The following is a 144,179-nucleotide window of genomic DNA, read 5'->3' on the forward strand; positions in this document are numbered from 1 at the left end:
AAATGGTTTGTCAAATCCTCATTGGTGATCAGAAGGGGCATCCATCTTGCTTTGATCTCATTGGCTTTTCCTTTCACATATTCAACTACTTGTCATGCTTCATTAGATGACATGTTTGGTGTTAATGTTATGGTGACGAATGAGTTTGCCTCTCTGTGTTCCGCATATGCACGATTCACTTTCTACATTATAGTCTATCCTTACAATTAATATTCTACAAGGAAAATTTAGTGTGCGTGCATGTTCATAAAATGTTTTATAAAAGACATAAATTAAAATCATATCAATGTTCAAAAGTACAACATTATATATAATCTGAGAATTCTTATATTTATATTTGTGTGAGGGGTAAATAAGGTCATATAGGAAGTAAAGGGAAATAAGTCGGTTGAGGTGTGCCGGAACCGACATCGTGGGAGGCCTGTAATAAAAGAGGGCCCACCCATGAGGTGTAATGAAAGTATAGATAGAGGGAGTGGAGGGTGGGGACATGCGAGTCGCTAAGAAAAAACGTACGGGACGGAGGGATGTGAGTAGGGGGGTTTAAATAGGTACCATGCCCCTCCCACAACTGCAGGCCAAGCCTTTACATTTGTGTGAGGGGCAAATAAGGCCGTATAGGAAGTAAAGGGAAAAAAGTCGGTTGAGATGTGCCGGAACCGACGTCGTGGAAGGCCTGTAATAAAAGAGGGCAAAAATTGTGTACCTGTAAGAAACGAAAAACAATCAACAAAACCTAAAAGCCTAGCTGTATGGTAAATGCCAAGCGAGGAAATAGTTGCCCAGCACTTTAACCGGCACTCTTAAATGTGCCAGGGGAAGTAAGGTATATTAAACGTGTTGGCCCCCTAGTCTGCATGAATAGGTGAGACTTCCTAAAATAATGCTGCAAGGAGGATGTGGTGGCTGTGGGAAAGTATGTGAGACCCAAGAAACTGTGGAAGCAGGGATAGTGGCTCAACAACTAGATTACAAAGTTAAATTGACTAGTGCCCATCAAGTACAGCCTTGCTCACATTTGTGTTTAAAACGGTTGATCCAAAAGAAGACGAAAAACCCAGTTTGAAGCGCTGCCAATTTGCAACAAGCTGGGAAAAAAAATCCTTCTTGACCTCATAAAGGCAGTCAGATATTCCTTGGATCAAGCAGTTATTGCCCTACATTGAAGGTTGATGACCGGTTCGTAGTTTCAGGCATTTAATAAGACTGATAGTGAATCAGATACTTAGATATAGATGTGAAATCTGTAAATTTGAAATTTCCTGGAACCTGAAACGCCTTGAGTATGCTAATAGTCGGGTATGAGGACATGAAACTGCGTATGAATGGTAAACCTGTACAACATGTGGAGTTGTGAACCGGATTGGAAGCGTTGATGCAAGTTAGAGGTGGCAAAAGAAGCAAAAAAACAAAATGCAGACAACATGGCTACAGAAACAGTATCGGAATGTGCGAAAAAAAGGAGCCTCAAAGGGGAAGAAGGCCTGAACACACGAACCGCGAGCATTGGAAGAAGAGCCAGACATGGTCGGCCCCCCTAAAGGTGCAGGAACTCCGGATCGGAACCAGCCAAAGTGGCAGACGCCACTCGCTCCAAACTGCCATCCGACACTGCGCCCCCCCCCAAAAAAAGGGAACTCGCAAGAACCGCAGCGAAGCAAGGAAGGGTCCAGGACCCAAAAAAAGGTAGGAGTAGCCGAAGCACCACAGCATGATGGGTACCAGACCAAGACAGAGAGCCCGGGCGGACAATAACACACCAACGCCTAGCAGCGGAGACCTGCTAGAAAAAGAGACGCATAGGCAGCGCATAAGCGACCCAATGTGTGTGGGAATGTGTATGTGTGCTCGCATACTAGCTTAAGCCAAAAGGCGAAGCAATTAAAACTAGGTTTGGTGACAGGTGAGGCCCTGCTATATGCCAAGCGGCGTGAGAGGCGTAACCGAAAGCAGAGTAAGCATGTCAGAGTCCAGGCGGACAGGCTGAAAGGAGCAAGCTCAGCGGTAGGCAACAGAAACCGTGGTGGTGTAAACCCCACGGGGGTCACGAGACCCAGTCCGAGCGTGTGTTTGATTTTGCATGGGAGTGCTGGCATAATAGCTAAGCCAAAAGGCAAAACAATTAAAAAAAACTAAGTTTGGTGACAGGTGAGGCCCTGCTAGATGCCAAGTGGTGTGAGAGGCTCTATCTATGTGTTGGCGCGAGGGGATATCGTGGCCACAGAAATGTTGTGGCGGGGTGTCGGCCTCTTGGTGACAGTTAAACATAAGATAGAATGGGAGTGACAGATGAGGCCCTCCCTATGCCACAATGCGAGGCTACTAACTATGATTTGGCCTGAGGGGCGTAGTACCTCCGAGTATGAGGATGGGTGTTGGCCTCGCGGGACCACTAACCTAAGGCAAAGAAGCCAGGGGGAAATTAACACTATTGGACACCTAGGACCCTGACAGCCAGCAACAGCTAACTAAGAGGGGAGGGTAATGAGTGAGAGAGGGGACGTATTGTGTGAAATGAAAAAAAAGGAGAAAAAAAAAGGGGGGGGTACAAGGGAGAATCGTAGGGGCTGACCGTAACTGGAGGGCAGAGAGCCCGTCGGAGTCCAGGTGGTCAGGCCGTAGGAGTACACAAGGAAAATAGGAAAAGAAAGCACATGCGCGTGTATAGCCAGGTCTCGTAAGGGCCAGAACATGTTCCCGGTAACAAAACATAATGCTCCTTCTGGAAAATAAGAGAAGGAGCAGAGCCTCAGGAGGACTGCGGACAAAACGAGCAGCCGGGAAACCACAGGCCAGGCGATGGAGCCACCAGGACCAGGTAAGGGGGAAGTAAGGACGGCCGGAAATAGCGACATGCGAGTCGCTAAGAAAAAACGTACGGGACGGAGGAAGGTGAGTGGGGGGTTTAAATAGGTACCATGCCCCTCCCACAACTGCAGGCCAAGCCTTTACATATATCAATTAGAAATGTAATTTCAAGTGAATGCGATCCTCTTACTGTCAGGGACCAGGAACCAGACAGAGACAGAAGTAGATGCAAACACACCTTTATTAATAAATAACAAATAATAAACAAAAGCAAAGTCCAGGAATCAAGCAGGGGTCAGTCACCAGAGCGGGTAGTCAGACAAGCCAGGATCAGGAGCACGGAGAGCAGCGGAGTCAGGAACAAGGCCGGAGTCAGGAACCAGGATCAAACAGGAAACACAGGAACAAGGAGACTTCTGGGAAACAGGAAACCACGCAAGGGCAAGGAGGTTCTGGGCTTAGCTGCTTAAATAGGCAGAACTGATTAGCAGCAGGGTTGATTACTACTCACCGGTGAGTAACCGTGGCAACAAGCAGAAGCAGCTCATAGTAATTGCAGCTGCAAACTCAATCACTGAAACAGAAAGGTTTGCTGTTTGAAACAGCAAAGAAACCCTGACACTTACACACTCACACATTCACTAAACAGCAATTTGAAAGCTATATATAATATATTTAAATAGTTAAATCATTACATATGCAAATAACTCAATACATTGGTTAATATACTGCCCACCAATATGTTGCATATATGGTGGTGCCAAAGTCAGGACAGATCTGTAAAATAACCCTAATGAATGTGTAATGCTGAGTGAGCTCTAAGCACGCACATTCATGCAGTAACATATTCTTAAAAAACACACACCGTAAATAGAGCCACTCTGTCAGGAAAAACACATTGCCCTGCCTTCAATAACTTAAAAAAAATTGTATAGTTTTATATTTAAATCTAAGTTAAATGACAAAACATTATGGTTTAATTATCCTTTTTCAAATTTTTCACATTACTTTCCCTTCTAACTTCTAAAAGCAGCCAATAATTATTCCTGTGGTTATGGTCCCAAAACTCTAGTAGCATATTGCTATTGAAATTTTGCATGCATTATTTTCTTTTTCTACACCAATATGATAATACCAATGGTAATATTAAAAAAACTGATATTCATTACTTCAGTGTGTTTTTCACCTGCTCCTAATATATAAAGCCGCCCTCCCTTCTTCGTCTCTTTTTGCTGTATTTCCAATAGCTTGTCTGCTTTACATTGCTGCATTGCCTTATTTTTACTCTGCTGCTTCATATTTTTAATTGGTTTAGCCATATATTTGGAATAGTTTTGCCACTGGAGTCATGACGGGTGGGCAAAGGTTGGCTACCCTATCATCCATTTGGGAAAAAGTTGTCCATTAATACTGGATAATAATCTTAAAAAGCGTACAAATGGATTCATGGCCTTGCAGAGGAGCTAAATTAGGATTCTTCATGTGTGACAGTAATTAGAGAGCAGCTGTGATGGGAAATAAATTATTTGAGGTTATTACGGATAATCTTTCCACAATCATAACTGAGACCTCAGCCCCACTGCTTCCAAGTGAATAACTTCATTATACTTCATAAATCTAATGCATGCATTGTGGGATTTTATTGTTATTACACATTTTAAAACAATTTGATGCCAAAGGACATGATGGTATTGGGATAAGTATTTTTGGTTAGGAGGTCTACAGTATGTAAAATTTAAAAAGTCATTTTTAAAAAAAGATAAGATTTTAGAATAGGTGTAATGTGCTTTCCTTAGTCTGCCATTGATACACATAAACATTCCAGCAACCATTGTGGATACTTTCTGGGGTTTCTGGGCATTCAAATAACGAATTGTTTGATGTTGCCAATTTCTTATTGCCATAGGACCCGAGGTTTGAGTGATGCATGTGTCTTCTGCCATTTTATTTTTTTCACTGATAAATTATTTTCTGTTTATAATATGGTAGCAAGAGTCAGAGTTACATTTATTTGAGCTTTGTGATTTATGAAGAACATAGGGACTACCTGTAATTAGGACGTGTGCTAATAAACGTTAATGATCAGACTTACATGATCAGACTTACATGAAACCCTTGTTATCATGACAATTTCTTGTGGCAATTGTCCTGATTGAAAAAACTGTTTTGGTTAACAGGTGAGACAGGCACATACTTTGCAAGGATCCATCATGTTGTTGAAAGGACTTTAGAAGTAGTTTGGAGGACAGAAACTCATTTTGCTCTTTTTACTCTAACAATGTAAAACATTGCTATCTTTGAGAAACAGCAACTTTTATTTTTGCCAAAATTCCCTTCTTACGTAGCTGTCAAACTGACAGAAACTAGAGGCAATTCCTGATAAAGTGTGACAAGAAGAAATGTGATAAACCAAGCCAGAAATTACACGTATAAAAGCAGTGCTTAAAATGACTGTATGGTGCAATATATATATATATATATATATATATATATATATATATATATATATATATATATATATTTGTGTTCGGAGCATTCTCATATGATATAGAATACTCTGGTGAAGAGAAATAAATAAAAAGGAAATAGTCGGTTGAGGTGTGCCAAAAACAAATGTATGCTGTAGGCCGGTAAATAAAGTGGGCTTACATAGAGAAAATATAGTTAATGGGAGTGGAGCTGTTCGTCTAGACCAGGGGTAGGCAACCTTCGGCTCTACAGATGTTGTGGACTACATCTCCCTTGATGCTTTGCCAGCAATATGGCTGTAAAAGCATTATGGGAGATGTAGTCCAAAACATCTGTAGAGCCGAAGGTTGCCTACCCCTGGTCTAGACCAACATAGGTAAGTGAGGGAAGGAGGGAGTCCCTTAAGTAGGTCTATAGCCCCTGAGAAAAGACATGAACCAACATACCTGCAGAAAAATGAGCCCTGGTTCCTGTATAAGAGAATAAGAGGTCTCTTAAGTAGGGGGGTTTAGACTAGATGACCCGTCCAGGGGTATTCGGGGTTCCTGGGGGTATGAAAATCTAGATAAGGTACTCTGGTACCTTATCTAGATGAGGTACTCTAGGACATACACATAAGATTGTATGACTGAAAGTAGTAAGTGTTTAGGGGGTGACTGCAGAGAGTATTGTCCCCCCTTCAGACACTTTGTTCCCAGTAACCCTGTACATTAACATCAGCAGGGGTTAATTACCTTAAAATTTTAAAGTTTACAAAAAGCAGCTTTTGTATAATAACCTCTAAGTAATGCATACACTATTATCACTATTATATCTGTAAAGCATGTAGTACAACATATATGTGTTTAACCAGAGTTCTATATGCAGTAAATTATACAGAACAACACAATATTTAACCAAACAGCTGTTATGGTACTTTTTGAAAGTAAACCAAAATGTTCAAAGTCTATCTGTTCCTGTCCAAATCTGAGATGATTAAATTGCGTATACGCAGAAGTAAGCTCACACTGACACATGGAGTTCAGGTTAAAAGCACTTCAGAAAATTTAATACAATCTGGTTGGAAAACAGTTGTGCAGATCTTTTTAAAAGCAAAATGACATCATCATTGAATATCAGATAATAACAAATAAACATAATTGATTGGATTAAACATTATGTGACTAACTTCGTGTCCACCCACCAATATTATTAATTGGCTCAGGGGTTTGAGTGACCAGCTAGGTGTCCTCCCACCGGGAGGTGGTATTGTTCTGGACAAGGGTGTGGACAGAAGGCTCAGGCGCCATCTTTCCCAGCATGAGGTTTACTCGGTGGAAAGGGGGGCTTGAGCGTCATTTTACACAGTCAGTGATATCAGGCCTCATGTCCAGGTGCAAGGTCTCTTATGAATAGAACATTTCATTACTACTGTGTTCTCGTGGCCTTCAAACTATACTATCTTACAAGTCCTAAGGAGTAGCCGGCAAGTCTTAAGGAGTAGCCAGCACCTCCTGGTACTTGTCCTTGTAGGAAACACGGTCTTTGTCTACTGTATTAATTGGGTTTGAGAAGTTCAGTCACGTAAGGTAGTTTTAAAATGAACAAGTTAAGTCATGAGGACAAAATGGAGGATTTGAAGAAGTCAGGTTAGGAGGACAAAATGGAGGATTGTCACAATATAAGGTTAAAATGGAGTTAGTACAATGATTCAATACAAGTACAATAATAATTTTTAATAATTCCACATCAGTCCCCCCTATGAAATGTTAGATTCTAAGAGATAAAACTTTATTATGTTAGTATCAGAAGACGTGTTAACCCAAAGGCACAGAAATGACTGGAGTAACGGTTCTCAAAGTCTTCTTAGTTCTTCAGAGGGACATCATAAATAGACAAGCTTACATTACCATATGGACTTGTGTTATCTGGAACATAGGCACAAGTAGTCATGGTGACAGGTAAACGTTGTTGGTTGCAATAGATATAATAAATGCAAATCAAAATATTATTATTATTATTAGCAGTGACGGTTGGGAAAATGGACTCAAACTTTCCTTTTACTGCAAAATCATCTGGTACCCCCCTTGGCACACCTATGGCATCAATATATATATATATCAATCAAACTTTCCCTTTAGAGGGGTGCTCCTCTTTATGTTCTGAAGCATGAATGTGGTGTGTCAAGAGTACCTTGTCATGTATTATGTGTATGGACATAATAACCTTGGCTAGGGTGTAGTATTAAACCTGTCCCACGCTACATCAGCGTAGGTGGACTCGGATCATTTAGTCAATATTAATATCACCACAAACTCAGGATGGGCAAATAATCCTGAGGGAGCTTGGCGTTTGGATCTCTTTAGCTTCACGAGGTCTCCTTTTGGGGTCCTCGGCTTTCCATCGATGGCAGGTGGTCAGGCATTATTATGGCCATCAAACACCTACTTGCTGGTATCTTTTTATTTAACAAGTCATTTTTTTTTTTTTTTTCTTTAGAGTCAAAAGTGTGTCAAAATCAACAAATGTCACTTCTCATGTTGCAGAGAGAGTCTTGAATCTGGAACAATGAATCCACTGAGTGATCTCTGCAACTTTCACAATGCATTACTGGGTATATGGTCTTGGATGTCACATTGATGACCGGCTAGGCTTCTGGCCATCCTGACAAAATGTCTATGATAACTAGTGCATATTTGACCCAGTAGCTCTTTGTCACCTGGATTCTTGAAAGGGATATTGAGAGTTAGCTAGGTGCTTAGGGGTATTTTAGAGATCAAAGAGTTCATGAGGGTCTTGGATAGGTATAAAGTTCCATGGGCTCACTGCCCAGTACATGTTTTTGGGTAAACAGAGCTTAAGAGCGTTGGAGTACAGCCCGTCTTCAAGGGTTGCCCCTTTCTGTTTTTCCAGCTTTGTATTTCTTCAGGGTCAGCAGCTGCTTGTCATTCTTTCAGAAGCTTGAAATCTGTGGGTAGGATCTACATGGTGAGTATAGAAGTTTCTTTAGCGGACACCCTTCCGTCCACTTCCCTTGGTGCACTTGTGGCTTGGTTGGCAGTTTTTAGTCAGCTGAGTGGTGCTTCTTATCTTCCAGATTGATCCAAAATAATGTGCTGCACCCAGGGCATGTCTTGAGTCAGTGTAGATATTGGCATGTCTTCCTTCAGGCATTTTGTATGCCACTGAGAAGGCTGTCAATTCAGCGTCTTGAGCAGATGTGAGTGAGGAAAGTGAAGGTGCTTGACGTACCTGATCTTCTGTAGCAACAGCAAATCCAGTATGGTACCTTTCCTCTTTATCCGCAAACAGAGTCTGGTAAAGCTACTGCATGCTCTGTTGAAAGGTGTCTTGTTTCTTCTTTCATCTGTTCAAAGCAACCATGAGGAGCAGTAGAAGAGGTTTCCTCACCTATTTCTGTGTGAGATTGGGGGGTATTTGTCTTTCTATTCACAGTTCTCTTGCTGACCCCCCTCTGTAGAGATCTGTAAATTGAATGTTCATGTTTTGTTCTAATGAGTCAGGTTCCTTTCATGAGATTTCTGGGGACTTAGTGTAGAAAAAACATGAGGGACAGCCACCTCCCTTACAGGTGTCTTACTTCCATGGGAATCTGGGTCAGGACCGCACTATTTCCTTGAGAGTGCCCAAAACAGTTCTTTCATGTCTGAATAATTTTAATTTTTCGTTAGTGTGGTATTCCCCCCTGGGAAGTGGCGGAAGAGTGGCCAGAGCAACTTTTCTTCAAAATATAATGTTGTCAGGTAGAGGCAGAGTCGTCTATGAGTGGAGGAAATTGGTAAGGAATAAGAAGGGAGGAAGCATATAAAGGATACAGATATGGTGGTGGGGAGATGGAAGAATGAGTAGCGGATAGAGTGAGAGGGAAGAAGGTGGAGTAGGAGGAGGAGAAGGAGGAGTAGAGGAGAAGTAGGAGGAGAGAGGAGAAGGTGGAGTGGAAGGAGAAAGTGGAGTAGAGGGAGGAGTAGGAGGAGGAGTAGAGGGGAAGTAGGAGGAGAGAGGAGAAGGTGGAGTAGAGGGAGGAGTAGGAGGAGAAAGTGGAGTAGGGGGAGGAGTAGGAAGAAGAAGGAGGAGTAGAGGGGAAGTAGGAGGAGAGAGGAGAAGGTGGAGTAGAGGGAGGAGTAGGAGGAGGAGAAGAGGAGAAGTAGGAGGAGAGAGGAGAAGGTGGAGTAGAGGAAGGGGTAGGAGGAGAAAGTGGAGTAGAGGGAGGAGTAGGAAGAGGGGGAGGAGTAAGAGCAGGAAGGAGGAGTAGGAGGAGGAGAAGGTGGAGTAGAGGGAGGGGCAGTAGGGGAAAGTGGGGGACTGCAGATGAAGGGGAGGGATCGGTGGGAGGAATAAGCGGGGGTGGGCAGGTAAGGGAGCAGACAGGTGATGTAGCAATGGAGGATACATCAGAAATCAAGACTAGGTAGAAATGCAATGGAGGCTGCAAATAGCCCATGTACAACAACTATTAACTGGCCCTATGCTTTCCCTAGAGAAAAATAATAAAAGGCTAACATGCTCATCTTGTCTCCACAAGCCTCGAACGTTTCACTCCCATGGGTGGCCCATGATGGCTTGCCCACCACTTCTCCACACGGGGTCTTGTGCCCGCGGAGACAGACGCTATCCCTGACTCTCGTTCTTAATTTAATAATTTATAATCTAACATCTCAAAATGTAATTTCTACTTATATCACAAATATACATTATCACAATTTTATGTCTCGTAAATGGGATAAAATTTATTCTACTCTTTACTGATAATGTATTTTTAAAACATACAAAATAGACAAATAACATTGCCTTCTGCAAAATAAATGGAAAAGATAATGGAGATTTTGTTAAGCTTATAAATGGCTATACATTAATTCACATTTCTTGTACTCCAGTTTCTGGCTGTTAATGACAATGTACAATGTAATAGAGCAGCAGGGAATGCTAGCAGAATGCTTGGTTGCATAGGGAGAGGTATTAGCAGTAGGAAGAGGGAAATGCTCATGCCATTGTACAGAACACTGGTGGGACCTCACTTAGAGTACTGGATACAGTACTGGAGACCATATCTTCAGAAGGATATGGATACCTTAGAGAGAGTTCAAAGAAGGGCTACTAAACTGGTTCATGGATTGCAGGGTAAAATTCACCAGGAAAGGTTAAAGGATCTTAACAGGTATAGCTAGGTGAAAGGACGAGACAGGGGAAATATGATAAAAGCATTTTAAATACATAAAGGGAAAACAACACAGTAAAAGTGGAGACTATATTTAAAAGAAGGAAAACTACCATAACAAGAGGACATAGTCTCAAAAATAGAGGGACCAAGGTTTAAAAATAATATCAGGAAGTATTACATTACTGAGAGGGTAGTGGATGCATGGAATAGCCTTCCAACTGGAGTGGTAGAGGTTAACTCAGTAGAAGTGTTTTAAGCATGCGTGGGATAGGCACTAGCTGCTAGTAACAGATCTAGAATTAATATACTATAATGCCCAAAGTCTCAATTCCTATGCATATGCAATAATAAAATATCTGGGCTTACAACAAAAATTATGTTAGTCAGTCTTTAAACTTGGCTTTTTCATTTGTTCAAGAAATCTTGGTTTATTAGAACTTTCTTTTAGTAAATGTTCTTTAAGATAACCCTTCTTTCAGCATGTTATCAATCTTTGTACACAAAGCTAAAACACACTTGTTACTTATACGTGAAACGATAGACATATATATTCTATCTACATATTAACCAATACTTGTCACAGACACCTTCCTGACACAGGGAAACTAATAGCAGGGTAATCCTAGTAACCGTAACCTTTTTGTTCATAATATATGGGAATTAAGGAAGACAGCATGTCTTTAAGATAGGATGAGCATGACACAATACACAGGCGGAAAATAAATAAATAAATAAAATAAATAAATAAACTCACGGAATGCAAACAATATACCTACAGCCATTAATCACTTTTCCTCTTCACAATCTAGCTTAACAACTTTGCATATTCCCTCTATCCACATTGCATAGCAATGCAACAAATCACACTTGTCTTTACATTTTTAACTCGTCCAAATAATTCTCTATTCCTGCATCAGATTCACTTTCCTAACCTTCGTAATAAACACTGAGCTACATCCCTGACTCCTTATCTTATACAACAGTCTTGGAGAAAATACTTTGTTCCATTGCTAAATCTTATTAGTTTCTGAATAATTTTACTGAACGCAGAACTGAAAAACCAGGAATGTCACCCCTCCCTCTCCCCCCTCGCGTCTCACAGAAGGCAAGGAGAGAGCCAGCATGAAGTTTTTTAACCATGTCAGCGCTGGAAAGACAGTTACGTTACAATTATTGCAAAAGCAAAGGGACACAAAAACACAACATTTAATAATACTCTTTAGTGAAACTCAATACAAAACCCCCACCCTCTACCAGGGTAATGGCTAACACAAAATACAAAAACAATTATTATAATATACATACATTCTTAACCCTTTGTGATCTAGTTCTTCCTCAACCCTACCTTCCTGCTGAATAGCATTGCTACTCTGTACCAGTAAGCTTGCTTTCTTCTCTGTCAGTAATCTACCACATGAAGGCACAGCAATTTTACACACTTTAGCAATCTCTATCTTCAACTAGATCACACGCGCTAGCCAGCCCTTATTGGGCTTTTCTAACCCTGTTCCATTCCCCTCCTATACAGGCGTCCCAGATATAGGGGGGAAAGGTTTTAAACAGTGTCTACAATGGTGGACTGACACTCGAGAGGGGTGGGTCCCCCCCCAGTGCGTCTTTCCAAAACGTAGACTAGTCACTAATTGGAGGTGAGAAGTGTGTGACCAATCACTTCTCTCACAATAGAAATAGAAGAGGATAGAATAATAATATAGGAAGTATAGAAAAGGTAAAGAGTAAGGAAAAAATCCTTAGGGACAGACACAGGAGTTTAAATGACTCCACATTAAACAAACAACAGTACAGTTGAAATACAGTGCATGCATCACAGTTCAAATGAAATCAACAGTAATCCCTTTCCTTCTACATGTGCTTACTCCAAAGTCACCTTTCTCAACCTCGTAGTGTCCCCGCTTGGAGAACGACTTTCATAAGTCTCACTACCAGCGGCCAAGGATAACAGCTAACACCGGTCCGAAATCCTTTCCAGCCTCCCTCTACTCTGCAGTCCACAAGAATGTGGCCACGTCTATCCTCATTCCCGTAGTGCCCCTATAAAACCCACTTTATAAGTCTCACTACCACGTGATGCGAAAAACAAGCAATACCTGCCTGAATTCCCCCAGGAAACAAAGTCCCCTGCCACAAGGCTAAGTCTCCTACCACGATTAAATAATCAGTGGACCTTCAGCTCAACTAGAGCCGAAGGGTCCGGGTCAGGACGTCCCCAACTCAACTAGAGCTGGATGGTCCGGGTCAGGACGTCCCCAACTCAACTAGAGCTGGATAGTCCGAACGCGCACAGTGAAGCTAGCTAGGCTATCAAAGTGACACAAACTTGGATCACAGGAAACTATGATTCTACACAGATCCCACAGTTCCACAAACTTCTTTTTCCTTACAGCCACAGCCACGAGGCTCCTAAAAGAAGTAAACAGGCAAAGAAGACCCCCCAGGAACACATCCACGGGTCAACCCCCCTTTTTCCTTACAACCACAGCACCGTGGTTCCTAAAAGAGGTAAAACAGGCAACAGAAGACCCCCAGGAACGAATCCACAGGTCAACCCCCCTTTATCCCAAAAGGGGTAAAATACAAACAGATAGACAGACACACTGAAGACCCAGGCAAATCCCCTCAGGTCCACCCCCCTTTATCCCAAAAAGGGGAAAACAAGCAAGACAGAACCCCAGGCAAATCCCCTGCAGGTCCACCCCCCCTTTATCTCAAAATGGGGAAACAGGCGAACAATTCAAACACAATTCAAACACACCCAGGCAACAGATAGACTAAAATGCAGGTAAACAAGTGAGTAACGAGACACCGGGCAAGATATTACCTGTCTTTGATGTCCTCCCGGGAAGCAGTCACAGACACGTGGACGGGTCAATCAAAGGGGCCGGAACATACCGGTGGCTCTGCAGAAGTCTCTACCGTGTACTTGGAGGTGATCAGTCTCCCTTCCTACCCCCAGGATTCCCCCGTCCAACAGCATCTTCCTTAGGACGGCTCACCGGCCAGAGGCCATAGCCCGATGCCCCACGTTGGGAGCCAAGTTGTTATGGTACTTTTTGAAAGTAAACCAAAATGTTCAAAGTCTATCTGTTCCTGTCCAAATCTGAGATGATTAAATTGCGTATACGCAGAAGTAAGCTCACACTGACACATGGAGTTCAGGTTAAAAGCACTTCAGAAAATTTAATACAATCTGGTTGGAAAACAGTTGTGCAGATCTTTTTAAAAGCAAAATGACATCATCATTGAATATCAGATAATAACAAATAAACATCATTGATTGGATTAAACATTATGTGACTAACTTCGTGTCCACCCACCAATATTATTAATTGGCTCAGGGGTTTGAGTGACCAGCTAGGTGTCCTCCCACCGGGAGGTGGTATTGTTCTGGACAAGGGTGTGGACAGAAGGCTCAGGCGCCATCTTTCCCAGCATGAGGTTTACTCGGTGGAAAGGGGGGCTTGAGCGTCATTTTACACAGTCAGTGATATCAGGCCTCATGTCCAGGTGCAAGGTCTCTTATGAATAGAACATTTCATTACTACTGTGTTCTCGTGGCCTTCAAACTATACTATCTTACAAGTCCTAAGGAGTAGCCGGCAAGTCTTAAGGAGTAGCCAGCACCTCCTGGTACTTGTCCTTGTAGGAAACACGGTCTTTGTCTACTGTATTAATTGGGTTTGAGAAGTTCAGTCACGTAAGGTAGTTTTAAAATGAACAAGTTAAGTCATGAGGACAAAATGGAGGATTTGAAGAAGTCAGGTTAGGAGGACAAAATGGAGGATTGTCACAATATAAGGTTAAAATGGAGTTAGTACAATGATTCAATACAAGTACAATAATAATTTTTAATAATTCCACATCACAGCGACCCCTTACGGTATAGGAGTCTGTGAGGCCTGTTCCTGCCCGTACTGTGTAGTTGCACATACCCCCACAACCACCCTTCCCCCTTTAACATATGTATACCCGGCAGCTGGCGGGAACAGGGACAACTCACAGTGATGGTGTCTCTGTACCTGTTCCCGTCCGGCTAGCAAAACATTCCCACGTGGCTTACCGCCCCCATCGAGTTAGGGGTGTGGAGGCCGGTTGGGCCGGGCTGTGGAGCCGGTCAGGCCAGGCTGGGGAGACCCGGCGTGTAGGGTACTCACGGTGTGACGTCAGGAAAGCGCCGCATCTCACCGGAAGTGACGTGACGCAACAGGAAACCGGAAGGAAAAGATGCCGGCGAGTATCGAGCTGGTCGCCTAGACCAACGAAGGTAAGTGAGGGAAGGGGGGAGTCCCTTAAGTAGGTCTTTAGCCCCTCCCACAACTTCAGGCCATGCCTTCCAATATATATATATATACACATACACATATATATACATATACACATACGTACACATATTAAAAGTTGGCGAGTAACAACTAAAAAAAACCCTCACAAAAACGAAGAGAAAGAGCAATAATAGTGCAATATGTCACATCTACTGAAAGTGTTGGTATAATGTGATATACTTTCAGTATTACTCCAGCATACAGGAAAATAAAGCAGAAAAAATCTGATGGTTTAGTATGTCAGTGTAAATACCAGCAGTAAATAAAGATATCCTACTTACAGTTTTAAGAACAATGACTTGCTCTGGTAATAAATAGCCTTGGTGGAATGATCCCCATCTTGGATATACAGGAACCAGACAAGTTGTTCAGCAGAAAAATTAAAAATGGGTATTAAATATATTAAAACAAATAACTTTATTAAGTATAGTTAAATAATATAGGTAAAAAGCAGTAAATAAAACTATTGATAAAATGCTCCAGTCCACACTTTCTCCCAGCAAATAAATGTGACTGATATGCTAAGCATACCGCGGCGTGCCCTTTCAGACAAGTTTCATCAGCTCTATGTGCTTGAAACATAAAGGAATGATGTATTTACAGCAGTGACAGCTGGGGAAGTTTTAAGATGGTGGTGCACCAGACTTCTCCCCCTATACTGTACAAAGATACTCACACAATAGAGAGCTACACATACTACAGACATTCTCATACAATAAAACAAGCTGGGCACAACATAAAGATATCTATAAAATACATAGAGTGGTGAACAATACAGAGATAACTATACCACAAGCAGAGCTGAGAAAAAACACAGATATAATACACAGAGCTGTTCACATCACAAAGATACGAAATATATAAAGATATCTCTGGGTAGTCTACAGAGACACTCATATAAAAGGTAGAGCTGAATAAAATTCAGAGAAACAGCACAGAGAGCTGGGTACAATACAAACATTCCTATACAATACACATAGCTGGGCAAAATACAAATATACCTATACAATACACAGAGCTGGTGTCAGGATTATAGTTGATCTAGCATGCAGAATAGTATCACACCTGGGACTAAGGATAACGTCTAACCGGACCTTAGAATGGCCGGACTTAATGTACCTGAGATTAGTCAAAATACTTGCCAAGGTCAGGGACAAAGAATGAGACTGTGAGGAACTGACTCTGCTGGGTTTCGAACCCTGGTTTACATGCTGCTAAACCTCTTCCTTACCACTACACCACCCTGCCTTTTGCAAATGTACCTGAGATCTGGTAACCTTGACTCTATAAGCATTGGTATCAGTGACAAGTCTCTTCAGCTGTGTCTGGTCATGTGTCTGGTTCTTGGCCTATAAAAGCCACTTCCTGTCTCTGTACCTTTGCCAGATTATTGTGGTTCCTGTACTCTCTAATCAAGCTTGTTCCTGTTTCTCCTACCTGTTGCTGATTTTGGACCGTTTTGACTTTGCTGCTTCTCCTTCCCACTGACCTTGGCTTGCCTCACTACGATTATCATCTCTCTGTTCCAGTCTCCCATCTCTGCTTAAGACCAGAAGGCCACTCAAGGCTCAGGGGCTCAACCACCTGGGTAACGAGTGGCTACCTCTGGCAGAAAACATTGCTGATCTGGCTACTGGACTCCAAAACTTTGTAACATCAATATCATTACAGAATAATCTGGCCCATTCATGGAGACCGTCGGATCAGATTCTGCATTGGCCCAGCAGGTTGCTTTTAATGCACAGACCATTCAAGTGCTGCAGGATCAGGTAGCTGAACTGCAAAATGAAGTTCGATCAATGCATGGTGAGCTTACCAGCTACAGGCACATGATGTTGTGGCTGCTGCTGCTACTACTGTTACACCTGCACAAGATGCCCGCTTGCCTCTACCAGAAAAATTTGGAGGAGACCTCAAAAAATTTAGGGGTTTCCTAAATCAATGCCGTTTGCATTCTATGATGTTACCTAACCGTTTTCCATCTGAAAGAGAGAAGGTGGGATTTATTTTCTCCCTATTCAAAGATGAAGCCCTGGCTTGGGGCTCCCCTTTTCTGGAACAGGACAGTCCAGTCTTGGGAAATTTAAAAGACTTTCTTGAGGCCATGTGCCTAGTTTTTGATGACCCCAATCGCTGTGCTACAGCAGAAGCCACTCTCCTTCATTTACATCAAGGGAGGCGCTCTGTAGCTGAATATGCTGCTAAATTCAGACAGTGGGTTGCTGATACTACTTGGAACCAATCAGCCCAGAGGTTCCACTTCAGAAGGGGTCTCTCAGAAGCTATAAAAGATGAGTTAGCTCGTGTTGATCTTCCTGTTGAGTTATATGCATTTGTGCGGTTGGCTATCCGTATTGATCGGAGACTTTCAGAAAGAAGATTGGAAAGACAGGGCTCTTTTAAACCAAGTGCTACTCCTACTTTCTATTCAAGAATTTCTACTCCGACCCCACAAACACCTACAGAATCTGAACCTGAGGCTATGCAGGTAGATCTAATAAGAGGGTCATTATCCAATGAAGAAAAACAGTGGCGACGCACTCACAATTTATGCCTGTATTGTGGTAGTGCAGGGCATTATGCCATCAATTGCCCTAGCAAGTCTAAAAGAACAATAGCTATGACTGCTGAGGGTGCACAGATTCAACACCAATCCCAGATTTCAGACCAACTGGATTCTGTCACACAACCCTTGTTTTCTCTGGCTCAGGGTGAAGAGGGTATGATGACTCAACATCCTCATTTGGTGGTGCCTATCACTTTGCAATATGGTGATAATAAAATTTCAACTACAGCTATGATAGATTCTGGAGCAGGCGGAAACTTTATGGATATCAAATTTGCAGCAGGAAATAAAATTCAGTCTATCCCTAAATCTTCACCTGTGTTAATGGAAACAGTAGACGGTTCTCCACTCACGTCAGGCCCGGTTACACATGAGACTGTGCCCTTAAAATTGATGCTGGAAGTGACTCACCATGAGTCTATATCTTTCCACCTAATTTCCTCAACACAGTTTCCAGTGATTTTGGGTATACCCTGGCTTGCTCTGCATAACCCACAGATTGATTGGAAGACTAGAACTTTGTCCTTTCCTTCAGAACACTGCTTAAAAAATTGTCAACCCTCTAAGGCAACAACTGTTGCCACAACAATTAATGAAATGGTTGATACAAACTTAACTAAGCTTCCTCTACAATATCGGGATTTTGCAGATGTCTGTGATAAGAAGAATGCTGATCAGCTTCCACCTCACAGGCCTTATGATTGCCCCATAGAGCTGCTACCTGGAGCTGCTATCCCATTTGGCCGTATATACTCCCTTTCTGAGCCTGAATTGAAAGCACTTCGTGAATACATACAAGAAAATCTTGCCAAAGGCTTTATTCGACCATCTACTTCTCCAGCAGGAGCTCCTATATTCTTTGTAGAAAAGAAAGATGGCAGTCTACGGCCATGTGTCGATTACAGGGACATTAATAAAATCACTGTTAAAAACCGCTATTCCTTGCCTCTCATTCCCGAACTTCTGGAGAGACTTCGTTCAGCTAAAATATTTACGAAGCTTGATCTACGGGGGGCATATAATCTGGTTCGCATAAGACCAAATGATGAATGGAAAACAGCTTTCAGAACCAGGTACGGACATTACGAATATCTAGTAATGCCATTTGGGCTTTGTAATGCCCCTGCAACTTTTCAGCATCTAATCAATGATGTACTACGGGATCTCCTGGATCAGTTTGTTGTGGCATATTTGGATGATATCCTGATATTTTCTGATAATCTTGAAAATCACAGAAAACAGGTCTGCATTGTTCTTGAGCGCCTTCGTACCCACCACCTATACATTAAACTGGAAAAATGTGAGTTTGAACAAACAGAAATTCAATTCCTGGGATATGTAATAACTCCTAAAGGTTTAAGTATGGACGCAAGTAAAATTAAAGCTGTGCTGGACTGGCCCATCCCCAAGAATGAAAAAGATATTCAGAGATTTGTGGGGTTTGCCAATTTTTACAGGCGTTTCATTAAGAATTTCTCTGCCGTTATTACACCAATCACTGAACTTACACGTAAAGGGACTTCTTTTCAGTGGTCCAATAAGGCTGACACTGCATTTTCCAGATTAAAGACTCTGTTTACATCTGCCCCTATCCTGGTACATCCTCAGCCAGAATTGCCATTTACTGTAGAGGTAGATGCTTCTGATTCAGCTGTTGGGGCTATACTGTCTCAAAGGACTGGACCTAAGATGTTGTTACATCCATGTGCCTTCTATTCCCGCCAGATGTTACCAGCAGAAAGAAATTATGACATAGGGAATAAAGAACTTTTGGCTATAAAAGCTGCCTTTGCCGAATGGAGACATCTCTTGGAGGGAGCCACCCATCAAATTACTGTCCTCACAGATCACAAAAATCTGGAATGTATTCAATCAGCTAAGAGACTGTCAGCCAGACAAGCACGCTGGTCCCTATTTTTCTCAAGGTTTAATTTTTTGATTTCATACCGCCCTGGTTCCAGAAATGGCAAGGCAGATGCCTTGTCTAGGATAGCTGACCCCCTCCATACTACAGTAACCAAAGCCACCATCTTGCCTGAGAGTAGATTTTTAGGAGTTACCTTTCCTTCTGATCTAATGTCTTGCATTAAAAAGGGCTACGCTGATGATCCAGTTTTTCGTGATCCTCGTCGTGATCTTCATATGACCATGCTTAATGGGTTTTGGATTTTTCAACAACGTCTGTTTGTTCCAGAATCAGTGCGACTGGACATTTTACATCTCTACCATGACTCAAAACCAGCAGGTCATCCAGGAATCCGAAAGACACAAGAACTACTTACCCGATCCTTTTGGTGGCCTAAATATTATGAGGATGTTAAGAAGTATGTGTCCTCTTGTGATGTATGTGCCAGACATAAGACTCCTCGCTCATCCCCTGTTGGCATGCTTCAGCCTCTTCCTATTCCTCATCGTCCCTGGGGATCTATTTCCATGGACTTTATTGTGGAACTACCTCCCTCTAAGGAACACACTACCATTCTTGTTGTTGTGGACCGGTTAACTAAGATGAGTCATTTCATGCCAGCTCGTGGTCTCCCTTCAGCTAAACAGACTGCTGACCTAGTTATTCGGGAAATATTTCGCTTGCATGGAGTGCCTGATGAAGTAATTTCTGACAGGGGAGTGCAATCTCATTTTTGGAAATATTTTTGTTCTATTCTAGGTATTAATGTAAATCTGTCGTCAGCTTTTCATCCACAAAGTAATGGACAGACTGAGCGAACCAACCAGACGTTAGAACAATATTTGCGGTGCTATATTAGTTACCTGCAGGATGACTGGCTGGATTTTCTACCCACGGCGGAATTTGCCTATAACAATGCCCAACACTGCTCCACTTCTCTGAGCCCATTTTTTGCTAATTATGGTTACCATCCAACCTTTCTAGTGAGTCTCCCAATTACTAATTCCATTCCTGCAGTCACTGACCGGCTAACCGCCTTACGAGATTCCCAAGAACTGTTGAAGAAGACTCTTTCAGAGGCTCAGGAATGTTACAAAAGAGCTGCTGATAGGCATAGAAAGGAGGCCCCAGTTTATCATGTTGGTGACAAGGTTTGGCTGTCAACAAAGAATCTTAAACTTAGGATTCCTTCTCATAAATTGGGTCAAAAGTTCATGGGACCTTTTGAGATCATCGCTCAGATCAATGCTGTCACCTTCCGTCTGCAACTTCCAGATTCCATGAAAATACATCCAGTGTTTCACGTTGCACTGCTTAAACCTTTTCATGAAAATACTTTCCCTGGTCGAGCCCTGCCTGCCCTGCCTGCCCCACCACCAGTCCTCGTGGATGGTGAAGATGAATACGAGGTGGAAAAAATTCTTGACTCCAGGATATTCCGCAACAAGCTTCAATATTTGGTTATTTGGAAAGGCTATGGGGAAGAGGATAGATCATGGGAACCAGTGGACAATATTCATGCTCCTGATCTTCTTTAGTCTTTCCATGCACAGTACCCTGCTAAGCCAGGAAATAGGGCATCCAGAGGCTGCGCCTGTAGAGGTGGGAGTAATGTGAGGAACTGACTCTGCTGGGTTTCGAACCCTGGTTTACATGCTGCTAAACCTGTTCCTTACCACTACACCACCCTGCCTTTTGCAAATGTACCTGAGATCTGGTAACCTTGACTCTATAAGCATTGGTATCAGTGACAAGTCTCTTCAGCTGTGTCTGGTCATGTGTCTGGTTCTTGGCCTATAAAAGCCACTTCCTGTCTCTGTACCTTTGCCAGATTATTGTGGTTCCTGTACTCTCTAATCAAGCTTGTTCCTGTTTCTCCTACCTGTTGCTGATTTTGGACCGTTTTGACTTTGCTGCTTCTCCTTCCCACTGACCTCGGCTTGCCTCACTACGATTATCATCTCTCTGTTCCAGTCTCCCATCTCTGCTTAAGACCAGAAGGCCACTCAAGGCTCAGGGGCTCAACCACCTGGGTAACGAGTGGCTACCTCTGGCAGAAAACATTGCTGATCTGGCTACTGGACTCCAAAACTTTGTAACATCAATATCATTACAGAGACACATAGAAACATAGAATGTGACGGCAGATAAGAACCATTCGGCCCATCTAGTCTGCCCAATTTTCTAGTTACTTTCATTAGTCCTTGGCCTTATCTTATAGTTAGAATAGCCTTACAATGTGGTATACTTTCAGTATTGATGAGGAAAGCCAGAAGTCAAGGATACCAGAAATCATGGAAGTCAAAACAAAGTCAAAGACAAATACCAGAAAAATGCAATCAGGAACACACTCTCGGATAACCAGCTAGTGGAAACAATGACAGGACAGTGACAAAAAGGTAATTTGGGTTTAAATAACCCTCTTAGGCTGTAATTGGCTGTCTCTGACCCCAAAAGGTGGGTGCGCGTCTATGACGTGACGTCGCACGCACGTTGACGCCATCTTTGATGTGTTAAGTTTCCTAAAAAACTGAACCACAGCGGCTGGCATTCCTAAGAACGTTGAGCCCGCTGGGGACCGTAACAAAGGAAGACCAGGCAGCTGCCCGCCGGGACCAAGGTAAGTCAGAATTCTCTCTGTTGGTGTGGCTGCTTCATTTTTGTGCAGCCACACCGGCAGAGGAGCCAGGAGCAGTGACAGTACCCCCCCCCCCACTTGAAGACCACCCACCGGGTGGGCAGGACCAGGCTTGAGGGGAAGCTTGGCATGGAAGGAATGTATTTTGCTGCCTTTGTGTACACCTGAAGCAGAAACTCAAGAACAATCAGCGGGCCCATAACCCTTTCAATCAACCAAATACTGCAAAGACCCCCGACAAAAACCTGGAGTCGATAATAGAGGAGACTTCGTACTCCTCCTGTCCAAAAACAACCAAAGGAGGGACCTGTTACAGATAAGAGGCTTGAGGAGGGATACATGAAACATATTAGGAATATGCAGAGAGGCAGGGAGAGCCAGAGAATAAGACAGGATTAATCCTGCAAATTATTCTAAAGGGGCCAATAAACCTGGGTTCAAACTTCATGCTAGGAACCTTAAGTTTAATATTCCATGTGAAGAGCAATACCCTGCCACCAACCTGGTAACCAGGGTTGGCACCACACTTCTTATCAGCTTGCATTTTGAAATGAACAGCTACTGTTTCTAAAGCCGTGTGGACCTTAGTCCAATTCTCACGTATACATGTGAAGTGGTCATCCAGAGTGGGAATTGTAGTGTCAGAGAATACCTCAGAGAGGACAGTGAGATGACTACCGTTGTTAACAAAAAATGGACTATGTCACGATGAGTCATGGGTTGCATTATTTCTGGTGAATACGACCCATGGTAGCAAATCAGACCTGTTTTCCTGAGAGACATTAATAAAACATCTAAAATATTGTTCCAATGATTGGTTGGCTCTCTCAGCCGCACAATTAGTTTGAGGATGGTATGATGACGAAAATGATAATTCTATCACAAATTGGGAACCCCTGTCTGACACAATATTAAGCGGAATACCATGTAATCTGACAATTTCGCATATAAATATATGAGCTAGCTCTTTGGAAGAAGGAATCTTTCTGAGCGGAACAAAGTGTGCCATTTTAGAAAAGCAGTCAACAACCATTAGGATGGTTTAGTAGCCTTTAGCAATCAGTAGTTCCACAATAAAGTCCATAGACAAATGAGACCATAGAATACTGGGTATAGGAAGCGGTTGCAATAGCCCACGAGGTACTTTATGGAGAACCTTAGAAACCGCACAAATAGTATATGCCTCCACATACTCTCTGATGTCCTTTTAAGAGATGGCCACCAAAATGACCTAGAGACAGCGTACGCAGTTTTATTAATATCTGGATGACTAGCTGTCACATTATCGTGAAACACTCTTAGTACCTCCTTTCTTTCCAGTAACGGAATAAACAATCTATCTTGAGGTTTATCACTAGGAGCCTGAGTCTGAGCTGCCATTATAGCACAAAGAAGAGGAGAAGACAAGGAAAGAACCGTAGAGGCAATGATACATTCAGGTGGTATGATGGGAGAGGTTTCTTGTTCTGCCTCTAGGTCAAATTGCCTAGATAGGGTGTCTCCTTAACGTTCTTAGGACCAGGCCTTTACGTGATGATAAAGTTAAAGCGTGACAAGAACAATGACCATCTAGCTTGTCTAGAAGACAGCATTTTAGCATCTCCAATATATGCCAAGATATTGTGATCAGTTATGATCAGGAGAGGGTCCTTTCAGAGATAGGATAATGGCTAACAATTCTCTGTTACCAATATTATAGTTGCGTTCCGCTGGCGACAACTTTCTAGAAAAGAACCCACAAGGATGCAAAGGGGTAACCTGACCTCCCTCTGAGAAAGGCATTTTGCCGAAACGTTGGGGGCTTATTGGTTGACTCTTGTCCTTCTTCTCACTAGGTCTGGTATGTTGTCTTTTTCTTTGTATTATTAAATATTTTTGGGTTTGTCAAATTTGGTATCTCATATAACTGTTTTGTATACTTGTATTCAATGATTTATACATTATGTAGTTTACTTATATGCAACTTTAGAACTTGTAGGTATTGCATTGTACTCTTTATTGGACATTTATTGTCTTTTTTATTCATTGATACTGTCTATGAGAGCCATTTAATAAACATTTTTTCATATACTTTTGTGGTTGGGCTGCTTGTTCAAGTAATAAATGAAACTCCCTCTGAGAAAGGACAGGCCCGACCCCTCTCTCAGAGGCGTCTACCTTTAGTTTGAAGGGTTTGCTAGTGTCAGGGTGTACCAATATGTCAGCAGAAGCGGATAATTTTTCGCTCAATAGCTTCTTTAGACCATATATTACAGTCAATCCCCTTTGGAGTCATATTGGTGATGGGTGCTATTACAGTAGAGAAACCTTTGATGAATCTCCTATAATAATTTACAAACCCAATAAACATTTAAAAGGCTTTTAACCCATTGGGTAATGACCAGTGTAGAACAGCTTCTAGTTTACGTGGGTCCATCTGAAAACCAGAGGCCGAAATATTATAGCCCAAAAACTGTACTTCCGTCTGGTCAAATAGGCATTTGTCAAGTTTGCAATATAGCCGTTTTTGAGCAAAGTTTGTAAAACTAGTTTAACATGCCCATGATGAGTCTGGAGATTGGGGGAATACATGAATATATCATCCAGAAATACCAATACGAAAGTATAAATGTAGTCTCAGAGAACATTATTAATGAGATGCTGAAATATGTCATTCATCTCCCTCCTTACTCCTTACAAAATTATAAGCACTCCTAAGGTGGAGTTTGGTCAACACCTTAGCACCCTGGAGTCTGTCAAACAACTCTGAGATAAGGGGAATTGGATAAGCGTTTTTGATGGTGATCTTGTTTAATGCCTTATAATCAATACATGGCCGTAAATCTCCTGCTTTCTTAGATAAAAAAAAGAACTCTGCACCTGCAGGCAAAGAAGATTTATGTATGTGTCCTTTTTGTAGAGACTCTTGTGGCGAAACCAACCTCGCCACTGGGCATTGGAGAAGCCTGTTTGCCCGCCTGCTAACCATGGCCCCTGGGAGATGTGCCAGTACAGTCAGTTCTGCTTGACCTCAAAACGAAGTGTCGTCTCGTTATTGGGGGAATTGGATTGTATGCTGATTGCCAGGAGTGTAAGCTGATTGTATGCTTTTCCTGCTCAGCTGCTTACAGCATTCATATGCTTGAGAGCATACATATGCTGCTCTGGTTCGGTGGTTGTGGTGTCTGCTGCAGTGCTTGGAGTCCTCAAGAAGCGCTAGGAGCATCCTTCAACGGAGGTACCCAATCGGGGTGCCTGTCAATCCGTTACATTGGTGGCAAGTGGTGGGATGGCGTCCTAGTGCGAGGTAAAGCAGCTCAGAGACACCGTTCGTGGAGTTACAAATTGAGGGCAATGCTAGCACTCGTGCAGCGCCCCTGGGAGCAGACGTATCCAGTGACTTGGAGCAGACAAGTATGGAAGGCTCTGGCTCTGGAGATGATTGGCTGGCCAAGGTGAGGCAGCGAGTGGCCCAGTATGGTGATAATGTGCCCATGGATATATGCCAGGCGATCTGGAACCAGGTCACAGCCGAGCGAAACGCAAGGATGGACCGAGAATTCCGGCTGGCGAAAGAGAGAGAATATACTCAGCGGAAGGAGTGTTACAGCAGCCAAAGAGAGGCTGCATTCGAGGAGGTTAACCGTTTCCCCCGGAGGCGGCCAGAGGAACCCAAAGTAGGGGTCCTCATAGACTGGTCCTGTGAGGAACCACAACAGGCAGGTGGAGATGGGACCGAGGTCTCTCCACCGGGCCCACTGGGATGCTGGGAAGCTGGCCCAGATCCCCAGCAGCAGCCGGAGTTACCGGGTGCAGAAGGAGGTGGTCCCTACACTCGAATGTTGAGGGACCTCATAGACTGGTCCTGGGAAGACCCACAGATGGCAGGTGGAGATGGGACTGCGGTCTCTCTACCGGCCCTACAGGGATGCTGGGCAGTCGGCCCAGATCCCCAGCGGCAGAGTACATTACAGGGAGGAGAGACCACTGGTTTCACTCCCCAGTGGCAGAGCGCACTATTGGAAGGGGAGACAGTCGGTCCCCCTCTGTACCAGCTGAGAGAGTGTCAGGGAGAGGAGCCTGTTACCCCCTCTCCCCAGTGGCTGGAAAAGTGTAAAGGAGAGGAGTTTGTTACCCCCTCTCCCCAGCAGCAGCCTAGCCCACCAAGGGGAGACACTAAGCCCCCACCAGTGCAGATGGGACTGTGGTCTCTGCGCCCAAGCTACTGGGAGTGGAGAGCAGCGTCCTCCCTCCCCAGCGGCAGAGTGTCCTACAGGGAGAAGAGACAGTTGGTCTCTCACCCCAGCGACAGGACAACTTATGGAAAGGAGAGACAGTCGGTCTTCTTCTTCAACAGCAGAGAGGGAGTTAGGGAGGGGAGCCTGTTACCCCCTCTCCCCAGAGGCAGTGTCCTATACTAAAATGGGAGACAGCCTGGCTTCCCCTCCAGCAGCAGCCCCAGGGCCGGAGTGAGGAGCCTACTACGCCATTCCCTCATCTGGGCTCCAACCAGGCTACTCCCGTGGTAGCACTGGCACCAGGGCAGTGTACCGCTGGTCTCTGCCCACCCAGCAACCCACCAATCCAGAGTGTTAGTACCCCCCAGAGCCGAGGTGGAACTCCTGGACCTGGACAAGCTACCCACTGCTCCAGGTGTAGTAACCAATTTTTGTGGGTGGGTTGCTGGACTAACCAAGGCACTGACCGACAGGAGGCCAGATACCTTGTTAGTATTTTTGGGAAAGGGGAGAAATGTGGCGAAACCAACCTCGCCACTGGGCATTGGAGAAGTCTGTTTGCCCGCCTCCTGCCTGCTGACTAAGGCCCTTGGGAGATTTGGCCCTTTAAATACAGTATTTGGGCATATTGTATTTTATTATTCTGCTGCTGGCCCTTTAAAAACCATCTGGGGACATACTGTGACTTTTGGGAACAATGCCCTTTTAAGACGGTGTCCCCAGTGTCCCCAGACCTATTTGGGACACTGCTCCTTTAAGACTTTTCCTGGCTTTCTCCCACTTGGTTCAGTAAATGGGGCTTACTGAACCAGTTACCACACAGGTGGACCACCCAGAAGTGGAAGTGTGCAGGCAATTTACCTCCCTGGCTGGGAGCCTGCTGTAAGTAAATTGCCGAACGCTGGTTGGCCGCCATTCGACAAACAAACACGTGGCGGTGGCCATCTTTAATTCAGCTGAAGTTTTACCTTCTCCAGACTTTAATGCATTTGACAGTTTGAACGCCGTTCGACAGTTCATTCGACAGTTCATTCGACAGTTCATTCGACAGTTCGACAATTCGAATGGTTGTCGTTCGTCTGTTTGAACTGACTTTAACATAGGAAATAGACCGACCGCACAGCCTGATTCTCTGGAACTCTTTTGGGCATGAAAAGGTGCTTGCGGTCGGTCAAAAAGGGACCTCCAGCTAACTTTTTAACCCCTGGATGGAATTGGATGAATTTTGACTATGTTTATAATTAAAGTGTGATGAGTTTGAATATTTTCATGTTTGTGGCATGTATATTTTGGTAAAACTGTAATATAGTTTGTAATATTTTGTAAAAACTGTATTTCTCTGCCTGTGATAACTAAAGGTGAAACCCTAAGCACCATAATCACTACATTGCTGGATAATGTTTATGATGAGTCCCCTGGCACCATCCAACAGCAAACTATAAAACTGTTTAAGAACTTATCCTAAAGCTGGCAATGTATTTTAGGCAAACTTCTACTTTTTTTTTGTTGTTTTTACCTTTTTGTTCCAGCATTATCAGAGAGATAAATGGAAAAATGTTTAGTGAGTTTTATGCATGAACCAGAAATACTACATCATGTACCCTTTCACGTTAAAAGCTAAAATGAATATTACATAAAGCGTAACGATACCGTTTGCTATTAAGTATATAAGACCTTCAATAGAACTTCTCCGTATGTGGTACACACATTGGTGTGAAGTGTCTCTCTACATTAGAATTCTTCATTTGTTAAAAATACGGAGCAAAACTGATTGCTCCCTTTGTGCGTGTTCATTGGAAGGATATGTCATATACACAATCAAGCATGACACAACAAAATTCATCAAAGAATTGTTAAGGATGCCTGCGGGAGCTACTGAAGTTTCTGATCTTTTTAAAGAAACAAGACTAATTACATCTGCATAATTCAACAGTTTCTCCTGTATGTTAAACCTTTTTATGTTTTTGTTTTGTTCTCTGGATATATAAACCACGCGTGTGATGTCAAGCTTTGTTTGACTTTTAAATGCATTCTTATTAAAAGTGGAACTCGGTTCCGTGTCAGCTCAATCAAATAAAGATGCAAGGTAATTGCATGTAGTTTCTCTTCTCTCAACGGTTCTCCTGTTTTGTTGTTTTGTCTGGCGGACATTGCTGGATTTAACAAAATCTATAAGGAAGAGGTCAGCCACTTGCCAAACCTTGTGAGTACAGAATAATAAAACAACGGTGGTATGGAATATAAAAGTTGTTGATATATATATAGTGCAAATTGGATTTGCCGTATTAGTCCAGTAGTCAAGATGCCAAAATACAACTGATGTTAGATAAGGGGAGCAAGGGGGGGGGGGGGGGTGCAATGACACCCCACTCACCTCCCTCCCTCTCCTTCTCTAACATCAGTTGTTTTAAGTGTTAAACTCTATCAGATTGATTTGTATTACTTCAGACCTGAGGTAGAGAGAATTTAATTTTCTAGCACTATATTTAACCCTGTAACTTTTCAAGACACCATAAAACCTGTACATGGGGGGTACTATTTTACTCGGGAGACTTTGATGAACACACATATTAGTATTTTAAAACGTGACGTTTTTAGCATTTTTCACACACAAACGGCACTTACACTGACAATATCATTGTAATAATACATTTTACGGTTTTGAAACACTAATATTTGTGTTCAGTTTAGTCTCCTGTGTATAACAGTGCCCCTCATGTACATGTTTAGTTGTTTTCAAAAGTTACAGAGTCAAATATAAGGCTTGTGTTTCAGTTTTTTCATATTGAAATTCGCCAGCTTGGTTATGTTGCCTTTGAGACCGTATGGTAGCCAAGGAATGAGAATTAACCCCATGATGGCATACCATTTGCAAAAGTAGACAACCCAAGGTATTGCAAATCGGATATGTCCTGTCTTTTTTAGTAGCCACTTAGTCACAAACACTGGCCAAAATTGGTGTTTAAATTAGTTTTTTTTTATTTTTCACATGCAAACAAATATTAACGTTAAATTTGGCCAGTGTTTGTGACTAAGTGGCTACTAAAAAGACTGGACATACCCCATTTGCAATACTTTGGGTTGTCATCATGGGAGTCATTCTTATTCCTGGGCTACCATACGGTCTCAAAGGTACTGTCACCAATCTGGCGAATTTCAATATGAAAAAAACTGAAAAATGGAACATGCTATATTTGACCCTGTAACTTCCCAAAACACCATACAACCTGAACATAGTGGGCACTGTTTTACACATGAGACATAGCTAAATACAAATATGTGTATTTTATTGCAGTAAAAGCAAACATAATTATTACATTCACAGTTAAAATTGCATTCAGAACTAAAAAAATAACTACATTTCTTAATTTCTCAATTTTTTTATATTTTATTCAGATTAAATTATTTTTAGTAGCTAAATATTTGATGTTAAATTAAAGCCCTATTTCCCCTGAATAAAATAATATATAATAAGTGTGGGTGCACGTAATATGAAAGAGGGGAATTACGGTTGAACAGACATATAGCGCAAATTCCAAGTTTTGTTTTTGTTTTATTTTGATCAAAACGTGTACATTTGGCTCAGTCCTTAAGGGGTTAATGTATGAGTAATTCAAAGAGATTTCCAGCAACATAACACTTTCATACACAGTGTGTTTTGATGCAAGCTTTATTTCTATAGGACTGTGATACAATGAAATACACTACAAACACTGCATATGTATTGTGTAAGTATTACAGTCCAGTAACATTAAAACTCTGTAGGTTTTATTCACTGAACAACCTGGAAATGGAATTTCAAAATACAGGATAAAAAGCCAAGTGGTGACTATAGCTAAGAATTCATTTCTTTTTCCAATTCAGCACACTTTGCCAGCTTTTTGCAATGCTGTTTTCAATCCATTAAAAATGTTAGTTTTAGTGAATAAACATCATAAGAAAGCTACATAGCTACATAAAACATATTCTATCCATTGTGTCATGCCAAACAGCTAGCAGTTCCCCTCCAAATAACAAGCTCTAGAGCCACTCTGCCCCCCCCCCCCCCATCACACTTAATTTTTTTTTAATTTGGAATAATAGTGTTGAGCACTATTTTTTACTTTTATCCTGGTGAGTTTACCATGAATTTGAAACTTAAGATGAATAACGGTTGCCTGTCACGTGACTGAAGGGCATTTAAAGTATGACAAAATGAACACTATAGAGTCAGGAACACAAACATGTATTCCTGACCCTATAGTATTACAATTACTATCTAGTCCACTTTTCCCCCTAAATATAGTAAAATCTTACCTAATTTCCAGCACCATGCAGGTCCGACAGCGCTGCCTCTGCCCCCGATCAACTTGCTTGGCTGATATCATAAGAACTGATGATTTCAGCCAATCACAATGCTTTCACATAGGCTAGGCAGGTGTGAGACGGAGCCAAATGCCTCTCTGACCAATCAGCATACATTCATGTATTGAATCAATCCATCTCTATGAGGAACGTTCAGCATCTCCATGCAAAGCCTAGAGACACTGAATGTCAATGCTACACACTGTGCAGCACTGACCCAGGAAGCACCTCTAGTGATTGTCTGAGGAGTGGCCACTACCGGTGTTCCTAGGCTGTAATGTAAACACTGCCTTTTCTCTGAATTAGCAGTGTTTACAACATGAAGCCTGCAGATAGATGGTAAAGACACCAGAACAATTACAATATGCGGTTAATTGTTCTGGTGACTATTCTGTCCCTTTAAGCCAGATTACAATGGCTCCGAAAAATAATACAGGCAAAAAATCATGAGGGAAAATATAAAAGGAATACCGTATGTCAGTTAAATGGTGCTGACAACAGGTTTAAACATTTGCAAAAATATATAATAATTTATGCAGCTTGTCCAGAAATTGCTGCTAAAATTTGAATTAACCATCTTCCATTTCCAGAAGCTGATTGATAACCAACCAGCACAAAGTGCATGATTTTTGCAGAGAATCATGTACTCTAGCACTGTCAGTTGTATCCCTCCCCATAACCAAATTACTGATAGCAAACTGAAATGCCGGTTTTAATAATAAATCATGTTTGTCTCATTTGATTGCCTGCCATTTTCATGGTACAGTGATGTATGTATACTGGAATATGGGAGGCAAATGCAGGGGGGCAAATGTGATTAATTATTATAAACAGCATGTCAAATGGAAATATTTTCACTTAAACACCTCCTTACACACATCTCCACTTTGGGCTCCTACAGTTTTTTTGTAGTGGTGCAGTTACTTCTCGATTACACTTTCCTTTCCTTAACGGACAAGGTCATAAACAAACCCTACTCCAAGAGTGCGTGTGACTTGATTCAGGTAGAGAAAGTGTTAAAAGTCACTATAGTACTAAAATAATGATAAAAATCCCCTTAATACCACTCAAACTTAACTATGATGATATATATTACTATTGTATAACTCTGCCATCACCAAGACAATTAATAAATATGTTCCTCTGGTCCCCCAAGTGAGTGAGAATAAAAATCCTTCAAATAATAATTTAGCACAATATCTATGCAATTTCAAAACACTAATACATTGGTCTCTTTAGGTAACATGTAACCTGGTAATGTTAGTCTGTACCAGACAAAGGCAACACTTAATAAAGGAATATTTATTATGAATAAACAATAGTCACAGTCCATAAAAAATATGACAATCAAATCATTTACACCAAACACATAATAGAAGTCTTAATTACTCACTGTCTCAGGTTTTAAAAGTAACAATGTGTTCTGCCTGATGGGAGGGGGGGTAGGTTGGGCAAGGAAACTTGGCAACTTACACAAAATTAGATCTTGGCACCTCGTAAGCACACTAACCATTTGGCCAACAATTAGATTTATCCCTCCTGGATTGATCTCAGGTTTCCAAACCGGCCCAGAGGTAGCAAAAGTGAACTCTTCCTTGTGTTTCAGAATTACATAAATCCAAATAGAAACTTTTCATTTTTTTTTCTTCTTTTGTGCATACCACATAAATAGTTATTACATCTAAGAATTTGTTTTAACTTTTTCCATTCCATAGATATGACACACTGCTGTCTTATGACCTAATACAGCAGACTTCACAATTCCTTCCAAACTGTGTAAACTCCAATAACCATGTTTATACTCTGTTTGTAGATTGTCCTCTTCCCATTCTAAATATGCACAAAAGGAGGCAAGATTATTAATCTGTGGTTTACTACTAATGTTTCTTTTGGATATCACACAGGAACACAATGGTTCCATTGAATGCTAATGTTTATTAACATATCAAAGTACTCCACTATCTATAAGAAGATACAGACCTATGGCAAATTAGAGAGTTAGTTTATAGTGAAGTAGACTCATAGGCAACTCATGTGTAACATTTCCCACCTTGCAGAGGGACTCTGGAGTCACAACTTCAAAAGGAGTTGTAAACCTTCTGAAATCTATCACATCCCTGTATACTTGCAATTAACCTCTTCTCACATCTATTCTCTACAACCAAATTGGACATACCACCTCTACCAAGTAGTCAATCCCTGTGTGCAGTACAGAAAATCACATTGAATAGCGATATTCTATAGTGCAGCATGACAGACGACATCTGCCTGGCAGGATTAGGAGTAGGTGATGTGTAGAGTCCCACAAGGGGAAACCAACATCAGGAGAGCTCCACTGTATAAGAAATGAGGAAGGGAGGCCCTACCTTTAATCAATCTAAGGATAAAAAGGGATATGCAAAGAAAAAGTATAACTTGAAAAAAGGCAGATCTACTAAACGGTGCACAGGGATCAATTGTCTGAAGTACTAGCTAGCATCTAAGTTCCAGTTCCCCTAGTGTCCGACTGACAGGAAGGTAGTGTAAATGAGGTTAGGGAGAGAGAAGAGGCACAGGGTCCCCAGAGAACAAGGGACCAGGTAATCAGGTCTAAATGCAGATGAAAAGCCTCACACAAAAAATAAATAAATAAATATCTCAATTCACCCTAAAAGTTACCTCGACACCGTGGTCTAACCACTAGTGTCTACCTGAACCAACTCTCCCTACTAAAGTTAGAAATAAATAAATAAACACCTAAAAATCAATAACCATAGTGGTAACAAAAATAAAAAAGTGCTACCAAGTGCAGAGATTAAAGAAAAAGAAAATGCTCGATGCGCGTTTTGGCGTGTTCAAAATGCCGTCGTCAGGAGCCTGGCAGGATTATATGGCTATGTAGGAGATAAACCTGAGTCTCATTTGTATCCTAATAAAGCTATTTTGGGTCATTTATTCATAAATGTATTGAGAAAAAACTAAATACGGAATAATTAAGAGTACAAGTCGCATACTAAAAGGCCACTAATAATTATAAATCCCTCTCAACACAGTTCTCCTAAACAGTGCTTCCAAATCCTGGTACATGTGCAACACCGGGCAATGGAAGCACCTTTTTGCCGTCAGTGGCAAGTATATTGAAAAAGGGTTTGGTGTGTTTCCAAAAACAATACAGATTTGAGTTTACCTAATAATTTCATGCCATTATCAGAGTTTGGGGAGTTCGGTTTTATATTTTCTGAATTGTGCAGTTAACCCCTTAACACCATTATGGCATTCTATGCCGTCCCCATTATAATGGGCTTTAAAGCCATTCCGGCGGCATAGAACGCCGTAACGGCTTAAGCCCCCAGGAGGTCAGCGGTACTTATCTCTGCTGATATCCTCTTCAGGAGGACTACCTGACAACCCAGGCAGCCCTCCCATGGCAAATCAGGCCCCCGGGGCCCATGTGATCACTCTCAAAGAGCGATCACATGGACCCCTATAGCTGCCTGTGGATCTGCAAGCAGGGAGACTGTCTGGACTGTCAGGCAGTCCCCTTGCTGGTGGGAAGTATAAAAAATATTAATTAAACATGTTTAAAATAATTTTAATGTGTACACATATATATATATATATATATATATATATATATATATATATATATATATATAAATTATGTAATATATATGTAATGTCATACGTAGTGTATTTTAATGTTAATATAATTACATATATTAGTATTAAAATACACTTAGAATGAAGTTACCTATATATAATATCCATATATATATATATATATATATATATATATATACACATATATATATATATATATATATATATATAAAATCCGAATGCCCCGCACTCAATTTAACCGGTCTTGTTCAATGCCTCGGTGCAACAGCTCCAGCCACTTCATATATTCCCGAAAGAGTGCACTCAAAGGACTTGAATACATTTCAAATAGATACTTTAATGGAGTATTATATTGCAAGAAAATACGGATCAACGTTTCAGTCCAAACGGACTTTTATCAAGACCGGTCTTGATAAAAGTCCGTTTGGACTGAAACGTCGATCCGTATTTTCTTGCAATATAATACTTCATTAAAGTATCTATTTGAAATTTATTCAAGTCCTTTGAGTGCACTCTTTCGGGAATATATATATATATATATATATATATATATATATATATATATATATATATATATATATATATATATGTATAATTACAATTATAAATAAAATAATAAAATAAATATTTTTTTTAAATAAATAAATTATATGTAATTTCATTATAACTGTATTTTGTTATTAATATATATATATATATGTATAGATAACAAAATGCACTTAGAATGATATTCTATATATATCTACCTATATTTAAATTACAAATAACTGCAAATATATATATATATATATATATAGATAGATAAATATATATAATTACATAAATGATTACATAAGTATACACGTAGAATTTAAATACATATATATGTATATATATTAAAATTCTACGTGTATATTTAAGTAATCTTTTAACATAATTATGGGATTTAATTAATTAAAATTTGATTGACGCGCCTGACAACCCACGCAGAAATTGCAGAGAATTTAATTCGCAAGCACCATATTTGACCCTGTAACTTTCCAAGACACCATAAAACCTGTACATGGGGGGTACTGTTTTACTCAGGAGACTTCGCTGAACACAAATATTAGTGTTTCAAAATGATAAATTGTATTACAACGATGACATTTTCAGTAAAAGTGAAGTTTGTTTTTCACACACAAACGGCCCTTTTACTGATATTGTTGTAATATACTTTACTGTTTTGAAACACTTATGTTTGTGTTCAGTGAAGTCTCCCAAGTATAACAGTACCCCCCATGTACAGGTTTTATGATGTTTTGGAAAGTTAGAAAGCCTTGCATTTCATTTTTTTTTCACATTGAAATTTGCCAGATTGGTAATGTTGCCTTTGGGACCGTATGGTATCCCAGGAATGAGAATTACCCCCATGAAGGCATATCATTTGCAAAAGTAGACAACCCAAGGTATTGCAAATGGGGTATGTTCAGTCATTTTTAGTAGCCACTTAGTCACAAACACTGGCCAAAGTTAGTGTTAATATTTGTTTGCATGTGAAAAATTAAAATAAACTTATTTAAACTCCAATTTTGGCCAGTGTTTGTGACTAAGTGGCTACTAAAAAAAGACTGGACATACCCCACTTGCAATACCTTGGGTTGTCTACTTTTGCAAATGGTATGCCATCATAGGGGTAATTCTCATTCCTGGGCTACCACATGGTCTCAAAGGTAACATTACTAATCTGGCAAATTTTAATGTGAAAAAAAATAAAAATATAATGTGCTATATTTGACCCTGTAACTTTCCAAAACACCGTAAAATCTGTTAATGGGGGTACTGTTGTACTCGTGAGACTTTGCTGAGTACAAATCTGTGCATTTTATTGCAGTAAAAGCTAACAGTGTTATGACATGCACAGTTAGAATGTCAGGCGGAACTACACATTTTTTAAAAAAAAAATCTTAATTTCTCTCAGTTTTTTAATTTTCTTCATAATAAATTATGTTTCATATATGAATAGTTCATGTGAAATTAAAGCATTTATTCTCCTGAACAAAATGATATATAATAAGTGTGGGTGCATTTAATATGAAAGAGGTGAATTACGGTTGAACAGACATAGCGCAAATTCCAGATTTTGTTTACATTTTGTTTTGATCGTACTATTGACTCCGTCCTGAAGGGGTTAAGTAATCAGGACATCATGTTTAGTGTAAAGTTGTGCTCTATGTATTGGAAAAGGCATCTGTCTTCTGAATTGCACGTTGCCCTTTTAATGCACATTTGTCATGAATGCTGCAGGCTTAGAGAATACAAACTCTTGGATTTTGTTCCCCAAACATACTAAAACAGTTTCTATCTATTATTTGAACTATACTTGGCACAATTATCTGCTCTGAAATCTGCTTCAACTAAAACCCTGTAAGACCCTATATTAATTGACACTCTGCAATAAATAGAACTTCTCCTTAATTGTCCATCATAATACAAAGAAGTCTTACTGCACTTTATATAATAGTGCATTTTTTATGCAAAATTAAAAAGTAGAATTTAGAATACATTCCCACTCTATTTTGTTATTTACACTGCAGTTACTTCCAATTGTGAGTGGTAGTAGTACTGACGTTCAGCCTATGTACCTATGTAGTACTGTCCTGAACTATACATAACACAGTTCTGTTTATCTGTAGTATTTTGCTAGATGTGGGTATTTGAATAAATTAAAAAATATTGCAAAAAGATCATTGTATCTTTCAAAATAAATTAATGCTTTCATGCTTTAATGAGCACTATAGTGAAAGGAATGCAAACACGTATTGAATCAATGCATCTCTATGAGGAACATTTAGCGCTTCCGTGCACCCAATGCACGTGGAAATGCTAAACGTCAATACTGCACATTGTGCCGCACTGACCTAGGAAGCACTTCTAGTGGCCGTCTGAATGACTGCCACTAGAGGTGTTACTAGGCAGTAATGTAACCACAGATTTTTCTCAGAGAGCTACTCTGGTGCAAATACAAAATATTTCAAAAGCGGCAGATAAACTGAGTTCCCATAATGGGCACGTGTTGTCATGTCAGGTCATTTATATGCACAATGTTTTGCAGGAACATATGTCTGAAGAAGCTAATAGGAGAGTGAAATGTATATTGGCTGACTTTGGATATCCAGATACAGTGTGGACAGTATTTATTTTATTGTTTTTAGCTTTTTTTTGGTTAATAAATTGTTTTAGTGTTTTAAAGATATCCTAACCAGCCTCAGGATTCTTCATTTTCGGGGAAGTGGTATCTATAGTGGCACTATACCTTAATACCTTAGAACCGGGACCTTTGGCTCTAGATAAGGTGAGCTCAATATTTAGCTCATATTGGTTATCGATTTGATTGACATACTACACCATATCGGTCTCTTTCTCTCTTTATTGGAGGATATATCTCTATGAAGAAGTGGTGTGATAGCTGCCTGATATACAGAGCCAATGTATATAGGCTTTGTTACATGTGTGTGTTGTCTGACTTTATGCTATTGCACTATTGAAATATTTTTACCATCTGCACTATATTTGTATTCTTTTGTTTTTCATGTATGGAATTTCATACGGTATATACCTGCTTTAAATGGGGGTAAGTCATTCCCCATATTCTTGCACTTTAGCACTCCACTATAGGTACAAGTGTATATTGTACCATTAGATGGTGTTTATGATCATCCATTGCATAAGTCTGTCAAAGTCTGGCAGGAATTTTTAATGAGTGTGCTGGGTATTCCATGATATATATTATGGATGATCTAGCATACACACACATTCTCTCACACATTCATATACATTCTCAAACATATATACATACACATATACACACATACTGAATATATAATATAACATTCTTACAGGCACATTATTATGCATACACATACATGTTCCCACACACATGTACACATATTGCATCGCTGCACCCCCTTCAAACCTGGTACATTAGGGGTAGATAAGGTGCCTGCCCAAAGCATGGGGAAACATTTGCACCCCCTTCAAGGGCACCCCAAGTCCTTATCTTAAGTGCTACGGAATCTGTTGGCGCTATATAAATGGCAATAATAATAATAATAATAATAATAATAATAATAATAATATCTGTCTTATGCCAGTCCTCTCTGATAGAAATGTGTCAGGTAAAGCACTAAAAATAGTTTACATAACTGAGAACATGCCTTTATGATATCAATAATTACTATGTTTAAAGGGATTCATATCCGGTCCTTGAGAATAAATCTATGGTAGAAATGGTGGGATGGACTCTTCAGGTGCATATTTCTCATTGTTAACATGGACGATAGACTTGTGCAGAGCACAAAACTGTTCTTCTGAAGCACTTTGGCATAAAAAAATAAATAAATGGGCGACATAATTTAGTTCATGCTGCAGTTCGGTTTGGCAGAATTCTGGTAATGTAACATATTCAGGAACGCCATCCAGACAGCCAGAACAGCAAGCAAAATGCTACATAAGACTGTACTAAAATGGAAAAATGGCTACAATATTGTCTGGTCTAATGGCTATTCAATATCAGTCATTTTTGCAATGCCAATTCTGACCATAGCCCCCAAGGATTTTCTTTCCTCCAAATAGTTAACATTAAAAACAAAAAACAAAACACAAAACTGTATATTGGTAAAATAGTCTCACACTGGGATAGAGGACAAAATGGCTGCCAAGGGCCAACCTATCTCCTATCTCCCACTGATAGAGTTCTCTAATACTTCTGGAAGTACTAGCTGAAGTTGGTCTCACACTAGAATCTATGATCCAGGCTGTCTCCCACTCCAACACATACACAGAAAGGGTAAAAACACACATGATCACAGCTGGTCTGTCTCTCACAATATCTAATTTCAACGTGTCTAGAATAATCCTTCTTGGAAGTATAGTTGATTTACTGTTTCTCATTTATTTTCCCTCTGTCGGTCTGTTCACTTGATCTGTGAATAAAATATATATTTAGTGACTGTCCAGTAACCATATTTTTCTGCTTCCTTTTAATTGGACAGAAGGTTAGCCCATATGATAGGAAACTAAGTTGTTTATTAGCTCGGACCAAAAGCAGCCTATCTATTTCATCCCCTTTTTTTTCTGGTGAGCACCTTGAATCATGAATGAATCATGAATTAAAATGAGCATGTTCTGGTTCCCCAGACTAATCGGCCTAAATCTGAGCGAATTTCATTTCAGACCGAAACACATCTCCAAGTCTAATGTAGACTATTTCTTCTGGCTCCTTACAATACTGCCATAACATGTTTCCATATACTTACTGCCAACTAGGATGTTGTTGAGGTTTAAAATAACAACATGGGACAACCATGTCATGGAAGATGGTATTGCAGAATGCTGCATTGATGTATTACAGGGATAAAACAGCATAAATACCCTTAACCCCTTAGGGACCAAACTTCTGGAATAAAAGGGAATCATGACATGTCACACATGTCATGTGTCCTTAAGGGGTTAAAGGGACACTATAGTCACCTGAACAACTTTAGCTTAATTAAGCAGTTTTGGTGTATAGAACCTATCCTTGCAGCCTCACTGCTCAATCCTCTGCCATTTAGGAGTTAAATCCCTTTGTTTATGAACCCTAGTCACACCTCCCTGCATGTGACTTGCACAGCCTTCCATAAACACTTCCTGTAAAGAGAGCCCTATTTAGGCTTTCTTTATCGCAAGTTCTGTTTAATTAAGATTTTCTTATCCCCTGCTATGTTAATAGCTTGCTAGACCCTGCAAGAGCCTCCTGTATGTGATTAAAGTTTAATTTAGAGATTGAGATACAATTATTTAAGGTAAATTACATCTGTTTGAAAGTGAAACCAGTTTTTTTTCATGCAGGCTCTGTCAATCAGCCAGGGGAGGTGTGGCTAGGGCTGCATAAACAGAAACAAAGTGATTTAACACCTAAATTACAGTGAATTGAGCATTGAAATTGCAGGGGAATGATCTATACACTAAAACTGCTTTATATAGCTAAAGTAATTTAGGTGACTATAGTGTTCCTTTAATGATCATTAAATACAAAAATCTAATATTGAAAATAATCTTATATTATTGGCTTAACAGGGAGTATTTGAGACCTTTTTAAGTTTATCATACAATCTGTATTTATTTATACAGTGAATTACCTAGTACCAATCATATTTAGTTCAAACAATCTATTAAAAAGTGTTTATAACTATAAAAAGGTAAAGGTAAATTCAATTGCTTATTTACTTATATTTTTTTTTTTTTTTACTATTTTTTAAAATTCTTTTTAGGTACTTTTTTTTTTTTTTTTTTTCTTGTTTTTCTTGTTTTTTTCGATAAGTATTTTATTGGATATTTTTTTTTTTTCTGGGAAAGGGGGTACAGAAGGAAAAAAAAGGGGAGGGGAGGTCGGGGAGGGGGAAACAAATATACATATATATGCATTTCTCACAGAAGATGGTGCCACAAGTGTGGCAAAGGTACTTACAATAATAGTTCGTTACATAGCATGATGGACATAGGGTCTAGATAACAGTACAAGATAACGGTATGTCATGTTACAGTATAGCATATTTTATATCACAACATAGGATATCACAATTCAGACGCCCCTATCATCCTACCTCGTTGGAATCTGAGGGCATTTGGAAGTGTTTGGGGGTAGGTACAAGGTGTGCGGTGGCTCCACTTTAAGGATGGAGTGGGGAGTGGGAGGTGTTAGGACGTGTGTACGGTTCCTTCTAGCTCTGCCCACCTCTGCCAGTTGCTTCTCGTGATGTTAGAGTGTTTCAATGTGGTCATAGATAGCAATTCGTATTTGAGGAACTGATTGATCATGCGTTTCACCATTACCAAAGGCGGACACCCTGTTTTTTTCCAATTGCATGCAATGATATACCTAGTTGCCAAAATTGACAGTATCACTAATTGCTTGTCTGCGTGGGGTATAGTACCTGGGAGAACGAGAAAGATACCTATGGAAGGTGTGAACGGTGTGAGTGTAATTCCCAGTTGTTCCCAAATTCTTTGCGTTTCTACCCACAGTGGCCTAATCTCGGGGCAGCTCCACCATATGTGAGACATTGTTCCCTCTTCTGTCTCGCATCTCCAACAATTAGGAGAGGTATTTGGGTATATCTTGTGGAGTCTGGACGGTGTGTAGTACCACCTGAAAATAAGTTTCTTGTGTGCTTCAATATGCGAGTAGCAGGAGGTGATGCCTTTCAGGGCATGAAGTGAGGTTAACCATGTTTGACCTGTGGGTGAAAAATTGCATTCATTTTCCCACTGTGTGCGGTATGTAAAGGTTGGGGAGGCCTGTCGATTCTGTAGTGTAGTGTAGCAGATTGAGAGAGCCTTGGATTTAGTCGGTGAATTGTGACAGCGCTCATATAGACGTAACAGATCTTGGTGTGGTCTGTGTGTGGCTTGTGTAGGGGTAGTAACCACACTCAAGACCAGACTCTTCAACTGAAGGTATGGAAAGATGAATGACAGGGGTAGCCGGAATTTGTTTTGTAGTTCAGGGAATGGCATAATAGTTCCTGCCTGGCAAATGTCTGTAATGCGGTTCACTCCCATGTCTGTCCATCTGTGCAAGGAAAGCCACGGGGAGACCGAGTTAAGGGCTGTGAGTGGGGCCCCATGGGGAGAATGTCGGTTCTGTTGTATGGGGGTTATGCAGGTGATCCCATGCGTGAATTGCATAAGTAGTGAGTGGCAGGAGCGTCCTGCGTGTACCTCTAAGGGGTTTGGGTGTCCACATCAAATCAATAGCCGAGTGTTTGGGGTCATAATTATTCTCTATGTCTGCCCACTGTAGAGCATGAGGTGGTGCATGCAATTTTATTGCACCTTCTAGGAGAGCAGCCTTGTGGTATTTTGCGATGTTGGGGAGTCCCAAGCCTCCCTCCTTTGTAGGGAGTTGTAGGAGAGATATGGGTAATCTCGGCTTCTTTTTAGCCCATACATAGGTGGAGATTATGCTTTGTAGCTGCTTGCATATAGTGGGCGATAGGGGTATCGGTAACATCCGAAACACATAAAGCAACTTTGGGAGAAGAATCATCTTTACAGCATTAATCCTGCCTAACCAGGACAGTAACACATTTTTCCATTTGTGGAGGGTTTGTTTGCATATCAACGGAAGGGTAGAAAAATTATGTGTGCTAATACCTCTATACGTTGCTGCAATTTTCACCCCCAGGTATGTTAGGTGAGTCTGTCTCCAATCAAAGGAGTGTGTAGATTTAAGCTTTAGGATATCTGTCACTGGGAGGCGGATTGGTAGTGCTTGGGTCTTAGTTTGGTTTAGTTTGTAGTAGGAGATCGTGCTATATTCGTTGAGTGTGTCAATGAGGTGTGATAAGGAGCGGTCTGGTGTAGTGAGGGAAAGGAGAATGTCATCTGCGAACATAGATAATTTATATTCTACTTTGTTGATGGTGACACCCTTTATGTCATTATGTGTTCTAATTTTGTGCGCCAAGGGTTCTAGCGATAAGATGAATAGCAGAGGGGAAAGCGAGCAGCCTTGGCGGGTGCCATTCGTGATCGGGAAAGGGCTCGAGAGGAATCCTGCGTTGGATACCCTCGCGTTTGGTTTAGAGTATAATGCCATTATGCCAGTTATGTAGGATGTAGGAAAACCGAATTTGAGTAGTACTTGTTCCATGTATGCCCAGTTGAGCCTGTCGAAGGCCTTCTCCGCGTCCAGCGCTAGTAGAAGGCCTTCCATTCGGTTTGTTTCCATATGTGCTAAGATGTTCAGGACTTTCCTCGTATTATCCGAACCTTGTCTGCCTTTAACAAAACCAGACTGGTCATTGTGTATGATGCGGGATAATATGTGTGTGAGGCGGTCCGCTATGATCTTAGCATATATTTTGGTATCACAATTTAACAATGAGATCGGCCTGAAATTTTGGCAGGCTGTGGGTGGTTTACCTGGTTTAGGGAGCGTGGAGATGTGCGCCTGGAGCATGTCGGGGGGCAGTGCGCCTGTGGTAAAGCAATGGTTAAGAAGTTGTGTGAGGTATGGGGTCAATGTGTCCGAGAAAGTCTGGTAATAGAGATTGGTAAAACCGTCCGGTCCTGGTGATTTATGCAGGGGAAGTTTTTTAATCGTATCATTTACTTCTTCTACTGTAAAGGGTTTAGTGATTGTGTCAATGTCTGATTGGGTGAGCGTTGGCAGTTGTACGGTGTCTAAGAAAAGTCGAATTTGTTCCGGTGATGGTGGAGGTGAGGAGGAGTCATCTTTGAGGTTGTAGAGAGAGCTATAGAATTGTGCAAATGTTTCTACTATTTCTTGTGGGTTCATGGCTTTTGTCTTGTCTTGCTTAAAAACGTATGCCACTCTAGAGTTGGCCATACGTTGTTTAAGTTGGGATGCCAGGGTCGCTCCCGCTTTATTCCCGTGGGCAAAGAATTTATGTTTAAATTTTTGTAGGATATAGTTGGTTCTATCTAGTTCAAGATCAGCGAGTTTGGATTGTAGGGTTCTCAATTTTGCATAGTGGTCTGGTGAGGGGGTAATTTTGTTGCAATGAGTGAGGACTGCTATTTGTTGGATTAGGTCATCAAACTCTCGCTTTCGCTGTTTGCTAGCGTAACTAGCGTGTTTGATGAATAAGCCCCTAATGACAGCTTTATGTGCTTGCCAGAGTGTGGTTATTGAAATATCATCTGATACGTTGTGCTGGAAATACAACTCCAGTTCCTGCTTGATTTGTTGCGTTATGAGGGGTTTTCTGAGTAGCGACTCATTCAATCGCCAGGAGCTTCGCCCCGTAGTGGGGAAGCGGGTCGATATTGACATAGTTATAGGTGCGTGGTCAGACCATTGTATGAGGCCTATTTGTGTGGATTGCACTTTAGATATTAGGGAGGAGTGTATGAGGAATCTATCGATTCTTGAGTAAGAGTTGTGTGCTTGTGAATGGAAGGTAAAGTCTTTGTCAGAGGGGTGTAGGGTCCTCCAGACATCTATATATTGAGCTTTGTGCAAGTGTGACCCTATGGCAATGGTAGAGTGAGTGCGTCTATTAGCAGTTTTGCGAGAGATTCCCGCAGTGGAAGACGTGTCTAATACATCGTCTAGGATAAAATTCGTATCACCTCCTATTATTACAGTTCCGAATTTATGGGTATCCGCTAACAACAATATTTTCTCTAGATAGGGTAGCTGGTTATCATGCGGACCATATACGTTGATGAGGGTATATTGCTCATTATTAATATTGCATTGTAAAAGAATAAACCTTCCTTCCTTGTCTCCAATTTTTTTTTGTAGGGAGAAGGCCACATCCTTACTAATCAGGATGGAGACTCCTCTCTTTTTTTTGGCATAACCTGTGTGAAATCCTATGGGATAGTATTTGGATGAAAATTTAGGTTTTTTAGCATTCAGAAAGTGAGTTTCCTGAAAGAAGGCTATCATAGCTTTCGCCTTCTTGGCTTCTTCGAGAGCTAGTCTCCGTTTGTGGGGGGAATTTAGGCCTTTAGCGTTCAGTGAAAATATATTTAAAGCCATGGAGTTACAACCAGTGTGCTGAGTGTGGCACAGACGTGTATAGGTTTTTCATGGGACAGTCCATGAGTTAACGCCCTATGTATCAACAGGTGTCGTTGAATCTTAAAGCAAGTTACCATTTTCGCGGGTGGCTTAAGACTGGATTGTGCATAAAGTACATTTGTGGGGGGACAAAGGGTCACATTAGGGGTGGGGTAGACAATATGGTATTGAACAAAAACTATATACAAAGGAGGAGTCAGACAGGGGGTGTCCGATCCAGAAAACAAGTTTAGCGGCCCCATGGAGCCTAGGTGGAGGGGAGGGCAAACTGTGATTTGAACTGCCCGGAAAATTATGGCAGCAGTACTGAGGGTCTGTATAGAACCATCAATATGTAGCGGGGGTGTACGGCACAAAATGCATCAGAGACATGTATGTAGTCTGGCTCTCTATAATGCTAGGTATCCGAAAAACCTTATAATGCACAAACATACACTTTAGTATTAGAGAATAGAGCATAGGAGCACAACAACATAATGGAATCATATGCTTACATATCTTCAGGGCACGGTGCCATAATCAGGTCTATACAGTCCTTTATGTAATGTCAGTCTATGTTACTTGTGTTTTGTCCCAGTGGACCATTCGTTGGGTATTTTCAGAGGAGATGATCGGAGACCTTGAGATGGAGCCTTGGCGTCTTGTAGGGTCACCGGTATGTTCCAACTCTGGAGTAGTTTCGCTCCTTCTGCTGCTGTGGATATGTGGTAGTCCGTGCCATTCCGCTTGATGATGAGGCGGGTAGGGTATCCCCATTTATACAAGATCTCTGCATCTCTGAGTGCCATCGTGATTGGGTTCAATTCTTTGCGCTTAGTTAGCGTGGCGGCGGACAAGTCCACGAACAGTTTAACATGTTGGAATTCAGGTGGTATGTTATCCGGGTTTCTTGCAGCTCGCATAACCAGTTCCTTGGAGGTGAAGTAATGCATCCGCAAGATCACATCTCTTGCTGCTGTGGGTTGCAGAAATTTCGGTCGTGGTAAGCGGTGAATGCGGTCTAGTCGGAGGTCTCCTTCAGTGAGGCCTGGGCATAAGGCCTTAAAGAGACCGATAGCATAATCCCTCAATTCTGAAGGTTTGATTTCCTCCGGTATGCCTCGCAGGCGAATATTGTTGCGCCGGTCACGATCCTCGTGGTCAGCAATCTTGGCTTCCAGATACGCCATTCGAGCAGCTATCGTATCGTGCGATGCCGCCAGATCATTGTGAGCACTGATTACTTCCTCCATTTTGTCTTCAATTGCGCTCGTGCGTTCACTGATCTCTTTGATATCAGCTCTGACGTCGCGAGCTACTTTAGCGAACTCCATTTGTAGATTTTGTTGTAAATCTTGTAGCATCTTGTGCAGGGTGAGTTCTGAGGCAGGGGCATTAGTCCCCATAGAGATGGAGGTGCTGTCGCTGGTTTCAGACGCTGCTGTTGGTGATTCTGGGCCTCCGGCGCCATCTTGGATTTTGGTGCGCGGCGGTGTGAAGGAGGATACCCGGGTCACTGCCGGTCGAACTTTCGTTCTCTTGGGCGCTTTCTGGGACATGGTGGTGCAGGTTGTCGTAAGCTCTTTGACAAACCTAAATCAGGGCAGATATTGCTCTTGTAATCGCTGTTTAGTAGGAGCCCTCACGGGAGCTAACAGATCACGCGTCCATCTCCGCGCGCTGCCAGGCCACGCCCCTCTTTTTAGGTACTTTTTAAAGACTATAGAGACATTCCATGATTTATTGTATAAAAAACAAAATATGCTTAAAGGGTTACTCCAAACACCATGATCACTTGAGTGATTTGATGTGGTTGTGGTGGGTGGGTCTTGAGGCGTTTCACTAAGAAATGCTGCACATTAATTATTTAACAATAACTCCATCTCCAGCAGCACATTTAACTAGCCTAGAATAAAAAACATAATGTAAACTTTGTACGCATTTGGTGTCTGTTGTCAGCATGCCGAAAATACAGATGGCCAACAGTGACATAGTCCGCCTCCATGCCACCCAAGTCCTCCCCAGTCAATCCTCTGGGGTATCGCTCCCACTGCAATGAGTTGTCCCCAGAGCCTGCATGGAGAACTTTGCTTCAGTGCAGGATTACTGGTAGCTTTCTTTCTTCTTCTTCCCCAGGGAGCTCATGCCAGCAATGGTTATACACGCATATAAATAAAATTAATTCCTTTTATTTAACAATGGGTCATCGGTACACATTTAAAGGACCACTCTAGGCACCCAGACCACTTCAGCTTAATGAAGTGGTCTGGGTGCCAGGTCCTTCTAGGGTTAACCCATTTTTTCATAAACATAGCAGTTTCAGAAAAACTGCTATGTTTGTGAATGGGTTAAGCCTTCCCCCTATGTCCTCTAGTGGCTGTCTCATTGACAGCCGCTAGAGGCGCTTGCGTGCTTCTCACTGTGATTTTCACAGTGAGAGCACGCCAGCGTCCATAGGAAAGCATTGAGAATGCTTTCCTATGTGACCGGCTGAATGCGCGCGCAGCTCTTGCCGCGCGTGCGCATTCAGCCGACGGGGAGGAGAAGAGGCGGATCGGAGGAGGAGATCTCTCCGCCCAGCGCTGGAAAAAGGTAAGTTTTTACCCCTTTCCCCTTTCCAGAGCCGGGCGGGATGGGGTCCCTGAGGGTGGGGGCACCCTCAGGGCACTCTAGTGCCAGGAAAACGAGTATGTTTTCCTGGCACTAGAGTGGTCCTTTAAGACCTGCTGCAAATGAGATGAATAGCAAAAGACCAGCTTCTGGCAGCATTCCTAAGGAATCGTAGCCTATTGCTCGTGAGCAATTAACTCCAGTTCAGTACTATTCTTTCATTTGCGTGCTGCAACTGCCTTCTTCAAATTCCACCAGAGATTTTCTACGGGGTTCAAATAAGGTGACTGTGATGGCCACTGTAAAAATTTTCTGGACTTCTTCTGCAACCAAGTCTTGGTGGATTTTGAGGTATGCTTGGGATCACTGTCTTGTTGGAAGGTCCAATGACGTTCAAGATCCAGCTTGCATGATCAATTTATGCAAATTAATTTATAACTTTTTTGACATGCGTTTTTCTGGATTTTTTTTTGTTATTCTACCTCTCACTGTTAAAATACACCTACCATTAAAATTATAGACTGATTATTTCTTTGTCAGTGGACAAACTTTCAAAATCAGCAGGGGATCAAATATTTTCCCCTCACTGCATACATATTATTCCAGAAATTATATGACTGAAATATATCCTGCCACACTAACTAATAACATTTCACACATATTTACAAACTTTAGGAATAAAATGAAAAGGCATGCACATGGTGATATTATTTCTTATCAGCCATGATCAGAAACAGGGATATTTAATTGCAATCTAAATTAACTTTTCTATTTTAGGTTTCATACCCTTAGGATGTGTATCCTGTCATCTTATTAAAATTAAATATTAACACTAGAATGTACATTTACAATTATTTTAAAAGTGCCGACATATTCAGCAGCGCTTTAGAATAGGAAACAAGACAAACATTAAATTCTAAAAAAAAAAAAAAAAAAACACATATGACATACAGTTATAATAGATGAATAGTGTCCCCTGTGATGATGAAAACTGTATTTTTTTGAATACCAGAAAATAGTAAAGAGCAGGGGTGCCCAATAGGTAGATCCTCATAAGTTGTATTACTACAACTCCCATGATGCTTTGCATGTCTTTAGATTGACAAAGCATCATAGAAGCTGTAGTTTTAAAACATCCTTTGGGGATTCACAGACCAATGCTCAGCTAAATCTTGAGGCACTCTTGTGATCACATGTTCAGCAGATCCAGATACAGGGTACATTATGGGATAATGCTGATCATCAAAGACCCAATGGACCAGCGATTATGATCATGTCAGGTGAACTATAAACATGCATGAAATATGTGTGTTTATGCTAGTAGATGTGTGTTGCAGTGAGTGAAAATGTAATTTGTCCGGCGTATTCACTTTTTAGTCCTCCGTTAAATGTCTCAAACCCTAATTCAGACTCACTTAAGGAAATTTTACCTTTTATGCAAGGGCAAACACTTTTAAATCTTGACAGAAGGACAATAATAAAAAGCACAATAAAACATAGTCTAAGTTGTATCTCAGGCATTGAGCACATAAAAATGTTGTGTTTTAACGTTCTTTTGCTGTAAGTGGCAGATGTTATGAATAATAAACAATACAACCCCTCTGAGTTCCGAGTGATGTATTCCATAAAACCTTCACATAAATCTGTTCTAAAGCTACAGAGCGCTGAACTGTAATTATCTTCACTTGTAATATAAAATGGCAATACAAAATTACATCTATAGAGCGACTAATGTTTTTATTTTTTTCTAGTTTGTACATCCAGACATAACTCCAATAATACACTGATATACTCATAGCAATAAAGATATTATTTCTTATAACTGAATTACTTTTATAACATCCCTTCCACCAACTTTAATACATACAATTCCAAAGCAGTCAGGCATTCATTTTAATCTAGATGTGCACTATAATGTACAGTGATCTAATCTGGAAGAACTTTGATCTTATGGATTTTACCTGTTCTTGTGGGGTTTAAAGACCTGCCCTAGGGATAATAGGCTCTAATTAATTATCTGGGAAGATATTTGACTGTAATGGGTATATGTAAAGATAGCCCACAAAGAGCCATGCCCTTTACTTCTTCTGGGACACTGAATTTATAAATTCCAGAACAGCTGTTAATTGGGATTAGAAGGGAGATTCTGCAGGAGTTTAGGGTGTTAATAAAGCCTTTGCGCAGATAAAAAAAAGAAAAAGAAAAAGAAAAGTTATTTCTATTTTAAGTCTATGTTGATTTAAACAGTGGTTTACATTTATTTACTAGATAGTTAAGAAGATTATAGTGTCCATATAAAGACAAATCATTGTAATTGAATCGATATCTCCCATTCTGGGTGTACAAGTAGTAAATGGTAGTGTTAAAGAGACACTATAGTCACTAAAACAACTTTAGCTTAGTGATGCAGTTTTGGTTTACAGAACATGCCTCTGAAGTCTTACTGCTCAATTCACTGCCATTTAGGATTTAAATCACTTTTGTTTCTGTTTATGCAGCCCTAGGCACACCTCCCCTAGCTATGACTGACACAGCCTGCATGCAGTGGCGTACTAAGGGGAGGGCGGTCCGCCCCAGGTGCCACTCACTAGGGGAGTGCCATTACCAGGGCTGGCATTAGGGATATTTAAGCTGTGCGGCCGCTCAGGGCCCCATGGCAGGTGGCGGGACCAGTTGGCTGACACAACTTGCACACGCAGGGACATTACTTCAAAACCGGCCCCACAGAAGGAAAGTGGGGCGGAGCTAAATTGGTGGTGCGGCAGAGCTAAACATGCCCTCCACCCAGTGCTATTACCGCTGCATATCGAAAGGGAACCAGGAAAGAGTCTCTGCTTCCTCAACCAATAGACTGTAGGAGTTTCAATGAATCCACTTCTCTTCCATCCCATACTGTATGTAAGTGAGAGAGAGTGTGAGTGACACGGTCTTCCTGTAACTGTGTGTGACTGTCTGCCTGTAACTGTGTGCGTGTGTGACTGTCTAGCTGTTACGGTGTCTGTTACAGGCAGACAGTCACACACGTTACAGGCAGACTGTCACACTGACTGCCAGATTGCTGCCTGTAACTGTGTGTGTGACTGTCTGCCTCTAATTGTGTGTTTGTGTGTGTGACTATGTGCCTGGGACTGTGTGCATGTGGCTGTATTTGACAATATATGTATACAGTGGCGTACTAAGGTTGGGGTGATCTGCCCTGCGTGTCACTCACTAGAGGGGTGCCATGACTGCCAGTGCCATAATCCGTCCATTAATGAACCATGAGCTGCAATGGATGCGGCCAGCGGGAAGACACTATAATTTGGAAGAGCAGCGGGAGGAGTGTGGAGGCTCACAACACAGGGCCAGTGCTACCATTAGGCGAATAAGGCAATCGCCTGGGGCGCCGGCCTCTGTATAGCGCCCACCGGGAAGTTTCCTGGTGGGCTGCCCTGCTGCTGTCTGGGGCTGGTGTGCTGGACGAGTGGCTCCTTGGCCTCCCCACAGCACATCAATCCAGCTGCTGAGCTCCCTCTGCAGCCCGTTTACTGCTCAGGGAGAGAGGTTTACTGCTACCCCAGCATCTGAGCAGAGCACTCTGCTTGCTGCAGGCAGGGGAAGCCGGGACATGACTTGGTATCCCGGCTGCCCCCTGCCTGTGAACACCAGAAGCCCTCTGAGGGGAACAGGAAGCAGCTGGTGCACACAGTACACGGCTGTGTAAGTGACACTGTATGCCAGTGAGAGTGTCAGTGAGAGTGTGTAAGTGATGTGTCTATCAGTAAGAGTGTGTAAGTTACACTGTGTATGTCAGTGCGTGCTTCCAGCAGCTCTAATGGTATTGCAGCGATGCCGCAATACCCCCCTCACTGCCGGTGGCCTCCGAAAAAACACTGGGTGATCACTCCCCTCAGATATCTATGTCATACTAAGTGTATTTTTTATTAATATATACATATATTAATATAAAAATACACTTAGAGTAAAATTACACACATATATATATGTAGCCCCATGCAGTGGTGTATCTTGGTTTTGTGCTGCCCTAGGCAGGACAAAACTCAGACCCCCCCCCCGCGCGCGCGCCACCCCCACCCAACCCTTCCCCCCCTGCCCCGCCTTCTAAATACACACACATTCACTGACAGATACGCATACACTAGCACACAGTCGGACACACACACACTAACAAACACACACAGTCGGACACACACACTAACAAACACACACAGTCGGACACACACTAACAGACACACACAGTGAGACACACACTAACAGACACACACAGTCGGACACACAGTCAGACACACACAGTCAGACACACACACAGTCAGACACACACACACTAACAGACACACACACACACTAACACACACAGTAACAGACACATACACAGTAACAGACACACACACACACACACTAACACACACAGTAACAGACACACACAGTCAGAGACACACACACACACTCACATTAACACATTTTTTTTATTTATTTACCCCCCCCCCAGCCTCCTTACCTTTGGGAATGCTGGGGGTGGGGGGGTTCTCCCATTCCCTGGTGGTCCAGTGGCTGCAGGGCGGCGCCGCCCGTGCGCCGCCCGCAGAGTGAGGCTGGGCGCGTGCCGCCCGCAGAGTGAGGCTGGGAGGCGGAGCCGGAATATGACGTCATATTCCGGCTCCCAGTCTCACTCTGCGGGCGGCGCGCGAGGGAGCTGAGCAGAGAGCTCAGGGGAAGAGCTCCCTTGCCGGCCGCCCAGCAACCAGCCCAGCATGTCTGTTAGCCGCAAGGCTAACAAGACATTTGCCTTGGGCATTTGGGGGCGGCGCTTTTTGCCGCCCCCTGGAAAATGCCGCCCAAGGCAAATGCCTTGTTTGCCTCGCGGCTAATACGCCCCTGCCCCCATGTATGTAAATTCGTATATGTATGATTTTGAACAGCAATACATATTGACATGCTACCAAGATCAAATTGTGAGATACTACAGATACATCAATGATATCTTAATTTTATGGAGGGGCACAAAAGAAGAAGCGTCATTGCTAGTTAAGTTCATCAACAATCTACCCACTCCAATTAAAGTTACCTCACATATTGAAGAAAATTGTATCCAATAATTGGATATCGTATTGATGGTTGTCAACCAGAAATTGGAGTATAGATTGTATACCAAGCTTACAGACCGCAATACCCTCTTACACTATGAAAGTTTCCATCCAAGACAACTAAAAAATTCATTACCACTCTCTCAGTTCCTGAGGGTACTTCGCATCAATTCCCAGAAGGATCAATGTGAAGAACAGTTGAAAACTATGTGCATGAAGTTCATAACACGGGGATATAAGCTGCCAGATTTAGAAAAAGCCTTGGACAAAGCAAAATTACAACACAAAACAGAGATGACGAAAATGCGAAAAGAACATAATACAAGAATGGTGTTTCAAATGAAATTACATACTGCCAGTAAAGAGGTTACCAAATCTACTACACGCAACTGGAACATCTTAAAACAAGATCTGTCTCTTCCGAAACAACTAGCACAGAAACCGATGTTTTAAAATAAATTAAAAATAAAAATTGGAGGGATTTACTAGTGAAGACGGACCCTAATCACTGCTACAGCTCTGTGGCCCTGACCAAGAAAAATAATGATTGTGTAAGATGCCTTGGATGCATTACCTGTGGCCACATCATACCTGCTAAGACTTTCTCTCATCCCCATACAGGCAAGGTCTATAAAATAGCTCATAGAATACATTGCCACACAGAGTTCATTATCTATAAACTTACATGTCCATGTGGACTGAGTTATATAGGTAAAACAGAGACAGTTCTGTGCGAGAGAATAAGAGGCCACAGGTCAAGTATCCGGCTTGCCTACCATGATGGAAAGACGGACAAACCTGTGGCCAGACATTTCCTAGAGAAACAACACCAACTCTCTACTCTAAGGTATGTGGCTATAGACCATGTTCCAGTAACAGCCACATGTGGCGACTGGGGGAAACTCCTATTACAACGAGAAACAAACTGAACACTGGAACTTGATACATTGTCCCCTAAAGGCCTAAACAAGAAATATTATTTTGCTTCGTTCCTATAACTATCCATTGTTTGACATATTTTACTCCACTAAGTGGACGCCTGTTTTCTCCCCTATGTAGAAATATTATTATTGTTTTAGTAGCTATATTACTTATTATTTTTTGCATATTATGTGAAGTGGCATACATTGTGTACACTTCAAATTGGCTTTACGCTCACCCAGCTAACCCTAAATATCTTTACAATTTATATATAGATTCTTTTCATGATAGCTCAAAGTTATGAAATCATTTCATGTGAGTTTAATTGCCAAACGCTTTATTACAATTTATATATTGGTAATTTGTGCACGATGTCACTTTGAACATTATACTATAATATGTATAATAGTCACTTAAGTGGTACCCTTAAGAGAGTAAAAATGTTTTTCAATTGGGTCACTTATGAATTTTGTAGTATTCACTTATTCAGATTTGGTGTGTTTCTATTTTCTTTTGTATCACCTATGAATTATATACACGTAGTGACCTTACACTTTTACTATACCACACAGATTTAAGTATTTCCCATCTTACAGGTACTATGCCCAAATACAAGTTGAAATCTATCACAGAGCAATCACACATACTTCAATAACACATAAATATCATGGATTTATACACATAAATATTAATTTGCCTCAATGTTTAGACACCACTTTTATAATCAACTTTAGCACATCACAGGTTATTACAACACACTTTGCACAGAGTGTAAATTTAGTATGTATAGAATACATGGTTAATTGTTTTAACCGATAGGGGAACTATCTATTTGAGAGATCTGAATATATTTATCCCCTCATGCACCACGTGTCCGGGTTGCCATAATGAGGTAAACAGACCCACATCAGCTAAGAGGCGGACCAATCGTATTAAAGAGGAGGGATTCTCCCCCACGGCGGCAGTATGCACGGTTTAATCCATGACCGCATTTTTTGTGGTATCCATGGCAATGTGACGTCGCCAGACAATATGTCCTGAGGAAAGTTCACTGAAGTGACGATGTCATTTGATCCTGAAGAAGGTCCCTGCGCGGACCGAAACGTCAATCTACTTTTTACTATGATGAAATAAAGAATCTTCACTTGAACAAGTCCGTGAGTGCAGCCCATGTCATTACTATTTTTTTTTATACCAATATCCCTAAGGACTGGCACCTGGCAAGTAAATTATTGATTTATTTACAATTTGAAGCTTGAGTACAAAATAGAGTAGGGGATTATCTGCTAAACACAGATTAAATAAAAAAACATAGCGTTTAACTGTGTGAGAGTAAATAAGGAAATAAAGTTAACAATTGGCCACTCACAAATTTTCAGATGTAAAAAAGCCTTGAGTGTAATCTTTTTCTTCAGTATTTTCTATGTTCATCCTCACACTCCCATCAGTAGTTTAAGAATGTTTGCTCAAAAGAGAAAATATATATGGAAAAATAAGGTGCAATTCCAGAGTAAAGTAAAAAAAGATTTAATAACTTACATATTGGTTAAAAACAATAAGCATGTCACCACTGGGCGTCCTACGCGTTTCGTATAATGGGACTTCCTCAGGGACTTGGTGCATCAATGACAGCAAACAAACAAGTATGTAAAACATTCCCCCCCCCCCCCCCCCAAGTTCTTATATATCCCCTCCGAGCGTTCATCATTCAATTATTTTCGTCCGGTGTTGAGTGCAAGGATCAATCTATTTTTTGTATATATATATATATATATATATATATATATATACATACATACACATATAGTACAATACAATATGTACAATAGTAAACATTTTCTGCTTTTATATTTAGTTATACAAATGTTATCAATACACAGATAGAACTGGACACACAAGCAGTGAAAAAAATAAAATAAACAAATTATTGATCTTTCATCTAACCTACTGTTTAGACACAGTAAATCAGTTTAAATGCAACTGTAAAAGAAGTTTATTAATGAATATCATTGCCACAGGTATGTATATAAACCGCTTAATATAATGTGGGCATGTTAAATCGTTTGACAAATTATACATAAATGACTTATAAACAGATTGGCAATACTGAATATTAACCATAGATACAAAGTTAACATTCAAAATGATGAGTGATTCCTTTAATTTAACTGTCATGAAAAATTGTTAAAGTGACATTTGCAAATGAAAGTGACATAAATGCATTACAGTTTAATAAATAAAACCATGGAACAAAATTAAACAATCAAAATACATCTAAAGAAGACATGAGAAACAATATCGCAATAATGTGTGGATGAAGGGACTAATAAAAGCTTAAAGGGACACTCCAGGCACCCAGACCACTTCTGCCCATTGGAGTGGTCTGGGTGCCAACTCCCACTACTCCTAACCCTGCAAGTGTAATTATTGCAGTTTTTTATAAACTGCAATAATTACCTTGCAGGGTTAACTCCACCTCTAGTGGCTGTCTACTAGACAGCCACTAGAGGTCACTTTCTGGTTTCTAGCACAGGAAACCTGTGCTAGAGCGTCGCTGGACATCCTCACGCTGTGTGAGGAGCTCCAGCGTCGCTCAAATCCCCATAGGAAAGCATTGAAATAATTTTCCAATGCTTTCCTATGGGGTGCACTAATGCGCGGCAGCATTAGGTCTCCTCGGCCGGTGGGCGGGATCAGTCTCACCCACCTGCCGACGCAATGGAGAGGCGGAGCGTCGCGGAGGAGGAGACAGTGGCGAGGGACATCACCGCTGCCTCAGGTAAGTGACTGAAGGGGTGGGTGGGAGGGAGAGGGATCCTCCAGTGCCAGGAAAATGGATCGTTTTCCTGGCACTGGAGATTCCCTTTAAGAGTCGACTAGACACTATTCAAATGAATTAGCAGTATTTAGGATGAACCAAAAGATGAGTGTTTCCTTTATACTATGTAGATCTCCGTAAGTTAGTGCCTAATCACAAGTGTCAATAAACCAACAGTTGAAAGTTGATATTCAAAGAATTATTCCATTGTGGCAATCTTGTTTTAGTGAGCATGTATATAACCACATCTTCAATATATATTGAAATTATTTTAAATATGTTAATCAGTGGAATATTGTGTGTTTCTGGTCACTTAAGGCATCGGGGGCGTGTTTTTTTTTTTGTTTTTTTTTAGTTTATCTAGCACATTTGGTTCTGGCACTCCTCATTAACAAGTAGCTATTTTATGAAGAAAACTGTGCTGTCATGGGAGGTCTGCAAATCTGAAACGGTATGCTGGTTATCTTGATTTTTTTTTACCCCCATGTTGATATAGATGAGTTTTCTTAAACTCACTTAAGAGGTTTGCCTTGACGTGGCTGGTGAGTTTACCAATCAATGGTCATTAGAGTGATACTAAAAATCCTGAAGTTCTTTAAATATACATACTGATTTGGCATATTGCGCAAGTTAAATTTTTTGGTTTTTATTAAAATACATGTCTGGGTTACTCTTCCAGTTTAATAATCTACCTAATCACACTGAACTTTATCACATTTTTGTATTAGTATTAGTTCCACCTCTAGTTTTACAATATTCTCAGGAGTCTTTAGATTTTAAGTTGTAAAACTGAAGGATAAGTAGGATTTAATCCAAGTAAGTATTTGTTCAAAAATTGCTCGAGCTTGATCCATGAATCTGCTTTATCATAAAACAATGTAGGAAAGGCATTTGACCTCATCGACTGACTACAGTGAGGGAAAAAAAGTATTTGATCCCCTGCTGATTTTGACAGTTTGCCCACTGGCAAAGAAATAATCAGTCTATCATTTTAATGGTAGGTTTATTCTAACAGTGAGAGACAGAATAGCAAAAAAAATAAAAATCCAGAAAAATGCATGTCAAAAAAGTTAAAAATTGATTTGCATGTCAATGAGTGAAATAAGTATTTGACCCCTTCGACTTAATACTTGGTGGCAAAACCCTTGTTGGCAATTACAGAGGTCAGACATTTCTCGCAGTTGGCCACCAGGTTTGCAAACATCTCAGGAGGGATTTTGTCCCACTCCTCTTTGCAGATCGTCTCCAAGTCATTAAGGTTACAAGGCTGACGTTTGGACACTTGAACTTTCAGCTCCTTCCACAGATTTTCTATGGGATTAAGGTCTGGAGACTGGCTAGGTCACTCCAGGACATTAATGTGCTTCTTCTTGAATCACTCCTTTGTTGCCGTGGCTGTGTGTTTTGGGTCATTGTCATGCTGGAATACCCATTCATTGAGTAGGTCCACAATCTTGTCCATGACATCCTTGGACAGCTCTTTGGTCTTGGCCATGGTGGAGAGTTTGAAATCTGATTGATTGCTTCTGTGGACAGGTGTCTTTTATACAGGTAACAATCAGAGATTAGAAGCACTCCCTTTAAGAGAGTGTTCCAAATCTCAGCTTGTTACCTGTATAAAAGACACCTGGGGGGCAGAAATCTTGCTGATTGATGAAATACACCTGTTAAAATACACTTACAATTAAAATTATAGACTGATCATTTCTGTCACTGTGTAATACCCCAACACGCAGTGTTTAAGATAGCAGGGAACAAGACTCGTATATAACGTATTACCGGGCCTTAGAATGGCCAGACTAAATGTGAGACAGAGATAAAGCATTATTGGAGATGAGCCAAGGTCAGGATAATGGAGAGACAGCCAAAACGAGAACTAGCCAGAGTCAGGTACATGGTAATCAGTCAGATGGGCAAACAAGACAGGAAACAGTTAAAAGGTTAAAGAAAAACTCAGTCAGGAACAAAGCCAAAGTCAATACCAGAACAAAAGGAATGCACTAAAGGGTACTGAAACAGAAACCACGATGGGGCAAAGTGGATAGGGCTAGGGAAGTTTAAATATCCTTTAACTAACATTTGATTGTCCCACGTCATTCCTACGCCCTCAAAACATGCAAGTGTGGGGTGCTGGAATGATGTGGGCCAATGGGAGAATAAATCCACTTGTGACTCCCACTGCCCCTTTAAGAGGGTGCTGGTGATGCGAGCAGCGCTCCTAGTGCCAAGCGGGCCGTGTTTCCACTCACTACGGTCAGTGCACAAGGCCCGCTCAGAAGAGGTGTGGAGGCAGAAGTGCTCGTGCCGCCCCCAGCTCGAGCTGAGGACACAAGCCGTCCCCCAGATAAGGTAAGTACCACCACAGTACCCCCTAAGACACGCCCACCAGGCGGGAAAGACCAGGCATGGAAGGTAAGCGGGAATGGAATGAACGCAGAAGATGAGGGGCATGAACATTAGCCTCAGAAACCCAACTGTGCCCAACATACCTCTTCCAATGTACCAAGTATTGGTGACGGCCCCTAAGGAGACAGGAATCAAGCACAGCAGCTCATACTCCTCCAGGCCCTCAATAGAGACAGGAGGAGGGGGAGAAACAGGCCCTGTGAACCGGTTATAAAGAAGAGGTTGCAACAAGGAGGTCCAAGGCATAAGAAACGGGCTTAACCTTCCGCAAGATGCAGCAAGGACCAATATATCTGGAAGCCAACCCTGTCCTCCACAACATAGGAGGGAGCTGCCCTATGATGCCCATCAGCCTGCACCTTTTCACAAGCAGTAGAATCCACCAGGGAACGCTAAACCTGTTCCCAAGTTTTATGCAAAACAGCTAAATGTTTGTCTAGAACTGGCATACCCTGTAAAGAGAATGCAGATGGGAGAACAGGATGCCAGCCATAAAACAGCGTAAAAAGGACTGTTACAGGAAGACTCCTGAGCAGCGTTATTACAAGCAAATTCAGCCCGAGGGAACAGGTAAGCCCAATCATTCTGATGGTGGGAAACAAAACAGTGAAGACATTGCTCTAGGGACTGGTTGGCCTGTTCAGCAGCTCTATTAGTGTTGGGGCGGTAGGCAGAGGAAAAGGATAGGAGTAATACCCATCTCTGAACAAAAGACTCTCAAGAAACGGGAAATGAACTGACTACCCCTATCGGACACTAAAGAATCAGGTATGCCATGCAATCTAAACACCGCCCTAGTGAATATAGCAGCCAAATATTTGGAAGAAGGTAAACTGACAAGTGACACAAAATGAGCCATCTTAGAGAATCTATCAACGATCATTAAGATGACCGTTTTATCATTGGAAGGAGGAAGGTCAACAATAAAATCCATGGACAGATTAGACCAAGGTCTCTCGGGTATAGGTAAAGGTTGTAACCTTTAACCTTTGTAACCCACAAGGAACCCGATGAGAGGACTTCATGCTGGCACAAGTGACACATGCTTGTACGTAATCGGTGATGTCCTTGCGCAGAGAGGGCCACCAACTGCAATTAAAGTTTTAGAGACACCAGGATGCCCGGCTGTCTTAGTATTATGATAGAGTGACATGACACCTTGTCTTTCAGTGAGAGAAACATATAACTTATCAGCAGGTTTTTCCCTTGGTGTCTCGTTTTGTTTGGTTTGTATAATTTGTAGGATAGATGAAGAAAGAGAGAAGAGTAATAGCGATTATCCTGTCAGGCGGTATGACAGGAGTATCATCAAATTATTGTTTATCAGTTGTTTCAAACTGCCTAGACAGAGCATCTGTTTTTGTGTTGTGGTCACCAGCTCTATAGGTAATGACATAATTGAAACGTGATAAAAACAGAGACCACCTAGCCTGTCTAGAAGACAACCTCTTAGCTTTGCTTAAATAAGAAAGATTCTTATGATCTGTTAAAATTATAATAGGATCATTCAAACCCTCCAGGAGATGCCTCCAATCCTTGAGTGCTACGATGATGGCAAGACGTTCCTTATTGCAGATATCATAGTTTCTTTCAGCCTTAGACATTTGCTTGGAATAAAATCCACAAGGATGCAATAATTTGTCAGGGAACTCTCTTTAGGACAGAACTGCTCCCATTCCCACTTCTGAGGCATCAACCTCCAGTACAAAAGGCAAGGAAGGGATTGGATGCTGAAGAATAGCAGCAGAAGTAAATGCAGTCTTAAGAAAATGAAAAGCATCAAGTGCTTCTGGCATGTGTATTGACATCCTTTATAGTGAATTTGGTAATGGGTGAAATAATAGAGGAAAAACCTTTTATGAAACATTTATAATAGTTTGCAAAGCCAATAAATTGCTGGATGGCTTTCAAACCATGTGGTAAGGGCCAGTCTATAATTGCAGGAAGCTTTTTGGGATCCATACGAAAGCCATTAGCAGAAACTAGATAGCCCAGGAATTGCATGTCAGCTTGGTCAAGCTAACACTTCTCGAGTTTACAGTAGAGGCCGTTAACAAAAAGGGTCTTCAAAACCTGTCTGACATGCATGTGATGAGTACACAGATCAATGAATATATCAATATGTCATCCAGGTAATCTATTACAAATGTGTGTATGTACTCCCTTAAGACATTATTGATAAAATCCTGAAACACTGCTGGGGCATTACAGAGACCAAGGGCATCCCGCTGTACTCATACTGACCACTCCTGGTGTTAAAGGCAGTCTTCCACTCATGACCCTCTTTAATATGTACTAGATTGAAGGCACCCAGGAGATCCAGCTTCGTAAATACTGTAGCCTGTTTAAGTCAATCAAAAAATTCTGTTATCAATGGAAAGGGATAGGCATTTTTGATTGTGATTTTATTAAGACCCCTGTAGTCAATACACAGTCTTAAATCAACTTCCTTCTTAGATACAAAAAAGAAGCCTGCCCCGGCTGGAGAAAAGAATCTCCTGATAAACCCTTTCTGTAATGATTCCTTGATGTACTCCTCCATGACAAGCTTCTCTTGAGGAGACAAAGGATACACTCTCCCCATGGGAGGTATAGAACCAGGTAGTAAATCGATCGTACAATCTTACAGTCTATGGGGTGGTAACTTCTCAGCTTCTCTTTTGTCAAATACACTCTTAAAGACATGTACTAAGGAGGTATAACAGTAGTCAAAGGAGGAGCTGTTGGTACGTTAATAGAATTCAATGGAGTAACTTTGGTGATACAAGACTCATAACATTTGGTACTCCATGATTCTACTTCACCTGACTCCCAGTTAAGAGTGGGATTGTATAAAAGCAACCAAGGATACCCTAATACGATTTGAGAAGGAGTGGAAATTACCTAGAATTGAATAATTTTGGTATGCAACAACCCTGTAGACATATACACGGATTGCGTTTTGTGACTAATCACCGGGGAACACAATGGTCTACCATCTATGGCCTCAATGGCCAAGGGTGTTTCCTTCTCCCTTAAGGGTATATTGTATGACTTTACAAAGTTGGAATCAATAAAGTTCTCAGCCGCACCGGAGTAAACCAGGGCTAGAACATTCCCTATATCTATTAAACTGTCGAAACGCAGGGAAACCGGGAGAACCGGGACTCTGATGTCACACCCAAGGCCGGTTCCCTATGCGGTCTTAGGTGCAGGAGTTTTCTGGCTGAACGGGACTCTCTTTGCATGTGGCCTTTTTTGCCACAGTAAAGACAGACTCCTTCCTTCCTCCTATACAGTTTTTCTACATCAGTAAGCTTGGTAGCCCCTAACTGCATAGGTTCTACCTCTGGTATAGTGAAAATGTCATGAACATCAACCTTAGGTGCAACAGATACAGTAAGGCGTCTATTTCTATTCCTGGTGTACTGTCGATCATGTATTCTATTGTCTGTATCGATGAGGTAGTCAATAAGATCCTCCATGGCTACAGGGAGGTCTCTGGCAGCTACCTCATCCAATTTAGCATCTGATAGACCTTCCATAAATGCTGTAACAAGCCCGCTGTTTGTCCAGTCTACCTGAGAAGCTAAGGTATGAAACTTGATAGCGTAGTCAGCAACCAACCTGGATCCCTGTTTGATTCTCATTTATGCTCTAGCAACATTTTTAGCCCTGCTGGTAATGTCAAAGGTCCTGCAAAAAGCTATAACGAAACCATGAAAACCATGAACCAGGGAACCATTAGCCTCCCATATGGGATTAGCCCACTCAAGTGCCTTATCAGAGAGTTGATGCATGAGAAACCCCACCTTTGACCTGTTGGTGGGAAAGGATCGGGGATACATCTCGAAGTGTAATTCCACTTGATTGAGAAACCCCCTACAAGTCTTAGCATATCCTCCATACCTAGGAGGAGTCAGATGTACTGATGCATTAGTCAGGTTACATGCTTCTGGAATGGGAGGTACGGGTTGAGATGGTACAGATTCCAGTGTCTCAGGGACCAAATAAGTGATTCTGGACAAAAGTGTCAGAAGCGCCTGGGTCATCTGGTGATGCGGTGATCCTGCTCTTCAAACTTCGCCTCGTAGGTGGCCATTTGCTGTCCTAAACCTGCAGGGTCCAAGGCCCTATTGAAATGTTACGGTGTAATAAGCCAACACGCAGAGTTTAGGATAGCAAGTGACAGGACAAAGATATAATGTATTACTGGACCTTAGAATGGCCGGACTTAGCGTCAGACAGAGATAAAGCGTAATCAGAGCCGAGCCTAGGTCAGGGTAACAAAGAGACAGCGAAAACGAGAACTAGCCAGATTCAGGTACACAGTAATCACTCAGACGGGCAAACAAGACAGGAAAGGGTTAAAGGGTAAAAGATAAACTCAGAGTCAGGAACAAAGCCAAGGTCAATACCAGAACATACACAATAGATCAAGGAATGCATTAAAGGGTACTGAAACAGAAACCACGATAAGGCAAAGTGGATTTGATTGGCCCATGTCATGCCTACGCCCCCAAAATGTGCATGTGTGGGGGTGCGGGAATGATGTGGGCCAATGGGAACCTGAATCCACTTGTGGCTCCCACTGCCCCTTTAACAGCGCGCTCGTGACATGGGCCGCACTCCTAGTGCCAGGTAGGCCGCATGACCACTCACTGCGGTCAGTGCATGCGGCCCACTCAGATGTGTAGATCGAGCTGCACTCTGCTCTTGTGGAGGCAGGAGTGCTCAAGCCGCGCCCCCGGATAAGGCAGGACTTTTGCCGGCCCCTAGATAAGGTGAGTACCGCCACAATTTCTTTGTCAGTGGGCAAACGTTCAAAATCAGCACGGGATCAAATACTTTTTTCCCTCACTGTATATACTATGCTATACTATTTATCAGCTCATCAAATATTTTCTCAGTGTTTTTAAGTAAGATAATGGGTGTTGCCTTGTCATTAAAAATTATTAACTAAACTTGGCAAGTGTATTGCAATTTTTGTTCAAATATTCAAAATGGCCAATTCACCTGTTTATTCATTTTCCAAGTGTGTTAGCCTATCGTTTTTAACTCCTTTGCCAATTCTCCTTAATAATAAACTTAACGAACAGCCCAGTCCAAATTTCTGAAAATTAAAGTTCAAACACAATTCAAGGATCATCCTACTCATAAGAGAGAAACATAGAAACATAGAATGTGACGGCAGATAAGAACCATTCAGACCATCTAGTCTGCCTAATTTTCTAAAAATTCTCATTAGTCCCTGGCCTTATTTTCTAGCTAAGATAGCCTTATGTCTATCCCATTTTATCCTGTAATCCATGAACCAGTTTAGTAGCCCTTTTCTAAACTCTCTCCAAAGTATCAATATCCTTCTGGAGATATGGTCTCCAGTACTACGTATAATACTCCAAGTGAGGTCTCACCAGTGTTCTGTACCATGGCTTGAGCACTTCCCTCTTTCTACTGCGAATACCTCTCACTATACAACCAAGCATGAGAAAGGTTCAGGTATCAGAATATAAGTCAATGCAAATAAAATGACAGAGAAAAGTTTAGCTTTCTAGTTAGAGATTACTGAGTCAACAGATATTCTAAGCCAGACTCCCTAAACCACTCAAACTATTAAGAACATGAGCCTCTAGCCTCTCCCCTGGAACTCCACCACTATAGAAAATATTGTTGAATAAGCTGGTGAGATGAGGTACAGGGATTTGTCAAACCTCTTGTCATCTTTTGTAAACAATTATTATCCCTTTCACTTAAAGGACCACTATAGTGCCAGGAAAACATACTCGTTTTCCTGGCACTATAGTGCCCTGAGGGTGCCCCCACCCTCAGGGACTCCCTCCCGCCGGGCTCTGGGGAGAGTAAAGGGGTTACATCTTACCTTTCTCCAGCGTCGGGCGGGGAGCTCTTCTCCTCCGATCCTCCTCCAATCCTCCCATTCGGCTTAATGCGCACGCGCGGCAAGAGCTGCGCGTGCATTCAGCTGGTCTCATAGGAAAGCATTATCAATGCTTTCCTATGGACGCTTGCGTGCTCTCACTCGCGTGCAGTGAGAATCACGCAAGCGCCTCTAGCGCCTGTCAATGAGACAGCCACTAGAGGCTTTGAGGGCTGGATTAACCCATTTATAAACATAGCAGTTTCTCTGAAACTGCTATGTTTATAAAAAAATGGGTTAACCCTAGCTGGACCTGGCACCCAGACCACTTCATTAAGCTGAAGTGGTCTGGGTGCCTAGAGTGGTCCTTTAAAGGAAAAATATCATACATGACTAGGTGGGAGGCAAGAATACAGGTTAAACTTAGACAGAATAGTTACAATTCTTCACTAGAACACAAAAAGTTTCAAGGTGTCTAAATCACTGGGAGACACACTGTAAGCTTAAGAGATAGTACCGTACACTGACCAGACTTGCTCATGCCTTTTCTGGAGTCACACCTCCCTGCTGGCGATATAAGCAAGCCACCGGCTTCCTTCAACATATTTTGTAGACCTGTCCAATTGTAGCTGGATTTTGGATTAATGCTTCAAAATAATACTACTCCAAATGTTTCTTAAATATATTCCAGAAATAGATCTGTTCTGGAAATGTATGTCAATTTGCATATATTTGCACAAAAGTGAACAAATAATTGCATATCCATATATTAGTTTTGTTTGTGCTTGAATGTGTAATTATATTTGGCAACAGTCCACTCTTTTCTGCACCTACAATGCACTCACCACTTTGTCTAAGCCAGTCTCTATCTGCAGCAGAATTACCTGGAGCATCATTTCCTTTATAGTTGGCAGACAGGCAAAAAATATAGGGGATATTTACTGGCACAGCATCAATGTCCACTTCAGTTAGTGTGCAGTGTTACTTGCTTACAAGAGCAAAGCAAGTTTCCACAGGTAATAAATTAATCACAATCACAAACAAAGAGCTTCAAAGGCAACTCTCAGTTTATAGCTTGGTGCTGTACAATCACCAATCAAGGATAAAGCTGAAGAATTTTATTTTTAAAACCCAAATATATAGTGCAAAGGAAATAGAAAAAGTAGCAGTGCTCTCTGTTTTAAATTGTACATGCAAAAAAGATAAAACAAATGTTCTTGCACTTTTCAGAGCATCCATATTATCTTTGAAATTAGCTTGAGTGGTATAATCCCCACCAGAGATATATGTAGATAAGTGCAGCATTGCCGACAGGGATCTACAGTGTAAGCGAGGTATACAATTGCAGCAGGACGATGTTGAGTAAATGGTAAAAATATTTTTTCTTCCAGTTGGGCATTTTCAAGTGAAAATATAAACAAAAAGAGTCCTGCATGTATCCCTATTTGTAGGGCAACTAACACCTGTTAGTCTTTAATTAAAGAGTTGAAGTTAAAAAGTATAGAAAATAATTGATTATAGCATACAGACATAATAAAATACATAGTAAATATAGACATTTAATGTATAGATTCTGTTGATGTTCCTTATATATATATATATATATATATATATATATATATATAAAACGGATTTAATGTATCGAGGGAACTACATGTCCCATTATTCAAAGTGCTGTGTATAGTAACGATCATGTCTTTCTGTATGAATTTGTGATCGCAAGGAAATTGGTTGGTATTGGGTAAAAGAAAGACGGTGATTCCTCGAGGCTCTCGATGTGAGTAAGAGAATAAAAAATTATGTAAGATATTGGAATATATACTGAATGGACTACAAAGTTCATTGTGTTTTGCAAGTTTACCAAATATTGTGACACATCAGTGAACTACTGGAGACTTGAAATATAAAGCATGGACTACATAGCCCATGTTACTTTGCTGGTTTCATCATGTGATTTTGTAATACGAATTACAGGCTGGGCTCCTGTGTGTGTGCCTTTATTTAACTTTAAATTCCTGTGTTCAGAGACAATAAAGAACCAAAAGGAAAAACAGATTTATAAAAATATATATGTGTCTGTGAGGCTTGAACACCACATGACCAACACAGATGGATTTATTGTGGTCTTTAGGCATATCTATTTTTTCATTGATGGTAGATTGATGGTAGAAATACTACATGGAAAACGGAAAAAACAAAACAGTTGAGAGTAAAAATTGTATGTATTTAGATAAACAAAGTGTATATTAAGGGAAATTATACAAGTTGAAATAAGCATTAAGACCACCAGGTTGTAGGGTTTTAAATTGTATACCCAATTCACCTCTGTCTTACCTAAAATCTTTTTAATATTTCCTCCCCTTTCAAGGCTTACTGCACTTTTGTATTCCATACAACGTTAAAAATTTAGGATCATTATTATGAACTATGAAATGCTTGGAAACGCAATGAGTTTTATAGCTTTTTATATTGTTTCTGGAATGTTTGTCAATAGTGATGTCCCGAACTGTTCGCCGGCGAATAGTTCCTGGCGAACATCGCTTGTTCACGTTCGCCACGGATGGCGAACACATGCGCTGTTCAGTCCGCCGCCTATTCATCATCATTGAGTAAACTTTGACCCTGCCTGTACCTCACAGTCAGCAGACACATTGCAGCCAATCAGCAGCAGTCCCTCCCTCCCAGACCCTCCCACCTCCTGGACAGCATCCATTTTATGTTCATTGTGAAGCTGCATTCTTAGTGAGAGTAGGGACAGTGTAGCTGCTGCTTATTTGATAGGGAAATTGATAGCTAGGCTAGTGTATTCAGTGTCCACTACAGTCCTGAAGGACTCATCTGATCTCTGCTGTAAGGACAACACCCCAAAAAGCCCTTTTTAGGGCTAGAACATCAGTCTGCTTTTTTTTCTGTGTAATGTAATTGCAGTTGCCTGCCTGCCAGCCTGTGTGTCCGGCTCACAGCATATACTGTGCCCACTTGCCCAGTGCCACCACTCACTCACTGGTGTCACAATAGCTTGCATTTAAAAAAAAAACAAAAAAACTTTTTTGACTGTAATATAATAGCAGTCAGTTTCCTTCACTAGTGTGCGTTTCAGGGCCTGCCCAGTGCCACCACTCACTCATATCTGGTGTCCCAATAGCTTGCATTTAACAAAAAAAAAAAACTTTTTGGACTGTAATATAATAGCAGTCAGTTTCCTTCACGAGTGTGCATTTCAGGGCCTGCCAGGGCACAGTGTCACACCAGTGCAACTCATATCTGGTGTAACAGTAATGTACATTTAAAAAAATAAAAATGTTTTTGACTGTAATAGATTGAATAGCAGTTAGTTGTCTGCCAGCATGTGTGTCAGGCTCACAGCGTATACTGTGCCCACTTGCCCAGTGCCACCACTCATATCTGGTGTCCCAATAGCTTGCATTTAAAAAAAACTAAACTTTTTGGACTGTAATATAATAGCAGTCAGTTTCCTTCACGAGTGTGCGTTTCAGGGCCTGCCAGGGCACAGTGTCACACCAGTGCCACTCATATATGTTGTCACAGTAGCTTGCACGCATAGTACCACTAATCAAAAAAAAAAAAATGACAGGCAGAGGCAGGCCACCCCGCAGGTCGTGGTCGTGGTGCTGTGATTCCCTTTGGCCCTAGAATAATGCACAGTGTTCAGAGGCCACGTACCCTGAACTTGAAAAGTTCTGAGGACATAGTTGACTGGCTAACATAGGACACCCAATCTTCTACAGCTTCCGCTCGGAACCTTGACGCACCATCATCCTCCAGCTTAGCTTCAGGCCCCTCTCAAGTTACCACTCGCCCGCATGCCGCCAACACTAGCACCACAGCCGCTTCACTTGATCTGTCAGAGGAGTTATTTACACATCAGTTGGAAGAAATGAGTGTTGCGCAACCATTATTGCCAGAGGATGTAGATAACAGGCATATGTCTCAGTCAGGCAGCATTACACACGTACGGTGTGATAATGATGATGTTGTACCCGCTGCTGCTTCCTTTGCTGAGTTAGGGATTAAACTGATAAGAATAGTACTACTTAACACACCACTCCTATCTGGTGGCACATTAGATTGCACGCGCAGTGCCCCAAATTTGATGTAGGAGGACCGACCAAGCATCTTTTTCCATCTCCCGCTTCCTAAAATCGATGCCTTATATACACGTCCCCTGATAGGGGATGTAACAGAGATTAAACTGATAGGAATAGTACTATTTAACACACCACTCCTATCTGGTGGCACATTAGATTGCACGCGCAGTGCCCCAAATTTGAAGTAGGAGGACCGACCAGGCATCGTTTTCCATCTCCCGCTTCCTAAAATCGATGCCTTATATACACGTCCCCTGATAGGGGACGTAATAGGGATTAAACTGATAGGAATAGTACTATTTAACACACCACTCCTATCTGGTGGCACATTAGATTGCACGTGCAGTGCCCCAAATTTGAAGTAGGAGGACCAACCAAGCATCTTTTTCCATCTCCCGCTTCCTGGGGGGAGGAAGAGAGACCTTCAATGACATCAGTGAGGACAAGGAATGGGACATGGCTAGCTTGGTATCCAACCTTGTGCAAATGGGGAGTTTGCGGTTGTGCAAATGGACTGTTTGCGGTTGTTTGCGGTGCGTTAAATGGGGACTTTGGTCTGTCACTGTGAAGCGGGCGTAACCCTTACACTACCTGATCGATACAACATCATACCTGATGTTTTAAAGTATGTTATTCCAAACAATTTAGGAATGTTAGGTGATTTATGCCCTTTATGGATTAAAACCAGACTCTGCATCAACTATGTCATTTTCCATGGGAGTTTTGCCATGGATCCCCCTCCGGCTTGCCACAGTCCAGGTGTTAGTCCCCTTGAAACAACTTTTCCATCACTATTGTGACCAGAAAGAGTCCCTGTGGGTTTTAAAATTTGCCTGCCCATTGAAGTCTATGGCGGTTCGCCCGGTTCCCCCGTTCGCGAACATTTGCGGAAGTTCGCGTTCGCCATTCGCGAACCGAAAATGTTATGTTCACGACATCACTATTTGTCAATTCTGACAAGTAAACATCTCTTTGTAATCCCAACATACTGAAATCCACATGGACATTGTATCACATAAATAATATTTGTAGAATTGCAAGTAATAAAATCTTTAATGAAAAAAAAAATGATTCTGGGTGCAATCTGCATTTTTACAAAATGTACAACTTTTACATCTGTGAATTATTTTAAATTTAAACAAAGTTTACATGTCTGAACATGCTCTGCCGCCTAATGATTACAATCTGAGCTAATGAGCTGAGAATAAAAGTGTGGCCTGCTCTTTTTCTGGTTGCCTGGTAGCTATTGTCATGTCCTCCGATCACTGTGCAAAGTGAGTGAGTGTTTTCTGTTACAGGGAACATTCTGAATCCCCAATGCTCACAAATGTCCCCTGCTTTGATACCACATCATCATTTGACACTCAACATTCATTCAAAAGGTAATCTAATTTTTTCCTGCTGCTGCTGTGGCTCCCTCTGCTTTTCATTTTAGTACTTTCAAGCCTTTTGTTGAGTCTTGTGATATGACTATACCGGTTACCTCCACAAAGCAGGTGGGAGAAGCTGGTAGGGCACTGTCTTTTTTCTACGCTGAAGGATGGTCACTAATTCTACAGACTGAATGTGTGGGAAAATTTGTTCTTGTAAGGATGGTATGGGTCGTCAATTGCCCACTGACTATTTCATTTATAAATAAAGCCCCTATTTTGAACTTGAAATGACACCTGTTCCCCAATTTGTATCAATACAATTACAATCAGTCAAGTCATTATAAAACTCTCTCACATCCTTTTCTTTTTAATCTAGATGTATAATAATATAATTCTGGCAACTCAGAACTGGCACTGCAAACATTGTGCCAGGTAATATTGTAGCCGTTTTGGAATGATAGCACAGTCGTAGCCATCATTTTTGCTGTCCAAATGGATTAACCACATTGTTTTTGGTACCTAATATTCTGCCTAGCCAAACAGCAGCATGGACTAAATTCTCCATTTCGCCTAATGCACAGCATTAGTATCTCATATTTAGTTAATATGTATTTCTGTGTACCCTAGGGTCCTAATATCATACTCCATTTTAATTAAGCTATACAAGGATGTTGTTAGAAATGACTTTGCATAGCAAGACATTTCCAAGAAATTACTAAGTAGCTTTTAATGTGTTTTATAAAGTATTTTGCATTTTGGCAATTGTGACTGTTTTTTTAATACTGCATTACAAATGACAATTCTATATTTTCTTTGTTTTGTCAATCTTTATTTTTCTGTGCATGAGTAAATGTAACAAACATTCTTGCAATGCCCCAACAGCAGTAGCAAGTGTAGTAAAAGACAAAGTTTGACAGTATGTGGCATATTAAATAACTGCACAATTTTACGTAGGGAACATCAAGATAAAACAAGCTGGATCACGCATGTCTAGATATGAGTGCTTATGTAGGCTGAGCTGAGTCTGGCTAATGAATACAATCCAAGCATTAGACAAGTCTGTAAATAAAAGTAGAGATAGGCTAGCTAGACACGTAGAGTAGAGTTTAGTATACAAGCTTGATGATTAGTTAACAGTAGAATATTCCACCCCAATGATCTCCACCGCTATTTCTTGAGCTGCCAGACTAGAGTGAGGCCTATAATACTTTGCAACACTTAATATATAGCTTTCAGGCCTATGAACAGACAGGAAAACAGAATTGTGTGCTGGAACCTAGGAAAGTGTTTCAGCAGGAGTAGCAGTCCGATCTCAACCCATACCCTTCCTGGGAGGATTCAAGGCCCCCTTCGGTGAGTGTGCTTGCCAGTGTTAGTTCTGTCGATGGCCAGAAGAGTCTCCAGCTGGAGGACATAGGTACACCTCATACGTCCACAGTAAATTTGAGCACTGGAAGCAATTGTGATTGCTTCCAGACGCTCTATGGGTATTACACGATGCCTCAATATCGTGGCATCGGGGAATAACCCCCCACACTGCCGGGCACCTGAGTGATTGCTCCCCCGGGAGCGATCACTTCCGGGTTGCCGCACGTGGTGCCTGGCAGTGTAGGCAAGAGCATCGGAAGCCTTCAGGCAGTCTTCCAATGCTCTGCCTGTACTGAGTGCCTTGAGGGGTCGAGGCACTCCGTAAAAAAAAGAATTTACATTTTTTCAAAAATTAAAAAAAAAAAAAAAATACCTCTACCCTCCTTCCCCCTCCCTCCCAATGTACTTACCCATGGTCTTCTTCTGAGAGGGACTGTCTGGGTTCAGCCCAGACAGTCCGCCCTCTCCAATTTAGGACCCCCAGGGGCCATGTGACCACTCTAAAAGAGCAGTCACATGGCCACAATTGTTGTCCAAAGTGCTGCCAGCAGGGGGACTGCCTGAACTGACAGGCAGTGTCCCTGCTGGTGAAAAAGTTAAAAAAAAAGTAAATAAATAAATAAGCAAGGGCATTGCATGAGATAGATGAGGTTTTGGAATGACAAGTAATGAATTCTTTAATATGATATTCAGACCCTTCATTACATTTAAATATTTTTATATGTCTTTTTTATTTTCGGTTCTTTTGCAGGCTAAGCACAGCCCGCATCCAAAGAAACCTTTTTCTGTATTAAGAAAGGTTGTATTAGTCTTCGTTTTTTCTTTTATAAAACTAGAAGTTAGAGCATTCTTTAAATTGTTTACTGATCTATGAATAAAACAAGGTTTCTCTGGGAGGAAGGTTTTTAAAATAGGATCTTGAAGAAGAATGGGCCAGTATTTCGAAACTGTCTTCCTGACTTTAGAATTATTTGAGCTATATGTACATACAAACGGAATCTCATTATTTACATGTTCTTCTTTCTTTTTATATTGTAAAATACTTTCTCTCTCTATTTCTTTAATTTCCTGTCTTGATTTTTCCAATTTATTTCCTTCATACCCCTTTTCCATAAAATCTGATTTAATTTTATTAGATTGGATCTCAAAGGTCTCTAAATCTGTACAATTCCTTCTTATTCTAAGAAAGTGTCCTTTGGGAGCATTTTCCAACTATGGTAAAACATGGCAGCTATCTCTACCTATGAAACTATTAGCTTCAACAGTTTTAAAATGATTTTTAGTCTTAATGGAATTATTTTCTATGTATATATGTAGGTCTAAAAAATAACCTCTTTTTTACTCAAATTGCTTGTGAGTTGAATCCCCCATGTATTAGAGTTTAAAATATTTAAAAAAGTAGATCAGTCTTCTTCTTGTCCTACCCGTATAAAAAAGATGTCATCTATGTATCGGCCATAGGTAACCAAGTTCTCCACCCAGTTATGTTGTCCGTAAATAAAGTTCTCTTCCCAAAATGCCATAAATAAATTGGCATAACTGGGGGCGAACTTAGTTAACTTTGATCTGGAGAAAAAATTCTTCATTGTACCAAAAAAAGTTATTTAAAATAAGCTCAATTGCTTCTAAAATAAATTCTATTTTAAAAGGGGTAAGGTCTGAATGATTTTCCATAAAGTGCTTAACTGCTTCGTATCCATAATTATGCGGCATATTACTGTATAAGGCAGTTACATCGCAAGTAACTAAAAAAAAAGTTATTATTCCATATACATTCAATTAGAAGTTTTAACACCATCATAGTGTCTTTAATATATGATCTCGTTTTTTTAACTATAGGTTGTAAATGTATATCAACATATTGAGATAACCTGCTTGATATGGAATCAATGCCTGCCACAATAGGTCTCCCCGGGGGGTTATTGAGGTCTTTATGGACTTTAGGTAGAAAATAAAAGACAGGGATTTTAGGATATAAATTATTTAAAAACTGGAATTCCTTTTGGTTTAAAATCTCTAAGTTCAGTCCTTTATTAAAAAAAATTGAAAAATGTTTTATTAATTTCATTACTATGGTTATTCATTAATTTTTTATATGTATTTACATCTTTTAAAATTCTTTCAGCTTCTCTATGATAAAACTCCTTAGACATTAAAACTGTACCTGCTGGTTTTATTATTAAATATGTATCTTCTTTTAGATCTCTAAGAGCCTTCCTTTCCTGTATATTTAAATTTTGATTAAAAGTTTTTATTTTGTCTAATTTTTTAACATCTGTCATGACCATAGTTTCAAAGGTGGTCATTTTTTCCGAAATCATGTGTTTAGGTTAAAACAGTGATTTTGATTTTAAGTCTGTATGGGACCTTTTCTCAATCTCCAATTGGTGTTCTATAGGATTTTTTATGAAAAAAATTTGTAGGCATAAGTTTCTTTTGAATCTATTAAGATCTACATAGAACTCAAATTGATTAAGTGGTTGGTTTGGGGCGAATTTTAATCCTTTATTAAGTACATTTTTGTGGTCTTCTGTTGGGATTTTATTACTCAAAGTATGGATCCCTTTCATTGATGTAGATTCCTGTATGATCTCTCTCGTCTTTTTTTCTTTGGTGTGTTTTCCTCCCCTTGTGCCTCTATACTTGAATCCCTTCTCCTTTTGGAATGTGTTGTATTTATATGGTCTTCCTCTCTCTTGTGTCTTTCTTTGCCCTTGCTCCTCCAAAAATCCTCATCCTCAAATTCATCTAATACTTGAAATCTATTGTTTGTTTTAATTGGTTCTTCTTTTCTGTATTGGTTATGGGCATTGTATGGTCTATATTCTCTTTTTTCTTTTCTATATTCTTGTCTCCTCTCGTCTTTCATTTTTAAATGGTTTATCGCTTTCTGCCTATCCTTAGCATAATGCTCCCTCTTTCTGTTCTTTTTGTTGCCAATAGGGAATTTTCCCATTTTCCCAATCGTTGTATGGTCGTATACTCTGATGTGCCTCGTAGAGTAGCTATTTTGATAGCCATATCTATTCTCTCTAGGTCTGAAGTGGTAGTTGTTGTTAGTTCTAGATGTATGTGTGTATTTAATAGGGGTCTCTTTGTATTCTTGTCTCTTGAAGGTTTTAAATGTTACTGGTCTTTCCTCTGGTTGTCTTTCTTCTCTTTCTTCATATTGTTTTTCAGGGTTATTATTATTATTTTTTGAAAAAGTTCTAACTTGTTTCATTTTGTAGTCTTTAATATCCCTGTAATATTTGTTTTTTTTTTGGTTTCTATTACTTCTTTTTCTAATTTATCAAGATTATTTTTAATGTCTTCCGTTACATTATCAAATTCTTCTTGATTTAGGGAATTCAGTATCTCAGTTTGACATTTACTAATTTCTAGATCTAATTCCTTTATATTCTCTTTTTGTCTTTTAAGGAGGAGATTAATGGTACTAATGGAAAAACCTTCCAGCATAGTGTTCCATTCGTCCATGAAGCTCATTATATCCTTATCGAAAGTAGGCATTTTAAAATATCTCAAACCTCTTGGAGTAATGCCGTCTTTCAAATATTTTTCTAATGTTGCTATTTTCCATTTTATCTTGAGCTCTTTTTGTAATAACTTTTCTAGTTTATCACAATTATTATCATATTCTCTTTTCTTTCTATCCAATGGTTGGAGACTCCAATTTGCAAACTCATTTTCCATATCCACTAAGGTGTTTTTTCTTTTGTCAAATAAAGACATATTATATCTTTATATACAGATATTCATATAAAAATACATTTAGAGTGAAATAATACATACACACACACATATATATATATATATATATATAAATATATATATATATATATGTATATATATATGTATATATATATAGTTTATTATAAAAAATAATTTAAAAAAATATATTTTTTTTAAAAATTATATATATATGTAATTTTATTCAAACTGTATATATATATATATATATATATATATATATATATATATATATTATAAAAGACACTAAGAATTAAATTATACACACACACACACACACACACACACACACACACATATATATATATATATATATATATATATATATATGTATATATATATATATATGTATATGTATATGTATGTATATCCCTTTAACGACCGTGGACGTACTAGGTACGACCGACAAAAAACGGTCGTAAAAGACCACAGATGTACCTAGTACCTTGAACGGTGATCATATTATATGTGTGTATATATATATATATCGAGGGCTTGCACTCCTGGTGTAATCCTGTGGTGCCTGGTGCTGGTCTGGCAAGGATCATGTAGACATAGCAGAAATGACCGCACTCCAAGGACTTTGTAAAGATTTTCAAATAAAATGTTACTTTTATTCAATCCATTTAAAAACATTTCAGCTCCCACATGGAGCTTTCATCAGGACAAAACATTGATGACAAAACATTGGGTAAATTACATTGGCCAGCTTCACAAATGTCCCAAATAGAACATGGGTACATGATGACCAGCTGTGAAACTTCCAAGTTGGAAAACTGGAATGCCCACCCTCCTAAAAAGGTATTTAAGCCTATACATGGGGGGCATCACTGTACTCAGTAGATGTTGCTGAACACATATTGGGGCGTTCTTTGGTAGTAACCCTTAAAGTTCTTCTTACATGTATTTTTAAATTCCTATGTGTGTCAAAAAAGTCACCAATTATTTTTTTTAATTTGGCATAGATTAGTGGTAAAATGGTTGCATGAAAAGAGTAAAAATAACCCGAGTTTAATACCTTAGGTTGTCTTCTTTAAAAAAAATATGTACATGTGAAGGGTTATTCGGGGATTCCTGACAGATATCAGTATGTAAATGTGTAATTTTGCGTCAATTCTTGAAAAAAAAAATGGTTTGTAAATAGCAAAGTGCTACTTGTACTTATTGCCCTATAACTTTCCAAAAAAACTAAGAACATGTTAACATTTGGTATTTCTAAACTCAAAATTTAGAAACTATTTAGCATGGGTGTTGTTTTGCGGTTGTAGATGCGTAACAGATTTTGGGGGTCAAAGTTAGAAAAAGTGTGTTTTTTAAATTTTTTCATCATATTTTATAATTTGTTTATAGTAAATTATATGATATGATGAAAATAATGGTATTTTTAGAAAGATCATTTCATGGTGAGAAAAATGTATATAATATGTATGTGTATAGTAAATGAGTAAGAGGAAAATTACAGCTAAACAGAAACACTGCAGAAATGTAAAAAGAGCTCTGGTCCTTAGCGGTAAGAAAATAGAAAAATGGTCTGGTCACTAAGGGCTTAAAGGAACAGGGTTTCCCTAAAAAAAGGGCATCTCAATTTATTCTTTGAGGAACCTCATCATGAGAATCTCCACAAAAAAAAATGTATAATGAAAATAAACATATTCTAAAAAATATAAACATTTCCAATGATTTAGGTAATATTCATAGCCAGGTAGACATAATTGCAAGCATCATTGTGAAAATCAGTACAATATAATATCAAATATTACATGAAACATAATGAGTGATACATAATATATCATGTGATTGCTGCATATGGCATATTTTATAAGAGAGAAAAATCCCAGTCCTTGTTAAGATCATTCGGTAGCAAAGAGCCCAACTTTAATATCAAATTAGTCTGTGCCATTAACAACCTTTTTCTTGCTCCTTGCAATATACAATTCTGGTGGGACCAACCCAACTCTATTCGCATTATCATAAGATCTTTGGGGTTGCTGTTGCACAGCTTAAAAAAAGTGTTGCTATTATGGACTTCCTGTCTTGCTTGAGAATCGCTAACTGGTGCTCTCTAAATCGGGATTTCAGAATACTGGAGATTCACCCCACGTACTGTAGTCCTTTAATCAAAAGGTAAACCACAAATGTGGTATTTTTTTTTAACCACATCAGAAATTGGTCTTTAATTATTGTCTCTTTATCTCAAGAGTAGCTTTACCAAGTACCAAATCATCATTTGTTTTCCTTTTCTTTTCATTGCCTCACTCAAAAAAAATTGAGATATAAAAAGAAGAAAACACAATATGAATACTAAAGTGGAAAAAAATGAGCAAAATAAGATATAAATTGTATTTCTTATTTTATATCACAAATGTGGTATTGAGAGAATCCTGTGGACCACAGCATATTGGGGCTCTCCCCTGCAGGCTATCCCCTGCAACCTCCACATCTAAAATTGCCACCATTGGTAATACTCCCAGTTCTCATCTTTCTGAGTTTTAAATTTGGATGGGGATACCCAATGTTAACATTTGGCTCCCCTTCTAAAGGTAACATGTGGATAATTAGATAAGCTAAATCCAAGCCAAGGATCTTGTTTGAGCACAAGCCAATATTTGGAAATAAAAGCAACAATCTCATCACAGCAACAGCGGGCACCAGTCACAAACATGGGTGCCTTATCTCAAATGCAGAGATCACATCTCTTATGTGGGTGGTGTGCTAGAAGTTGTAAAATAGATGCATAGGTTTGAAAGTCATGTTTTTAGTGTTTGCAGATGACACAACTCTGTAAAGTAATACAAGATATCACTTTGCTGCAGATAGACTTAGATTAGATAGATTTGGAGACTGGGAGCTCAAATGGCAGATGAAATGTATTGTAGGTAAAGGCAAAGTTATACAGCTTAGGGTAAAGAATGCACAAGTGACTTACACCCTAAATGGCAGTGAATTAGGGATGACAATTAGATAGGTGAAGGATTTAAGATTTTTTTTTTTTAAGATTTTTTTTTTAGGAAACAATGTGCAATTTCTGTCAGCAGTTCCTAAGGCCGGTAAGGTATTGTCATGTATAAAAAGATACATTAATTCTTAGGTTACAAATATAATTTTGTCTATAAATGTATAAATGAATGTAAGACAACTGTGCAATTTTGGGCACATGTTTTAAGAAGGATATTATGGCACTAGTAAAAGTGCAGAGGTGGGCTACACAATTAATCAAATTAATGGAACATTTTACCTATGAAGAAAGGCCAACAGATTTAGATCTGTTCAGTTTAGAAAAACAGTGCCTCAGAGGGGATATGACAGCATTATACAAATATATAGAATGGGACGACCGACCAAAACCATTCGGTGCATCATATTCGGGGACAATACAAACTATTGTCTATATAAAACTATTCATAAACAGAACTATACAAAATATATAAGATCACACATTTAGACTGGGAGAAAGGAGATTTAATGAAAGGCAAAGGAAATTAAGGTGTTTTTTTTTTCAGTAAGAACAATAAGGATGTAGAATTCTATGCCTGAAGAGGTGGTTTTATCAGTGTCTGTACAGATGTTCAAACAGCAACTGGATGAGTAATTACAAAAACATATTAATCAGGGTTATAATTTATAATATGTGGGGTAACAGCTTCTTGATCCCAGAATAAATCTGACAGAAGGTTGGAAACAGGAGGGTGGCTAAAAAGATGATCAGCATGTGTGTATGTTTGTCATTGTGTGTATCTGTATGTATATCAGTATGTACAGTGATGGGGATCTATCTTTTGGCCATCCTTGTGATGGGGGGGGGGGGGGGGGAATATTTCCCACAAAGGCCCTCTCTATGTTAGTTATGCCACTGGCTGAATCTAACTAAAAAAGAGAACATTATAGCTTTATAGCCTCAGGTTTGTATTCCTAACGCTATAGTTTCCCTTTAAGTACAGCATAATACTTTGATTAAGATGCCAATTGTTTTGTTTTTTTTCTAATTGTTGTTGGGGGTTGTGCTCTGTGTTTTGTTCTTAAAACTGTAAAAACAAAAATATCAAGAAGAAGAAAGAGAATGAAAAAAATTCAAAGCATATTTACTGGCACTTATGAACTGATGATTTTTCTATGTTTCAATATTAATTATAAATTATATATATGTAGATAAACTGTAGGTATTATGAACATGTCAGTTACACCATGGATTTGGAGTAAAGATTATAATCTTTATTTAATGATTTAGAGTAAATAGTTTTTGCGGATGATGTCATTGTGCAACACATATGCTGCCTCTTTCTCACTGCTGAACCGTATGTCACCTGAAAAAGAAAATGCAAAACTTCCCTCTGGCATGCTGTGCCTGGCACGTTGCCTGAAACATCTCACAACACAAGCTGGACACTGCTGAAGAATATGTGAACAAGCATAAAGGGAGGAAAGAGAGATTAAAGCTTCACCGTTTGCCCGGACAACAAAATGAAAACAAAGATATAAATTAAAAGTAAAACCTAAATATATCTAAATTAAAAATATCTCAATATAAATGGCTTTTGTATGAAATTACATCTTGAGATTCGATAACATACATGTTAATGTCATAAAACATACATGCTTTTCATTTAATGAAGTATTGCCTTTTGCATAAAGCAGATAAGGAAAGCTACATGTAGAGATAAAGGATAAGACAAATAAAAAAAATAAAAAAAACTGAAGCACTGTTCTTATTGGCCATTTGATACTTTTACCCAGTCAGATTAAAACTCTTCAAATCACCAACCGTCATCTGAAAAAACAGAGATTAAATAAAACCATTCCCTCTTCTGAGTTAAATTACACATTTTCTAGTAAAAAATAAATCTATAACTTTTAAATATATCTCCAAACTTCTTTAAATGTACACTTTTTAGTAATATCAATTTAGGTTAAAGCATTACTATTCTATAAAAATAAAAATAAAAAAAAACTCCAGAAAAACTACCTTCAATATTGTAAAGCCCTGCAGAATTAGTTGGTGATTTATAAATACCAATGTTAATAATAATAATAACAATAATAATAATAATAATAATAATAATACCACCTCTCTTTCAGTCAAAATCTTAACATTATCTTGTTCTAAGACAACAGAACTATAACTAGGGGCAAAAAAATAAATAAAATTGTATTGCAAAGCAAATGTTACTCTTAAATTTAGAGGGGATAAGTAGTCCCCAACCTTTACCACTACTTCTTTTTTTAATATTTATTTTATTTGTAGATTTTTGTTTTCCTTTGTCCATATGTCCATTATTCAATAATTATACAAATTTCAATATTGCAGCATTAAAATACATTATTTTAAGTATCCATAACATTAAGTGTATTTCACAATCCAAAAACAGAGAAAAGAGAGAGAGAAAAAAAACAAAAAAAAACACATGTATGAGACTCGGCGTGGGCTGGGTCCTAATCCAATATTACGTTATTATATAGGAAATCTGGAAGTCCAGGGTTGCCAAAGCTCTCTCGAAGCTCTAGTTGAAGATTCCATCTTATGTTGGAACCTTATTTGATCCATTATTTCTTGCCAAGATGGTGGGTTAGTTGATTTCCATGCTCTAGCGATATTAATTTTTATTGCAAAAAATATATGTGTCATAATGTATTTTTGTTGTTTATCAAATGATTTGTAGTCCATGTTGAACAAAAACATTTTGGGACTGATTACAACAACTTCCTTAAAGATACTTTTCATTAAACCTAACATTTGGGTCTTGATATTATTCAGCCCCGTACAAGCCCACCATATATGGAGCATGGTACCCTCTTCTCTTCCGCATCTCCAACATTCTTTTGAGTATATTGGGGATATTTTATGGAGTCTAACCGGGACCGTATACCACCTGTAGATGATCTTTAGATGTGTTTCGAACAAAGATATATTTTGCATACTTTGTTTTACTAACATTGTGGCATTTATCCAATCTATCAATGGGAGGGACTTTCCCATGTCCCTCTCCCATTTACCGAATGGAGGCACATCAGTAACATTATCTAGTGTATCAAACAATTTGTTAAATCTAGAGATTCCCCCCTTTTTTTGACTACAAGTAATATAAGTTTCAAGATAGTGATCTTTAATCAATATTTTAGTTAGAAGAAAATTCTTAATTCTCAAATATTGAAATATTTCCCTAGGTAAGAGTTTATATTTAGATTGTAGTTGTGTAAATGTCACTAATTTAGATCCCTCATATAAATTTCCTATTCTTTTTATTCCATGGTGTGACCAGGTTTTAATATTCATATCTGACATAGCATAGTGAAGAATTTCTATGGGTGTATTAGATAATAATTTTCCTTTAAGGTTCAGCTTAATAGTCAGATATTTTGCAAAGTCCACCATACCTCTTATAATTTTATTAGAAAATTGCTCCGTTTCCAAAAACCCCAGATTCAAAAGTCCTAACCACCCTAAAATATATAACTTTTGTCCTGGTCCTAGTTCCTGTTCGATTTTAATCCAGGATTTAGATATGTTTTGATCCAAATTTAACCATGTCATAAACTGAGAGGCACTATTTGCTTCATACATCTTGATCACATCAGGAAAGGCTATACCCCCTTTCCGGTAGCTTCTACATAGGATCTCCGCCGCTATTCTAGGTGGTTTATCCCGCCATATATAACTAGAGAACAGACTTTGAAAACGCTTTAAAATACCCCGTTCAATACTGTAGGGAATCATCCTAAGGAAATATAGGAGTTTTGGCATCAGGTACGATTTAGTAATATTAACTCTTCCTACCCAAGATGGTTCTAATCTCCTCATTTATGTATCTGAGATTGTAGATCTTTATACAAATTGTCAAAATTTATCAAAATTGTCTTTGTGGTATCAAATGTTATCTTTATACCTAAATAATCAATTTTATCTTTTATACATTTTATATGGAAATGGGAGAACAAGACTTCCAACTGTGTCTTGGACAATAAAAATGGAAGAATTTGAGATTTGTTAATGTTAACCTTATAGTTGGAAAATTTACTGTATATAGAAATATCTTCTAATAACAGTGGAATTGATGATAGGGGGTCAGCAAGAGTAAGTAGAACATCATCAGCGAACAAAGATATCTTTATACAATCCTCTTGAAAATCTATTCCCTTTATCTTTTCGTTCTGTCTTATCATCGTAGCCAGCGGTTCGATTGTAAGAATATAAAGGAGTGGAGCTAGCGAACAACCCTGCCTAGTCCCATTCCCAATATCGAAGGGGTTAGAATCAAAATATGGGCTGCTAATTCTTGCCGACGAGTTTTTATATAAAGATAGAGTTTTATTTCTAAATGATCCTTCCAATCCGAAATGGCCCATGACAGAGTCCAGGAATCTCCAATTGACTCTGTCAAAGGCCTTCTCAGCGTCTAGGGCAATAATAACAGATTCCCTGTGTTGTCCGCTCACTCTATTTATTACATTAAAAATCCTCCTTGTATTATCTGAGGTACTTCTTCCTTTCACAAATCCTGATTGGTCCCAGTTAATCAAATCTCCCAATACTTCTTTTAAACGGTTAGCCAAGATTGCCGAAAATATTTTAATATCAATATTTATTAGTGATATTGGTCTATTGTTAGCAATTATTGTGTTATCTTTATCTGGCTTAGGAATCGGAATAATTGTTGCTAACATCATCTCTTTTGGAAATGGAACATCACTAGATATTAACGAATACATCTCCAAGAGAATTGGAGTAATTATTTTCATGTATGTTTTATAAAAGATAGCAGAGAATCCATCTGGACCTGGTGCCTTATTTGATTTTAATTTCTCTATCGCTTCTTCGATTTCCAATTCTCTAAAAGGAGCATTTATATATTCTAGTTTCTCTTGGCTTAGCCTAGGAAGTCTAAGATTCTTAAGAAATTTGTCAATTTCATCATTACTAGCCTTAACCTCTTCTAAGTTATATAACGAACTATAAAATTCGGCAAAAGCCTCTGCTATATCTTTAGGTAAATTTACAGCCTTTCCTCCCTTTGTCGTCAGTTTTTTTATAGATTTGTCTTTATGTTGATTCTTAATTTTATTAGAGAGATCCCTATTGATTTTATTATTATTATGGTACCATCTTTGTCTAAGAAAGGATAGATTTTTACTGATCTCCTCGTATATTTTTCCCTTAATATTTAACTTTATATTGTTAATTTCCTCTATTATTTCCCTAGTTATTGATATTTTATTTAACCTTTCCATTTTCGCTAGTTTAATTCTCAGGACTTGTAGTGACTCACCTTTCTTCCGTTTATATTCGGAACCAAACTTTATTAATAGTCCTCTTATGCAGGCCCGGACTGGCCATCGGGCACACCGGGCAAATGCCCGGTGGGCCGCGATGGCCGTGGGGCCGAGGCCGGCAGGGGAGATCACAGGATCTCCCCTGCCAGTCTCTGCAGGGCCAGCGCTACCCGAGCGCCGGCCCTGCTGTGTGTCTCCATGGGCCGGTGGGGAGATCAAAGATCTCCCTCACCGGCCCACAGGCACTTCTAGGCGGCCACCGGCAGGAGAGGGAGGGAGGGAGGCAGGAGAGAGTACCGGCGGAGCTCTAGCCAGCAGCTCCGCCGGGTCCTCTCGCGAGGTCTGAGCGTTACCGCGGTTACCGCGTCAACGCTCAGATCTCGCGAGAGTGACCTCTAGCCTGCAGGGGCTAGAGTTCACTCTCACCACTGGACCACCAGGGATGGCAGCACGGAACCCCTCTTCCCCCCAGGCAACACGGATCCCCCCAGGCAGAACGGAAACCCCCCTCCTCCCAGGCTAAAGGTAAGAGGGTGGGGGGATATATACATTTTTCTTAATTAATAAAAAAAAATATTTAAATTTAAATAAAATATACATTCACACTCACACACAAAGCACCCCCAGACACACACAGCACCCCCAGACACACACAGCACCCCCAAACACACTCAGCACCCAGACACATATAGCACCCCCAAACACACACAGCACCCAGACACACACAGCACCCCCAAACACACACAGCACCCCCAAACACACACAGCACCCCCAGACACACACATCACCCAGACACACACAGCACCCAGACACACACAGCACCCCCAGACACACACAGCACCCCCAGACACACAGCACCCAAACACACACAGCACCCTCAGACACACACAGCACCCAAACACACACACAGCACCCAGACACACAGCACCCAAACACACACAGCACCCCCAAACACACACAGCACCCAGACACACACAGCACCCAGACACACACAGCACCCAAACACACACAGCACCCCCAAACACACACAGCACCCCCAAACACACACACAGCACCCTCAGACACACACAGCACCCCCAAACACACACAGCACCCAGACACACAGCACCCAAACACACACAGCACCCTCAGACACAGACAGCACCCCCAAGCACAAACAGCACCCAGACACACACAGCACCCAGACACACACAGCACCCTCAGACACACACAGCACCCTCAGACACCCTCAGACACACACAGCACCCCCAAACACACACAGCACCCAGACACACACAGCACCCAGACACACACAGCACCCAGACACACACAGCACCCAGACACACACAGCACCCACACACACAGCACCCTCAGACACACACAGCACCCTCAGACACACACAGCACCCTCAGACACACACAGCACCCAAACACACACAGCACCCCCAAACACACACAGCACCCCCAAACACACACAGCACCCAAACACACACAGCACCCAAACACACTGCACCCTCAGACACACACAGCACACAGACACACAGCACCCTCAGACACACACAGCACCCTCAGACACACACAGCACCCCCAAACACACACAGCACCCAAACACACACAGCACCCTCAGACACACACAGCACCCAGACACACACACAGCACCCAGACACACACACAGCACCCAGACACACACACAGCACCCAGACACACACACACAGCACCCTCAGACACACACACAGCACCCTCGCTCACACATATACAGTGCACTCCCACACATACACACACACATATATATATATATATATATAATATATAAAATAACCCTCAGTGAGTTAACAGACAAAGAAAATTAGAAACCTAGAATGTGACGGCACATAAAAACACCCTCACACACAGCACCCCTCTTACATACACACACACTGCGCCCCTCACACATACAATACGTCCAAATATATATATATATATATACATACACACACACACACACACTACAGCACCCCTCACACTGCACCACTACACACATTACGCTCCAGATACACGCTAGATCCCTTACCCTATATGCACTCTTAATCCTCTACACACACACACAATTTCCTATACACACTCTGGGTCCTTTACACTGTAGATCTCCTACACACACACACACACACACACACACACTGCACCACCTACACACACATTACATTCCTTGTCAGCAAACACATACAACATTCTCTAAACACACCCTCTCTACAACCCCTACACACACTACATCACCTATACACACACACTACAGCCTGTATGCACACACTCGCTACATCCCCTGTAACACTATGCCCCCTATACACACACTCTCTACAGCCCCTAGCCACACATATTACACCACAAACACAAATTAAATTGACCTATTTACACAATACCACACCACACTCTACACACACGCAATCCCACAAGCAGGCTCCCAACACATGCACCATACACTTTCCTGGCCCTTTTGTCCTCTGGTATCCCACTTGTGGAGACACCAGAGACAATTTAAAAGCAAACTCAGCGCAAGCATGTTATTAAATTTGCTTGCGCTGCACAGAACAAATTCAGGGCCTTTTTCTAATGCCAGAGCTCTTCAGCGGGGCTCTGCGCATTGAACCAACATGCTCACTTTGAGAGGGGGCGTGCTTGTCATTATTGATGACAAAACACACCCTCTCTGGCCCCGCCCCCTTCTTAGGGGGCCGCTCTGATTGAAAAATGCCCGGGCCTAATTTTTTTCCCAGTCCGGCCCTGCTCTTATGAAACTTTTCAGGGTACACCATACAATTGGTGTTGCAACTTCTCCGTTGTAATTAATTTTTAAAAAAATTCTCTATTTCTATTTCTATTTGGTCCCTGATGTAATCAAGTTTTAAAAGGTTTTCATTAAGCCTCCATTTAGTCCTTGGGGTATTACCTTCTTTTATCCTTATTCTCAAGAAAACTGGAGCATGGTCCGAAATTTCTATAGAACCAATTGTAGATTGTATGATGTTATTTAACCCCTTAAGGACCAAACTTCTGGAATAAAAGGGAATCATGACATGTCACACATGTCATGTGTCCTTAAGGGGTTAAAAGACCTTCCTTCACAAAGAACATGTCTATACGAGAATAAGTTTGGTGTACATGTGAAAAGAATGTATAATCTCTTCCCTGGGGATTCATAGTTCGCCAGCAATCAAATAAGGATTTTTTAGCTAAAAAGTCAGATAAATCAAATATTCCTACATGACAAAGGTTACCATTCTCGTAGTGTTTATAACTTCTATCCTTAGCCAGATCAATGACGCTATTGAAATCTCCTCCTATTATTATACTGCCACAAGTGATTTCGTCTACAGTATCCATAATTTGGTCTAACAAATCTGAAGGGTTATAGTTCGGAGCATATATATTTACAAAAGTATATGTGAGGCCATTAATTTGTATAATTAAAACCTGGTACCTACCATTTTTATCAGTTATTGAATGAATGGTTTCAAGATTAAATCGATTTGAACTAATAATAGCCGTTCCCCTTTTTTTCTTCTTACCTTCTAAATTCGATGCGTAAACTGTTGGAAATTTTTTATATTTCCATAATCTATCAGGAGGTTCAATCCAGTGAGTCTCCTGAATAAAAGCTACGTCAATTGAATTTTCAATTAGAAATTTATATATTGCTCCCCTTTTTTGAGGTGAGTTCATGCCCTGGACATTCCAAGTAATAATTTTAAGTGGCATCTCTATTCCAGAAATCCCTATCCCAACCCAGGCCGAGTCTCACACAATTAAACACGACAACAAAAAAGAAGAAAAAAAATAGCCAAAAGTACAAAGAAGTAAAAAGTAAAATTTAAAATTAATTGAATTGTGAACAGAAATACATTGAGGGGCATAACCCCCCCCCCCTTTTAATAATCCAAGAGAAGATCATTCCCATATCACCCTTGGACTAGCCTGCCCTGTTATGCAGGAAAATAAGGTTCCAATGGGGAACGAGAGGGACGTCCTAGTAAATATACGTTTTATTCCTTAGTCAGCAATTACTCACTTCCAGAACTACTATAGCGATGTCCATTAACATCCATTATATATAGAGATAGATGTTAAGGGTATTTTATCCCTATGATTCTTTGTATATATATATATGTCTATATAAGCTGTACATACTCAAAATAATATTGTTAATTCAAGTTATTCAACTTATATTCATCGTTAGATTTCCCAAATTATAGGATGTGGACAAGTATACATGTAAATGTGGGTATAGATATATAATAATATTATTTATAATAGATAATCTGTACCCTATATGGTATTAACCAGTCAAAATAAAGTACAATTATATATTTACAGAGGGAGAGGAAAAAAAAAAAATTTCAGCACATTATTATGTCAATATAATCATTAAATAGGTTATTCCGACTCCTATTCCAATATTACACCAGGGCACAAATGGGAGAGAGGAAGATATATACATAGATAAACAAATACATTTTACCTTACTTCCTAAATTTTTAGTTAGTGATGAGTGAATTATTCCATTTTAGATATCTTCCTTCCTATTGATATCACTGAGTTAATTTAGACAATTTTACACCTTATACATTTATATGTTTAACAAATTTTTATGTATCAGCCTAATATTTGCAAAAAATATAATTTGTGAATAGAAAAAACATTGTTTACCCCTCTCCTATTATTATCAGTGAAATAATTTAGAACAATTTGTTCCTTGCAATTTATGTGTTACTAATTGTTAATATGCCGGCCTAATATTTATAAAAAAAAATTATTATTAACCTCCATCTCGTGATACTGATAAATTAAATAAACTATTTCAACCATTATGACTCCTTATAATTACCGTGTTATAGAGTGTTGATATAACAATGTTTACATAGGCTTATTACCATGTGTTTAATATAAAATGTGATTATCTATTAAATATTACTCCCTTTTAATATAAATGTATCCCTTCCCCATCTTTTCTCTCTCTCCCTAAAAAAAAAGGTATTTATTTTCCTTTTCCCCTCTTTCCTCCTCTCTCTCTCTACCCTCTCCCTCTCTTCTAATATCATTGATCTATGTCAGCTTCCATGTTGAAATGAACTGTTGTGCATCTTCTATATTTTTTAGAAAAAAATGTTGATCTTGATAGTAGACTTGGAGAGCCGTTGGAAAATTCCATTTGTACTTAATTCCATGAGATCTTAAAGTGGCAGTCTGAGTAGCAAATTTTTGTCTTGTTTGACGAGTCGTCATAGATAAATCCGAAAATAATTTTATATCTTTAAAATCAGGATCGTCCAATCCTTTATTTTGCATAGCTTGCATGATCCGGTTCTTCACCTGGTTATTGGAAAAACATACTATTATATCTCTGGGCACATTGGATGTCAAATGCTTTGGTTTAGTTAATCTATGAAATCTCTCAAATGGTAAATCTCCTAGAGGACTTTCAGGAGTAAGTCTTTGAAAGAGGGTTTTTAGATATTGGTCCAATTGGTCAAATTTGATGTTTTCAGGAATCCCTCTCACTTTAATATTATTCCTCCGTGAGCGATCCTCTAAGTCACCTATTTTTGTTTCTAAGGTTTGTATTTTCCCCTCCAGGTAATTACATTTCTTCATCAGTTCCTCGTTATTAATTTGTATTTGCTTAAGACTATCGGCTTGTACTTGCAGATTAATAGATAGGTTTAAGATTTCCTCTTTTAATATTTTGGAGTTATCTTCTGCATCCTGTTTCAATTTGACATATAGATTCTCCAGGGCATCATTCAATATTTGCAGTGTTACCTCCTGAGAGGGTATCTGGGTTTGTTCTTGACCTAGAGCAGTAGATTCTCTTCGTTCTCCGTGGGATAGTCTACTCGTAGTGCTCCTTTCTTGAGGTTTAGGTGAATAAAAATGATTAATACCCTTTGTCTTGTCCGCAGCTGTATTGCTATTTTTCTCCTTTTCCTTTTCTTTTTTAGAAGGCATTGTCTTTTATATTGATCTACTTCTATATCTATTTGTTAGATGTAGCTGTTTCCTTTAATATTTTCTACTTCCTTGCTTTTTCCCCTCTTTTATAGCTGTTTTGCTGTATTCGCTTATTTCAATCTAGGCTTAGGTACATGTGTCCATACTTCCAGCATCGGCTTTATATCCTCGGTCTTGTCTATCAGCCGCTGATTCAATTTCGGCAATTAATTAAGACACAGATTTTATCATTATATAGAAATCAGTCGCTGTATTTTTAATTATTTATAAGCAATCACTGAGGGTGCCATAAATCAACAATAAATTTCATGTAAAGGAATAAATGCCCATCAATCGCACCACACCATGCTTCAGCCTCAGCTTTATATCATCTGCCTTAATCAATCAGTTGTTAGTTGTCAGTTGTTAATTCGATGTCGATATTCAATTAAGGTTCAAATTCCCCCGTTATCTAAAAACGGTCACTGTAAATATCATAGATTTAGGGGGACGGTCGCCAAATCTGTGACAGTTATTTAGGAGTTGTCACTGCAGGTGCCATATAGCAAAGATAAATGTCATATATATACACAAGATAGTCGATTCTATTTTAGCTGTACTCCAGCTGTTTCTCAGTTAGCAACTGCAATTTAATATATATACACCGGGTAGGTAGGTATTAATTTGCACAGCCTCGACCTTCCAGCATCAACTTAATCAGCTTTATCTCCTCAGCCTTAGCGTTCGGCCGCCGTCAGTATAATCGTTTAATCAGGCCCTGGTTTCCGCCATTGTCTAAATAGCGATCGTTATATCTGTAACAGTTATCTAGAAACAGTCATTAAGGGTGCCATTTATCAACAATAAACTTCATGTATGTATGCTATATAAGATGGCAGTATAGATAACTGTTATTTGCACCACACCAACCTTCCAACCTTCCACCTTTCCAGCACCAGCTTTACATCCTCAGCCTTAGCAATCAATTATTTGTTCGGTATCGACATTTAGTTAAGGAGCAGTTGGGAAGCAGGTTCTACCGTTGTCTGAAAAAGCGTTGTTGTAACGGTTATCTCCCAGCATCAGCCTTATGTCACCCTTGTATCAGCCTTGTATCCTCAGCCTTAACAATCTTGATATTCAGCTGTTAGCATTGATGTGGCACCGGCGTCGGTTTCACCATTGTCGAAGAGGGAAAAAAGAAAAGAAAAGCAGCCGTTGTAGCTATATCAATTATCCGAAAGCGATTATCTGGAAGCGGTCACTGTGTCGGCTTTTGCCAATGCATCCATACGGACATCCATACGGGCGTCTCCTCCCCCCTCCCTGGGACCTCGTGGAGCGCGTGCGTGCGTGCGTGTCATGTCATCACGTCCCCTTTACCACTACTTCTAAGCATCTAACCTTACTCTGTTTTGTATAACACTCCCATGGAAAAAGCCTATATTGTGTATCCTGGGGCAGAAATTTCTATTATCTATTTTGCTCATTCGTGTACATAACACAGTGTTAATTTTGGCAGCAAATTTCTATTTAGTTTTAGTTATTGTCTTTTGACTAAATATCCATTTTAGGTTTAGTCATATTTTAGTCATCTGCATTGTTTTAGTTTTTAGTCTAGTATTAGTCGACTAAATCTCTAGTTGATTTTATTTGGCATGACTTAAATCTAATGGGTTTAGTTAAAGCTTTCACCTGTCTTTATTTGCCCTTCTCCAGCCCCTCTGTGTCTCTTTGTGTCCTCCCAGCTCCTCTAGGGGTCTCTCTCCCAAGCCCTGGTCTGTCTCTTTTGACCCTTCCACAGCCCCTCTGTGCAATGTTAATTTTGGCGGCAAATTTCAATTTAGTTTTAGTCATGGTCTTTTGACCAAAAGCCATTTTAGTTTTAGTCGTATTTTAGTCATCTGAATTGTTTCATTTTAGTTTAGTTTTAGTGGACTAAAATTTGACTAAAATTGTTCATTGACAAAATGAACACTGACAAAATGGCATGATATGGGGACAAACCCTCCTCCAGAAATGCTGGTGGCGGCATGACGTGGGTAACATCCTGCCCAGTCATGATGGTGTAACTTTTAAAATCATACATTTTACTTTTTAAGAATGATGAGAAAAACTAAATAAATCTTAAGTATCTGGTTATCTTCTCCACATAGCTTTCAAATGAATTACATCTTAAAAATAAGATGCAAAAAACATTGGCGGAGAGAGCTTTATTGAATAAATGATTTTTTTATGGAAATAAATGCATATTTAAATATATCAAAGGTGAGGTTAATCAGCTCAAATTGGTCTATATTTGATTCTGCTAATAACCTTCCAAGTGATAGTGTCAATTTGCCTTTAGAAAACTGCATGGGTTAACAGATTCTCCCTATTATTAATATTTGTTATAAAAGGCTGTTCTCCTTTCTTTGGTACCTACACCAATGATCTTGTTCCACAATATTTTGGCTTCATAGACAATCAAGATTACATGTTTCCTTTAGGAAAACAATGTTTTCACATATGACCTCATTCACAAATGGTTTGTCCTCTTTCACATTATTCCCCCTCTTCGGCCTGCCAGTAATTTAGTTAAACATAAATCAGTTCAGACACTTAACAGTGCAGTTGAACTGGCTCCTTCAAGCATCTTCTTTGTCATATAAAAAAGATAAAAACGTCCTGTCAGGGTTGGTATGGGGTCCCAACATGCAAATCTAGGACAGTATGGAAAATAAACGTATTTCCAGGTCTTAGAGATTACTGAAAATTGCTGAAAGCTACAAATATCAACAGAAATTGTCAAGAACAAGTGGAGGTCAAGGGATATAGAAAGACAAGAAGACAGTGAGACAGTACAAGGTCAGAATAGGAGAAAATCACAAAAGTTGAATAAACAAGACACGGTCAAATTCCAGAAGCAATCACAGAATACATGCACTCTTGGGCTACTAGAGACCACGGTAGTGCACAAGACTCCAGGTAGACTCTTGTGGTTGAACATTGGCATAAAGATAGAGTTGTTGTTATTAATAGTACATTTCAAGCTGGACACAAATAGAAAGTGGTGTTCCTCATGGGTCTGTTTTGGGACCATTTCTATTGAACTTATTTATAAATTATTTTGAAATGGTGATTAAAAGTCATGTGTTAGTGTTTGCAGAAGACACAAAACTAGGTAAGCTAATACAATGTGTGAATGATATTACTTCACTGCAGATGGCTGGAAACTCAAATGGCAGATTACATTTAATGTAGATAAATGCAAAGTTATGCACTTCATGATCTACCCTAAATGCTGCTGAGAAAAGGAAAACACATGAAAAACATTTGGGAAATGTTATAGATAACAAACTAGGCAACAATGTACAAAATAAATCAGCAGTTGCTAAAGCCAGTAAGGTATTGTCATGAATAAAAATATGCATTACTTTTTAGAACTAAAATATAATTTTACCTCTTTATAAATCAATGAAGACCACACCTTGAATATTTTGGGTACTCATTTTAAAGACAAAAATGGCAAATGTGGGCTACACAATTAATAAGGGGAATGGAAGATTTTAGTTATGAAGAAAGGCCAACACATTATTAGCTATTTAGTTTAGAAAAAACATTACCTCAGAGTGGATATGATCGCATTATGCAAATATATTTGGGGAAAATACTAACCATTTTCTGGAAATCTATTCATAAACAGGACTATGCATAGGAAAAAGGTCATCCATTTAGACTGGAATAAAAGAGATTTAATCTAAGGAAAGGGTTCGTTACAGTAAGAACAATAGAGATAAAGAACTCACAATAAGAGGTCGTTTTACCAGAGTCTATACAGATTTAGAAACAACAACTATATACATTTGTGCAAAAAACAAAATTCGGGTCAAATTAGGTACAGGGAAAGGGATTTCTAACAAATTGGAAGTAGGCTGGGCTGAAGTTAGCAGGTTTATTAGACAAAGCATAATTTTATTAAAGGACATGGAGGCGAGTGCTATGCTTTATCTCTTTCTTTATTCCTCAGCAGCAAAGAAAGGATACTGAAATATTCAAAGAAAAAACAAATAACACATACCCCAAAGGGTTAAATACATTATAAACATATTATCTAACGAGAATGCTCCTTGTCCCATGTGACCTTAAGCCCCCCCATTTTCTTTGCTGCTGCCTTCTCAGCTAAGTACTTCTCCATATTTCTCTACATGTAACTTGTATATTTTATTGGATATTAACATTTCTATAGTATTTTTGTAAAATATATTTGTATTATTTTCTGTGGCTTCACTGCCTTTACAGTAGATGGGCACTCAGTGCCCTCCCTTTTCCTTCACCCAGCCTCCTTCCCCCCTCCTTCCCCTGTTCATTGGCTTGTTGATTTGCCAGCTTTGATCTTTCACACCTGACTACTTCACACACCTCTCTCTCAAAGTGCGAGCCTAACCACCGGGTGCCGACATTTCAACAGTCCCAGCCGCTCGCAACTTTGTTTGAGTGAGTTTCACCGCCCGCGCATGTGCATATTGCTCATGCGCATCGCAGAAGGCATTTTTTGATTGGCAATTTTGTCGCACTTTCATGCGACCATTTGCCAAACATTTTGGGGGCCGACTGAGTTGCTGGGCAAGCTCTCAGTGTTCCCCAGTGCTCATTCCTGAGGGAGCACTCAGTGAGATTGGTACTTTTTTGTTGTGCCTAGTTTTTCTTTGGGGCCTTTTCTGGGTCAATCAATCTCCTATATCACATCTACTACTACAGTCCTATTCATCACTATTGTTAGTGTGTCTCACTCTCCCCTTGTTTAATTTTGTCCCCTTGTTTTATTGATTTTATTAAACATGCAGTCCCAGAAGCATTTTAGCGCTCCTTCCACTAGTGCCCCTAAACTCTCCGTGCCTGTGGTGGTAGCCAAACCACCTCCTCAGGATATGCTGGAGGATGCCTCACAGGAGCAAATGAACTCTGAGGAGCTTCATTCACTACTGGACGCTACAATGGCAAAGTCGGTGTCTCACTTCATCTTTACAGCCATGGGGACTGTCACGGCAAGGGTGTATAATTTATTATTACACCCTTGGAATATTATCCTTTAATGTACTTTGTGTAGTAAATTGCACAAATTACAGAGATGTTATTGCTGAGGTCAACAGGGGTTACATCTTTTGAAGCTGGGACCCCCACAGAGGTCAGTTGACAGTTGACATTTGACAGTTGGCTCCCAGACTGTGTGTCATCTAGTCCTTGGGGAAGAGGGATTATTATTACGCTGCCTGTGTTTTACCTGCTTTATCCTGACTACCAGCGGAGATACCCCGATTATACTGCTACTCCGCTACAGTGAGTAATTAGGACTTCTGTATTTTATCCTTTTTGTTTTTATCTGTTGTTGGTGTAAATAACTTGTTTATCATACATTGTTATATGCACTGTGACTATTCTTTGTTTATAATAAACATTAATTTATTAAGTTCTGCCTTTGTCTGGTTAAGAATCACGTTACCTGAAGAGACTAGTTAGTATTTTTGTAATTCCTTAAATATTGTACTAAGTAATATTTGGTGGGTTTTATTGTTGATTTACCTGGGGGACCAAGGCACCCCATTTATAAATTGTCTTGGTGGTGGCAGCGTTAAAATAGTAATAGTTATATTATTATGTTTAAGTGTGGGTGGTGTTAAAAAGGGGGATTTTGTCATTATTTCCGGTCTAGTGAAGACAAATAGTGTACTTTAACCCTTTCACCACCACAACTACATCACGCACACTCTTGGAGTAGGGTGCGTTCGTGACAGGGACTATGACAGATAACCTGTCACACTCCATCACTCTGGCCCTACTGTCCACCCAAAGACCACCTGCCCTAATTGCTCTGAACCCCCCCGGAGGGTAAGCCGGTAGCCCCTAATGGGCATAAATCCGCCAAGAAATCTCGTCACATCCAAAATGTTTAAGACGGAGAGGATACGTCCTGTCACTGAGAATGTGGTTACACCACAACAAAGAGCCCCCCCACCGGGCAAAATTGATGAGGACCTGGAAGAGGGCCAAAGCCCTCAGTGAATCTTCCGACTCAAAATCGGAACAAGAGGAGGCACTGAGCATGTCCGATGAGGACTCTTATGATGCCTGACCACGGCCCCTTGTCAGGACCTGGTGCCGATGCCAAGGTCGGGGTGGATGACTCCACCCTTCTGGATCCTCAAGTCGAACCACTCTTTGATCAGGACAGCTTACAGCATCCACGTTCTTCAGAGTGGTACCCTTTGGATCACATGGCTAAATACATTGCTGCACGTATAAGGAAACCACTTAATAAGGAGACACAGAATAAACTCAGGGCAGAATACCCACGTCCCACTCTCCTTGAGCTCTGAGTTTTGTTAATATTTGTGATTCTTCTGAATCCTACATATTATATCGAGTTCAGAGGTGAAAACACTGATTTAATCTCATGGTCCAACTGAATACTTACAGTATTAGGCTTTAGTAAATATGAGAATTGCCATCAGCGATAGAATTTCAGTAATTTGCACTGGATTTTGTCCACCCTGTGTCTAACACAAAACTGTGTAAGTCATTGGAAGCAGAAGGAGACAGAACACATACAAGAACTGAGGTAATAGGATCAAAGGTACATGTGGTGGGGTGGGAGGAATAAAGCAGAGCAGAAACATCTCCTTGTATAGTGGGTGTGATCTCTTCCTGAATTGCTGAGATCTTTTTAGTGAAGTGAATTGTAAAGTTTGTAGTTGCCAGGTTAGTAGGAAGAATAGTGTCAAAAGGGCGAAGAAGAATGGCTAAAGTGTGAAAGAGGTTTTTGGGTTCTCGGGAGAGTGTGTATTGTATCATAATGAGGGTATTGAAGTTGGAACTTTTAATAACTGTCGTGATTGCTTGTATATGAAAGGAAGACACAAAAAGCTACATTGGAACCAGATAGGTTTCATATGCATTTTAGGTTTATAAAAGTAATTTGTACTCTTTTGCAAGTCTGGATGCTATATAACATTCCTACTAATTTTTAACATGTTTCTATTGCGTTATATTACGTGTGTCATATTGCTGCGGGTGACACTAAACAACATATTGGTCTAGTTGCGGGTATTCATATGTTTAATTTAAAAGAGCACAGTCTATATATTAAAAAAAATTCAAATTGTGCTGGCACTCAATCGCATGTGGGTGCAGGTATTCGAGGTCAACCCCAATGTAACCTCTTAACACATACAAAAATATGAACATGAATACAGCACTCTATGCATTAATTATGCATGCTAAGGAAAAATCCATAACGGAGTTTGCCACAAAATTCATTTATTGATTAATAACCCAGTGTAATTCAAAAAGTTGCTCTAGTTAATTGGTGACCTTATCCTAAATTGATATATTATACACATCGAGGAAATTCATAATATATACACAATATTTATATATATTTCATATAACATACATCAAGCACAAGTTCATGGTAAGTACAATGATTATTTACAACTAATTTGCAGTCCTGACATCCCATACATGTGGGGATAAGATAACCTAGATGGATCCACCACTTGTTAATGTACTGATAGGCCTTAAAAAATTTGAAGAAAAAGAAAAAATTGCTATTAATGGCAAATAAAAAATGAAAAAATAAAAGACAAAAAAACAAAGAAAAAAAGTCTGTAAAGCAGTCCAGATATGAATACTAGTGCACTAGAAATTGCTTTATATATGGGTGGATCTCACCATCAGTAGTGATGTCTTCGCATGGATATTCTGTAGTTGTATTGAAGGTTTTCCTAGAATGTAGAACAAAAACAAGAAGAATCAGCTGTTCAGCAGCAAACGTTTGCTGCTGAACAGCTGATTCTTTTTGTTCATTTGTTGCTGCTCAGCAGATTGCCTTCAGGACCGTTGTTTCTGCCGACAGATCTGACTTTATATGAGAACTTCACGGCCAAATACTTAAAAACTAAAGAGGACTTTCTTCTTCACTGTTCCATTGGGTTACGCCTTCTACATTCTATGAAAACCTTCAATACAACTACAGCATATCCCTGTGAAGACATCAGTACTGATGGTGAGATCCACCCATATATAAAGCAATTTCTAGTGCACTAGTCTTCATAACTGGACTGCTTTACGGACTTTTTTTCTTGATTTTTCCTTTTTGTTTTTTTTCAGTTATTTTATTTTTTCAGTTTTTTAGTCTTTTATTTTTTCATTTTTTATTATTTGCCTTTAATAGCAATTTTTTAATTTTCTTCAAATTGTTTAAGGCCTATCAGTACATTAATAGGTGGTGGATCCACCTAGGATATCTTATCCCCACACGTATGGGATATCAGGACTGTAAATTAGTTGTAAATAATCATTGTACTTACCATGAACTTGTGCTTGGTGTAAGTTATTTGAAATGACCAGTGGTTGAAAATATTGTGTATATATTATGAATTTTCTCGATGTGTATAATATATCAATTTAGGATAAGGTCACCAATTAACTAGAGCAACTTTTTGAATTACACAGAATTTTGAACAGTCTATATATATTTTGCATTTTCTATAATTTTATATGTAGGGATATCAGACAGGCAACAATATGCATATGAGCACTATACTTGTATTAATAAAATATAGCCACATAACATTGCAGAACATTCAGTATTTTCTTACGGTGGCTGGGTGTGTGGGTGAGGTTAAACTGCTATAAACAATTCATTGTGCAAACTAGAATTAAGTTTGTGCTTCTGGTTGTAAAAAAAAGTCTCAGAGAATAAAGCCTACACATTTTTACATAGAGAATAGACCGAGTGAAGGGGCCAGTAGACGTTTATCTGCTATTCAATTTATGTTTCCAGCTAGGGTAGAATGAATAAAACAAATAAAAAAAGAAGAGAAAAGTCAATAGTTTATCTATATATAAAACCAGGATGAAGAAAATTAGGTGGCTATGTAGAAATACATGTAAAATCATCATGACAAAAATAATTCGGATGAATGGAAATTCTGAAAAAGCATATAATGAGAAATTATATAGAAAAAACAAAGAAGGCATTACAAATCGTTTGCAGAAAGTCAGTCAGGATGAAAAGGGAAATAATGTGCTGCATACCATGAAGAGTATTAATAGGGACTATACTTGCATGTCAACCATATTGCAATTAAATTGTATTAGGAGTGAGTGGCTCTTTGCAGTTGTTGGGTTGTGGCATGACAAAGGTGAAGGTAAAAGGGTGCTGTGAGCATATATGGACATCTGTATTTTAAATTATATATGGAAAAGATGATAGGGAAAATCTAATGTTAGAAATGCAAAATATATTTTTATTAGAGTTTCTTCCTAGTGTTTTAGATTAGGGCCTCCTCTCAATGAGTAAATAATGCCATTTTACTTACCTTCTACCCAAAGCAGTGTACGTTTTGCTGTAACCACTGCTCCTCTCTTGGCTGAAAATATATTGCGGATTCTTTCAAACAATCCAATGCTTTTCCATGCATTAAGCTGTAGTGGTTCTGGTGCTTTTACCCAGGGTTAGCCAAATGATAGATCCTCAGTTATTGCAGAACTACAACACTAATGTTGCTTCATCAGCTGTAAGGCTGGCAATTGATAATGGAGATCTACTTCCTGATCTCCCTTGAGGACCACATTCATAATCACTTAAATATCACAATCCGGTTTCTAAAGACAGTTCCTAAAGACAATGTGCTAGTATGGAATGTCTTTGCTGCTTTGCATTTGCAGCTATGTACATTCCTGTCATCAAGTGAGTGGAATATTACATTTCCATATATAGGCTCTTTAAAATCATGTTTGGTGAATCAATACATAATTGGTCCCTAAAGCTTTAATCACAGCCAGAGCCATGCCTTCATTGTGAAAAAGAGGTGAGAGTGTCCATAAAAGGGAAAAGTCCAAGCACCATAACATGTTCATCTCATTGAAATAGTTATGATGCTTAAAATCCCCTGGCATTCGTCCATTTAGTGATAAGCCATTTCTAAATTGTTTAACAATAAAGGAAGGTCACTGATAGACCAAATCCTTGCCCTCTGCGCTGCTGAGGTTAATTATTTTGCATTAACGATGGACTGCAGCAAATGGCTAGAGTGCCCCTTTAATAAGGGAAAAAAGACTCATCCCAAAATTATACAACTAGTGACAGTTATACTGAATATGTTCCACTATGTTGGTATCGTCTCTAGAAAATTTGGATTGGGTCAACCCATTATCACCCGGTCTGGAATGAACTAAATACAATTTGTACTAAGGCTTCTATTTGAGTTTTAAAAATGTATCCCCCCATTAAGGAGATAAGGAGCCTCTTGGTGAACTTTATTAATACTAGTATATTGAATAGTCCAACATTAGAAAAAAACAAACCCATGCTGTGATCTAATTTCTTAACAAGGTTTTATCAATGAATAATAAATACTTAATAACCATCAACAATATGTCACTCTTGTACAAGGAGTGTTCTTTACACAATCCTATTGGTTTTAAACTAGGGGGTATCACAATTGTAGAGCTAAACTAGCTTAATAATAAACCCCTAGAAAAACACCACAATTCCACTGTTCTTTACATAATCCTGTTGGTTTTAAACTAAGGAGTTTAAAAAAAAAAAAAAAATCAATGAGCTTAGCTATAGTGGTATCCCTGCGGTCTGGCAGTATCTACATAACTTCTCTCAAGTGCTAATAAACAGATTCACACAAAAGTATTGAAAAATTGTACACACTGTTCTGGTTTCTCCCCAGTTGCTCCTATATAGGTTCACTATGCTTACCTAGAGAGTAGGAAAATATTTGACATTTAAAAGAACAGTAAAATCTCTTAAAAGGAGCACTATAGGGTCAGGAACACAAACATGTATTCCTGACCCTATAGGGTTAAAATCACCATCTAGCCATCCTGGTCCCCTCATGCCTCCCTAAATATAGAAATCTTACTTGTTTTCAAGTCTGGAGGAAAGTTCAGTGTCTGCATGCAGAGGGAGGAGACACTGAATGTTTGGATGCATTTTAGGCAGCCATGACCCAGGAAGGGTCTCTAACAGGTATCTGAGGAGTGGCCAGGGAAGTTATCACTATGCTGTTATGTAAACACTGCATTTTTTCTGAAAAGACAGTGTTTACAGCAAAAAGCCTGAAGGTAATCATTCTACTCGCCAGAACAAATTCAATAAGCTGTAGTTGTTCTGGTGACTATAGTGTCCCTTTAAGTATGATTGCTACAGCTAACTATTCAAGGTGAGTGCATGGACTGAAATTGAGATCTTCTGAGGTTCCCACAGTGCATCTTTATGAAATACAACTGCTCGGTCTGTCTACTTCAAATAACTAGTCTGAAATGGAAGTCTCCTCCAAATGGTCGATAGATTAATGACCCTATTATCTCAGAGTTATGTGATAAATGTCATTGAAGATCCTACATACCGAACTCATAAGCTAAAGCAACCTAGCTGAGAACAAAAGGTATCAAGTCTCACATCACACTAGTGAACCCAAAACATAAAAATATTAAAGGGACACTATAGTCACCAAAACAACTTTAGCTTAATGAAGCCATTTTGGTGTATAGATCATGTCCCTGCAGTCTCAATGCTCAATTCTCTACCATTTAGGAGTTAAATCACTTTGTTTATGAACCCTAGTCACACCTCCCTGCATGTGACTTGCACAGCCTTCCTAAACACTTCCTGTAAAGAGCCATCTAAAGTTTATCCTTCCTTTATTGCAAATTGTTTAATTTAGATTTTCTTATCCCCTATTTTAATAGCTTGCTAGACCCTGCAAGAGCCTCCTGTATGTGATTAAAGTTCAATTTACAGAGAAAGAGATAACATTTGTAAGGTAAATTACATCTGATTGAAAGTGAAACCAGTTATTTTCATGCAGGCTGTGTCAATCAGAGTCAGGTGAGGTGTGACCAGGGCTGCATAAACAGAAACAAAGTGATTTAACTCCTAAATGGCAGTGAATTGAACAGTGAAACCTGAGAAGCATGATCTATACACTAAAACTGCTTCATTAAGCTAAAGTTGTTTAGGTGACTATAGTGTTATTTTAAATGTAAGCATGCTCGACTCACATTAAGACATCAGCAATGAACCTTCGCCTTTGGCTGGAATGTGGATTGTGTGTCCCTCTCCATTATATAGCTCATAGTGTGGCAAAGACATGTCCAACAAATAGGCTGTCGAACCTCTTGCATAATTGAAACATGACCCTAGAGTAGCCATACAATATGGTTATTGGTTCTCATATTCACCCACCCACTAAATGATCTCATTCTGGGGACAAATTAATTAAAAATTGAAACATTCGTACAAAATCTAGAGGTGGAGCTTACTGGAGATGAGGGCATATCAATTATAGATCATAGTGACCCCCATACTGATTTATATTTAGTTTTATGACAGCGAGCAGCCACCGGCTAAATAGCTACTTTTTCAGATTGCAACATTGTTATAGTTTTTGCTATAACTTTTGGTTGCATGTACTCTTACCATAGTGCTCAATAACTTCTATGTAAAATACTGATTTTTATATCCAGTTTTAAATGACAGCGAGCAGTCACTGCACCAGGATTTAACCTGTTCCAGGTCCCCCCTTATTGCACTAGTGACTGGGCAGCAATAGTATAAACCATTGTGTGGAAATCTATTCACAAACCGGACTTTTGATAGGACATTCATTTAGACTGGAAGAAAGAAGATTTTGTCTAAGGCAAAGGAAAGGGTTTTTTTTTTTTACTGTAAGAACAATAAGGATGTGGAAGTGCTTTCAACTGTTTTTTTTTTTGCCTTCTTTTCGATCAATAGCGAAAAACAAATGTGAGGAAGGCTGAACTTTCAGCTATGTAACTATGTAAAATGATTCTGACACAGGGAGCTATATAAAAGCAGATCAGCTAACTTTTATTTTATATTCACAACTGAGTTTCTGTGCTGCTTGAATATATGCATATCTTTTTTTAGTACTAGGTACAAGTAAGCAGTATTGAGATATCTTTATAGTGTGATAGTTAACAAATGTTGAATACACCTGTCAACAGTTTGAGGGTGATATATAGCACATCTGACAATGTTTAACATTTTATAATTTTCTGTAAATATAATAATAAAATATAAATGTTTTCTGACTGGATTCACCATGTTATAAAACATATCTCCATGTCAGCTGTTAGACAAAATAGAATTAATTTTTAAATGTAGTTTATACTACTACGGATTGATTCAAGGTTTGTCTGATATTATTACAATGAGAAGATACAGACAGCTACAGTCTGATATACAAGGTTGAGACGATAATCTGGGGTTGCTGTATCTCTCGTGCAGAGGGATCTTGATGGCATTTCGGATCTGGACTGCCCGTACTGGTGGGACCAGTCTGATATGCTTCAGATATGTTCTCTCTTTAATGGCACTAGATGAGCTAAAACCAGTTTGAGATCAGAGCGGGGACCCATCGAAGGGCATGATAATTTAGCTGTTGTCCGTTCTCACCTCTATTGCTACTTGTTTTTCACTCCTTAAATTTAAAGGGCAATCCAGACGTGGACCTATTGCTCACGATGCCTAGAGGGATATTGGCTATACCTCACCGATGATACCTTGCAAGGTTGAAACGATTGTCTGGGGTTGCCGTATCTCTCGTGCAGAGAGGACTTGCTGGCATTTCGGATCTGGACTGCCTGTACTGGTGGGACCAGTCTGATATGCTTCAGATATGTTCTCTCTGTAATGGCACAAGTTGAGCTAAAACCAGCTTGAGATCTGAGCGGGGACGCACTGAAGGGGAATCCAGATCCAGATTGAGCTGTTCCGTTCTCACCTCTCTTGCTACTTGTTTTTATCTCCTACAGTCTGATATTTAATAAAAAAAAAAAAAAAAAAAGGCAAGCATGCATTAATAGATGAAAAAAGCTCTCCAAATGTATTGAGGTCCCCACATCAAGTGAACAAGGTTTCGGCCTAATAGGAAGTATTTCTCAAGTTCAAACTAAAAAGTGCAACTAGTGATTTCTAAAGGGTCAATTAATGGATAGCATAAATCGGTAGTAACAAGAATCAGTTAAACACTCCATTACAAAGAATCATGTTGCAAAACAATAGGCACCATTTTACACAGCTACCGCATTATGGAAAATAGAGTAGGATATCATATTGTGCCACAAAAATTTTCTAGTAAGAAATACTGGTACAGACCTTTATGGAAGTGCATATACCCCTCATATGGGATAATAGGAATTAACGTTATCTCAGGTTACAGATGGTGGTAGGCAGGCTGTTCCAAAGGAAAGGAGCAATGTGCAAGAAGACCTGCAAGTGCGGGTTAGCAATATGAGTGTGAGCAGCGGACATGAGGTGGTCATCGGCAGAGTGGAGAGACCGAGAAGTGGCATACCAATGATTCAGCTCAGAGAAATAACAGGGGTTACAGTTGTTTATTTTGTACTAGAGAATTCTTTTTTCTTCACATTTTTAATGTAACCATTTTATAAAAAAAAATTCAAATATTTTACAAAGAAAAAAAGTAATTAAGTTAATTATAGTGGTGTTTCTACAATTACAGCGTACAGTTATAACAAGTCAGTTGACATGGGTTAAGTGTTAATCAGATTGGTGGCTCCTGATTTGCAACTGTCCTTACTGGAACAGCCATAATGTTGGGGAAAAAATACTGCTAAGTGCGCAGGGGTGTCCATTTGCCTGCCCATAATATGTTAAGTTATCCATAGTAGCCATAGCACTACTAACTCTTAACGAGGCACTAAGATCATCCATGATCCAACAAAACATGAAGTGTAAGAAGCACTCATGGTATAAAGTGGAATGTTTGAATGTGTACATACCATTCCAGTTTCTGGACATAATAATAAGCCTCAAGACAACAAATCAAGTAAGTTATGAATATCTGCAGAGCCGTGAGATAACATTATTTACCTTTATTATACACTTTGTAAATATATTTTAAAGGTTTTAGAGTTACGATTTAGGGGTTAGGTTTAGTGTTACTCCAAGTATCATGAACACTTCAGTGTTCATGGCACATGTAGTCTGCAAGTGCAACTTTTCAGTAACAAACGTTACACATACAGAGACAGAACTTTGCTGTTGGAGCTGTAATATGATATCCATCATCATTAGCAGCCTGCAACAAGACTTCTAGGCTGCTAATTTCAGTTTTGTGCATAGATTGTTAGGTGACAGTACTCATAGCATGCTGGTAATGAACAACCAATAGTGGCATGGCTTTCCTGTACTCCTCCTGTCAGGTCCCTCTCCCTGCAGGGAGAACTTGGTCTGGGCTTGAGGATGCAAGTATGTTTTGCCTTTATTTCCTGTTTTTTTTTTTTTTGCTTTTGTTTTTTTTAATTTAACAGTGTTAAATTTAATCTTGACAGCAACAGTCACTACAACCAATTATTTATTAAACACTTTATTTAAACACGGTTTCTGGTTTGAGTGATCCTTTAAGGTAGGGGGGCCTTTTGTTCCTAGATCAGCACCTGGACATATAAAAAATATTAGGAATGGGCTAAATTAAAATGGTGCCAACTGAAAACATGTTCTGATTATAACACCTATAATTCTTGGTCAAAGGATCAAAGCACACATTATGGAAAGTAATAGGCAGATGACCAACATGCAGTATATATTTATTACTTTCCATAATGTGTGTTTTGATCCTAGGAAGTAGTACTCTGCACACAGACTCAAATGTTAGCAGTTTTAAAGATATAAATTCCGGGTGCCAGACAGGAAGTTAAAAAACAATTAGTAATAGAATGCGATAGTCTGCACTCACGGTCTGTTTAAAATGTAGTGTTTATTCCTTTGTGGTTACAAATGTGCACATGTTGAAGTGCATACAGTGATGCCAAAACAGGTCGACGTTTCAGTCCCAGCGTGGGACTTTCCTCAGGACAGCATACATAAATATGCTTTACTGAGGAAAGTCCCACGCGGGGACTGAAACGTCGACCTGTTTTGGCATCACTGTATGCACAATAACGTGCCCATTTTAACCATAAAGGATAAAATGCTACGTTTTAAACCAAGACAGTGAGTGCAGACTATTGCTTTTCTATTAATATACACACACACATACACACATACATATACACACACACACGCGCGCGCACACACACACACACACACGCACACAGAGTGCATTTGTGTCTTTATTTTTAGTCTCGCTATACAGCAATACTACAGTATAGAAATAATCTCCCTGTTCTCTGTCAATTTATCTGCAAACATCTTTACAGACATATTACCCTGAAACGTTTTTTTTTTTACACCCTGTAGAGGTTTTCTAGCCTTTATTCTAGATTATACATATCTTTAAAGTCATCCCTGAATGTTTGTCAAGCCACAGAAACAGTATTTTAAGAGGTTACTAAATGTGTGTTGTCTGCGTGCTTTCATCCAGTTGAATGACTAACAGATTTAATGTATGGTTCCATGCTTCCTGTTACAGCTGCTTATAACAGTCCATTACACTTCAATTTTTGCCTGGTGAAATTCCTGCACTGGGACTTCAGTAATCCAAGTGTACTAACAAGCTGTGATAGCAAATAGTTAAATTAGAGAGTCTGGACTCTCGCCCCCTCTCTAATCTAGTTTCAAGCCTTCCAAAACAGTAAATGAATAAATGTAAATGTTTCCCATAGGAAAATCTGCTTGCAGTTTCTGTCCATTTAGACCAGAAGAAATTGCAGCATTTAGAAACATAGAGTCTAATAGCTGTGAAGAACCATCCAGCTTGCATGGTTTCCCATCATACCTGAAACCTCTGGCCCTTTTAAATTTTTTATATTTTTGCATAGCTACATATCTGTCTAAAGATGTTTTGTATTCCATCACACCACAGGCTCTACCACCTCTGCAGGACAGTTACTCATTGAAAATAACAGCCATTCTGTGAAACAGTATTTTCTCATATTTCCCCTGAGCCTCTCACCTCCTGAGCTTCAGAGAATTAACTCCTGTCATCTAGGTCTAAAATAAAATTTCCTCACAAAGCGTGTTGGAACATGTATTTTTCTTGGATGTTTTTTCTGTATTATTTTTAGTTTCTATATCTATCGTACTAATGGCAGAATTAAATTACTTGAGATAGTAAGTGTCTTTGGGGAAGACACTTAACAGTATATATCCGCATACCTCAAATCTCTACAACCGCAAAGCACTACGGAATATGTATGCGCCATATAAATGCTAAGAATTCTAAACCTTATCACTGATTAGTATTTTTTTCCCCTCTGCAATTTCTTTACATTTATTACATTCCTTTGTTTCATTTTATAAACTGTTCTCATATACTTCATTGTAAACTATTCTAGTAACTTACATTTTCCCGTACATGTAATACATCCAACCTTTACTCTTGTACTACTTTACCCCACTCCCTTTAGAATGTAAGCTTATTTGAGCAGGGCCCTCAACGCTCTCTGTTCCTGTGCGTTCAACTCCTCTTGATGCAGATACTTGTCTGTAAGTCCTTCCATTGTAGCGCTGCAGAATTTGTTGGCACTTTATAAATAATAATTTAGAGAGGATTGTATGGCACATGGCTGTAGTACTTGGTTGTGGTCCTTGGTGGAACAGCAATCTGTCTAGTGCATTGAAGCCATGAATCAGTCAGCATTCTGGGTTGTCATGTGTGGGACAGTACATGCTGGCATAGCTTAGTAAGATATGTGTTGTAAAATGTACCTCTATTGAAAGATTTAGAGGAATAGCTGTTTTTTTTTTTTGTTTTGTTTTTTATACATATGCAGTGAGGGGAAAAAGTATTTGATCCTCTGCTGATTTTGAACGTTTTCCCACTGACAAATAAATGATCAGGCTATCGTTTTAATGGTAGGTGTATTTTAACAGTGAGAGACAGAATAACAAAAACAAAATCTAGAAAAACGCATGTCAAAAAAATTAGAAATTGATTTGCATGGCAAAACCCTTGTTGGCAATCACAGAGGTCAGACGTTTCTTGTAGTTGGCCACCAGGTTTGCACACATCTCAGGAGGGATTTTGTCCCACTACTCTTTGCAGATCCTCTCCAAGTCATTAAGGTTACGACGCCGACATTTGGAAACTCGAACTTTCAGCTCCCTCCACAGATTTTCTATGGGATTAAGGTCTGGAGACTGGCTAGGCATCTCTAGGAACTTAATGTGCTTCTTCTTGAGTCACTCCTTTGTTGCATTGACTGTCTGTTTTGGGTCATTGTCATGCTGGAATACCCATCCACGACCCATTTTCAAATTCTTGGCTGAGGGAAGGAGGTTCTCACCCAAGATTTGACGGTACATGGCCCCGTCCAAACACAGAGTTGTGTTGATGCCAAAGAGCTGGATTTTGGTCTCATCTAACCACAACACTTTAACCCAGTTCTCCTTTGAATCATTCAGATGTTCATTGGCAAACTTCAGATGTGTTTGTACATGTGCTTTCTTGAGCGGGGGACCTTGCGGGCGCTGCAGGATTTCAGTCCTTCACGGCGTAGTGTGTTACCAATTGTTTTCTTGGTGACTATGGTCCCAGCTGCCTTGAGATCATTAACAAGATTATCCCGTGTAGTTCTGGGCTGATTCCTCACCATTCTCCTGATCATTGAAACTCCATGAGGTGAGATCATGCATGGAGCACCAGACCGAGGGAGACTGACCATTATTTTGTGTTTCTTCCATTTGCGAATAATCGCACCAACTGTTGTCATCTTCTCACCAAGCTGCTTAAGGGTGGTCTTGTAGCCCATTGTGTAGGTAGCCAGCATTGTGTAGGTCTACAATCTTGTCCCTGACATCCTTGGACAGCTCTTTGGTCTTGGCCATGGTGGAGGGTTTGGAATCTGATTGATTGCTACTGTGAACAGGTGTCTTTCATACAGGCAACGAGCTGAGATTAGGAGCAATTTCTTAAAGTCAGATTTTAAAATGTATTGAATCTATTGGAGGCCTGGTCAGAAGGGAAAGGGGTATTGCCCTGACAGCATTCTTCTGTATATTTAAATAACAAGAAGTCTAGATGTTTGATGGTAGAGTACTACTGGAGAGAGGCAGCAGGAAGTATTCAATAGGCTTGCAGTAGCCTATAACTTAATGTTCACCAGGTATGGATTAGCCAAACCGAGAGGTTTTCTATTGTACTGCATTATCTGTGATTGACCAGGCTGCCAGGATATGATGCGTATGTATGAATTCCCTTGAGTTGTTTACAAGTGGCTGCAGGCTGAGAATAGACAGTGCTAATGACATTCATAACACACAGATTGTTATTCTTTGCAATATATTTGTAGGATAAAAATATGTGTTTCTTACGCATGCACAAAGTTCTTTGAATACTCCATCAATCTTTGATGTACGTATTGCACCTTGCACCTCTATCTGCCTCTATCTTTCAAAACCATATATTGCATTATATGTGTGTGAGAAGGGATGTCCACACAAATATTCCCCCTCCTCTCCTCTCTCCGGATTGCCTTTAGGCCAGTGAGGAAGATCTTTGACCTCCCCACTGCCGTGTCATGCAGGCACTGGGATAGTGCCAGCCCTACATGGGCCTGCATGAAAAATCCTCTGATCTCCCCTGTCGGCCTCTGCTCAGGCCATCAAAGCCCTCCATCATTTACCGGTTTGCCTGAGGGCCAGTCCGGGCCTGGACTCACCTATGAGATTTGCCTCGGGATGGCAAGTGAGCTTACACTTAAATGGTCATTGTAGTGATACTACAAACACCTTCATCTAGTTAAATGTGTGTTTTTATTCAATATAACATTGATTAAGCAAGATTACAGTATCTTATTTACAAAGTGTAAAATCTAAAAACAGTTACATAGTTACATAGCTGAAAAGAGACTTGCGTCCATCAAGTTCAGCATTCCTCACATTTTTTTTTTTGCTATTGTAGAAGCTTTATTATACAATTATACACACCAAATATTATCAGGGTTATGCACAAAAGTGAACATTTAAAGTAAATTTCAAATGTAAGGCCAAGCTGGAAGCATCAGAGGGTGCTGGGTAATATTAGACAGTGTGCATATGTACCTCTAAACAGCTACAATGAGTTTTAAATCAGGAACATGTGATTTTATTAAATCCCTTCCCCTCATTAATTATTCATCCTTTAATTACCCACTATCTGGGAATGAATTTGGATTTTTTATTCCTGTGGTTTATAACATAATTACATGAATAATTTAATAATCTACATTAATAAAGCCAGCGATGGTTGGTCTGATTCAGAGAAATACGATTTAACTTGCTTTTAGGAAGTGAAGAGGTTATTACATTTAAAATTATGGCAAGTCTCTCCTTTACTGGCAATATTGCTTATCCATTTCTGTAATGCCACTTGAACTTGCTGAAAATCAGCTCTGTTAATGAAAAACACCATTGTAATGTTATTTCCTTGTATCCTTAAGTTCTAAGTTATTTTAATTTGTTTATAGTGCAGCAATCTAAGAATGAGTTTTCAAGCTTCAGACAACAATAATTCATTATTTACTATAGAAGTTTAATGAAAACCCTTATTACTGTCAAGGTTTCCCTCATTTGAAAGAAGTGCAACTTCTCAAAAGATTCAAATCGATGATCATAATGAAGTATACAATATGACTATTCATGCATCTGTGCATTTGTTCTTGCACAATGGCAAACTTGTCTACATATCTATTAATATGATGCCCAGGTCCACATATTGCCCGCAGACATAAACAAATCTGAGATGGTTGTTTTTTTCCAGTCAATAGAAGACAGAAAACCACTACACTTTTGCTGAAGTTTTTAAAGAGAAACACTAAACGGCATAAGCATTACATTCTAATTCTTACATTCTAAGAGGCCATGGATAAAGTCCCTTTGATCATTCTCTAACAGTTTTCAAGTCATTATAAGTTGCATTTTCAGTTGAATTTAGGGAAACCATTGTGCTGTGTTGAGCTATTACAATTGCTTTTGTTTAATTTGATTTGTTCATGGCAAGCAGTTCATTGCAAATGTGTTGATTTTTTCATAGCAAACAGCTAACACTGTAAATTTTGACAATATACCCTAATTTTCAATGAGGGTTGAATAATTTTGATTACAACTGTATTGGGTATTTGCACAGATATATTTTAACATGTGTTACATTTAACATTTAACTGCCAATATTTGTTGACATTTCTAGTAAGATTGTGGGGGTGGGAGAGAAGAGGAAGAGTGGAGGTTGAGGGGAATAGGGGTGGACCATCGCCCTCAGTCAACATCCCCACCCACCGTGCCAGTAAAACCATTGCTGTGTGTATCTTTCCCTTTCGCTTGCTGAAGTTACTTTCAAGTCTTCGAATTTCCTCGTGTCTTCTACCTCTTCCACCCAACTCTTGAGAGGGGGGTTGCGGTTGTCTCCAAAACATAAGAATGATTGCCTTTGCAGCATTGAGGAGTCTCAGGATCACCGATCTTTTGTAGGTCGGCATGGTAGTGTAGTGAAGGTGAAACGGGGATGGCGACATTTGCAAGGATTCGTCTGTCTCCTCTTGTATCACCCGTCCAATTGTTTCCAAGTGTGGTTTAACGAGGTCCAGTCCCACCATATATGGGTAAAATTTCTCACTGCCCCTCTGCAGTGCCAGCAGGTATCTGGTATTGTGGGATCTCTGGTGTGTAGAGCAGCTGGAGTAAGATGCCATCTTGTGAGGACTTTGTAAGAGTTCCCTTGTAGTCGTGCCAACCCTGTAGTGTGTTGTATATGGGTTATGATCTTATCCCATTCCGTCTCTGTAAGTGTCTCATCAAGAACCTCTTGTTACCAAGGAAGAGTAGATCAGGGATATGGCTTTTTGCGACACACTGTCCTGTGTTCAAAGTGATTCAAATTGTGTTCGTCTTGAGTAGGCAAGGTTTCTGTGGAATCGACCGAGAGTATTGTGTCATTTGTTCTCTTGCCAGTATGTGAAAGAATGTGTGTGGTGGTTCCGGGAAGAGTTTGGTGAGTGGGCAGATTGGAAATGGTGACATAAGTTCTTCGTCAATGCAGAGTATTGGTACATGCTTTGTCAAACGTGGTAGAGGTCCCTGATCTCCTGCCAGTAAGCCTGGGTTGCCTCTCAGTGGGAGCATGGGGCTGGGGTCCATTGTTAGGTAGTGCTTAATGCCGTATCTGTGCCAGATCCGTAGGATTGCATAGACAAATGGATTTGTGAGTGGTATGTGTTTTCTGGCTTCCCTTGTAATCCACGGTAAGGTTTGTAGGTCGCATTTACTACTGTCTGATTCCATCTGCATCCATGGTTTGTCTCTCGCTATGGTGAATCAGCTAAGAATTCTTGTGAAATGGGCTGCCATGAACTATTTCTCAAAGTCTAGTAGCGCCGGTCCTCCTCTGAGCTTGGGTAGTGTCAGTTAGGAGTGTGCTATGCAGGGGGGATTTTTCTTTCCAGATACATTTGCGGATTTCTGCCTTTAGATTGATGAAGAATGATTTTGCGGCCAAAATTGGCACTGTCTGGAAGATGAAAAGTTTGGGTAACAATGTCATCTTAACTGCGTTCACTCAGTCTAACCAGGAGATATAGTATGAGTTCCAAGAGCATAGCTCCTCTGTAGCAGCTTTAAGAATTGGTAGGTAGTTGTGTGTATATATGAGTCCGCTGGGTCTGGTGTAAGCCAAACCCCCAGTTAACACATGTGTGTATCGCACAAACAGGAGGGGAATTGGTGTTGAAACGTTCAGAGCATGGGACTAATTGTGAGGCCTAGAATCGTGGAATTGGAATGGTTCATTTGTAGGTTAGAGACATGACCGTAGGCATCAAATTCTAATTTAATTGCCTGCAGGGAAGGACTTGGGTCCGTCGCAATGAATAGGAGGTCATTGGCGTATGCGAGGAATTTGTAATGCGTTCGCCCCACTCTCACTCCATGGATCCTCATTACATCTATTCCTGTTTAGAAATGGCTCCAATGTCAATATAAATAACTGGGGTGACAGTGGGCAGCCCTGTCGTGTCCAGTTATAATTCCGAAATGGGTCTGAGAGAGCTCAGTTTATCCGTATTTGGGCAGTTGGGCAAGAGTACAGTGCCTCAACCCATGAGAGGTATTTCGGCTCGATACAGAGACCCATGAAGCACCTCGAACATTAGTCCCATTGCACCCTGTCAAACACCTATTCTGTGTCTGTAGACAGGAGTAGGACTGGGTGTCCGGCCTGCTTAGCTGCTGAAATCAGGTTCAGAGCCTGGATGGTGTTGTCTTGGACTTTTCGGCCTGGGATGAACCCTGTTTGATCAGCATTCATCGTTCCAGGCAGCAGTGGCATGATGTGGCTGGTCAGGACACTAGCTAGTAGTTTGAGGTTGACGTCCAGGAAAGAGATCGAATGGTAGCTCTGGCATAGTGTCGGGACTTTACCTTCTTTTTCGAGAGAAGCGTTATGTTTGCGGATGTGAATTGAGCCGATGGTCTAGCTCCCACTAGAAGGGAGTTCAGAGCTGCTTGCAATTTTAAAAGGAGGTCTTGCAGGAAGGTTTTATAGTACAGGAGGGGGAGACCATCCGGTCCCAGTGATTTGCCTGTTTTTCCTTTTTTTTTTATAGCAAATGCCAATTCTTCAGGGGTGTGGGTCTCCAAGGTTTCTAGATCCCAGTCCTTGATTCGGCAGATTACAATTTTGGTGGGCATTTTGTTAATCTGATGCATGCCACTATGATGGATCCCCCGACAAACACACTATTTTTATCTAAATACAATACCCCTAATGTATACCTTTACCACTATCTTGTGAAGTTACAATGTTACAAAAGACACATTACTATAGAAGATTTTGCAGTTAGAATTTTGTAAGATGGATTTGATAGCCTTCTCTCTCATTTTTTGGTGGGCATTGTAGCAGTTTGTTCAAATTATCCCAAAAAAGCATATTATTTACAACAGTAAATATCACAGGGTGTCATGTGGTATATTTTAAGTCTTATTGTAAAGTAATGAGCAAGAAACAGGGCGCAAGAGAATACTGAGAACGGGCAGCAGCTGAAATAGCCTGCCCTTCGGTGAGTCCCCGCTCAGATCTCAGGCTGGTTTTAGCTCATCTTGTGCCATTACAGAGAGAACATTTTTGAAACATATCAGACTGGTCCCACCCATACGGACAGTCCAGATCCGAAATGCCAGCAAGTTCCCTCTGCACGAGAGACACAGCAACCCCAGACGATCGTTTCAGCCTTGTTAGGCATCATCAGTGAGGCATAGCTGATATCTCTCTAGGCACTGTGAGCAAGGGGTCTATGTCTGGATTACCCTTTAAACTTGTGAAGAGCAAAAAACAGGGCACAAGAGAACACTGAGAACGGGCAGCAGCTGAAATAGCCTGCCCTTCGGTGGGTCCCCGCTCAGATCTCAGGCTGGTTTTAGCTCATCTTGTGCCATTACAGAGAGAACATCTCTGAAACATTCTCTTGCCCCCCGTTTGCTCTTATTGTAAAGTAAGTAACATATTCACAAGTTTTTGGGGTTTTTTTTATATGCGGTTTGCAATTTAGCAGTTTATTTTTTTTTAAAACTTGATGTTTGCTACTGTAATAAAAATAACTAAATTGTGCTCACTTAAATCTCCATAGTGCATAATTGCCACCTTTGTATACCTTTGTTTCTTTTTCTTTTAAATGGCAAAGTGAAGATGGGTCCATGGCACATTTTGAGGCATTTTAGTAACTCACATATTTAAATAGTTTCACAATTGCATACCATCCTAACCTTTAACTCTAACACAAGCCCTAAACTAAAGCACAATCCTAACTCTAATTCTAGCTATAATGTTACAGAGATTGCTTATGACAGCACAGGGATTCCCTTGCTGGTCCTATTCCTACTCATTATCCTGATCCTTATCCCAATCACTAACCCTAACCCTAATCCTAATTCTAAACCTAATCTTAATGGTAATCCTAGCAATAATGTTAGTTGGATTTCCTCTGCTGATGTCAGTAGAGGAAATCCCTTGCTTGTTTCAGCAAAAGGAATCTCAACTTTATGACTCAAGTACAGGGAATCCCTTGTGGATATCACACATGGAATCCATTAAGCTGCATAGCACTCTCTGAGAGCTCAGTAATTTACAACTGCAGCATGAAATAGATTATTACCTTCTCAGCTAAATCATATTATGTCAAACTGTCATGATATGACTGAAATCCTACCTGTCGCAGAATTCACTTACAGTGATCAGCGCTGGGTAGCCTGCTGATCACCCTCTGCAGCCAGCGATTTCTCGGCAGGGGCCTTGCAGGGAGACCAAAAGAGAAAGCCTCAGACCCCATGGAGAGCTGTATGCAGTGCTCAATGTGCTTGTTGCATTCAGTCACTGTGGTTTAAAGGTATTAGCAGGGAATTATTCCATATTGGGTCCTTTCAGGGCCGGATTAACATAGGGGCTGATGGAGCTGCAGCTCCAGGCCCAGGCCCATGGAATAGGCCCATTGATTTAAAAAAAAAAAAAAAAAAAAACTTTTTTTTTTTTTTTTACACACTACTCTTAGGGATTCCACCTGGCTTTTATTTTATTGGCACAGACGGTATTTGAGGCTGCCTGACTGGTTCCAATATTACAGTGATACTGGCAATACAAATGCTGGTATTTTTCTCAGTATAAAGAGATTACTATGCAATACCAGCACTGGCCAGTAGGGGTCGCTGTGTGTGGAGACAGGCAGGGATAGGAAGTTCCAGCATATCCCTCCCTACCTATCTATACTCACTTATCTGCAGGGGTGCAGCTACAGAGAGTCCAGACAGCAACTCCCACCCTGCAGAGACAGCCTACAGCTCAGGGAAGTAAGGGATGGGGAGAAAGGCTGCAAGGAGACATACACTGAGACACTAAGGGACATTGGGAGACATTATGACACACACATGGGGACACAGAGTCCCCATGTCTCTCAGTGTCCCCATGTCTCCCAACCAGTGTCCCTGGTGTCTCAGTGACCCCTAGTCTCCCAGTGCCTCCAGCCTGCCAGTGTCTCACTGTCCCCATGTCTCCTAGTGCCTCCATGTCTCCCAGTGCCTCAAGTGTTTCAATGTCCCCATGTCTCCAAGCTAGTGTCCCTTGTGTCTGTGTCCCTAGGTCTCCCCGTGTCCCCAGGTCTCCCCATCTTCCTAGTGTCCTAGTGACATGGGGACCCTGGGATACAGGTGGACAAATGGAGACATGAGGCATTGAGACACTGTGATACATAGGATCACTGGGAGACCTGGGGACACGACACTAGGGGACACTGGGAGACATGGGGCACTGAGACACTGATACATAGGAACACTGAGACCTGGAGTAATCGACACATGGAGGCACTGGGAGATATGGGGGGGCACTGGGAGGAATCCATCTATACAGCAGAATCAAACTAAGTAGTTTTTGGGTGATTTTACATCATTTTCTCTTATGTCACTCCTTGTGATTTACATTATGTGATGTCACCCATACATATTTAATTATGCAAATTAGCAAGGCCAGTATGTTTTTCCAAGAAAGGTGGCAACCCTAACTTCTTTTCACATACTCTTACTTAAGTATGGAAACTTAAGAGGGATGTATGGGAACAAAACTTGTGTGGACTGGCTGACAATGAATATAGTTAAAGGGACACTTTAGTCACCAGAACAACTACAGCTTATTGAATTTGTTCTGGTGAGTAGAATCATTACCGTCAGACTTTTTGCTGTAAACACTGTCTTTTCAGAGAAAATGCAGTCTTTACATTACAGCCTAGTGATAACTTCACTGGCCACTCCTTAGATGGCTGTTAGAGATCCTTCCTGGGTCATGGCTGCCTAAAATGCATCCAAACATTCAGTGTCTCCTCCCTCTGCATGCAGACACTGAACATTCATTGATTCAATTCATCTGTATGAGGAGATGCTAATTGACCAAGGCTGTGTTTGAATCATGCTGGCTCTGCCCCTGATCTGCCTCTTTGTCAGTCTCAGCCAATCCTATGGGGAAGCACTGTGATTGAATCAAGCCACCACTTCTAATGATGTCAGCAGACTGCTTGTTTGTCTGAGTCTAACAGCATGCAGAGTTACAGCTTCAGGCTTGAATACAGTAAGATTTTGCTATATTAATGGAGGCATGAGGGGCCCATGGGGGCTAGATGGTGGTGTTAACACTATAGGGTCATGAATTCATGTTTGTGTTCCTGACCCTATAGTGATCCTTTAACCCCTTAAGGACCAAACTTCTGGAATAAAAGGGAATCATGACATGTCACACATGTCATGTGTCCTTAAGGGTTTGAGGTAATGCTGACTTTGGTCTCTCTAACACTGTGGCATGTTCCCTTTCTTCTACACTCACTACATACAGCTTTTCTCTGTCCCAGGCTATATACCAGGAGCTTCTGCCTGCTAGTAAGAAGGTAAGGAGACATGTGGACCAGCGAGTGCTAGGGGACAGTCCTTAGAAAGCTTTGAGCGAGCGCATCATTAGACACATTTATGCCAAGCTCAGGATGCTGTCTGCATAGTATGCCCTTAGTTGGCCAGCTGCATGATTGGCAGGCAGCCTGACATGCTTTCATGCCAGGCTGGCCTTCTAATTCTTTGGGCAGACATGTCCTCTTTTTGGGCATGTTCGCCCCTTTTGGCAGGTTACGTGATTTGTGTCAGTGGCCCACCCTTTAACCGTGCCCATTGACTTCCTGCTTGACTGGACACTGCTGTTAGGGGTTATGGATTTGCTTGAAAGATGAAAACATAAATTAGAGGGAGATTAGCACATAGTGTATGTGTTTTCTTATAGCTGCTGTTTTCTTTCTCTCCAGCACCATCTCCATCAGATAGATGACGCTTGGGAGTGTTTTACTGTTTTTGGTTGATATGATCCTGTAATTAGGCCCGTCATAATTGTCAGCACCAGGCCCACTGGGCTGTTAATCTGGCCCTGGGTCCTTTAAGGGGTTAAAAGAGGTTTTACTATGCTAGATCACAGTTATTCATTCTGTTGCAGACAAATGGCCAAACCACATTAACACAAGTTCTTGAGTCCCAATGAAAGCGTGAATTCAGTCTCAATGAAAGGGGTAATGTTGATCAAAATAGCCAAATGGTTAAGGCAAATTCTGTACAGCAAATGCCATTAGGACACAAACATGTCTTCTATAGACTACTGTTAAAAGTATATGTAAAACATATTGTATATGTATAGAATTGCACCTTTTCATTTATCCACTTATTCATGGCTCAACATTTGGGATGCATTAAAGATCATATAGCATCATTTATCTTGCAATTGATTTTATGAAAAATTAGTAGAAAAATAGAAAAATGGCACATATTAATCTTTGATATTTGTAAAGGATCTGCTGACAGTTTGGAAATGCAAATTTCCAAAAAGGCAGCAAAATGTAAATATTGTGTCATAATACCCTTATGTATTAAATACCCATGCCTGGCTAAAGTTGGATATTCCATATGCAATTAATAGACAATTGTGAGAGCACACAAAAATAATAAAAATGGTTATCTCAGTCTGCAAATAAATAATTTGACCTTTTTGTTGAATGTACTGGGAACCAGTTGTTATTGTTCTGAATAAATAAATACATATTCTGTTGATTCATCAAACTGAGGTGGAAAGTGCCCAGAAGGTGTACCCAAGCACGTTGTGCTGAAAAATCCTTTGTAATGGCCAACTGCAATTCCTGCACCACACAGTTATGTCTAAATCCCAACCACAAGCTCTATAGGAGCCCCACACATATTTGTCAATGCATGCTCCTCTATAGTGCAAGAGGGAGTACTTTTTATCTACTGTCCATTTGTATGAGAGAAATAATGAATAGAGCTCTTGCTGAGAATTTGTTTTTGTTAGCTAAGTGGAGTAGATGTAAGGAGGAGCTTATAATAAAATACTTAAAGCCTAACATGTCTATGTATAATTGTTAGGTGATGTTTATCCTACAGGGAATACGAGTGTATATTAGTTGATGTAGACCACATGTCAAAAGGTGATATGCCTGTGGTAATCAGAAATGAGAAAGATAATATGCTGTTATAGGATAAAGGGAAGTTTAAGGGTTACTTTAACCCTTTTGAGTAGGGGTGGGCATTTCCTGTGCAATATGCCCTATTGGGCACTATAGAGAAGGTCCCCATTCCCCTAGAATGTCCTTGATAAGTAGATCCATTCTCTGACCTTGAGTTACAGTTATAGTAAGATATAGCACTCTTAAAACGTTCTCACAAAATGTAAACTAAATTATTAAGTCTTAATTTTATTAGACATTTGCATTCATATACTTAAGAATGTAAAAGTGACCAAAACTTAGAGTTTGTGCATTTAGTCAAGAAAAGAATACAAAGCAGCCAGTGTAGAATGACCAAATGGCTCAGAGACCAAATTAATTTGGTCAATCATTCCTACAAGTAGCCACTTGCTGTTTAGCATACATATGGCAAATGTTGATATGGGGGAGGTATAATACGAATTATACATCCTCAATATCCACAAAGCATTTCACCTTGAAGGTTTTCTCAAGTGGAGATAAAGCCTTAACGGTGAAACGTATTGTGGATATTTTATTTACTTATTTTAACATTGTATATTAATAAAGGTACTTTGACTACTTTCAGTTGTGAGTGTGCCATTTTCCTTTATTTGTTACTATTTTATTTTTTTTATTTTCTACCTGGCATCCGTTTTTACTGTTCCAGAGAGTACTACTCCATAGAAGAAACCATGCCAATGAGCAAGAAATTCATAGACTTGACATTTCATGCCAATATCCTAATCTATCTGGGACCCTCATCCAGTTAAAGACATCTAACTTTTCCTAGATACAGGGATCTTAACTCCCCTGTCTTAAGCTATAAGAAAACCACACACACACACACAATTAAAAGTAGACAAAATACCTTTATTAACAAAACAATGTTAAAATAACCAATATAAAATATCCACAATGCATATAATTATCTTTGGCTATTTTTTTTTTTACCTGTTTTCTCCCCTTTTGTATATTATTTAGTTTTAACACTTTCCATGGATTTTGTTACATTTCCAGGTGGCACTAGATCTTACAATCTGATTTTGATGGCATCTTTGCGTTGTTAGTTTTGTACAATTAGAGTTAAGCCCTGAGACACCCAAGGAGTGTCTCACTTATGTGTAGATTCAGTGGCGGTTCGCATGCACTTGCATGTGTGTATACGTGTATGCTCCCTACCACTGACTCTTTTTTTGTCTCTTTTTCACACCATTATTTTATACTTCTGGCATATTTTATACTGTAAGCACTATTTTTGTTTCTTTTAACCTTTTATGGTCTTAATAATGAGGAAACATCTGCCTATCAACATTTCCTCACATATCCTATAAGTGGAGATACAATCACTTTATGCTATTCTTACTAGAGCTGGTTTAAAGCTCTAAAAAAATGTGAGTAGGATTAAATAAGACTTGTTTTATTGATATTGTCTACTTCTAGGATATATTGCACTAATAGGGCTTTTTTCTTTCTATGTTTTTATATACGGCTTCTAAGAATACCATGATCTGCCACTTTATAGAAGAATTTCCCTGACAGAACTAAAGCTATATCTTCTGGCAAGTTGTTATTGGGACTCTATATTGGACATTTTAGCCTTATTATTTGACATACCTATTCTGATTTTTTATCCTTCTGTTATCTCCATTCATACACTAGTTTCCAATTTTTTTGGCTTAGATCTTTGAGTTAAGCTCATGAAAAATGGGGGCAAAAACAAAAGTGTTGCGTTTGTAATTTTGTTCAGTGTATATATATATGTATATATATATATATATATATATATATATATGTTTCCAGTTTCATCCCATGAGGACTCGATAGACTGAGGACCCATAAGTCGACCCATCAGAGTACTCTGACTGAAATTGCACAGCATTGGCATACATTCCCACACTATGCAATATCAGTCTGAGTGCTCTGATTGGCCGGCTGTTTAGAAGATTTTTTTTTTTTTTTTTACATTTTGCAGTGGCTTGCCAGAAAGCGCTGGTTAACTGCCACATGGCTAACCATCATGCAAGCACTGTCAGCGGCCCACAGAGATTAACAATCAACTAAAATTCAACTAACATTTTCACCAAATTTTGGTCAAACCAAATCTCTCTTTCAGAATTTTCTTAGCAAAAAAACATTTTCTAACAGAAAGAACTTAAAAGTCTTTCCGTGGACATGTCTAAATCTTATAGTATGAACCATATAAGCAATGTACAGCCAGCCTGCCTACCTGCTTACCTTTCACAATTTTAACATGCTTACTCTAAAGGTCCCTCTGTTGTAAGAGCTTTAGGTTTATGTGCAGCTGTTCTTTGATGAAAATGTGCTTATGCTGCTACCTGTCAAGTAAGTGTTTGCCTAAACAGAATGTAGACTTCTAGTAAGTGCCCAAACAAACACAGTTATTAGTTGATAGTTACTGGCATTATTACAAAGTATATTTACTGTAATGTTAATATCTGACAGGAAGATCTGTTAAAGAAATGCATCAGTACAGAGTGATGAAAAAATGTAAATAAAATAATGCCTTCTATGGAATACAACTATCAATTTTCTATTAACCCGATAATTACTAGATGTTCTATATGATTAAAGATTCATATGATAAAAAAGATCTGATCTGTTTTACAAACACCTATTCAATACACGCACAGCACAATTATACATACATTGTTTCATACAACAGTTAGAAATTAACAATGCATACATGCTTTTTTTGATTGCGGTCAGATTGATCCCCTTTATCTACTGTGAGCTAATGTAATGTAATTTTGAATTATTATGATATTCAGATTTTTACTGATTTGTATGTATTTTTCAAAGTATGAATACAGCCAATAGAGGGACACTTTGTATACAACCAGACAAAAGAAATGTATAAACCATAAATCAATTAAGCAAACAAATAAAAAATATATAACAATGGTATATATGTATTCAGCCAGTATTAGTTATATGAGACAAACCAAGTAATGAAAAGGATCTGCTGCCCCACACGTTACTCCTGAGCAAATCAATCAATGAAATGTGACAACAAGAAATTCTATATATTAGTAAAATGTTGAACACCATTCACATATCCCATTCAATGTAGAAACAAATACATAGAGACATTTGATACAGGAGAAGGGAGTTGTAACTTGTAGTTAAGAAATTAATAGGAACATACCATACCTGGTAGGATTGATTTCAAGGTAGCCATGTAAGTATTTCATGTAGTCTGAAGGTGCACCTGGATCGTTCCAGTTTCTCTAGTACTTCATATAAAAAAGGAAAGGAGAATTTCTCAGTATTTTCTACAATAAACCAAGTGCTCAACATGTATGTGGAACTTCTCTATAAAAAAAAATTGAAAAAAAACAAACAAACAAAAAACACTTTTTTTATATTTATACTCTTTATTGAAAATGTTTTTTTATTTTTTTTTCACAATACAGGAAGAAAAAACATAGCATAGCACAATGTTTAAGATTTGACTAACAGAGAATCTATCCATTCATTGTAATTCTTATCAGAATTAACATAATATATCTAAATCCGATTTCTTCCCTCATATCGAACCACTTATCTGTAGACTTGTCTCAAATATACCATAAGACATAGACAGACATTAAACATTCATGGTCATATTACAATTTACAAATAAGAAAAACGAAACAAAACTCGCTGGAGCTCTGGAGGAGTTGGTCATATAAAATTGAATAGAATCTCACATTTACTCAACTGCTACTATGTCCAACTTAGAAAGCTATAGTGAAACAATTAAAATAATTCACACCCACTTAGAAAAATATACAGAGTAAAAAGGATATACCACCTATTGCAGATATAGATATGGTGGTTACATCTGTAAAACAAATGAGACATACATAGTGTTTTCCATATAGGTAAAAACAAACAATTGTATCATATGAGGATTGAACTCACAAGGATGGAGCCTCTTAGGCTCTATGTACTTCGCTCTCGGGTGCCTATTCAGGCTTTCGATAATTTTCAGTTGAAGACCCAGACTCCACGAATTCAAGAGTAAATAAGGGTTTATTAATTGATAAAATATTATATTAAAATATTAATAATATAGGACAAAAATAGGCAGATATATGTATAAAATACAGCGTGGTATGGTACTGCAATAATGGCCAAAATTAAAAGCAGCAAAGCACCACAGCATATACACAAAATAACATTACCGCCAAATGAAAGTCCCAGTAAAAAGTCCAGTAAAGTGCACTTTACTGGACTTTTTACTGGGACTTTCATTTGGCGGTATTGTTATTTTGTGTATATGCTGTGGTGCTTTGCTGCTTTTAATTTTGGCCATTATTGCAGTACCATACCACGCTGTATTTTATACATATATCTGCCTATTTTTGTCCTATATTATTAATATTTTAATATAATATTTTATCAATTAATAAACCCTTATTTACTCTTGAATTCGTGGAGTCTGGGTCTTCAACTGAAAATTATCGAAAGCCTGAATAGGCACCCGAGAGCGAAGTACATAGAGCCTAAGAGGCTCCATCCTTGTGAGTTCAATCCTCATATGATACAATTGTTTGTTTTTACCTATATGGAAAACACTATGTATGTCTCATTTGTTTTACAGATGTAAACACCATATCTATATCTGCAATAGGTGGTATATCCTTTTTACTCTGTATATTTTTCTAAGTGGGTGTGAATTATTTTAATTGTTTCACTTTACCTTTAGGTGTTAAGGGATTACACCTTTCTGTCACACTTACTTTTATTGTCTATTTTAAGTTGGAAGCGCCTACACAACTATACACCTTGTGTATATTTTGTTAGAAAGCTATACATTGTAACTATCCTGTTGCCCTCTATTTAGTCCATGTTCCATTTTTAATTGGAATTTTACTTGTTCCTTAACTACCGGCCATGTTGGTACTAAAGTTAATTTCCAGTACCTAGCAATTGTCATTTTTGCAGCCATCAAAATATGAACTATCAAGGGGATTGTCTTGTTGGCTGCCTGCCGGATATCTAGTTTTAATAGACAGGTCCATGGTGAAAAGGTTAAATCAACCAAGGTCAAAGCTTTTATCTTAAGTAAAATCATTTTCCAAAACAATTGAATAGGCCCACAGTCCCACCACACATGTAAGTAATTCCCACGTTCTAAGTTACATCTCCAGCAGTTCGAGTCATAAGAATTAGAAAATTTACTAATTCTACCGGGTACCATGTACCATCTGTTTACAATTTTAAACTGACACTCTGCTAGATTAAGGCCGTGTATATTTTTATAAACTAAATGTAAAGCATCTCTCCATTGTTTGTAACTAATCTGAATATCCAGGTCCCTCTGTCATGTTTTTTATTATAGCTTCCAGAGGTTTATCTGGATCCCTCGATAATAATCTTATACCCGTAGTTAATAGTTTATTTGGTGAGTCTTTCCGAAGTGTATTTTCTAACCAGATTATTTGATTGGATCTTTCTCTAAAGACATGCTGCTGACAAAAACCTTTTAACCTTAAATAGTTAAAAACCTCCTTATTCTCTATATTATATCTCCGCTTTAAGGCTTGAAAATCCATCCAGGAGTTTTTATCTAATAGATCTTGAATTCTAAGTACCCCCTTTTCCATCCAGCTTTGCAAATTAACATTAGACATGTAATATGATAAATTCGCTACTGGTAAGGAGGGGATTAACTTATTGTGTAGACCCATTAGATATCTGATTTTCTCCCAATCTTTTAAGGTGCCATTTAGTGATGTCCCGAACTATTCGCTGGCGAATAGTTCCTGGCAAACATAGCATGTTCGCGTTCGCCACCGTGGGCGAACACATGCGATGTTCGGTCCGCCCCCTATTCGTCATCATTGAGTAAACTTTGACACTGTACCTCACAGTCAGCAGACACATTACAGCCAATCAGCAGCAGACCCTCCCTAGCAGACCCTTCCACCTACTGGACAGCATCCATTTTAGATTTATTCGGAATCTGCAATCATTTTATTTTTATGTTTTTTATTATTATTTTTATTTAATTTAAAAAAAAATATTTTAAATGCAAAACATTGTGTGGCGAAACCAACCTCGCCACTGGGCCCTGGAGAAGCCTGTTTGCCCGCCTCCTACCTGCTGACTATGGCCCCTGGATTATTTGGGGCACATTGTAATTTATTGTGCGACTGCTGGCCCTTTAAGTATAGTGAATGGTATTTTATTGTACTGCTGCTGGCCCTTTAAGAACTGTCTGGGGACATATTGAGACTTTGGGTAACAATACCCTTTAAGACTATGGCCCCTGAAAACGTATGGACTTTTATTGGGTGTGTATGGCCCTTTAAGAACCGTCTGGGGACATATTGTGACTTTGCTGAACAATGCCCCTTTAAGACTATGTCCCCAGACCTGTAAAATAACTTGCCCCTGGCTTTCCCCCACTTGGTTCAGTATATAGGGCTTACTGAACCAAGTACCACACAGGCGGACCACCCAGAAGCTAAAGTGTGCAGGCAATTTACCTCCCAGGCTGTGAGGTTACTGCAGGTTAATTGCACGTGGCGGCGGCCATCTTTGTTCAGTCGAACGCGGTCAGCGGTGTATGCTAAAGATTCTGTGGAACTGAAATCGGCTACACATTTTGCCGAACACCGCTGACCCTTACCTTCTTCCATACTGAACTTGCAGCTCCAGAGACTAAGTCCCGTTCGAAATGGGACTTAGTCGATTTCGGCATGAAATTGACCGGCCGCACAGCCCAAATATATGGAACTGTTTTGGGCAGGAAAATGTGCTTGCGGTCGGTCATAAAGGGACCTCCAGCTAACTTTTGATCCACTGGAGGGATTTGGCTGCTTTTTGGAAGGGTTTATGTTTAAAGTGTGCTGATTCCAAATATGTAGTTTTTAGGAAGATTGCATGTATGGATTTAAAGTTATAGCACATGTATAAAAACTGTAGTTTTCTTGGCTGTATAATTATGTTAACTGGTTATCTGAGGGGAGGGGATGTGTGGGTTGTACCATCTATGTCATTGGTTCTTTTATGCCTCCCCCTGGGTGTGGCCTGTATGTGTGAGTTGGAAATAAAAGCCAGGCTGGATGAGCCAGTCCAGAGTTCCTGTTTTACCCTCAAAGTGATGTGTCATCTCATTATTGGGGGGAAGGATTTATTGCATGCTGTTCCAGTTGACTGCTAGGAGTACCAGCCTATTCATATGGTTCCTATTCAATGGTCTACAGCATTCATATGCTTGGGAGAATTTAAAAGGTTTCTCGGATTCGGTGATTGTGGTGTCTGCCAGAGTGCTTGGAGTCCTCAAGAAGCACTAGGAGCATCCATTAACGGAGGTACCCAGTCTGGGTGCCAGGCGATCCGTTACACATTGGTATATAGGGGAATATTCACTAAATTACAAACATTGGTATATTCCCCTATATAACAATGTTTTGCATTTAGTGAATATTTCCCTATATAACAATGTTTTGCATTTAGTGAATATTCCCCTGTATAGCAATGTTTTGCATTTAGTGAATATTCCCCTATATAACAATGTTTTGCATTTAGTGAATATTCCCCTATATAACAATGTTTTGCATTTAGTGAATATTCCCCTGTATAACAATGTTTGGCATTTTGTGAATATTCCCCTATATAACAATGTTTGGCATTTAGTGAATATAGGGGAATATTCACTAAATGCCAAACATTGTTATACAGGGGAATATTCACTAAATACAAAACATTGTTATATAGGGGAATATTCACTAAATGCCAAACATTGTTATATAAGGGAATATTCACTAAATGCCAAACACTGATATTCCCCTATATAACAATGTTTGGTATTTAGTGAATATTCCCCTATATTCACTAAATGCAAACCATTGTTATATAGGGGAATATTCACTAAATGCAAAACATTGTTATACAGGGGAATATTCACTAAATACCAAACATTGTTATATAGGGGAAAATGGCCCCAACCCCACCCTGAGCGGTGGGTGGGGGCCCTAAAAAAACCAATAAGGGGGAACCTACTGTCCCCCCCCCCCGGCCCCCACCCCTGAGCGGTGGGTGGGGGCCCTAAAGAAAACAATAAGAGGGGGACCTACTGTCCTCCCCCCTGGCCCCCACCCCAGCGCAGTGGGTGGGGGCCATAAATCACAATGGGGGGACCTACTGTCCTCCCCCCCGCCCCCACCCATAAGCGTTGGTTGGGGGCCATAAAAATAATGAGGGGGGGACCTACTGTCCTCTCCCCCACCCCCACCCCCACCCATGCGCGGTGGGTGGGGGCCATAAAAATAATGAGGGGGGGACCTACTGTCCTCCCCCCTGGCCCCCACCCCTGCGCGGTGGGTGGGGGCCATAAATTACAATGGGGGGACCTACTGTCCACCCCCGGCCCCCACCCCTGAGTGGTGGGTGGGGGCCCTAAAAAAACACAATAAGTGGGAACCTACTGCCCCCCCCGGCCCCCACCCCTGAGCATTGGGTGGGGGCCATAAAAATAATGAGGGGGGGACCTACTGTCCTCCCTCCCAGCCCCAACCCCTGAGCGGTGGGTGGGGGCCCTAAAAAAAACAATAAGGGGGGGACCTACTGTCCCCCCTCAGCCCCCACCCCTGAGCGGTGGGTGGGGGCCCTAAATACTAATAAGGGGGGACCTAATGTTCTCCCCCCTGGCCCCCACCCCTGAGCGGCGGGTGGGGGCCCTAAATACAAATGGGGGGTACCCTAGTCACCCCCTCCCCCCCAAAAAAAAAATATCCCCCTACCTACCCCCCTCACCCTAAAAATAATGAGGGGGGACCTTTAACTAAGAACCTGTAAAAAAAAATTGAAAAAAACAACTTACCATTCGATGTTTTCTTTCTTCTAAAATCTTCTTTTTTCAGCCCCAAAAAGGCCAAATAAAAAACCATAATAACTGACGCAATAAAAAAAAAAAAAAAAGAGCGCAAAAAATAATAATCCATATTCACCCATGGAGGGCTCCGCGCAGACTGAGGTCTGCAGGGCGGGGGAATGCTTATAAAGCCTTGCCACACCCTGCAATTAGGCTAAGAACCCTCTGATTGGCTGGTTTAAGCCAATCAGAGTGCTCTTTGTCATTTTAAATTCCAAAGAACTTTCCCACGCTGTGTAAAATGACAAAGAGCACTCTGATTGGTGGGCTTGAAATCCATCCAATCACAGTCCTCTGTGTCATTTTACACAGCGTGGGAAAATTAGCCGGACCTTCAATATAAGTTGTCTTTTTCCAATTTATACCACATCTCATTTTTAGCATAATTTAGTTGAGTAATAACTGCATGTGAGAAACTTGAGGCTTTTTGATAGTCTCTTAAAATAGGAACCCCTAGTCCCCCTGATTTCACTTTTAAAGATAACCGGTTCAAACTTATTCTTGGTGGTTTACTTAGCCATATATAATTATTTATAAAAGATTGTGCTAGTGTCACCCAACTATCTGGACAAGGTAGAGGGACCATTCCAAATAGATAAACCCATTTTGGTATAATATAAGACCTAATTACATTAATACGGCCCCACCACGAAATTTCAAGATTTTTCCATTCTTTTAATTTCTTTGCTGTATATTTAAGGAGTGGTAAAAAATTAAGTTCATTATTCTGTTCACTTCATTTGCAATTTCAATCCCCAAATAGTTAATTGATAAGTCTGCCCATCCAAATTCAAATCGATTTTTATGAATACCTACGCAAACCGGGGAAATATTCACTGCAAGAGCAGTTGATTTGTTGACATTTAGTTTATACCCCGAATGCGGTGAGTATTCATCCATACACTTTAATAAAGCAGTAGAGGAGCTCTGTGGATCTGTTAGGGTCAATATAACGTCATCCGCGTACATTGTCAATTTAATACACTTTACATTAAGACCCTTTATTGCCTCGTTCCTTCTCTTTTGCAGCTGCAAGGGGATCAATTATCATTAAATAGAGGAGCGGGTACAAGGGACAACCCTGTCTTGTCCCGTTCCTCAATAAAAAGTAGTCTGAACTAAAACCGAGACCCAAAACTTTCGCTGAAGGAGTCGAGTATAGAGCCATTATTGCTCTCCCTATATTATCCGTTAATCCAAAGATTTTTAGGACCACATCGAGGAAGTCCCAACTGACCCTGTCAAACGCTTCTCCTCTTATAGACACCTCCATATCACTTATATGTTACAAAGAAGACACAATAGATAATTTGAATCGTGTATTTTTTTTGTATCCCAGGGAATAACTGAAAAAAAGAAAACGGCAACAAAACAGCAACCGACTGATTCAAAACTGGATTAACATGTCACAGACTATATGATGGTTTACCCATTTTTTTTTTTCAGTGCTGCCCATTAGTCCATGATCTTTGTTAATAAGTGTTTGTTTATTTTATATATTTGTAAAGGAAGACAACACTGTCCAAATTAAAAAAAAAAGAAGAAAGAAAGAAAGAAAAAAAAATACTATTTAGTAGATATACTGCTAATGAAAACATGAAATAACTTAAGTATGCATATTTGCATTTGGGATATATCTAAAAAAATATTTGAAAAAGCTTCAGATCTCGGTCTGCTGCCTTAGCGTCCCTTCCCCTTTTTTCCCAGCCCAGACTTTATGTAACTGTCCAATCATAGACTTCCTAATGCAGCTCTAAGATAAGTATTAGCAAGGCAGTTGTTCAGGACAACTGTCTGCCTCTTGAGTTTAGCATCACTGTGCTGACTAATCCAGGAAGTAACAGAACCGGTTGTCTTATTGACAGCCAGGTAGTGTAACAAGGTTAATTTATAAAAGTGGCAATTTCTATTGAAAAAGCCTAATTACATATATTTGTATTCCTACACATTCTAGATATTTAGGATTTTTGTGCTGCAAAAAGTGTTTTGATACCGAATAATTAGGGTATCCATTGTTGAGATTATGGCAGTGCTCTGCCAGTCTAATTTTTAAGACAAATGGAGGTCATCCCTACATATTGGAGACCACATGGGCACTACAATGGATATATGACATTTTTGGTATTGCAACAGATGAGATCTTAGATTGGATATTAACTTTTGGTGTTATTAAATGTGAAGTGAGTAGTTTTTGATTTTATGCTTGAGTCTGTCATTTTGCATACTATACATCTATTGCATCTAAAAACAAATTTCAATTTGAATGGGGCACTGTCTGTCTGGAATGGAGTCTTTTAAAATGTCATCTTGTTTTAATATATATCAGTGTTTTTTGATAATTATTTTAACAATGTTACTTTTATTATTAAAATTGAATATAACTGGCATGACATGGGAATCACTTTTATCTCTATTTTTGTATTCTAGATGGTCTTTTCTATCATTTTGTGTAATGATTAGAGATGTCGCAAACATAACATTTTTCAGTTCGCGAATGGCGAACGTGAATTTCCGCAAATGTTCGCGAACGGGCAAACCGGGCGAACCGCCATAGACTTCAAAGGGCAGGTGAATTTTAAAACCCACAGGGACTCTTTCTGGCCACAATAGTGATGGAAAAGTTGTTTCAAGGGGACTAACACCTGGACTGTGGCATGCCGGAGGGGGATCCATGGCAAAACTCCCATGGAAAATTACATAGTTGATGCAGAGTCTTGTTTTAATCCATAAAGGGCATAAATCACCTAACATTCCTAAATTGTTTGGAATAACGTGCTTTAAAACATCAGGTATGATGTTGTATCGATCAGGTAGTGTAAGGGTTACGCCCGCTTCACAGTGACAGACCAAACTCCCCGTTTAATGCACCGCAAACACCGCAAACTGTTGTCAGAGGCAGACACACCAAAAAATGCCACACTGCTAAGCTCTGCAATGACGGCATTCTGGTGGTGGCAACAGCATGCGTTGATTGGCGTGCTGTCTGGCTGACCCCGGGTGCCGATGCATGCTGTCTGACTGTGCCACTAGCTCCTTGCGACGACCTCCCCCTGCTTCCAACTCGTCTCCTCCTCCTCTCTGTCTCCCCATCTGAACTTTCCCCCTGTTCTTCTTCTCTTCTAGCGGGCACCCACGTGACATCCACGGATGCATCGTCATCATCAACCGCTTCACTTGTATCTGACAACTCAGCAAAGGAAGCAGCAGCGGGTACAACATCATCATCATCACACCGTACATCCATGTGTGTAATGCTGCCTGACTGAGACATATCCCTGTTATCTACATCCTCTGGCAATAATGGTTGCGCATCACTCATTTCTTCCAACTGATGTGTAAGTAACTCCTCTGACAGATCAAGAAAAGCGGCTGTGGTGCTAGTGTTGGTGGTGGCAGCAGGCGGGTGAGTGGTAACTTGAGAGGTGCCCGAAGCTAAGCTGGAGGAGGATGGTGCGTCAAGGTTCCGATCGGAAGCTGTAGAAGATTGGGTGTCCTGTGTTAGCCAGTCAACTATGTCCTCAGAACTTTTCGAGTTCAGGGTATGTGGCTTCTGAACACTGGGCATTAGTCCAGGGCCAAAGGGAATCACAGCACCACGGCCACGACGGCCCCTGCGGGGTGGCCTGTCTCTGCCTGTCATTTTTCTTTCGATTAGTGGTACTATGCGTGAAAGCTACTGTGACAACAGATATGAGTGGCACTGTGCACTTTCAGAAGTTGGTAGCGTAGACGCTGTATGCCTGAAACACACGCTTGCAGACAACTAACTGCTATTCAATCTATTACAGTCAAAATTGTATTTTTTTTTTTTTTAATGTACACTACTGTTACACCAGATATGAGTTGCACTGGTGTGACACTGTGCCCTGGCAGGCCCTGAAACGCACACGTGTGAAGGAAACTGACTGCTATTATATTACAGTCAAAAAAGTTTTTTTTTTTTAAATGCAAGCTATTGTGACACCAGATATGAGTGGTGGCACTGGGCAAGTGGGCACAGTATACGCTGTGAGCCTGACACACTGTCAGGATCGGGACAGGGATCCAACACGCAAAGTACAAACAGGAGGTAGGTACGTTTACCGGACCTTAGAATGGCCGGACTAACGTAAGGAGTAAGCAAAGAATGGTCTAGAGACAAGCCGAGGTTGAGGGAACGAGAGAGCAGATAAGCGAGAGACAAGCCGAGTCAAAGGGTAATAGAGGTAAGCAGGGTAGAACAAACAAGCCGGGTCAAAACCAAAGAGACAAATAGATAACAAGAGCACTGAGTGACTAGACAAGCTAGAACCACAACAGGGCAATGAGCAAATGCATAAAGCCCTACTTTATACCCTGGTTCTAGATAGGTAATCACGCCCCCGACGAGTCCTGATTCGTGGTCGGGACTTGATTGACAGGTCGGAACGGATTGTCGTCATGACGTCGGCTACTGAGCGCCGCGTCATAAAAGGAAGCGGGTCCCTCGCGGCCGGCGTGTAAACGGCCGAGAGAACTGCGAGGAACGAGTGAGTCAACCCCTCTGAGAGGATGAACGTCTAAGTATCTCACCTCCTCTGAGGTAGAGACAACAGGTACCCTGACAGTACCCCCCCCTCAGAAACGCCCACCGGGCGGAAGGAACCGGGGCGAGATGGAAAACGAGAGTGAAAAGCCCTGCGGAGGCGAGGAGCATGCACATCCTCCTGAGGTACCCAAGTCCTCTCCTCAGGACCATATCCCTTCCAGCCAACAAGATATTGTAACCTCCCCCGAGAGATTCGAGAATCGAGGATGGAGTCGATCTCATACTCCTCCTGACCCTCAACCTGAACAGCGCGAGGAGAGGATACAGCGGAGGAAAACTTGTTACATACTAGAGGCTTCAACAAGGAAACATGAAAGGAGTTAGGAATGCGTAAGGCAGATGGAAGGACCAGACGATACGCAACTGGGTTAATTCGAGTCAGAACCCTGTAAGGGCCAATGTAACGAGGGGCGAATTTCATAGAAGGAACCTTCAAGCGAATGTTTCTGGTACTCAACCATACCCTATCACCTGGAACAAAAGCCGGAGCCGCCCTTCTACGCTTATCAGCGTGTTTCTTGAACAACGCGGAATTATGCAGGAGAATTTGTCGAGTTTGATCCCACAACTTCCTCAAATTGGCAACATGAACATCAACCACCGGTACCCCTTGGGAAGGAGAAACCGAGGGAAGAATGGAAGGATGAAAGCCATAATTCATGAAAAAGGGGCTAGAATGAGTAGAATCACAAACGAGATTGTTGTGTGCAAACTCCGCCCAAGGAATCAGACCGACCCAATCGTCCTGGTGTTCGGAAACAAAACAACGTAAATATTGTTCAATCTTTTGGTTGGTGCGTTCAGCAGCTCCGTTAGACTGGGGATGATAGGCAGAAGAGAAATTCAATTTGATGCCCAGTTGAGAACAGAAGGATTTCCAAAAACGGGAAACAAATTGGGAACCTCTATCAGAAACAATTTCGGAGGGTATCCCATGTAAACGAAAAATCTCTCTCGCGAATATCTCAGCCAATTCGGGAGAAGATGGCAGTTTAGGTAAGGGCACGAAATGAGCCATCTTAGTAAACCTGTCAACCACCGTGAGGATAACAGTCTGTTTTTTAGAAACAGGCAAATCGACAATGAAGTCCATAGCCAGACAGGACCACGGACTCTCGGGAATTTCCAAGGGATGCAAAAGCCCACATGAAAGCGTATGAGGTTGTTTAGTCTTCATACAGACCTCACATGCTCCGACGAAATCCCTAATATCCTTACGTAGTGAAGGCCACCAGAAATCTTTGGAAATCAAGGCACACGTCTTGCGAATGCCAGGATGCCCAGCCACCTTACTGTTGTGAAAGCACTGTAACAGTTCCAGTTGGAGTTCAGAAGGAACGAAATACCTTGCCCCAGGACCCTGTCTAGGAGCCAGATGCTGTAACTTCATGATCTCGGCCAGCAACGGAGAATGAAACCTGAGACTCGTGTTGGCGATAATATTACACTTGGGAACTATAGAAGACAAAACTGCCTCAGATATAGTAGAAGGTTCATGTTGGCGAGACAAAGCATCGGCTTTAGAGTTCTTAGAACCAGGTCTATAAGTGAGCACGTAATTGAAATGAGTGAGGAACAAGGACCAACGAGCTTGCCTGGCGGACAAGCGCTTGGCCTCCCCAATATAGGACAAGTTCTTGTGATCCGTCAAAATAGTAACAGGATGCAAGGTCCCTTCCAATAAATGTCTCCACTCCTTTAAAGCCATGATGACCGCTAGTAGTTCCCTGTCACCAATGTCATATCTGCTTTCAGGCCCAGATAATTTCTTGGAAAAAAAACCACATGGATGTAACGGTTTATCCACACCTAACCTTTGAGACAAGATAGCGCCTACCCCTGTCTCTGAGGCGTCTACCTCGAGTAGAAAAGGCAAAGTCGTATCAGGGTGAACTAAAATTGGTGCAGAAGCAAAAAGTTCCTTGAGTGTCTTGAAAGCAACGAGAGCTTCAGTAGACCAAGTCTTAGTGTCAGCCCCCTGTCTGGTCATATTGGTAATAGGGGCAATAATAGAAGAGTATCCTTTAATGAAACGCCTGTAATAATTGGAGAATCCAATAAACCTCTGAATGGCTTTGAGACCCCTAGGTAATGGCCAATCTAAAATAGACTGGAGTTTATCCGGATCCATTTTAAACCCGTCCCCAGAAATCACGTAACCAAGAAAGTTTATCTGAGATTGGTCAAAACTACATTTTTCCAATTTGCAGTACAACCCATGTTGTAGAAGTTTGCGTAATACCCTTCTGACTTGTCTGTGGTGGGTCTCAATTTCTCTAGAGTGTATTAGTATATCATCCAAATATACAATAACGCAATCCTGTTGAAATTCCCTAAGAACTTCATTGATCAGGTCCTGAAATACTGCCGGTGCATTACAGAGCCCAAAAGGCATTACCGTGTACTCATAGTGCCCATATCGGGTATTGAACGCTGTTTTCCACTCGTCACCCTGCTGAATTCTCACCAAGTTATACACCCATCTGAGATCTAACTTGGTGAAAATCTTGGAGCCTTTTAGACGATCAAAGAGCTCAGTAATCAAAGGAATCGGGTAGGCATTTCTAATCATTATTTTATTCAAGCCTCGATAATCAATGCAAGGCCTTAACGTACCATCCTTCTTATTCACAAAAAAAATCAGCCCCGGCAGGGGAGGAGGATCTCCTAATGAATCCTTTGTCTAGGTTCTCACGAATATACTCCTCTAAGACTAAGTTCTCCTTAGTGGATAAAGGGTATACCGTACCCCTCGGAGGCATGGTCCCAGGCAGGAGTCTGATCTTGCAGTCAAAGGGCCTGTGTGGAGGTAAAGTGTCAGCATTCTTTTTGTCAAAGACTGCCTTTAAATCCAGGTACAGAGGCGGTATTTGTACGTCTGTAGACTGGGTAGAATTAGCCGGTGCGTTAACTACGCAAACCGGTGAGACTTTCTGTAAGCACCTGCTCTGGCAACCCTGACCCCATGAGACTATCTCCCCTAGTTCTCAATCAATAATAGGGTTATGTTTCTTTAACCACGGATACCCCAGGACTATAGGAACAGAAGGAGACGAAATAAGCATAAGAGATATACCTTCCTCGTGTAGGATACCAACAGTTAAGTTAACAGGTATGGTCTCACGAAAAATAACAGGTTCAGATAATGGTCTACCATCTATGGCCTCAACGACCAAGGGTGTATCCCTTAGCTGGGATGGAATAGAGTGTTTAGTAACAAAAACTTGGTCAATAAAGCTCTCAGCAGCTCCGGAATCTACCAACGCCATAGTTTTTAGTACTCCCTTCTCCCAAGCTAAAGAAACAGGTAGCAGAAGCCTGTGATCTTTATAATTATGTATAGAGGACAAAATAGAAACACCCAAGGCCTGTCCTCTAGAGAAACTTAGGTGCGAGCGTTTCCCGGGCGATTAGGACAATTTAGGCGTAGGTGCCCTCTTACTCCACAATACATACACAACCCCTCCCTTCTCCTGTAATGTCTCTCTTCTTCTGAGAGGCGAGTATTGCCTATCTGCATAGGTTCTGGAAAAGCTGAGGTTGTGGATTCAGGACTTTGAAATGAGGGAGCTAGTTTAAAGGAAGGTCTACGGGTTCTATCTTGAGTGTTCTGCCTCTCTCTTAAACGTTCATCAATACGAGAAATAAAAGAAATTAAATCCTCCAAATTTTCAGGAAGCTCTCTTGTAGCAACCTCGCCTAGAATTTCATCTGATAGTCCATTTAAAAATACGTCTATATAAGCCTGTTCATTCCACTTAACTTCTGCCGCCAAGGACCTGAACTCTAGTGCATAATCCACAAGGGTTCGGTTATCTTGTCTAAGGCGCAACAATAATCTAGCTGCATTGACCTTTCTACCTGGAGGGTCAAAAGTTCTTCTAAAAGCAGCGACAAAGGCATTATAATTATAGACTAACGGGTTATCATTCTCCCACAATGGATTGGCCCATCTCAGAGCCTTATCAATGAGTAGTGTGATAATGAATCCAACCTTCGCCCTATCTGTAGGGTAGGAGCGGGGTTGTAATTCGAAATGAATACCTATCTGGTTTAAAAAACCACAACACTTATCCGGAGAGCCACCATAACGTACAGGAGGAGTAATATGGGAAGAAGCACCTACTGTGGCTACCTCTAGACCTGAACTTACAGGGGAGATGGATGTAGTACGCATCTCTTCTGGTTGATTATTAGAACGAGATAATAAAGCCTGCAGCGCTAGAGCCATCTGATCCATTCTATGATCCATGGCCTCAAATCTAGAGTCGGAAGAACCAACCTGAGTGTTTGTACCTGCAGGATCCATTGGCCCTGTCGTAATGTCAGGATCGGAACAGGGATCCAACACGCAAAGTACAAACAGGAGGTAGGTACGTATACCGGACCTTAGAATGGCCGGACTAACGTAAGGAGTAAGCAAAGAATGGTCTAGAGACAAGCCGAGGTCGAGGGAACGAGAGAGCAGATAAGCGAGAGACAAGCCGAGTCAAAGGGTAATAGAGGTAAGCAGGGTAGAACAAACAAGCCGGGTCAAAACCAAAGAGACAAATAGATAACAAGAGCACTGAGTGACTAGACAAGCTAGAACCACGACAGGGCAATGAGCAAATGCATAAAGCCCTACTTTATACCCTGGTTCTAGATAGGTAATCACGCCCCCGACGAGTCCTGATTCGTGGTCGGGACTTGATTGACAGGTCGGAACGGATTGTCGTCATGACGTCGGCTACTGAGCGCCGCGTCATAAAAGGAAACGAGTGAGTCAACCCCTCTGAGAGGATGAACGTCTAAGTATCTCACCTCCTCTGAGGTAGAGACAACAGGTACCCTGACACACACATGCTGGCAGGCAGGCAACTGCAATTAGATTACACATGAAAAAAAACAAACAAAGCAGACTGATGTTCTAGCCCTAAAAAGGGCTTTTTGGGGTGCTGTCCTTACAGCAGAGATGAGATGAGTCCTTCAGGACTGTAGTGGACACTGAATACACTAGCCTAGCTATCGATTTACCTATTAAATCAGCAGCAGCTACACTGTCCCTCCTCTCACTAAGAATGCAGCTTCCAGGGGGCAGGGCCTAGCTATCATGGAGGAAAGACGCACTTCGTGTGAGCTCCCGCAAGTGTGGCCTGGTGCTCACCGGGCGGGAGAGGCGGCCGATCTCCCGATCCTGGGATGCCCAGGACTTACTACTTCCCGGCAGGAGCTCCGTTATCCCCCCCTCGGACCGGTGGGGGTTATCCCGGTCCACCCCTGAGAGGCTGTCTGGAGCTAATGGACGCACAGAGCACAGCCGCCCAGGCTGACATACTCATCTGCGACTCTCCCAATATGGCGGCAGCCGCGTGTCCTCCTGGTACCAGCAAAGCATGGCAGAATATTGAGTCTAAGCTGGACAGACTTTAATCAATTTTGGAAGCAAATAACAAGCAGGAAGCCCCAACAAGCTCCACCACAGCCCCAACAAGCTCCACCACAGCTAAGCGAAGCAGTCCCCATTAAAATCCACCTACGCAAAAGGTGTCGAAGACGGGACCGGAGGCACAAACAGAAATGCAGAGCCTGCCCCATGTCAAGCACTCGCCTCCACCTTAAGCCACCACAATCCTGCACCGGACGCAGTGGCGTACACACAACCCATGGGGCCCCGGTGCGAAAACTGATCCGGGGCCCCCCCTCCCCGCGAGCGCTTACTCTGCGCAGGCTGGGGCCGCAACACATGGCGGCGGGCACCTGGTCGCAGGGCTGCGACCCGTGCGACCGCGGTATGTATGCCAGTGCATGCATAAACACATACACTTAAAGGACCACTACAGACACCCAGATCACATCAGCTCAATGAAGTGGTCTGGGTGCCAGGTCTCTCTAGTTTTAACCCTGCAGCTGAAAACATAGCAGTTTCAGAGAAACTGCTATGTTTCACTGAGGGTTAATCCAGCCTCCAGTGGCTGTCTCATTGACAGCCGCTAGAGGATTTTCTGCGATTCTCACTGTGAAAATCACAGTGAGAAGACGCTGAACGTCCATAGGAAAGCATTGAGTAATGCTTTCCTATGGGCGGTTTGAATGCGCGCGTGGCTCTTGCCACGCATGTGCATTCGGAGCTGAGAGGCGGATGGGGACGGAGAGATCCCCAGCGTTAAGGGAGTCCGGCGCTGGAGAAAGGTAAGTGCTTAAGACACACACACACACACACTCTCATAAACAGATGCACACATTTACTGACAGACACACACTCAGTGACAGACGCACACAAACATACTCAGTAACAGACACACACACTAACACACACACACTCTAACACACACACTCTAACACTAACACACACACTCACTAACACGAACACACACACTCTAACACTAACACACACACTCACTAACACTAACGCACTCACTAACACACACACTCTAACACTAACACACACACACACACAATAACACTCACTAACACTAACACACTCACTAACACACACACTCTAACACTCACACACACACACACTCACTAACACACTCACTAACACACACTCACTAACACACACACTCACTAACACTAACACACACACTCACTAACACTAACACACACACACTCACTAACACACACACTCACTAACACTAACACACACACTCACTAACACACTCACTAACACACACACTAACACACACACTCACTAACACTAACACACACACTCACTAACACTAACACACACTCACTAACACACACACTCACTAACACTAACACACTCACTAACACACACAGTCACTAACACTAACACACTCACTAACACACACACACTCACTAACACTAACACACTCACTAACACACACACACACTCACTAACACTAACACACTCACTAACAATAACACACTCACTAACACTAACACACACACTCACTAACACTAACACACACACTCACTAAGACTAACACACACACTCACTAACACTAACACACACACTCACTAACACACTCACTAACACACACACTCACTAACACTAACACACACACTCACTAACACACTCACTAACACTAACACACACACTCACTAACACACTCACTAACACACACACACTCACTAACACTAACACACTCACTAACACACACACACTAACTAACACTAACACACTCACTAACACACACACACTCACTAACACACACACTCACTAACACTAACACACTCACTAACACACACACACTCACTAACACTAACACACTCACTAACACTAACACACTCACTAACACTAACACACTCACTAACACACACACTAACACTAACACACACACACTCACTAACACACACACTCACTAACACACACACTCACTAACACTAACACACACACTCACTAACACACTCACTAACACACACACTCACTAACACTAACACACACTCACTAACACTAACACACACACTCACTAACACTAACACACACACTCAGTAACACACACACTCACTAACACTCACACTCACTAACACTAACACACACACTCACTAACACACTCACTAACACTAACACACACACTCACTAACACACTCACTAACACACACACACACACACTCACTAACACACACACACACTCACTAACACACACACACTCACTAACACACACACACTCACTAACACTAACACACTCTCTAACACTAACACACTCACTAACACTAACACACTCACTAACACACTCAAACGTTTTTGTTTTTTTTTAATCCCCCCAGCCTCCTTACCTGTGGGAGAGCTGGGGGGATTCCCTGGGGTCCAGTGGTGTTGCTGGCCAGGCTGTCACCCGGCTGGCTGGCAGGCGCGCGAGGGAGCACTGTCCCCTGAGTGCTCCCTCTTCAGCTCCCTCACGCGCCGCGTACTGATGCCGGAGCCGTAAGATGACGTCATCTTCCGGCTCCGGTTTCAGTGCGGTGCGCGAGGGAGCTGAAGAGGGAGCACTCAGGGGACAGTGCTCCCTCGCGCGCCAGCCAGCAGGGCCAGCCTCGGGGGGCCCGGAGGTGGCCGGCTCCTGGGCCCCCCAGCAGAAGAGGCTGGCCCAGTGACCTACATACCTGGGTCGCAGGGCGGCCGGGCCCTGGTGGGCCGGGCCTGGTCACAGCCGCGACCCCTGCGACCCTGGTATGTACGCCACTGACCGGACGTGAAGCACCACCGGGACAGATCCGACCACCCGACAAAACAAGCTTCCACCACCTCAAGCCACGAACCCGGCACTCAGCTAGAGACTTGCCTTTGTTGTTCCAGGTGTCAGGGACTCCCAAGGTCTGCACCTGGCACCCAGAACAAATTGGATGAGCACAAGCAGTAAACAGCAGCCTGCCAAGCATGTCCCACTATAGCCGATCCTCCACACCATGTCTTTGATCACATGAACTGCTCTCTGCACATTAACTAATCGTAAAGTAGCAAGCGTTTAAACATGTCATTATTTCACCTCCTAAAGAGTTTATTGTTGTAGTTCCTTACATGCCTTTACCTTAACCGTTCATGTATTATGTTATTCACTAATCTTATCTCATGGGGCGACTCACACTTGATTTATAACTAGTGGTGGAGCTGCTGATATATATACACAGTTGATAACGTGCAAGCTACACCCTAAACATGACAGCCATCTTTCACAACAATGTACTGCTATATACTCATACCCTCAGTGCAACTAGCCATGATATACGCACATTCAGCCTAGCATGCTCAAATATAACACACTTCTGTCTAAAAAAAAAAACAAAAAAAAAAAAAAGAATGCAGCTTCCGAATGAATCTAAAATGGATGCTGTCCAGGAGGTAAGAGGGTCTGGGAGGGAGGGTCTGATGCTGATTGGCTGGAATGTGTCTGCTGACTGTGAGGTACAGGGTCAAAGTTTACTCAATGATGACGAATAGGGGGAGGACCGAACATCGCATATGTTCGCCATCCGTGGCGAACGCGAACAAGCTATGTTCGCCAGCGAACTATTCGGGACATCTCTAGTAATGATCTTTAATGTTTTGTTCAAATTTTCAAATGGGTAGTTATTGTTGATGAATTTATCCTTTAGTGTCAGAGCTTGTTCTTTGAAATGGTAACATTGTGTTAATGTTACCATTGTGGATACAAATGTGTAAGTCTAAAAAAATTAATAGATTCTCTACTGTGTTCCGAAGTTAAAATTATTCCATAACTATTCTTGTTAAGGTGATTTAATAATAGTTTAAGGGAATCTTCTGAACCCTTCCAAATAAAAAAAAAAAATCATCAATATATCTAAAATAGGAGACCAGGTTTGCCCTCCAGGCATGTTCGTCTCAGATGGCCATTGACTCACAATTGGCCATAAAGAGGTTTGCATAACTAGTGGCAAACCTAGTCCCCGTAGCTGTTCCTTGTCTTTGTATATAAAAGAAGCCAAAAAACCTGAAGTAGTTATTTTTTAAATAATATTGATCCCTGTTAGTATATTAAGAACTGCTTCACAACCCTTATAGTGAGGGATAATAGTGTATAAGGATTGTACATCGCAAGTGACGAAAATTTAATCTGAGTGCCAGATAAAATTATCTAAAAAAAATGGAGAAGTGTCATGGAGTCTTTAAGGTATGATTTCATTAGTTTGACTGACGGTTGTAAAAGAACGTCTATATATTCCAATAGATTCGACAATATGGAATCTCTTCCAGAGACAATAGGTCTACCAGGGGGCTTAGTCTAATTTTTGTGAATTTTTTGAACAAAATAAATTACAGGAATTTTAGGACAAAGTACATTTAAATAGTCAAATTCTTTTTTGCTAAGAATGTTGGACTCTAAAACTGATTTTAAAAAAATTTTCAAGGTTTCTTTAATAGTGAGAGTGGGATCTGAGGTAAATTTACCATTTAATTGTCTGTGTGCTTTGTCTATGTACATGGTTTTGGATTGTATGACCAAGCCACCTCCTTTATCAGCAAGTTTGATGATAATGATATAGTCTTCCTGTAATTCTTTATGCATTTGGTTATGGTGTTGATATTTGTGTTTTTCAATCTTTTCCAGGTCATTTAAAACTAATTTCTCAAACACCTCTATAGGGCCAGATTTGACCCTGATCTGGCTCTTTTATAGAAAAATTTCCCTGACAGAACTAAGGCTATATCTTCTGGCAAGTTTTATATTGGGACTTTGTATTGGACATTTTATTGTTATTATTCTACTCTAGTCTGTTTTCTATATGTTATCTTATTTATACAGGTGTTTTTTACTATTTTGGCGCTACCTCCATTCCCCTTGTTTGTACCAGTCATATAAGACTATTGACAATATCACTTCATTCACAACTTCTTGAAGACGGCTGTGCCTGTGTGCACCATACAATTGAATCTTGTTGAAATTGTCTTTTATACATGTTTGTTTTGCATTGTACATTTAAAAAAAAAAATATCAATAAAAAAAACATATTTGCCATAAAATCTTACTAGGTAATTCATGGACTATTCAAAACAGTCTAAATGAAAACATTGCATGTGTATATTGATTATTACATATATTTTTACATTGTGTGGATTCAAGGATACATTATGTTGTAGTTGTTTTGTACCCTGCGTATTTCTGGGATTACAAGGACCTGAAGTACAGGTTTGCCTACAAGGTTATTTATTGCAAATCTATACTCTAAAAAGCTAAAAGTGTAGGTGCACAAAAATTAGTGTATGGGACAGCCCACAAGGCTAAACTACAGATAATACAATATAAAAAACATGCAGAGTGTCACCCAAATCAATACAAAAGTGTGCAATGATGCAAATAAATTGAAAGAATAAAAAGTGACAAATATCTCAAGAATAGGTTACTAAATTAACTTATAAAATACAATTCACACCAAGACCTTCAAGAAGTCAGTAGACTGTAATAGTAGTGTATTTTAGATCATAAAATTTATTTTTATGTTATCCTTATTTGTATGCACTCTTGTATTTATATATTATATATGAAGGTATATTTGCTTTTTATCGAGAGAATTCAAGATACTGTTTTATTTATTTTTATCCATCCCGTGGGAGGTTTTGTCCCGCCCCTGTAGTCCCATTTTTACTATTTCGTAACATTTTTTACCTGATGTTCTTTTTGTTTTTATTCTATTTTTATTTCCAGGTTTATCACATATTTATTTGCAATATCCATCTCCATTTGTATCTGCTTAGCATTCAGGGAGTTTAATATTATAACCTGTTTATTCTTCTGTATCATCATACAGTTTTTGTTACTACTTTTGATATATTTCAAATGTGTATTCCACACACAATTGAAGTCATAGCAGCCGCACTTCACATCAAGAGGTATAAATTTTATTCTACTATAGAGGGTTAACCTCCCCTCCGTGGCTCTAAGTATTCGCTTTACTCCAACTTTATACAAATTTTCTTAGTTTATTCATCACGAATACCCCTCTGTAGTTTAATCTAGATTCTTTTCATTAGGCACTTTTTCACTGCCAGGTTCACATTTTATATGCAGGACTTGTATTCAGTACATTTACGAACCGGCACTACTTAATTGCAATATACTTATACATTTATAAATGTTCATTCATGAGTAATTGGGAACGATATATTCCCACATTTGCCACATGTGATATTATGTCATTTCAGAATAGATATCTATCTAAATGAGAATTTCTATTCAAGTTTATTTAGTAACCCATTCTTGAGATATTTGTAACCTTTTATTCTTCCAATCATTATTCATTAATTTATCCCTTTTCAATTGATTAATATTTTCACTTCTTTTATCCAAATTAGCTTCTTGTGTTATTGGTCTATACTTATAATGTTTATTCAGGTTTATTTATTTAAATGTATAAGTTGCAAAATTGCTATAAGAAGAATGTTCATTCACTTTTCTGTCATGTATTCTAAAAATGGACTGTCAAAAGATTAATGTCAGAAATGAATTGATTAACACAGCCTTTTTTTATGGCAAGATTATGGGCTATAAATGAATTGTATCGAGATCGTTCTAGCCAGCAGCCTCTGATGAAGTGACGTTGTTTAGTCACGAAATGCGAAAGGCAAGTGTACCTAACAGTTATTCCTTTGGAGGAGTATCGGAGTGGAACGCAGAACAGCTTTTCCTGGTTTCCTGGTGAAACGCACGCAACGGTCTCCAGTTTGCACTTGTATACCATCTTGTTGATACTTTCTTTTCAAGCCAGTAAGAGTGAATTTATCAAAGGGACCTCATTGTTCATACCATCTGACAATAGAATTCCTGCACCCATACCAATATGCCTGTGATTTCTGGGAGTTTGTAAGTGTTTTTAACCGTTATTACTACCAATACAGTGTTTACAGAGAAAACTATGTTTCTTATCTTTTGCCCTATGTAAACCTCAAGACAACTTTCAACTCAAGAGATCATTATATGGTCGAGTATTGTATAAAGAAGAATATATGCCTATTTTTCCCTGTCCAATATGTTACATTATATCAGCCTCGGATTATTTCAGCTCCTGCTATACAGTAACAGGAGTCTGTTATCCTGATAGCTGTTGCACACTTTCTATAAGAACTTTCTACCCTTAGTTCCACAGACTGTTATTCCATGGACTATATTCTGATCTGAAGAATCACTTCCACTGAGGACTTCTAGTAAATTATAAAATAGTATTTTATACACTTATATTCCTTA

Source organism: Pelobates fuscus, chromosome 12 (genome assembly GCF_036172605.1).
Source record: "Pelobates fuscus isolate aPelFus1 chromosome 12, aPelFus1.pri, whole genome shotgun sequence".
Classification (NCBI taxonomy): domain Eukaryota; kingdom Metazoa; phylum Chordata; class Amphibia; order Anura; family Pelobatidae; genus Pelobates; species Pelobates fuscus.